The following is a 125,143-nucleotide window of genomic DNA, read 5'->3' as shown; positions in this document are numbered from 1 at the left end:
CTAGTTTAAGTTGTATTTGTATTTAACTCTAAGTTTATTTTAAGTTATAAATATAACAGTATAATTAAAAAACAAATTAAATGTTCGTAATGTCTATCTAGGCACAAAAAAAGATAATACATATACGTAATTCAACCAAGTTCCCATTTCTAAATTCAATCACTTTTCAAGAATTGAAAACATGAAAATGGCATAAAAAATAATTGATTGAAGCCATTTTAAATATGTTCCACATATTTCAAATTTAATAAGCCCTGATTTGACTTAATTAGCTTTTCAACGAATCGAAAACAAATATTTGTTTGCTTATTAAACTACAGTTTAAATTTATAACTTTAAAGATTACTGTAGGACTGTTATATTTGTATTCACTTCCAAATTCCCCAAGTCCATTATCGAATCATAAAGTATATATTTATTTGAGAAACTATAGCATATTCTCTCTACAGTTTAAAGGTTGTTATAGGATTGTTATATTATTATCGAATCAAATCATAAAGTATATATATTTATGTGAGAAATATATTATTTTACCAACTAATTCTTCGACATTAAGACAGATTGATATCTTCAAATAATGGCTGATCACAATTATTTAATCCAATTCATTGACATAGCATATACGAGTATGTAGAGCAAATCTGGAAATGTACATGAATGACTTGAGATTTTGTTCCCCTTTGTAATGCCTTGTTGAATCCAGAAACTGACTCCATCGTCCACCCCTGCAATCGGTACACCCCATAGAGGAGCGAGCACCCCAACTCCAGCTTAATAAAAGGTCTCCCTTATCACGTTATAGAGCCGTACACATACACTCCGCAGGGTGGCGTATTGGAGTTGTGTGGACCACGTGCACTGTTTGCATGCTTTGGGAACTCCAGAGGGGAGTACCCGCAGTCTGATTTGCGACATTGGCACAAACTCGCTCGGAAATGCTTTGGCACTGACTCTGACTTCACAGCCAGTTGTGTGCCTTTGTTGCCGAGTGACTGCCTGACTGACTGCCTGACTAACAGTGTGTGCTATTATTATTATTATCGTATGTTTGTCTACGCTCTTGTTGTTTATAGTCGCTGCTTATCACTGTACTTATGTCCTTATCGAGGCTTTTTATCTCCGCTCCTGCCCTGCCCTTTGACGTGCTGATAAACTATTGTCTCGATAATAAAATGTTGCTCAGAGTTTTAGAAAGTTGCTCGGCGGTTTTCGATTGCGGCTTGTATGGAAATTTTACACTCATTTAAAGTAGAATGTTAGTTGTTCTGCGGAGCAATAAGGGATGGATAAAAGCAAATTAGAGGAACATGTTGTCCTTGTAAAAAAAAAGCTGTCATTGGGGATGTGCAGAAGAGGCAAATGAGTGAGCAATTGCAATTTTTACTTGGCTTCCCAAATACCCTACTGAGCTTTACATTATTAAAAATACTTATGACTAAAATAAAAGTTTCCCTAAATAATATTTGCGATTATAAATAAAACACTCCTCCGCGCTCCTCATGCTTACTTACTTAGTTACTTAAGCAACAAAAGTTGATTTGTTTATTTATAAGTTTAAATCTATTTTATTAACGTAATGTTTGTTATTTGATAGTGAATGAAGACTCAGATATGCCATAAGCTTCAGCTAACTCGGCATTAACTTCCTTCGATGTTGTGCCCTTCAAATAAAAGCGTTTAGCTTGAAACTTATTTCTGTGCATTGTTCGAAAATCGTAAAAGTAGATTGAGAAATCGAGACCTCACGATGAAAATCAATATAAGTTTGCAAGTAAACTATTGAAATATTAAAATTATAAAACATATTCGTATTGATATTTCATTCTAAAAAGTCTTATTTAAATCATTAAAAAGTAGTCAATAAAAATGGCTTTTATTGCTGAAACTACAAAGCATATATATATATTTGAGCCATTTTCCCAATTTTCTTTTTATTGTCCAATTGTGTTCCGAATTTCTTGAGAACTTGATGAACTTATTTTGCAGACTTTACTGACCGCTGTCATTTTAAAAGCAAAGCTCCCAAAGGTTCCTTGCCCTTGCAAAACTATTTAAGGAACTATTTATTATATTACTTAAAACATTATAACCTGCATTGAAATGTTATTTGTTCAGTACAAAAAATGTTATATTATTTAAATATAATAGAGATGTTTTACATATAAACAAATAAATTGAGCTACAATTATGAAAAAGCTAACCTTAAGGGCGTGAAAATGTTTAAATGAATGTTTAATTTTATTTGCTTGTTTTGTACATGTTTATGTTAAAAATATAATACTGCTAAAAGAAATTATCTGACCAAAGGTAGTTCGTATATTTCTGAAATTCTAAATAATTTTTTGAAATTATTTTTTGTTCATTATATGATTTAATTGATGATACAACTGAACTGAGCTTTATTTTCAACCATTTATAGCTATGGCTACAGTTCATTTAAAGCGTAAGCCTGCCTGGCATAAAAATAAGTCAACTTCACCATGAAGTGCACTTCGATGTCCTGCAGTCGTCGTCATCGTTGTAATCCTTGTTCCCGTCCCCGTTGCCTTCGTCGTTGCCTTCCTTCTCCTCGTCATCAGCATCGTCGCCGCCCGCAAATTCCTCTTCAGCCAAGTGTTCCCAAATACAAATTGACAGTTAATATTTTTAAACTACCGAGCACGACAAGGACATTATGTAAATCACACGACGGCAGTTGGCAGTCGGCTGTCGGCATGCGTGGGCGTGCGTTCACCACCCCCGCATTCTCACTCCTAGAGCGCCCGCCCAGCACAGAAATAATAAACAGGAAAAGAAATAGTAGTAGACAGAGGCCAAGCGCATAGCAAATGCTGAGGGAGCTGCAATAAATGCGTGGGCTTTAGTATCCTTTTGATTGCGTCTGGCGCTTGCAGTCTTTGGTTGGTGGTGCTGATGCTTTTACTGTTGTTGTGGTTGTTGCTGTTGTAGTTGTTTTTGTTTTTGTTTTTCTGCAGGGCATCTTCAGTCATCTGGCCTGTATTATTTATCAGCCACTCGGTAACATATTAAATCAGTCATTGTTCTCGACAACTTTTTAACAACAAAGCAATGCGGGACAAACAAATAAGTATGCAGCCACAAGAAATAAATAAATAAAGGAGTATACAGTGAACTCACAATGGCACTCCTGCTATATGTAGTTCGAAAAGACCTGCCAAACGAAATTGAATGAAAATAATTTTAAAATAAACTGACTCTACTATTTTTGATGAGAAGTTAAGAACTCCTTCACCTCCCTTGTCGAGCAAATCAAAGGCAGAATGTTTACAGTTTTTTTGATTATTTCTGCAGATTTATTTGGCATTGGAGAGCACACCAAGTTGCCTATAAATAATCGAATTCTGCATATGAAAATAGATTCATAATAATAATTTATATTTACATTTAGTTAGGTTTGACCTACACTAGGAATTCGAACTTTATTCAAGAGTATCGACGATTTACTGTATTTGCGTTTAGTCTTGCATTCCCTTCTTCTTCCATGGCCAAGCATGCTTGTGTTTACTCTGATGGTATTGCGCAACAAAATGTTAACATATTTCCTCAACTGGAGCAGAGCCCTGCTCGCAGATGGCGGTTTTTTAAGCCGCATAGCTGGACGCTTAGGTCCTAGCAACCCATGCCATCAGCGTATTCTAAGATGAGTCTTTAAGACAAGGGCGCTGCTGAAGCTCATAATGCAATCAAAGGGCGCACACGAGCGGCATATTTAAGCAGGCGGCTTTAACACGCTTAACACACAAATTTAATCACGACAAGACTGGGACGACAACGTTGACACGGTGCTGAGCTGAAAGAAAAAAATCACACCCGCGGTTATTTAAAATGCTAAAAACAAGAGAAAATATTAGAAAGCAATAAAAAATAAGTCAGTCAGCTAAGGGCTAAGGGAGTGTAAGACCCAATGCTAGGCCTGCGGCAAAGTGGCCTCCCACCAGCCCAGCCTGTCAAATGTCAATAGCAAAATGTCGTCGACAACGTTGGCGTCATCGTCAACAGCTCCTGATGATGATGGGTCCGCGTTGATCACCGCAACAAACAATTGACACCCCGCCAGATCCCAGTAGACCCAGTTGAACTCGTCAACTACCCCCACCACATGAGTCAAGCAACGTTTAGCTGAGGGCCAGGCCAGTTGGCATACTCGTATTTACATTTTCTGTGTTACGTCTGACCGTCTGTCCATCTCTCTTTGTTTTACTGACTGACTAGCATACTCTTTCCATCAATATAACTCGACTAATTTAATGCTGCGGGTGGTCCGTCGAATCTGAGTTTTGAGGTCACTTATCTAGAACATTATTCAATTGATTTTTTGAAATTTATTTACTTATTTAGTTACAGATCATGACTTCTTAGTTTATTATCTGTGGAATTTCACTAAAACTTACAACAAATTTCTCGCATTCTTCTAGAGCCGCGAACACCCGATCTGTTATTCTTTTTACTTATCATCAAATTGTAAACACTTTGATAGTAGAGAATTGCATAACCCCTCAAAACACAAGAATTACTCTTTTCCACAGGCGTATAGTAGGAGAGCATGAATACTGAGAAGCTCGATAGCTTTTGAAATTGCTGAAGGTGCATTGGAAATAGAAAATTAAAAAAACGCTTTGAATTTTTAGATACATATATATACGTATAATTTATCAAAGTACGTTGACAGCAAGACTTTCTTTTTTTTTCTACTCATCTTACAACTGATAGTTCCTTACCTTATCTAACTGGAATTTACAATTTAATTATATGCTTAAATAGCCATTGGCTAGATTTCATTAAATACAAAATAAATGTAGCAATAATATTAAAGTGAACTCTACAACGGTGAACATTTTAAATCAATTAATGAAATTAAATCTAAAAATATTACGCCGAGAATGTAAGCAGTTAGGTGCGGCGGGCAGGAAAAGATGTCGAACACATTGCTGGCCATTTACATAAAATTCCCCGTTGTGTTACAAGGCAGGCTTATAACCATAATGCGCCGTCAATAGCAATTATCAGGCGTCATTGCAGGTGCAAATCAAAGCCATCAAAGACAAGCAACGGCCACCATCTGAGGGTCCAAGCCGCGTCGTGTCCCATGATAGAGCGGCGGCTGCAACGTGACATGGGCAGATGGAAATACGAGCAACGGGTGGTGCACATTAATTGTGCTTCATTGAACCTACGGCTGAAACTAAGCACAGCGCGTAATTTAAATGCTAATTTCGCAGCCAACAAAAAGTTGCCAACAAGGTGCGCCTGCCGGTATGCAATTATTTTTTTACAAACTTATATTAATGACAAATCATGCGGAAGGTGTAAACTTTTATTACATTAACATTGTAAAGGAGCCCTCGGCGTGTCGATGCATGCGTGGGTCTGAGCTAGCAGCTGTTGTGACGTCAGCACCGCAACGGGACGTATGCGTAATGTTTACTTGCTTCTTAAAGCGCCCGGCTCAAAAGAAACGGCCATGCACAACTTTTTAATGACACCAATTAGCATCTGAGCAGCAAGCGAAGCGTTGCGCTTTACATGTGCATGCCTGGGGGGAGGGGAAGGGTGTGGATATAAGCTGTATCCTTTCATATGGTACGCGCCGCTTCTTCTTGTTATTCGTTCGTAAAAGACGGAGTGCGCTATAAACTCTCATGCTGGCGACAGCGGTTGCTGTGTAAATAATAATTATTTCGGTTGCTTTTCAATTGCATGGCAACTTTAGCTTACGCCGAAGCTTCAAGTTTTTGAGTAAATATCGTCTGAGGGGTAGACATGCAGACATTAATTCGTTCATTTTTCTTTTGTTGTATTGTAAGCAACAGGGTGCATATTTACATTGGCCCAGAAAAGGCTTAGCTGACTTAGTTTTGTATTAAAGACGCACTCAGTTTAAAGCTTGACTTTTAAAGTTTAAAGAATTATTTACTTGCAGTGCTCAATCAGAAAATAAAATGTCTCAAATTTTTAAGGAATTATTGCATCAAAATATATAAATAGAAATCAAGAACACCCACAGGATTTCCCTATGAGATTCCATATTTTAATTACCTACATCATAATCTTCATTCTATAGTAATTTCAATAATTTGTACAAGTATTTGTTTAGTTAGTTAGATTTAAATGCAATACTATAAATATATTCTATTAACAATTGTCGTATTCCCCCTCTAATGTAAAACCGGATTAAGCTGCCATAATAGGTAGCAATACATCTGTTAATAAAATATAGTACAAACTTTTAACAACAACAAAATAAGTAAATAAATAAATCACAAACTTTAATTCTAAGCTTTAAAAATGGACACAATTGTCAGCCCTTGCTAGCACTTCTTAATTAAATCCTGACCTATAGATATGAATGCGTCTCCTAGAAGATTTTGATATAAAATTACGTTGATTTATTAGCAATCTTTTTTGTTGATTTTTCTTATAATTCTGATACTGAAACCGTTCGTTTTTAATTCTTTTCTAAAAGGCATGCGCTTGAATAGGCAAGTGGGAAACAATCAGAGCTTGCCTTTTCAAGAATATATGTTTGGGAATTATCATTTATAGAATTTAGTTTTGCTTAAGAATCAACATTTAAATCAAATAATAATATTGGCAAGAATTATTATTGGCGCTTCGATAATACAAAATATGTTAATTTTGATCGCCTTTGGATTGCATAAGAAATATTTACATTTTTTGTCAGACAGATTTCAACTGTTTGTGTTTCTCGGCGCATTGAAGGACTAACAAAACAGAATACACACACACACACATGCACACACACCCATACCCACACCGACAAAACAAACACAATGCATATTTTAATTTTTGCCTTGTGGGGCACATTGTCGCGTTGGCGCCTCTCTGACCAGCCCGCAAAACCAGCGTCAAAAGAGCGCCTGAACACCGCCCTTTAATCACATACACACACACACACACACACTCACACACACACACATGCACCCTTACACAACACACAATCTATTTACATTTACGCCAAATGTACAAATTTAGTTATCGCCTTTCAACCCACCGCACGGTCCGGCAATTCTGACTGTGTCGCCAACTGCGACGGCGACGGCGACTGCGGCAGAGGCAGAAGCAGCGGCAGACGTGACGCAAGTTGTTTGCGTTGGCGCGCGCGAATGTAGGCAACGTTATCTTCTCATGCGGTTCAGCTAGCGGGTTCCTCCACACACACGCTTCACATGTACATAAGTGTATGCATGTGTGCGTGTGTGTGTGCCTGTACGCTGATGAGTTTTGTTTTTCTTGAACAAACTTTAATTGTTTTTGATTTTTGTAAGGATTCTAACGGCATCAAGTGACGTGTCGACAAACATTGTACACTTAAAACAACAATTGTGTTCAACCATTAGCATTTCTTCAATTCGATTATAAAGTAGAAAAACCTTGAATAAGGGAAAGTGAGTTAATAATGCCTTTAAACATTTCCATTAACTTCAAAACAGAGGATGGAAATTGCATTCTGGACATTCTAAAAATACATTTTATGTACACAGTTAATAAAAGGGATATTATCCCTATTCCAAAACATATTATTGACGGCAGCAACAAAACGAAAGCTACATAATTTTTAATGCATTTCTTTCTACTTTTTCCGTTTTTTTAACTAAATATAAATTAATTGGCACTTTTATAAAATTATAAATGATAATCTAATATAAAAATATACTGAATACAGCTTAGTTTCAAAAGCGTTGTTCGTTGAGAAAGGATGTCAGAGAAGCATGCAAATATATTAAAAAGATTAAGTTTAGAGTCTAAATACAATTCCATAAATGCTGTATTTGACTGAAAAACTAATAATTAATGTGTGGATTGGTCAGAAATTAGGTATTTAGGCTTTTTCGGTAAATAATAAACACATTTATTACATTTCTATTGTCTGAGTGTAAGGACATACTTGCGCGTGTGCTCTTATCTATGTATGTATGTATTTATAGCCCTGCGAAGCCTTTGAGTGGTGACGCTAAATCAAAAGCCAATTGAGCTGAAAGAAAACAATGAAAAGAAGAGCAAGGATGCAGCAAATGCTAATTAAATGTACATTTGTGTTGCTTCGCCTCAAGCCGTTCGTAGAAGGGCACCCCAATGGTCCTTTGCGCTCCCTTGCCACTCCCCTATCAGTGTAAGCTGCTGGTGCACTTGTAACCAACTTGTTTGCTTGCCAGTTGCCAAAATGTCACGTACGCTGCAATTGGGCCGCTCAGAAGGCAAAGACAAGTGCCAAGCAAACGATTCATGGAAAACCGCTAATTGTTGCATGTGTGCACATGTTGCATGCCTCAGAGCATTGCCAAATGCACAGCCAGACCCTCGCTTTTTGTGTGCACTTGGCTCAAAAGCGCACGTTGCATTTGGCCATTTCGCATCGACAGGATGTGGAAGCTGGTACAGTATTTGCACGCTTCGCCTGCTTCTCGTCTATCTGCCTGTTTGTCTTTTTGTCCGTTTTCCTGGTCGTTCGTGTTTTGTGGCTCATCTGTGTGGCAAATTGAAAATTGCGCTCATTTATTGCATTATTGGCAGAACTTTTTTCCCCACTCAAAGAGCCATGAAATTGCATTTGCATTTTATGCGTGTTCGGTTGAAAATGAAAAGAGTGGGCCAGAAGTGGGCGATGGAGTAATCACTCCACAAAGAATCGATCACCATTGGTTTGCCATAAAATGTTACTAACTTTTAAGCAAGCTTTAATATTTTATTTTCAGAATAAAATGTGCACATATTAGTGAGTCTCTCTCTTTTAAGCTACATAGGCGTAGCTTAAAATACATAGCTCTCTTATATTGGTTTGAATTAAAACCAACAAGCAAGGGTGTACGTGAGGCGGGGCCGTTGCCTTTCCTAAAAAAAATTCACATTCATTATGACGCACTATCTTGCTTAAAAATGAAACTGACTTGGATTTGTTCAAGTTTTTATATTGCTCATAAGCTTCAATTATTCTTTGAACTCATCGTGCATTATTTATTCAAAATTGTAATTTTTTGCTTCCCTGCCTATTGAAAAAGCTGCGTTCGCCCGTTGCCAACAAACATGGCCATGTTCAGCCACACTCATTCCAGACAAACTAAATAATAACTTGCATACATATGTAAAAGAAAACCTCAGCTACAGCTCGACTTTCGTGCTCTGCGACCGCTGCAGCTCAAATCGAGCAATCGCAATATCAACGTCATCGTTAAATTTAATTAGGCATCAAATAGCCATAGAACGGAGCTAAATCAAAAGCCAAATGGCCTGTAAGTGCCAACGGAACAACATGAACGCCATCCCAGCCGATATCCCACTGGGCTCCCAACACTTTAAAACACAATTAAAAGTCAAAACGTCAGCGCTGTAAATGGACACCAAAGGCAACCCTCGGTGGACTTAATTTGCAACTGGCAAGTGGAAAGTGACTCCAATACCGATGCTGATGCCGATGTTGATGCCGCTGCTGTGCCGCCACTAAGTCGGCAGTGAATAAAATGACTATTAAACCATGTAGATGGGGGCTGCGGATGCCAAGGGGTGACAACATGACACTTTTTACATAACATTTAACAAAATTATAATGAGAACAAGCGTCGGTCGGCAGTCTTGGGGTTGGCTATGGAAATTAAAACAACTTAACCCTTAGTAGGTAAATGTTAATGCGATAATGATATTCGATTCCAACCGCCATCAAAGCAGCTATAGGAACTATTATGAATCCCAGGCTGTATCTAGCATTCGTTGATTTCCAAAGTGAACAGAGAGAAGAGCAGTTAACAGAGATATTCGTCTAGAACAACACGCCAAAAGGTATTAACATCAGGGACTCAAGCTCTATACGTCTATTGAAAAAAAGTACATATCTTGCTTACTGTTCTTGCCGTTCAGGTCGTACGGTTAATAAGGAATACTACAAAGAAGTTACGGAATGTTTGCGTTTATACACGTATATGTATACAAGATCTGTTTAAAAAAAGTGTGAATTTTAATTTCATTTGAAAAGCATTTATTTATTCATAAATATTCATCCTGTAGCCTCCAAAACCATGGCTTCCTGCGACTTTTTGCTATTCCCAAAACTGAAGAGATCAATGAAAGGAAAGTGTCAAAATCGAAGAACGAGCCGAAAAACCGAAAAGCTCATTTCAGATGTGCTTCGAGGATTGGAAGAAGCGAAGAATTACTTTGAAGGATTGTCCCCTTCAAATGGATATTGATGAATAAAAAAATATATTTCACAAAATGCAAAATTCATAAAAAATTCACCTTTTTTTTTGAACAGACCACGTTCTTTCCAAAGACAATTCATAATAATTATTAGGATTGAAGCCAACAAATACTGATTGAACTGCAGAAAACAGAAAAGGCTAAGTGAGTTAAATGCTTTACAAAAATACAATCTGCCCTTTAGGCTAATCATCTATACATACGATGCATTATTTAATTTTTCATAATAATACTGGCATTATATATATATATAGTATGTATATCAACATATTAATGCATAACAACTAATTACCCCCATTTGAGTGTGTACTCGTATGTATTTATTTTAGCGAGGCATTGAGCATCTTAAGTAGAAAACAAAAATGCATTACGTTGCCATCCATTAGTGAAAATTTTATTACCAGAAGAGAGGACACTTACATATGTATGTGGGCAGGACTAAACAGAGTGATGACACACATAATGTGAAAAGAAAGAAGATGCGAGCTTATGTAATTATCACAAATTAGTTTAACGCCACATGCGGCTTCGGATAAAAAGTTGTGTGGATGTGCCGTAATTATAGGAAAGACCATATATACATACATACACATATGTACATATGTATGTAAGTAAATAGAATGGATGGGAGTGGATAAAACGAGGCAGGCTTGCAATTCAATTCATTTGCGCAATTCCATTTGTGCAAAAACATTACATAAACTAAATAAAAAGTGACCAAGAATCGCACATTTCAGGCGATTTTTATGGTAAGTGGTGGGTGTAAAGCTCGTGAGTGTTGCCGTGTGCCAATTGTCTGATTTTTCAGCTTATCTAATCAGGTGGAGCGGGCGAAAAACGGATGGGGGAGGGGGATCGTTCTTATCACTGCCCGCAGACCCAAAAGCCACAACCATTCCCGTACATTACATTTTCACACATTTCCACCTTCAGGCCAACAACCAACAATAAAAATAAAGTTAAATATAATGCAAACAACGAGCAGCGGGCTCTTTGCCACATGCGGGCCAATTTCTATTAAATTGAAAACTTTACGCGGCCGCGCCGCAAACTGAAAGGGGTTGGAGCCCCCAAACAAATAATCAACTGCACTTTTCGATAGGGTTGCTCCCGAGGGTGAGCGTCTGAATGGCCGATGGAACTTATTCGAGTTGAACATTTCTCTGTGCTATTTATAGTGCTAGAACATAGCTTTCCGATTGCATGGAAAATCCTGGAACAAAGAGACTTCACAGCGCTTCAAAGCAAATACTTCATGGGCACACTACTTTAATTTTTATTGAAATCAGTGACGGTTAAGGGTGAATTACATTAATTTTAATTAAATTTGGTAAATAAAATAATTTAGCCGCTCCTCTGCGATTCCCATAGTAAGTGAATTAATTTTTATTAAAATTAAATTTCGAATTTCTGATAAATAAAATACAAATATTTGGCCGCCCTTCTCTGCGATTCTTATAGCAAGTACATACCTAAGTGATGGAAAATCGTGAATTCATTTCAATTGAAATTAAATTTTGAAATTTCTGATAAATAAAATACAAATATTTGGCCGCCCTTCTCTGCGATTCTCATAGCAAGTACCTAAGCGATGGCATTTCTAACATAAATTATTTATTTTTTCCAAACGAAATGAGGATTGTCGAATACGCTAACCAGTTGCCTACCCTAATACACCTGGTATTAAAAGTCTGCTGATTTGTGAAGTGATTATTTATAACAGCGAATTAAAGTTCATGCAGTCACTCAAAGAATTGATTTCAAGCGCCTTAACTTTCCCCGTGTTCATTAAATTCGTGTGACGATGTGCTGCGAGTCTCGTTTGGTTGACATTTAAAAAAAGGATTCATGCGAGGAAACGCAGCAGTAACAGGATTAATACAATGGAGGAAAATTGAATTTTATGCCAATACGCTTAAAGCCAACATGTCAACTGACGCGCCACGGTCTGAAGTGCGATCGAAACCGACCCAACCCGGACCCAGGAGCGGCTCGGAAAAGCCGGCAATGTCGCCCGACTAGAAGAACAAACACAAAGTCCCAAACGTAATTTTCACGAATTCATTGAACTGCGTGAGTGTGAAAATAACAATTTAGATAAATATTGCGACGACAACGTTGAAGGCGACCTCCATTGGCGTCGTCATCGCCGCCGTCGTTTTCGTCGCCAGCATCCTCGCTTTGCCACACACGGCGGGTGATGGCGATGCGCTAGACATGGGCGGACGTCGCAGCCGCGTGGCGCGTTGACACAGAAATCATATTAATATAAATTAACGATGTGGAAAATTTAGTTTAGTAGTGAAAATGGCTACACACGATGTCGCAGCAGCAGCAGCAACAGCAACAACAACAAAAGCTACAAAAGTCAAGTTGTGGCTCACGTCGCTGCCTCATCAGTCAAACGCCTCGGCGCGCAAATCCCAGGACCCTGCTGCAAAGCTGCATTGAGAAATTGGCTTGTTGTTTTGAGTCGCCACTGCTAAGGATTTTGGCATCGTTCCGTTCCGATCTGTTTCGTCTATATATCTCGAATTTTATTTTGCGTATTCACAGATGTTGGTCCTTGCCTCGGCCGCATCAATCTCAATTGAAGCTCCAACGTATTCAATTAATTGGCAGTTTGATTTAATTTTGCTGTACATAGTCGACTACGACATCTACTACATCGCTAGACTGGCGCCCGTCTATTGTTGTCTTCCACACATAATCAACGCTAATAGCTCCCACATAGATATAATCCGATTATGAACGGCTTCCAAAGTGCCAGCGACATCGGACGGGCGGGTGGCGGCGAATTATAGACGTGTGCTTGTTAGCTGTTAAAAACTCGTTGATTGAAAATTAATTGAGAAAAGTGGAAGTTGATGAATAAAACAAGACTGCAATTCCATTAAACGCGCCTTTAACTATGCAGCAAATATTTAGCTTTCCGGCAGGAAGTTCGTAGAAAAAGGAAAAGCTTTAATTTTTTGATAAATGGGTATCAAAAGGATAACAAATAAAGAAACCCTAAAAATGATGGAGTTCGTGATAAAAGAATGTGTAAAGTGGAAAAAAAATAAAGAAATAAAGTTTCTTTCATATTTTTCAAACAAATTTAGCTGTATGTATACCTCACCAATATATATTAGGAGCGTCCCTCCGCCTTAAAGAACAATAAGCATAATATTGTATTTTAGCACAAACCGACAATATTAATTCTTCTTGTATACAAAAAGAACTCGACGTCATTTGCAACTTTACCACAGAACTCCAAATATTTAGTTTGCGAACTTGCTAAGTACTTGGCTAAATATCGAACTTATTATATGTGATAATTATAAATTATCCAATTAGCCATTTCCAAGAAAAATATAATTATCTTATACATATACTTTGCAAGCCATTTAACACATTTATTAGCGATGTGTAGAATTTTTAAATTTGTTAAAGCTCACGATTTTAGATTAAGATTTCAATTTACTGCTTAGGAGAACAAGAAATGTATTTCCGGGAAAATAATTTACTTAGAAACAACGACGAAGAAAAAAGCTTCAACTTTTTTTTAACCCTTTTTATTACAATGATATATTTTATATGTTTTTAAAATTTTATTTATTGATACTGTAAAGTCTATGAACTGAAAAAAAATTCAATTGCTGTCAAAAATTATTTAAAATGCGTGCAATATGCAATCAATACACAGCAACCGCAGCACAGGGTTTTATTTTCATGTTCGTATGACAAAAAGGGTTTTATGTTTTTCATTAACAAATTGTTGTGCCAGGCCACAAAGGATCTGAGCACGTTGGCCTGTGCAGCTTTAAGATGGGGGTGTGTCGAAAGCGAACACCGGCAAAAGAGAACTTCGAAGTCTTACTCAGATGACTTGTCATATGGGCCAGAGGTGTTGGCGACGACAGGCTGCTGTTTGTTATTGTTTTCTTGATTGGATAATTGCATTTATGCACGCTTGGTAGAAATAATGAACAATTTTGTTGATGCGGTGTAAGGAGGGGGAAAGAAATCTTTGTGTGGATATTACAGCGTGACAATAACTTTGCAAATTTGCTTAAATGTTATAGAGAGAACGAATCTGTGGTAGAGTAGAACGATGGCCGTCTTTCGAGTGGACTATTTATTGCTTTTGATCTTTATGGAATTCGCGTATGAGCTGGCGTAAATATTTCAACTCGCGCTTTCCTTCGCTCAATTTCCGCATGAGTTTCGTATTCTGCTGGACCAGCTCCTGCTCCTCACTGAGCACATGCTCCATCTCGAGCTTCTTTTTCTGGCGATAGCGTGTGGCGGCATTTTTGTTCTGCTCTTTTTTTCTTATTTTGCGATCCTCCACTCCGCGGCCATAGGTGCGTGTACGCTTCTTAGTGGCTGTGCTGGATGTTATGCTGCTGCTGCTGCTGCTGCTGCTGGCGACTGGCGAGGCCGGTGCTGACTCCGATGTTTGTTGGTGTAAATGACCGCTGGAGTAGCAAGGTGAGGAGCCGCTGCTCTCGGGCTGCCAATCCTCATCCGTGATGCTGCTGCTGTCACCAAAGCTAATCGAAGCGTCCGACGACAATTGGGATTCGCAGTCATCGTTGTAGTCCTCCTGCTGCCAATTGGGTAACTGCAGTTCCTGGGCACGAATTTTCACAATCTCGTCGACCAGCTGTGATTCACGCTCAATTTCATTGGAGGGGCTGACATTGGTCGCCTGATTATTTGGCCAGCTATTGAAGTTGTAGTTGTTGGCGGCTACTACTGGTATTGCTGTTGGTATAGCTGTAGAATCACGGTCGTAGATCAGCTACAAAATACATTAAATGACATAAGAATAAGCTTCATCACGAAATTAGCACAATTATTCTACTCACCGGTATCTGGTCCCCCCTCAAAGGCTGCTGATAACTGCCACTGCACTGCGGCGGCGACTGGGGGGGCGTTAGCTGCGCAAGCTCAGCCGCCGCCTCGTACTGACCCGGGTATAGCTCGATTGGCGAAGCTGCTTGTACTTTGGTTATGGGTAAGATGGGCTGCCCCACAACATCGATGACTGTCTGCAGATTGTTAGATTCATAGTCGATGTACTGCGGCAACTTTTGGTCCAGCAAGCACTCTGTAAAAAATATATATAAGCAACATAAGTTAAAAGAATAAGCTTATTTAACTTTAAACAACTAATGAAAGTTCTTTGTTCAATTATGCCTTATTTAATTAGCTTAACTATTAAGCTTTAATCAGCTACGATCGCGAACATAAATATACCTCGAGCTACTTCATGCTCAAATATGCAAATTAGATATCGTAAAATGTCTTTAAAAACTATAAAACGGGCTACTGTTTTCTTTGGCTAGATTTTAGCAAATTTGGAACAGTACCTAAGCGTCATGTAAGTCCTTTTTCAATGCTATTGTCGATTCGCATTTTACTTTAAATCGCAAACACTGCACATTCCACTCAATAGATAAAAGGACATCCATCTCTATTGAGGTAACACAATTGTTTATTTATGAAAAAATAGTACAAGTCTGGCTCTCGTTATAGTGGTTTTTCTATATAGGTATTAATTCCCTCACTCTTACTTTTTCAGTCTCGCTTCACCCTATGCTTCGCCATATCGCAACTACTACGTTGTTTCTACGAACGAGTTTGCTCGTTTTTAAATCAATTCTATTTAAGTGAAGGACGGCGGCAATGATCGGAGCTATAGTAAATATTTGCTTGTTGATTGTGGAATATTTGGTTCAATTCTTTTATTGATATTTCCCTTGGAAGTGACAACAAAAAATATTGAAATTAGTGGCTGGCAGGCAGTGTGTGATCCACAGCGTCTGGCGACGCTCCTATTCTGTGCAAGGCGCTCGACGTTCGGGAAACGCGCAGAAAACGCGTCACAAAGGTTATCAACAGACAGATCAGACAGTTACAAATACTCTCGAATAGAGTTTAACCTTCGTCGGTCTGTGGGGCATAACCTGCACCTGTTAGGCACAGACGACAGACAGTTCGCATGTAACAAAAATTTACTAATCGACGCAACACCTTGGGCTGGGCCACATTCTCCACACGGCGAGGCGGGGCGACTCAACCACTTGGTGGCATTAACATAACAAGTTCTGCTGTAAACAGATGTGCGCAAGCAAACAGCAGCAGCAACAACAACAACAACAAAAACAAAAACAGAGCAACTGTAGCTGCATTAATCTGATTTACATAAAAATCTTGTTTCCATTTACAAATCGCAGCTGAGAGTCGCGAGAATTGAGCGCATTTTGAAAACGATTTTGTTTGTTTTTTCTTTTCTTCTGTTTTGCAGTGATAAAGTAGTCTGATCTGTTGGTGTTGTTGTTGTTGTTGCTGGTATTGGTGCTGGGCGTAGCATTCTAGCGACGGCAAGAACAGCATATTATAATATTAATTGCACTTAATAAACATAAACAACAACAGTAATGACAGCTTGTCTTGGGGCAAACACTCGGCTGCTTACTTAGCAACCAAGGCGACTGGCATTAGCGGAAAGTTTCAGTGGGCGCGGGTCCGAGCTCGGGTGCGCTTTCAAATAGCATTGCTATACTGCTAATGCATAACTGTCAATAATATCGGTCCATGCGATCAGTTGAGGTCAACAGCAACAGATATTTAATTCGTTAAACATTTTAAAAGATACATAATCTGATAATCGATTAAGGGTACAGTAAGGATACGAAGTTTTTTGTATATATCAAAGGTACTATCTGAACATTAACTATTTAAGAAGGTGGGTACTACGAAAGTAGCATTAAAATGTGCCCAAGTACCCAGAAAGTAACACCTTTTTAGGTACAGCTATATGCCCCCAAAAACAGTTTGGACCAGTGCTTCATTTCTTAGGACTGTGGATTTAGATAAATTTCAAACTAAATGCGATTCTGTCAGGATTTTGCTTGCACTTAGATTTTAATACGCAATAATAATAATATAATTATAATAAGTTATACACAAATAATTATCGTTTTATATAGCAAATATGTTGTTCTATTTTTAGTTCAAAAAACAGTTTGGACCAGTGCTTCATTTCTTAGGACTGTGGATTTAGATAAAAACTAAATGCGATTGTGTCAAGATTTTGCTTGCACTTAGATTTTAATACGCAATAATAATAATAATATAATAATAATAATAATAAGTTATACACAAATAATTATCGTTTTATATAGGAAATATGTTGTTCTATTTTTAGTTCATTGTTAAATATCATTGCTCTCCAATGGAAGCTGTCTATTTAGGTGGTCTTTGTGATCAAAATTATTATTTAAACATTCATACGTCAATATTCGCTATATTGAGAAAATTCAATTCTTCTAACAGGCGACAAATTTTAATCGGACACTTAGAAACTGGGCCTTACTACGCAATTTGCATTTTCCAAGTCTAGGCACTTCAATTTGCAGTACTTAGATTAATACAAAGTTGATATAGCACCAATCAAATGGCACACAAAAACAATGCCACTTTATACTATCGCTGTACATTTTTTTTTAAACTAAATATATTCATTTTAAATGGGAGCTGATTATCAAGAACCTTGACGCTAAAAAATATGCATTGAAAACTTATATAAAAACGACATACAAGTACGGTTGTGTTGGCAATCGCTAAACACGGGAACTCTATGAATTATTGAAAAATCCCATAGACTATTTTAAAGTGAGCAATAACTGTCAGGGTATGGATAGAGAGATAGATTCTAGAAGCTTTTGTGTATGGGCTATTCGCAGAATAGTATGTATATGTCTATACGCAATATGTCTGGATGGTTGTCCAAATATAGGCCAAACACTTATCTATCTCCCGCCGTATTATCAGTTGGAAAGTTTTGACTATAGATCCGCAAAAATCGTCATCAGACACGTTATGAAAAAATGTACACAACAGAATATTGCATTCATTTTTTCGAAAACAATGTTGGGATGTTCCCACCCTACCAACCCAATCAGACAACCAGCCATCGAGTCATAATATGCAAAATCCAACTTATAAATATTTAATCGAAGGAAATGTAAAACAAAAACAAAGTTTGTATACTTTGCGGGAAAAAAAACCAGCTTGACCAGACTGTTGTTGTTGGTGGTGGTGGTGGTGTCTTTAATAACCTATAAGACTTTGTTCGAGAAAAGGAGGCCCAGCAATGGACAGACAAGAGTACAGCAGAAGAAGCAAGATTGTGTGATGGGATGTACAGAAGTATATATACATCATATATTTGCAGAAGCAGATTATTACTATAAGTAACAAGTCATTGGTTTCAAGACAGGGAGGAAGAGAGAGAGCGACTTGATTAGTGAGATGCTATTTGCAAAATATATACATCCAATCGATTGGTGAACATTAAATGTCAAAAGAGCAAACAACCTAAAGGATCTGTGGACAAGCTAACAAACATTACGGCTATATTATAAATCATAATATATTCAAGCTTTATTTGACGAATTCGGAAACGGAAATAGTAATCTCAACAGTTTTTCATACAATATTCAGGTTAAAGAATTCGGGAATCTTTATGTCACCAATTATTGTAACCAAATAATTCAATTTGGACGAAATCGAAAACGAGAGCAGAGCTGAAGCTATCATCTAAATATACGTGATATATTGCATAATCGAAATCCGATTCTGAGTTACAATTTGAAATCATACTAACCGTAGGCGTGATGCAGCATATAGGTGGTGTTCATATTTGCGGCAGCAGTGACGTTACAGTTAAGTCAATATAAATATATGTATTATGAAGGCAGCACGAAGAAAGCGCGCAGAAAACGCACATAAAACGCGCGAACCTGAAATCGCGGCGTGACCTAAAAGCTGGTATTAAATAACGTATAGCTGGCGTGTAAAATGACGCGTAAATGTAAAACTAAGAAACTAAAATGTAAGAAACGAAACTAAGACTACAATTTGTATGTTAACGAGATGCGCTTTTCGTTATATCAAAAATAAAAATACGCAATAAAATACGCAATATATATAATCGTATATATTGGAATATTCGCAACAATAAGAGCTGCAAATATAATATAGATCTTTTGTAAACGTTTAAAAAATCACAGGGTGAATTTTGAATATGTCTGTTGTATGTGCTCGTGTTTGTTTAGCAATTACGCCAACAATAACAGTGAAATGTCTGAGGCACTCACGAAAACGGGCGAAAGTTGAACGATTTAATAATTTATGATATGCTTAGGGGGGGATCTGTTGATGTCGACTGCTGCCGCAATTTTACAAAATATTGTTGGCTGCGTTAGTGTCGTCTTGGTTTCCTGGCCGCTTAGCGTCGCTTCACCAATTTTTGCGAGTTAATCACAATTTCACGGTTCCACATGTATCGGTATCCACAGTGTGGTATCATGCTCACGAACGTCTTGCCTAGATGCGACCTAAATTCCAGCGTTGTAGTTATCCAAGCGATTTCTCGACTGTGAGGCTACATATAGATCCAGTTCGAACAATCGACTAAAGATCAAACCCGTAGGCGTACGCGTCTCGGTTGCCCTTTTACGTTTTTCTCTCGAACTGGCGCCGTTGCGATGGCAATCAGACACACGGTCACACTGTTTTCTTATTTTGGAAGGACGTTAAAGTTTAGGAAGCACTGAACGAACACCAAGCTGCACTGTCTTCGATTGTTTGGCGTTTAAATTTGCTTTGATTGTTCTGGATTTGTTTTACATATGATTGCTGCTTTTATCAACAACATTTAATTGAAATCAATTCAAAATTTTTGCAACTTTTCGCGTTTCGTCGTCTGCGCTTTTAACGAAAAAAGAAAAGAAAAAACGCCAAGACGTGCGACTTGTAGTATTTGTTGTTTGTTTATTGCTTTTTTGTTGTTGTCGTCTCTCTGTCTTTCTGCTTTGGCCCGTTTCTTTGTTTGCAGTATTTGCTTTGTTTTGTGTTTATTCGCTTTTTATTGAAATTGGAATCGGAATCAGCTTCAAAGCCGAGCTTCGCACACGCCAAAGTAACGATTTCTACTGAGCTTTGCTCATTGAGCGCGCGCCGTTTTTGCTGTCGCCGAGAGCGAGGCTCAGAAGATAGATAGAGAGGCAAAGAGACAACAGAAAGCGTGCCCTGCATTGCGATCAAATCTCAAGCGTGGATTGCCACTGAGAGCACGAGCTATCAGTAGAGCAGCTGCCCGTTGATACCAAATCAGCACGAGCCAAACAAACGTATGAGGGGCAGTGTCTGTGGGCACAGCACAGTGGGCAAGTGGACCGAAATTTGCGACAAAAATAGAGGATAATTTGTAGTCTTCAGAAATGTGTTTCATCGTATGATTTTCCATTACAAATTACATTACATTTCTTCGTATGATTTTCCGTTACAAATTACATTATATATAATCCAACCGAACCATTTCGGGTATAGAAACTTTGAAAACCTCATTTAAAATCTCGAATGTTATATTTTTAAAAAATCGGACAAGTTAGAACGCTACAGTCATGAAAGACCGACAGTGAAATATCCTGTACAATGGAAATGTTTGTTTCTGCCTGTTGCACAAACTTAATACACCTTTTTTACCCTTCAGATACATGGTATAAATGGCGATGGCCAATAAAGCTGAAACTACAACTTCACCTTAACAAATTACGAATTAAATTGCACCAAAAGAAAACAAACCGATTTCGATTTTTTATTGCTTTTAGTTTAAGAAGTTAAAGTCGAATGCAATTGAAGTTCGACAAATTATTTGTTTCAAATCAAAAATGTTTGGCAAATTCAAAATAATCAAAAAGTACATACATTAATTAACTTTTGCCCAAAAATTGGCTTCCATTGCCCACAGTGGGCGGGACAAGATCCACAAAGTTACCAAGTTTTGTTTGTTTTTTGGCTTTACGATAAAATAGAATTAGGCTTTTGTAACCAGACATAATGGTTTAATGCATTATCTTGTCTACAAGTCTGCGTTGTATTTTGAAGTCCTTTTCTGCACTTATTTCTTCTGCCATTAGATTTAAGCACATCTTGAAACAAGTACATACTCGTATCTAGACTCTATTCTTCATCGCCAATACGAATAATGCTTAACGATTCTTATTTCACATTTAGAATAGGATACACAGCTCTGCCCATTCAGGGACCTGCCTTGAAAGCTTAGCTCAAAATGTTAGTTGCCAGGTCTTTCTACACACATTCAGCATTTAATGCATATGCTAATTATCAATAATTTAAAAATGTTTATACACACAGCAACCGAAGCTACTCCGACCTCCAGCCCCCCAAGTTCTGACCCAACACCCAGCTCGGCGATGCAGTCTTATTGGCTGTCGATAGGTGCGATGTTTTATATTTTAATCTCGGCAATTTAATTTTTTTGCATATTTATAAAATATTGATTTCAATCGGGCAAAAGGCTCACGAGCATTGAACTCGACACTGACGTTTGTTTTAATTTGGCTGATTAACGGATGATTGTTTGTTACCAGGTAGAGCAATTAATGACCCTATTGCTTGTTCACACCCGTATTATCAACTTAGTTTATAAATATGTTCATAAACAAATTATAGTAGTTTTGAAGTCAAACGAACATTTAAAATCTGTCTCTCTCTCTCTCTCTCTCTCTCTCTCTCTCTCTCTCTCTGAGGATCTCTCCGCGACAGGCTTGAAGCAAATAAAGGAAGCTTACTCAGCGAAAAAGCTGTTAATAATTCATTATCGTAAAATTCAGACATCAAAGTTGGGGGCGCGTCATATGCTGCTAAACCCAAAACAAAGAGTTTGGTTGGATTTCAATTTCCTGTTTATCTGAAAATTCAGTTAAAACTTAATGAAATTTATGCCCAAAATTTCCATTACCTGCGTGTGTTAAATTCATTCACCTGCCACAAATAAAATTTGTTTGCTTTGAGAATAAACTGGTTATAGAATCTGGTCGCATTACTGCTGCTAAATGCTAGACCCTTGTTAACTACAAAGGTGCATAATTTGAATTTAAATTTTGCAAGCCAAAAATTAAAACTTAGATATAACGAAAGGGAGACATTGCGTGCTACATAAACCTCACTTAATCCCAATCTGCCAAACTTTAATGCCAAAAATTATTAAAAAAAAAAAAACAAGAAAGAGAAACGAAGGAGAGCAAACAAGAGAGCATTGTTTTTATATGGTACGTATGTATATATGTATGTTTGTAGTTGGATACTCCGAACACGTTCCATTTGCGTGGTCAGTCAAAAAAAACTGCTGCTGGCTCAGACACAAAAATGGTTTCGACTTTAATTTCATTATTGTCATGCTGACTGTTGTTGCTGAACAACTTTTGTAAACAATAAAGGTGAAAACAAAAACAGTAACAACAACAAACAGTAACAACAACACAACATTCCGCGCCATTTAAAAACAAAACAAAACACAGTTGATCCGGTTTACCAGAACTGTTTTATTGCTTCAGCTCAAGCCCATTGGTGATTGGCGTTGTCTCTTGAAAAGGCTTAGCACGACGGACCAATCAACGGATGTGGTGAGAATTAAGAACAGCTGTTCTTGATTTAGAGAATTTAGTTTGATAGGCTTTGTCTCGACAGTTATGCATATGTATGAAACCTTTTAAGGCTTTTTTATGAATTTATTGTTTGCCTTTTTAAGCCAAAAATTCACCATAAAGCTTTACTTGTCCAACAAGATCGGCAAATCTGCAGACGTTCAAAGTTCGACAGCATTTTAATTTTTTTTTTTTTGGGTTTCTCACTAATTTGCATAGATTATATAAAGCACAAGAGACATGGTTTCTAACATTTAGCTCCGACCGTCCCAGTCGTTGGGGAGCGCTTCAAGCGATAAGGTATCACCACATTAAGACAGGTTTACTTTCTGCCTGCACGAAACTGAAGAAATAATAAACATACTTATATAAGCTACTTTTTGTAGGGTTTTAAGCCCAGTATAACTGAATATGTAAAATTGCTTGCCAATGTATACATTTAGCACGCAGAGGGTAGTTATCTGATATACAAAGTTTTTGATCGCACTATTGAAAATACCATCCCAATCTATTTTATAGCTTCATACGGATGATTTAATCCTGCAAGGCAACCATTCTATAGGATATTTTCGTACGATTACTCAGGTAGCTATTGGATCACTTTTCTTTAGCCTATGTTTTTAACTTGCCTTCATCGTTAAAATCTAAGAACTCCACTTCGAAATGTTGGCTACTTAGCACTCCCAGTGGGGTTGTATGTTTCAGATCCAAAGCTACATCTTCGCTCATATGTGTTATATCTAGAAGGCACAAACAAATTAGATTAGAATAATATCGGAAAGGTGAAAATAGAACCCTTTGCTTACCATTTGCAAAGTTATCGTCAAAGAGCCAATTCGCTACTGATGTTTCGTTAAGCGAAAATAGATCGCTGGCCACTGTGGACGGCGGGGATGATGGCTCCATTTTGCCGTCCCAGTAGAGCTCCGTTGGCAAATCCAGACAATCCATGACCATTTGAAATGTCGAAGTTGAAGATGTTGTCATAGTCAAAAGAAAGATTTAAGTCAAAATCGGATATGCTGGTTTTTGAAAATATGAAATCCGGTCCTAAGAATGTGGTGATCGCTGGTTGTTGTTGTATGGGCGCCATGGTGGCACTGTGTTGGAAAGAAAGGAATGCACACTAAATATTAAAATGTTAAAATAAAAACATTGTCTATACAAACACATTGCATGGCATTAAATTATAAAACAGTGTTGCAAATAACGCAACGGTGCAATTAAAAAACATTACACGACATTATTTAGCTGGCCTGCACTGTATTTGCGCGAAATTGATAAGCAAATTTGAAGCCCATGCGCCAGGTTTAATAAACAGTTTATGAATTTTTATACAAACAAAGCCTGCCATTTAATCAGGCTGAGACATCGGCTGATAAGCCAACGCCACTAATATACGCAACTAGGAGGTTGCCTATAAGCTGCAGAGTATCAAAATAAATATGTTATTTTTTATGTACACAAAACAAAGCACATTCTTTGCCATTTTTCTGTGTTTATGAGTTTTATGAGCCATATAGTCTGCGCCTGCCTCAATACACGATTGCCAACGAAAGCTCAGAATGCTACTTCCACCAAATCCTCCTCCTCTCTAACCCCCTTCCCATTCAACACACGTGCTGTGGCATGCGACACGGTGGCTTTTGCAATTGTACTTAATTTGGGGCACGATTGCGTCAGCCGGTTTCTCCAGCGAGCGGCAGTTGCATGCCCCATGTTGTTAACTTATGTTGTTTTGGCCACTGCAATTCTCTGTGGACTTTGCCACGTTTACGTTTCATGAATTTGCGAAAATCTGCGCACACACACGACGTCATTGGCAACTACAACTACACATTTAATTATGATGACTGAATCACGACACCAACACAAATAAAACTATTGGGACCTGCAAGCAAACCACGCAGAAAAGAGTAGAGGATTTATCAAATACTTACACGTTTTTGTAATACATTTTCATAACTTTTTGTGTGTTTTGGGCACCTTGGTGCATTGTTGTAGCTTGCGCGCAAACTAGAAATCCATTTCACCTCAATATAAATGCAAAATAATCGGACAATAATTTAACCTTTTTGCGTTTCATTGGAGAAAATGATACTGAGAACTAGAGACGGGCGACATGAATGTACCTGCTGCTTCGATAGAACTTAAAGGAGCTATCGATTTCTTAATACCAATATTTTGGTATTTAACAGTGTAACAGCCCAAAAATTAAAGAACGTTGAAGCCCGATCCAATGAAAAGCTAATCACAGTTATATTTTATGATATATTATTATTAACCAATATGTATTATATGAATGTAATGCCGCTGTAAGCTGTAAATTAACATGCTTAGACAAGCCTTAAAAGTTATTTTAAAATATAAAGGAATAAATTTCAAATGAATTTGAATCAGTCATTCCAATTTTAAAATGTTTACCCTCAAACCGGAATTTATAGGCATTTCTATAAATGATTCAACTAAAAGTATTCGAAAATTAAAGGGAAAATATAATTAACCAAACTAGATATTTTCGAGTTCAAACTAATAAGCTAAACGCGCGGACGGAAATATTGGTCATTATCGTTTTCCAGCACTAAGCTAGTAATAAATACCAACGATTACTACGTTGTCAATGTTGTAGCTTCAAATGTGGAAAAGTACCGCCTGAAAGCGATAAAATACTACACTTCAGCTGTGATGTCGTGTGCCCTGAAACATTATTATTTGCGTGCTTAATTAATTTCAATTAAATTGCCTAAAAACCTTTATTAGAGAACGCGCGCGATCGTAAACGCCATTACTATGGAAATGCTTCAACTTCGCGATTTGAAGCCGTAAAATATCGAGTGAATGTGTGTGTGTTTGTAGGCCGAGCCTTTTTTCTGGCCCACAAAACAAACAGAGGTCAAAAGTGCACGCGGAGCTGTCGAAAATGTTAAAGAAATCATCACAAAATACACTGGTCCCCAGTGTGAACATTATGAAGTGCAATATTAAATATGCAGCGCGAAAAACAGGTACAAACGATGACGTAAATAGAACAGACAGTGACCCCTGCGCGTGTGATTATGTATCTGTGTTAGGGAGAGAGCTGCCAAGCCAAAATTCAAGATTTTGGAGTTCAATTATTTATGGCAATTGGACACTCTATTATTAAGTGTATAATTTTGCATTAAATATTTTTGTTATGGTCTTTCTTCTACTTCTTGCTATCTCTGCCATTCACAGGCAACGTTGGACCATTAAAAGCAACGCCAAAAAATTCCAATGCTGATAACAAGTACATACAACCTTACAGTCTACATATGTGTTTGAGTGTATGGTTCTGTGGTACGCGCATCAGCTGTTCTCTGTTGTAATACTCTTCACTTACCGTTTCACACATCATTTTCCAAGCGCGTTTGCGAATTACAGAAATCAAAACAAAAACTATCAAAACATGCAGGCTGGAACTAAATGAACCTCATTATTATGGTACATCCTCGCCGTAACTCTTATCGGAAAATTAAATACATATACAATGTCTAATATCCCCACACATAGTTTCCGTTCTCCAAAAAGTCGGTCTTGCCTTTTGACTTGGCTTTCAAAAATAATATTTAAATGAAAACCAAAAAGTTTAATTTTAATTAGTCGTTCACAAATTTGAAGCAAAACATATTTTTCTATAATTTAAATACGTTAGAATTTAAATTAATTTCGTAAATGCTTAGGTATGGAGGGTATGCAATCTTCGGTCAACCCACTGATAATGTTTTTCTTGTTTTGATTGTGTGTGCCACTAGCTGCTCGCAGTTTTTGTTTTCACGATCAGTTCCGTTTGTGAAATGAATAAGGCATCGTCGTTGGATGGCACTTGCCAGAACCGAAATTAATAAATGTGAGATATATATAATACCGAGCGTGCGTTGACGTGAGTTTCAATGAAATAGCGACTACCATCAGAGCAATAATAATAATAGCAACAGTGGCAAGTGAATTTACATTATCAGCCACAATTTCCACTGCTTTGACGTCTTATTTTCGACATTGTGTATTTGTTGTTGGTGTGCGCGCGTTTCGTGATTATTCAAACACGTGCATATGTATGCATAGTTATTGTGACGTATCTGCATACGTACGTTTATATATGTATGTATATACATGTATATATATAACGGCAAACGCGTAAAAAACTGGGCGTGTTTGCTTTTGAAACAAAATCGAAAAAATAATAAAGCAACAAGTGCATATTAGAGCAAATGACAGCCGGGCGTAAAGTGTTAATAAATTATGTATTTAATGAATTGAATTTGGTGTGAATTATTCTATTACAACAACGCAAAATAGTACATACATAGATAGATAATTTCACAACTTCTATCTGGGCAAATAGAATTGTATACATATAACCATTTATTTGCAACATGTTAGAAAACAACAACAGCAACAATAGTCGATCATTAAACATTTTGTGCGTGTGATTTTAATTAATCAACTCTTCATTGTGCTAAAAATAATTCCGTAAAACCTCAAATAAATTTCGCATGATCACAAAATATAGCAGATCAGCAATAAAATTTACAAAATAAAAATAAGAAAAAGCCAACCAACAAAATGTTGACTGGATAGTGTGAAAATTATACAAAATAGAAATCCTAAACATAGTATAAAGCGCGCTCAAAATACCCAAAATCCAATCATATTTTTAAAACATTGCCCGGAGCCTAAAATCCAAACCCATTGCTCATCACTAAAATGATGCTGAACAAATACGAGAGCTACCAACGCACAACCAACAGCCACACCATGTATCCGCACCATCAAACCAACCAGCACCACCAATTCCAGCAGCTCCAGTATGTCAGCGGCGATGCAACTGGCATATGCAGTTTCCCCAATGGTAATACGTTGACCAATGCTGGCGCCAGCAGCGTTAACTCTGCTGATTCGGCCGAACGTGAGTCCATACACTCGGGCCAGTTCATGGTCTCGCACTTTGAGGCTGAGGAGGCGCAAGATGATCTCGAAGATGATGGCGAGGTAAAAATGCTCGATCCCGAGGATCCCAGTCTGGACAAGGCGGGCGAGCAACCGAACACGTGTCGCGATGTTCAACTATATGTGCCACAGAAGACAGTCGTCCATTTCTCCCGCACGGATCAGGAGTGCGATGAGAACAGCATGAGCATGATCACCTCCCATTTAGAGATCGAAACTTCGCTGACGAAGCTCTTCAAATGCATGAATCTAGCCTACAGGTGAGTGAGAGCGACACGTGAGCGAGCTCCAAGTTATTGGGCCGCTGTCCATGCACCTGCCGCATGATAGGGCCACATCCAATCCGCTGACCATTGCCGACTTCACATGTTGCTTCGACGTCGACGGCACTGCCGGCGTCTTCGTCGTCGTCAACGTTGTCGTCGCTGCTCAGGTTACTTTGACTACAGTACTGAACTTCGCATTAATCGGCTTCCCATTTCGTTGACAGCGTTTTCTGCAAACGTCATCTCAAATCAAACAATATCAATTTTGTATTTATGCATTTTTGTTGCACCTAACTTGGGTTTAAGCACGTACTCTTTATTTGTTGTTTTCCCCTCCCAATTGAAAAGTTCATTCAGGCCTTTAGTCATCAAATCATCTTATCTAGAAGTGTTTTCTGAAATCGTAAAGACAAGTCACTGCCATAGGTACGACTGATTCAAAAAAATACTAGCTCTTTAAATACTCTTTAATACTTTAATACTCTTAAATACTCCCTCATTATAGTTTTATCAAAATCTCTTCTCATTCTTTCATTTATGTAAGATAGGTACTTGTAATCATTAATTCAGATCCATTCACATGTAGGCTCATATCAAGAGCTACCAATATCTATTGTCTGAAAACGTTGATACATAAAAACGAGTTCCGTATTGAGTGAACAAACAAATTGTTGAGCAGAAACTTGTTTGATAGTAGACGAAATAAAATTAAAATTTCATTAACCCAAAATTCCATAAACGAGCCTCATGGTTAAGGTTGTCTCGTAGACAGCTTTTTTTTATTACTAATGACGTAACAGTCTTAAGACTAAAGAAAGAGAAGATAACATAAACAAATAATTCAAATTTCGTCTTTTATTTTGTATACAAAAAGTTGTCCTAGTTATTATTTCTTTATGTAAATCATGGGCTTTTAACATATACGAGTAGTACATTGAAATATAATTCTTGAGTAGGCCGTTCTAATTCTTATATTCATCGAATCGGCGTACAACGTCATTTGTATCATGATCGGAGCCGTGTACAGAGTAAACCCAACCGCAACAAGTGCTACAAACACTTCAACTAGTTTGTTATGCATTTTTAGCATTGCTTACACACCTACAAGTATGTATGTATCTGAGCTCTTTGGAGGGTGTGCACTAAGTGGAATAGCAAATGCACCCGTTGTTTGTTTAGTATTTCATACTGAATCATCGAAAACAATAACAAAGGCCGGTCTTATGTGGTCGTCTACTAATTACTACAAAACAATATATATTAAACTATACATATACTTGTATATACATGTGTGCATTCATATTGATATCAATATTGATACCTAATAGAACATTTAATTGGATGCGATAGGAAATGCACATTTTTTGTGTTTATTGTGAACATAATTTGGAAAATTCAACCTGCATTTATATAGGAATATTATCGAGAAAGAGCGGCAATAGGGAAACCCATTCTACTTCTACCTCTTATTATGATTTGCTTTTTTGGCGCACTTGCTGTATAAATTCTGCCAAGATTCGTTTCAAGATTAACGTGCTTGTGGGTTAGGAGGCCAGATATTTTTAGACATGCTGGAATACATAACAGTATATAGATTGGTAGCTATATAATATTTATTTATTAAAGCTATTTGTTTATTGTTTTTGAATAAAGTAAATACGCTACATCATAGATCGAACACGAGGTGTATGAGTAATACGTATTGGCGGGCACCGTCCGCAGAATCAAGTGTTTGCTGCATACATCTTTATGTATGTATATACACACAAATACATTTGTTTGTCGCCAAGTACCTATCTCGGACAGTTCCGTACAGTTTTTATAACATCAATTAAAATTTGAATATTTTTTCCATTTGCAGCCAAAAGCTGACCTCACCAAAATGGAATCATTTCAAGGGTGTCCGTTTACGTTGGAAGGACAAAATACGTCTCAACAATGTCATCTGGCGTTGCTGGCATATGCAATGTAAGTAAATCCCATACATAATATATCCGTTAGTATAATCTTTTCCCATAAGAAATACATTTTACCCTGACAATGCTATCTGTATTATGAGTGTAAAACAAACTGTGGCGCCATTTAGATTAGAAATAACTAAAATTTGCTTCTTTTCTTTGGACACGTTTGGCTGCCTCCAGACATTATTCATTATATGTATACACAATTGTATGTTTAAACAATTGTGTCCGCGTTGCCAGGCGGTTGACCAAGAAATGTCTGCCGACAACCACATCGGCAGCGGTGAATACGCACTTTCGTGTTATCAGCGTAACCGACTTATCAGTCATCTGGCGCACTTGTTGTTGCCTTTGTTTAAATATCATTTCGATTTGTTTTTGCATCAATGTAATAACAATTTGAAGCCAATCATATTTGACGCTCTGCGGCACTTCGGTAATCACCAAACGGAATCTTACAAAATACAAATGACCCTCAATTCAGTCAACAGTTCTTCATTTTTTTATATTTTTCTTCAAAAAATTCCACGTTACATCACATGTGCGAGTGAGATGACCATTGTGCCACAAAGCCTCGAGATGATGATACTCGCAACGATTATCAACGGTCTGAGGCGACGTCAAATGGAAAATTTTAGCTCTATTTATAATGCTAACTACCTTTTGTCTTGCTTTTAATCGCCTATCTCTAGCTGTATTATTTGCCATGTGGGTTTATGTTCTACAGTATCAGAATGTTGACTTATTGTGAAATATAGTCTAGTAGTACCCGTAAATGCGACACAGCCCCCAAATGGCGGCCCACACGTGTGAGCCGCCCAACATTAGCATCTATCTCATTCCCAGCCTGCTATCTATATTCAAAATCTTATCACAATTTTGCCCACTCTTTGCTAAATCGTGTTTTTATTCCCCTTTACAGTCATACAAAAGCGCAGAACGCCGGTGTGTCAATTCGCATCGCCGCTGGACGTTGACATACATAGTAATCCTCAAGTAAGTATTACCAACTGACGTTTCCCATAGTGCTCCGAACTAAAAACAAAAATAAACGCGAAATTCATAGCTTTGTTTGATTGGCCTATAACAGATCCCCCACAAAAGTTGAATAGCTGTATTGCGAATGCAAATTGTAATCAAAAACAAGTAGAGAAGCAAAAGTCGAGTATCCCGTGTAGAATAATTATGCCTGTATGTGTGTGTTTGTGTGTGTCTGTTTGCCTTAAGAAAGCAGTAACAACAACAACAGCTGCGGGCACTGCTTGGTCTCATATACATATATGGATATAACTTCCTGTTAAATCACTATGGCATTTCAACTTATAATCACTAACTGGAGTTATTCACATAAGGCATTTTGAACTAAAATTTGGTGTCCCTAGGTCTTATAGTCTCCGAGATATAGGCGATTATACGAATGGAAAATCGGGAAAACCCCCATAGGGGGGCAGTGGGGGAGAAAAGCAAAAAAATAAAACAAACTTGCACAGCGTACACACATAAGCCATCTTTGTGTCTAATTTGGTGTCTCTAGCTCTTATAGTCTCTGAGATCCAGGGGTTCATACAGACAGACAGATAGGGCTAGATCGACTCGTCACGCTGATCAAGAACACATTTATACTTTGTGGGGACCGCCACGCCTCCTTCTGCCTATTACATTTTTCAGGTCGCGCAAACCTAGTATACTCTTGTACATTTCATGTACAGAGTATAATAAAACTGAACAGATAATAGAGCATTACATTTAACATTAATTTAAAAAAAAATTAACTGAATTTGTGATCAAATTATTTGCTCCTGACCATAATGTTTATTATTTATCTATCGTAGTTTTCAAGAAAGTAGTTTGCATCGCTATATATCGAAAATATTTGAATCGAAATGGAGTTTTATATATTTTCCATTTAAAAGCAACAATATCGTATGTTGCCTCTGAAAACAATTTCAACTTCCCAGCTCAAACTAGCAACAAGCAAATACTTAGAAAAGTGGCTTAGCCTACTCAGTTAGAACTGAGATTTTTCGCTGCTTCTTAGTTGCTGTTCCCCCATTTCTTGGAATTGGAATGTCAATTCTTTTCCAGCCTCGTATCGCTATTCGTCTAGCAATATTTATTATATTTAATGTTTTTTTGTTTGATCACCTGCTCGACGCATGATCAACGCACCTCGCTACTTATTATAAGATAAGTGTCTTCCCCTTTGTCTGCCCTCTGGCGTGCAGCACGTGATAAGCAGCAGGCAACCAATTCTGTCTAAATTTGGCAATCTGTAACCTATCGGCTTGGCATATTTATTTATAATCTGAGATTTTAAACACGCGAGTACACATGTATGTCTGTCTGGTAATCACTTGCCCACTTGTGGATGATCAAAATGCCATTGAACTCTGGGTCAGTTTTCGGGACCAATAAACGAAGATTCAGGAAATTTAGGTTTGTCTCTTTGTGGACTGCTTTTTACAGCTTTACAAGTATCTGCTGATTAGATTTGAGTATCTTCCCCCACTCAACTGGACACCAGAGCATTCATATCTCGAGTACACACCCTTTTTATAATATTTCCCAATTTTTTTTTTTGTTATCGTAATTTGCTGACACAGCGCACACTCTTGTGAGCTTATCATCTTATCGTAGCGCTTTGGTTGTAAACTCACATCAACTCGACGCTATACTCACAAAAAGATTTATCTTATCGAGCTATACGTTTTTTTTGCGTTTCTAATGTGGAAACTAAGAAATTAGAAGCGTCGTATACCAAATAGAAACTGCTAACTTAACACTAAAAATAAAAGTATTATAATGGGCGACATAAAATATTAGGATTTTATGTTCGTCCATTATTGAATTTAAGTGATTGGAAATCAGTTGTGAAAAGAACGTGGTGTGGGACACACTTACTATAGTATATATCTAAATTTTTTACCCCACCTTTCAAAATGTGCAAGGTATTTGTCAAGAGATTTTTATTCCAAGTGATTACAAACAAGCAGCTCGCTTTTATGAACGTTAATTCTTTTTAATCGTAATCAAGCCAAAACATATTTACTTTTGTTTACAATTATATTTCCATTCTCTTTCCCTATCTCTCCTCTTTATACAGACCGTAGTACTTGAAGGCAAGTACTGGAAACGTCATTCGGCTGTCATTAAGGCTGAATACAGAAAATGGCGCAAAAATTATAAATCAAAAGCAACAGGCTGCTTGACCTATGATTCGGTAAGTTTTATATTATACATAAGTTTTCCCATGATTCGTTCTACAATTGGTAAGCCTGTAGGGACTTTGTGGAGTTTTCCATTTCCTTGAATTGCACCAATATAACCATATAAGTGAATATGGCCGTAAAGAGCTAAAAATAGAGAATTTATCACATACATGTAGCCAAGCAAATGCTAATATTTTACGCACTTTGAACAAGGTGCTCTTATCTAGCGCGAAAAAACCATAGGCAGTTAGTATGGGCTGTTGACGCAAGTTCTTGAGCAGGAATTTGTCCACCTAAATTAAAAATAAAACTGAAACAAACTTCGAACTGCAGCTCCATTGACTTGAGTTACCATTCTATCCAAGCCCGTACCGGTTCGCGGCATCTTTGCTAATATTTTAGCTGTTTTGTTGGCCTGAAAGAAAATTTGTAACTACATCAATGTAATAAGAAATGTAGGGATAAACCTTACAGCTATCGAATTTCCTGCAGACATATTAAGACTAATTTTACAAGGCAGTTTCTACAATCAAGGGATTAAAACAATGGTTATTTAATATTTATACAAGTGTTTAAACACAGTACACATCTGATAACAATTCTTATCATTAGTTTTATGCTGGCGTACATACACTCCCCTTAATTGGGGGCCAACAATAAGTGACGTCTCTGCTGGTTTTGTGTCCACCAAATTTTAGCCGAACGACAGACAGTATCCCAATTGGCCAATCACTCACCTCCTCCGACAGAGTATTATTGTGCAGCATTACTAGCATTATCAACCAGGGCATACTCCAGAAGCAGGCAGTCACACCAATGCTTAGGCTTTGCCATCCACTGCCGAACTTAGACTCAAACACGGTACTAATCAGATAAAAAGGACCATCATTGGCAACCAGTAATACCAACGCGATAATGGGTAGAAAGAGAAGACCGAAACACTCATTTAGTTCATCTGTACCCAGCTTAATAAGACTCTGACGTGCGTGCAAGGCTTTTCGCCATATCTGGGGCGAGTTGCGCTGCAATATATGGTTATAATGCTGGATTCCTGAGGTCAAAATCCACCTAAGGCAATCAAAAAAGACCAGAAGCAGACACATGACGAGAAAGCTGTAGCTGTATGTGATCATGTAAACAGCTATAGCGAACGGAGACAGACCCGATTGCGAAAATCCGTTCAAATAGTTGCCCACGCAGAGTAGAAACAACATGACGTACAGCACAAAATTTCCGAGAAAACGTCGTTGCAGTTTTAGATCTATGCAGCGCCTATTGAGTCTTAGCAGCGTTTGAACTAGGGCCGCGTGACGATGTCGCCGTACATAAAAGCAGACATAGAGAAGCCACAGCACCATACAGGAGCTGCGAAAGTTCACCGTCTCGTAAAAATTTCCGGTTCTATTATAGTTTGGCAAATAGAACTGTTTTGGCTCAATGTGAGCATAAATAAAAAGGGCAATCGCTGCAGAGAGTATTACTAGCGTATAGAACCAAGCGTAGCGCTCGGAACTACGTGTAACGTGCAAGGTACAGGTCCCCACGTCGAATTCGGCGCAAAGCATGCCTAATGAATATAGTACTCGAAGGTACAAGCGGAGGTCGCGATTCACGGACATGCCCAGAAGGACTAACAACACTGACTGGCCACATTCAGCTAATTAAGTACCTATGTGTTTTATTTGGCTAGTGCGTAAGTCCTGCCGATTATCTGCATAGATTATATAACAGTATCTGCCGACATTTGGCCTGTTCATGATAGGAGGGCTGGTGAATGCGAGCATACGAGAGCAGGACAATAAGTAGTGTTTTCACATAACAAGAATCATATTATTTTTCATGATATATCGACACATTAAAAATATGATAAACAGCAAACGACCGGTTAATATGTATGCTCCAATATAAAATCCGAAAGTCCGCTCACACTGATACTCATTCGCGAGTGAGCTGAACAGAAACACAAGTCAAATGGATGCGTAGGTCAGTGCACGACTACACCTATATAGATCACGATTGAATGGTTGTTATAGATAATGTTCTAATCAACTAATTGGCATGAACTCTTTACACCACTTTAGATGATATGTATATCCGATTAATTTTTATAAGTCGAATCCAACGTAATCAAATCACTTTTATGAAAGAAGTATAACTTAATGAGGTCTCGTGACTTTCGTCAACTCGGATAGCATCTTACTTAAATTATTTTATATCCTGATTTGCCCCACTTGAGTGTCGAATAGTCTTATGTTGGTACTCACTGATCACTTTCCCAGCGAATCTAACCAATTTAAATACCGTACGTACATCTCGGCTACAAATCAAAAATAATTCCACTTATGGCATACGCACTTTAGTCTCATTATTGTAACGTTTCCGAAAGCTATTGGGTGATAAATGATCGTGCCATATAAAATGTAAATTTACAAGTTCTGAATTCGAATAAGAACTCGACTTCTCCAGTTGATTAAAAATTCGTAATAGCTAAAAAGTAATTGTTTCGGTAAAATTAACAGTGTTATTTAAATTACTAGATTTCATCACTCGGTAAGCAACGTTTATAGAAAAGTTTAAGTGAGTGCGGCACGTACCTCTAAGCCTATCGTATTACTAATTAGGGCCACCGCACACGACATCAAAGTAGGGAAAAGCCAAACAAAGTACTCAAGCCAGTGCTCCCGCAAAGTTGTTATAGTCCCAGCTACCATAGATGTGTAGATTATGTTGGCCATATCAATTGAATCAATGATTATGCACAGCATTACTATGAAACCGTATACCAAGCTGATCTCATCGTTGCATAGAAGGAACATTTTGTCGTGCAAATTAAGATATCCACGTAACCGAAGTAAATCTAAGTATCCCTCATTAGAATGCTCCACTTGGTTGACCAACTCTTGAATACGCTTGCGGTTCCATCTCAAAACATTCCGTACGATCTCTATAAGGCACAAGTAGGTACCCAGGGTGCAGCTGGTAAACAAGAAACGCAGCGGATATGCCATACAGGTGAAGAACAATAGTAGCGAAGACTCACTCCACAGGTCAAAGATGGTGTTTTTCACTAACAATATGACGTATAACATGTTCATAATTAGTAAGATCCAAATCAATCGCTTAGGCATTTCCAAAGGGATGTGTGGTAGATACTTCCATCGACATAACTCCAGTTCTTGCACAATTCCTAAGGTGCATTCTTCCACCGAGTAAAGCCAAATATTTTGGACAAACAGCGCGAACAGGACGGCAAGAAGCAGAACGTAATCAAAGTGTTTTCCCGTGGTTGTTATAACTATTGGATAAAATTGGTTCCAACAAAAGATAACTATAGGCACGCACACAACTATATAAGCCAGTTTCGCGAGGAACAAAACAGTATAGGAAAGATTGTTCTGAAGTCGGTATTTGTCTTTCTTAACATCGTAGTCAATTGCCAAAACACCCGTACATCGACAGATGCGATAGTAAATGTAAAGCTCACTAATTGGTTCCATAATGCGTTAGAGACTGACTATTCAGACTTTTGTAAAAGTTGGCTAGACCTTCTAGGTAAGACAAAAGCAACCATGAAGATCTGACAACAACGGCTGCAGATAATAAACCAATCAAGTAATTACGACATAAAAATTTAATTTTCAGTGCAGTTGATATAAAACCCCATTGAAGAGTGGAAAAAGTTCCTCTATAATTTAAAATTAAGCTAATGGCGTATACGCACCTCATTCTCACTACTGTAATATTTCCGAAAGCTATTCAACTATAAATGAGTGGTGGTCATAAAATATACATTTACAAATGCTGGGTTCGATAACAATTTCAATAAGTTAACTAATAAAAAGAGTGGTAATAGATATATAGCAATTGCTTAAGTGATACTAGGGAAGTTTAATAAATTGCTAGATTTGATGTATCGGTAACCAACTTTTATACAAAGGTTAAGTGAATTTCGGCACGTACCTCCAAGCCTATCCTATTACTCATTAGGCCCACCGCACACGACATCAAAGTAGGGCCCAACCAAACAAAATACTCAAGCCAGTGGTCCCGTATAGTTGTTATAGTCGCAGCTACCATAGACATGTAGATTATGTTGGCCATATCAATTGAATCAATGATTATGCACAGCAATACTATGAAGCCGTATACCAAGCTGATCTCATCGTTGCATAGAAGAAACATTTTGTCGTGCAAATTAATATATCCACGTAACCGAAGAAAATCTAAGTATCCCTCATTAGAATGCTCCACTTGGTTAACCAACTCTTGAATCCGCTTGCGGTTCCATCTCAAAACATTCCGTACGATCTCTATAAGGCACAAGTAGGTACCCAGGGTGCAGCTGGTAAACAAGAAACGCAGCGGATATGCCATACAGGTGAAGAACAATAGTAGCGGAGACTCACTCCACCGGTCAAAGATGACGCTTTTCACGAACAATATGGCGTATAACATGTTCATAATTAGTAAGATCCACATCAATCGCTTAGGCATTTCCAAAGAGATGTGTGGTAGATACTTCCATCGACATAGCTCAAGTTCCTGCACTATTTCTAAGTGGCATTCTCGAACCGAGTAAAGCCAAATATTTTGGACAAGCTGCGTGAACAGGACAGCAAGAAGCAGCACGTGATCAACATGTTTGCCCGTAGTTGTTATAGCGAACGGATAAAATTGGTTCCAACAAAAGAAAACTATAGGCACGCACACAACAATATAAGTCTGCTTCGCGAAGAACAAAACATTATAGGAAAGGTTGTTTTGAAGTCGGTATTTGTCTTTCTTAACATCGTAGTCAATGCACAAGATACCCGTATATCGACAGATGCGATAGTAAATGTAAAGCTCACTAAATGGTTTCATAACACTTTAGAGACTGACCTTTTAGGATTTTGTAAAAGTGGGCTAGACCTTCCAGACTAGGGCAAAAGTAACGATAATTTCACGCTTGAATGAGACCCGACAGCAAACTAATCAAGTAATTACTACATCAACAATTCATTTTCAGTGCAGTTATCCTCATTCGAGAGTGGAAATATTTGCACCGTAATTAAAAATTAAAGTAATGACATCTACGCACCTCTTTCCATACTACATCATTGCGGAGCACTAGCATAAGCGATATTATCCACGGAACATTCCAGAACAGTGTTGTGGAGAGTGCATGCCCCATGTTTCTTAGGCCCACATCCCGTGCATCCATCTCAAAAACGATTGTTATAAGGAAGAACGGGGCAGCTGGTGCTATTAGTAGTATATATGCCACCATTGGTACCATAATTAGTCCAAAGTTAGAGTTAAACTGCTCGCGACAAATCCAAAGAATATGGCTTTGCCTTTGCAGACATAACCTAATATGTTTACTCGAAGTACACCCGTCTAGCTCACGATTATAAGCACTCAACAAATCGGCAAAGATTTGTGCCAGACAATTGTAGAAAACAATAAGGAGGCCAATAAGGACATAGCTATAGGTGGAGAACACTGTCAGCAGGAAACAAGGCAGTGGCGCGACTTCGGAGTGTGAAAAGGCCTTCGAATAGATAAAGCCGCAAAGCGCAATCAATACAGTATTGAGGACGTAAAGTCGCAAGGAGCGCGATGCGTGAACATTTTTCAGTATCTCCCGATTTTGGTGTAGCAGAAGGGAAAGGAGCTTTGCGTAGTTACTCCGCTTCACAAAGAAGTACAAATATATAAGAGCGACGAGAGCGCACGCGAAACCATAATTAATAATTAGATACATATTGCCCACCGGATTGTATTCTGGGAGTTGAAAACTTTGCGGTACCATCGCGAGATAGCAAAGGGATACGAACGCGGCGCACTGGGCTGTGACAAAGCCAGTTAGTCCAATAATTTCATCAGCACTGGAGACGTGTGTCGTGTATGCCGTTCGAGCATTGTGTGTAATACAAAGAAGACCTAAACATTTAAGCGTTATCAAATAGACACGCAATTCAGCACCCAGCGACATGTCAAAGCATACTGAAGCAACCTGCAGAACGCTAATATTGTAAAAGCCCTCGTGGAAGGGTGAAAGCCGTTTACGATGCGCATGAATGGAAAACGAAGACTAGTTAAAACAATTAAAAGTAGTGTAATATTGTTCTAAACTGAAATATTCAACATGAATCGTTTAATTTAGTTGTTGTTTTTAAGTAAGTGAAACGGTCCTTCGACACTAAACTACACTATAAACTAAACCACAAAAAAAGATTATAGTAAAGAAGAAAAGACTACAACAATATTCAACAACTAGCTTTATGAACTTCAATTTTATTTTAGCCTAGTGTCATCAGGCCTTAACGATTAGCCATTCCATATAAGGAATAGCCCTTCTCTTAAGATAAACTTGGTAAAAAAAAATTGGGAATGCAATCCATACTTATAAGAAAAACATGATTGGGGCGCATTGAAAAAACAACCTCTGAAAAGGAGGTTCATGTTTCTTTAAAAGTAAATGAAAATACAAGTATTTACTCACCTCTTCGTCAATTTGATTGTGCAACAGCGTCATCAGTACGTAGAATATCATAGGAACCAGCCAGATAAGTATCCAAACATAGCTCCAAAATGGAACGCTTTGCAGTATAAAAAACACTATGGAGGAAATGTTTAAGGAACCGTTGAGCATGTGCATGGGAAACATTCCACCATAGATGACATTAACTTGTGTCTCGCAGATGAACATGACTTCATTATGAATTGTTAGGCAGCGTTTCAGCTCAAGTTCGTTGAGGATTTTCCGTTCCAATGATATCGCAATCCGCCTCCTCTGGCTGCGCAACATTTCATACATCAGAGAAACCACAGCCCCGTGGAACGTAACGATAAAATTGAAGTAAATATTGCACAGAAAATAACAGAGCATAGGCACGTAAGTGTAAATTGAAAAATCAGCGCTCTTTAAACAAAAATATACAGTAGTGATGACTTGAACCAAAGAGCAGACGAACCAGCTTCGCAGCAACCATTGTGGTATGACAAATGGGGAATCACATCGATCCGCCAACTTGAGTAAGCGGCGCAGCATCTTGGAATGCCTTTTCTGCTGTAGCTTCATCCAGCAGAGCAACATTGTTAGGGAAATGCATGCTACAACTAAAAGCAATTGATCAAACTGTATCTCAATCACTGTTTTATTCAAATGGTAGCACACTGTATAAATGGACCAGCATAGAGTCGCCTGAAGCACACCATGAAATATGTAAATGGAAAAACTATGTCGGAGACGACAGCTTTCGTAATCGACACTACAAATGCCCAAATAACGGTGTATCTTTAAATAATCCAACAGCAGTGCCGACTGCATGTTGGCTCTTGCTCAATGTTTTGCTTACTAGAACCAACTATCAACGCTTGGTTGGTTGGCCTTTTCTTATTATCGATAAATTAAGTTAGGCCAACAAACCCCGAGGGTTGAATAATAACCGCCAACTACTTTGTTGCAGTACTGAAAGGTGGTGAACTTTTGTAAAAGCCATAAACAATTTCATAATTATACTAAAGGGTTGGGACAATTAATTATAGCGGGTATCCAAAGGAAAGTCATTGTGCACCATTTATATACTCTGTACATAAAATGTGCAAGAGTATACATATTAGGTTTGCGGGACGTGAAAAATGTAGTAGGAGGAGGCGTGGCAGACCCCACAAAGTATATATATGCTTGATCAGCATGGCAACACGAGTCGGTCTATGTCTGTCTGTCCGTCCGTATGATCACCTAGGTCTCAGAGACTATAAGAGATAGAGACACCAAACGCTTTATGTGTGCACGCTATACGAGTTTGTTTTATTTTTTGATACACCCCCCACTTCGTATAATCACATATATCTCGGAGACCATTAGTAAATTTCCATAACTCCCGTAATTCTTGGAATTTTTTTTGGCAAATGTACGAATTTGAGAAAATGGTCTCGCCAAGCTGAACAGGATGTATATAATCAAGTATTTGTACTCTACTCTCTATTTAATGATTATATTTTATACCAATTAAAACCGTTCTTCTTTATCGGACATTCTTCCAGAAGAGCGAGCTAGACTTCTTGGAATGGTCACCGCTTAACGATAGAAACCTAATGCCAGATGACTGGACCACGGACACTCTATTCTCGGCTATAAATGGTCCGTTTCCATTTCCTGACTCCAGAGAAATCGGTAAGTGCACAGCTATATCTTGCTATAAATCGTACTTAATGTAATAACGTAATTAATACTTAATAGCTCGCGGTGCTGGAATTGCCGATTTCATACAGCCCAGCTTGGGTCCGCTGCAACCGAATTTAGATGATATCGACATATCGTTCTCCGGTAAATAATGTTCATTAATTATGAAATTAGTTCGTTGCTTATCTCTATGTTCGACTCATTACAGATCTGCTGCCGAACACACGCTTGCCACCAGTGCCCGAGGAGGGCACCGATGCTGAAATGTTGAAAGGCGATGACTTCGGCCTTTCTTCTATTACGAGTGCATCGCATACGCTCTTTAGTAACGACAGCATGATGGACGTAACGTCGGGCAGTGGTCAGGTGGACGCCAATATGCTCGAGCTGAATACACCGATCAACACAATGCCATATGCCCAGCTGGAGCAACAGTTTGTAGTGGCGCGTCAGCAGGCTCAACAGAACGCGGAGGTGCAACAGCAGAACAATTTACTGCTCAACGATGGTACGTTGGCGACACAGACACAGAACCAGACGCGACCCCATACCGTCAAACACTTTGGTGCTATTGGTGGCAATGACAGCAGCAATCGCTGTTCGTCCAGCGACAATTTCCCCAGCAAGAGCGTAATCAATGGACGGGTGGCCAAGAGCACGCAGCGTCCATTTAGACGTGAACCACACAACTATGACAAGGCTCAGCCAACGCTCCATCAGACAACCATCTATCAGCAGATGCTGGCCGAGCAGCAAAAGAATCAGCAGCACCATTTAAATGCCGGAGTAGTGTTGCAGTCGAGTTCTTATCAGGCACAGCAGCCGCAGCAGCAACAACAGTCGATGTTTAATGCACAAAACTTTTTAGCTGGCTATGTTGATAGCTATCCGCAGCAACAGCTGCAGGTACAGCAACAGCAGCAGCAGCAGCAACAACAGCTCAGCGTTAAAGTCGAGCCAAATACTGCGGATGTTATGGCGCTGCTTAACGAACCCTACAACTCCAACTCCCACAGCTACAAGCCCTATCCGCTGTTCAAGAAGTCTGCATCAACTGGCACTTTTCTCAATGTTCCACGTCTACCGCAACAGCAGCAACAATTGGGCGGAAGCCCCAATTACTTGCACGAACAGCAGCAACAACAACAGCAACAGCAGCAGCAGCAACAATTGCAAATGCAGCAAACGCTGTCGCTGGGTCTTAGTAACCAGCAACTGTTGCAGCTGGCGCGCCAACAGCAAGCAAACAATCCACAACAACAACAGCAACAACAACAATTGCAGCTGCAACAGCAACAAACTGTAGCCAGTTTACTTATGTCACCTCCGCAGCAAACACAAGTACAGTCCGCGATTAATGTAAGCACTCCCTGGCCTACACCCAACACCAATATCTTGCCCAAAGAAATGCATCGCTCCAACAGTCTACCACTCAATGTGTCGCTAAACAAATTGCCGGACGCTCGGCAGCTGCTGCCTGAGCATTTCGCCGTGCCCAAGTTGCATGTGAAGGGTAAATCGCGCATCCGCAGCAATTCTATGCATCAGCATACCGGGGCCGGATCAAGCGGTAGCAGCAGTATTAGCAATCTGCTGGTGACGCAGCAAATGCAACAAACCACCAGCGATCCCATGCTAAACAGCACGCTCGCCCAACTCTTAACGTCCAGTGAGTAATTGGAGAAATGCCTTTTCTGATTTTAATAAGCTAATTCCTTTTACCGCCTCCTCCTTAGACAAGCGTCAGGCGGCGTCATTAGGCGCCAAGTCGTCGCAGCACATCCAGCAGCAGCAGCAACAGCAGCAACAATTACAGCTCAGTTCTTCAACAAGTGCCATCGCCAGCAACAGCAGCAACAACGCTGGGTTGTATGCTGTCGCCGTCCCCTCACCACCCAAACCGCAAACGTATGCGCCTGCGCAGCAACACTCACCAAAGAAGTCCGCCTCATTGCCAATAGCTTCAGCAAAGCCCGCGCTCCATAGTCCGCCCGGTGGCGCCAAAATGCTCAGTTTCCCGCTAACGGCTCAGCAACAAAACACAAACACAACTACAACAAGTAGTCTGAGTCTGTCGCCCGATTCGCCTTTCCACGACTCGCAGGACTCGCCGCTATCACCCACGGCCTGTCTCAAGTATCAGCCGCGTGACACGCAACGCCGTGCCGGCCATATACACGCCGAGCAGAAGCGTCGCTACAACATCAAGAATGGCTTTGATACGCTACACTCACTCATACCACAGCTCCAACAGAATCCGAATGCCAAGCTCAGCAAGGCGGCCATGCTCCAAAAGGGCGCCGATCACATCAAACACCTGCGACAGGAGCGTAATGGGCTGAAGGACAAAATCGAGTCGCTGCGCATGGAACGCGATGCGTTAAACAACTCGCTGATGTGAGTTTTACACAAGGCACATTGTGGAGACGCCTAGCGATCGAAATTTATATTTTATTTATTGTTGTTTCAGGCATCTGCACTCCATACTTCCCGCAAATGGTGCGCCTGTTACGCGGCAGGGCACCGAGCATGTCCGGCAATTATACGAGAACTATGTGCGCTACCACACCATGACCAATTGGAAGTTCTGGATTGTAAGTACACCGCTAAAGTGTCCCAGCTTTAGTTTTAGTATTAGTTTTTTTATACTCCAATTTTTCGTGTATTAGTTTCCATAATCATGTAGTTGTTGTCAGACGGCCTTGTGATTTGCCAGATGCGGCTTTTCCCACCTGTTGCCGCCGAGCGAGTACATAGTTTTTATAACCCCCTGTTAATGGTACATATATGATCAGTATCAGGAAGAAATAATAAACCCGACTGTCCACCCATCGACTGTTCGTCTGTATGAACACCGTTAACTTGTGAACCCTAACAACTAGGCTTTTGAACCTTAACAGCTAGGACATGTAGCCTTTTGTTATCCGTAATATAAACAACGTATTGAAATACAAAAATAAACCTTATCCGAATTAAGCTATAAAAATATAGCTTCAAATGGAAAAATCGCAATCAAAATTCGTATTTAGAAGGTAATTACCAAATTTGATCGAAATTTGTGCCAAATAAACGCGACAACTACTCCTTTATAAAGATATCTTAACCCAATTTGGTATTTATTATTTTCTATGTGGCTCATCATGTTCTGAACTATCTATGATGTACTTATAATTGCTAAAACATATATTTTAAACTATTAAGAATGCCCTGTTACCCTTTTGGTATGAGGTGTTAATTTAGTTTTAAATTTACACTTTTTCCAAGATTCTAAAATATTATCAAACCTAATTGACTTGATTACTTCTGCCTACATTCTACAGCTCGGTCTTATTTTGGAACCGCTGCTAGCATCGTACACCTCAACGGTGTCCAGCGCAAGTCTGGATGAATTGCGCCGTACCGCCTTTCTCTGGGTCGATCAGCACTGCTCGCTCGTCGATCTGCGACCCGGTAAGTCAACAATAAATAAATCCACAAAAATTCTCGCTAACCTAATTTCTTTCCTATCATGTCTAGCTGTCACGAACAAATTAAAATATCTGTCCATGCACACGGATATTGTGTCTGATCCACCCAGCTCGCTGCAAGAAGAGGTAGTCAAGGCTTTACAGAATAGTAGTGGCCAGCATCCGAACTTACATGGGTCCTAGCCGCTGCCTTCCCTGTTCCTGATATGAATTTATTGATTTAAAAAAAAAGCAATTTTAAGAAAATTTTAAACAATTTCGAACTTCGGTTGAAAGTGCAGCAGGAATTGTACAAAATAGGCATTAGATATGTTATAATATAAATGGTATATCTCTTTCTATGCCGCAGCAGCTAAAGGAGGTGAAGAGCAGCAAATAGTGCCTACTTTAATTGACTTAAGATTAAAATAAAAGATTTTACAATTTTTGACAAAAACAAAAAAAAAATACGTTTTAACTGTGGTGAATGGATTTGTGGGTACCAGTACCAGTAATCGCGGCCTACCTATTGATACATAACAACATGTTAAGGGGCAATATGCATAAATGTAGGCTATGGCCGTCCCGATCTAAGCTAGCCAGCTCTTGATCTGCTCGAAGCAATCGAAATCGTTCTCAAAAACACCATTCTTTAACAAATAGATGCTGTTTATGGAAACTTGTCTTTATTTTAATTGTTGTTGTAATCTTCAGTGTGGCCTAATATCAAAATTTTAAAAATAAAGTGGGTTCGATCGAATCTATCGATCGAGTGCCATCGATTACTGATACAATCCCAGCGCTTTTTTGTATACTATGTACATATCATACAAACATAACACGCGCCATATTTTTGAACTAGCGACCATTTTGTCCACGATGGCGGCATGTGTGTAAATGAATACCATATGTATGTGTGTGTGTGTCTTGCTCTGCGCGCCCGGCTTGACAAGTTTGAAGACTCGAAGTTGGCTGCGCATATGTATATTATTTCCGTTTTAGGCGCAGTGCAGTGAGTGCAGCATATTCGAAAGAATGTGTAATACATTTTGTAGAGAAATGTCTTAGAAATCCATAGATTATAATATAATATATGTGTCTACTACATTAATAAATGAAAAAGTGTGAAAAATGCGATGGCGAATACAGTGAGATTATGTACACAAAAAGATTTCACAAAGCAAAAACAAAACAAGAGAGAACGCTACAGTCGAGCAAGCCCGACAGTGTAATACCCTGTACCCAGGTAAACTTCCGTCACTGAGTGCGCCCAAAGCAGCAGCAAAAAGAGGAAGAAGAAGAGCGAACTTGTTGGTGCAGTTTGGGGGGGTTGTACTGGCGAGAATTTGTTTCGCTAATAACTTTTCTTAGAATTGACTGAATTGAATAACATTTTAAACAACAGTAGATAATTATTTATAAATTATGTGTGCAAAGTTTGGTTTAGGTAGCATTTGAAATGTGGACGCTATTGACGAAATTCTGCTGCGGGGGAAGGGGGGGAAAATTAAAAACAAAAAATAATAAACTCGTCCTTACTCGGATCTAGGAGAGTCTGGATGCCAACTTTGGTTATTCTAGCTTTTATAGTTTCTGAGATCCTCGCGTTCATCCAGACGGACGGACAGACGGACGGACATGTCTAGATCGATTTCTCTCGTCATGCTGATCAAGAATATATATACTTTATGGGGTCGGAGATGCTTCCTTCTGTATGTTACATACTTTGCACAAACCTAATATACCCTTTTTACCCTACGGGTACAGGGTATAAAAAAAACGTATGTACATATGTATAAATATAGTAACGCACTGCATCGCTCCGCCTCTATTTATGCGCCAAATATATTACATCACAGAGGCTTGGCTTGTGTGTAGAGCGGAGAGATGTGATTGCAATGTAAAGGAGCAAACATCTTATTTCAAAAACTAGGGCGGTGCCGCAGCTCCAAATTTTTGGTAGTATATAATTAGGGACTCTCAGGCCTATATTGTGCAATTCTGTAATCATATAAGTCTGGGAGTGTCTGCAAGTATGCTGCGCTTGATAATAACTTCCTTTTCGAGGTAAATAACTCAGACTTGTCACAGATAAACAACGAAAGCATACAAGTATGCAGCACGTTGGTATTACATTGGTTAATCTAACCAAATGTTTGTCTGTGTTAACTATTTTTGTATTTAGCTTACAATGTTTTCAAAGGTCCTTGCACATTAATTTTGCTTAAATTTACATTCACTAGTACTTATATATAGTTGTGTATCATTGCGAACATATCTTTGGATATTCCCATGTCTCGGACAAGAACATCGCCACCTTCGATTAATCCTTCGGTTTTAAAGAAGTTGGTGTGTGGGTATTAAAAGAATGTAAATAAAAGACTTGTATTTTATTGTTTAGATCGGCTGTTTAATCACAAGAAATATTGCTCTTAGAATTACAGTACAAGTTTCTTATGCAGCAGTTCTGGCACTCAGATTCTACATATACATATGTATAGACGAGGCAAGTAATGAAAAACAATCACACTTTCACATTAATTGTTTGCATAAAAATGTTTAAATACACTTACATATATAAAGGGCGAAGCTAGTTGCAAGTTCTGTTTTTATTTTTGTAAGCTCGTTTATAAAATCATCACTACAATAGTTTCGCTTTGTGGTGTCATAATGTGCTTTCTAATTGTTTCGCTTTTTTTATTTTAATTTATGCTAGTGCACATCGAATACACTCTTCACGCTTATAATTCTTCAAGTAGATTTTAAGGCATTATTGGCAAGTCATTGGACATGATTGCATGGAGCGCTTAGTTCATAATATACTTAAACCTTCTTTAAAGCTGCGCGTTATTATTATTAAATTGTCTTTCCGTAAATATGTCGCTTATAAAAATGTATAAATACATACATAAAAACTTATTTAATAAAGCTTGTGCTAAATAGTTTGTGTTTAATACATAAGGCTCACTCGATTTGACAAAATTAGTACATCATTTTAATTTATAGCGAGATCAATTTTACAATTGTATATATATATATATATATATATATATATAGATATATGTCTAAGATGTGTGTTTTGTGTGCAGAGAATTGTTCGATAAATAACAAAACACAAGAATTTCAACAATCAACAGGAGACGTTATAAAAACATTACCAACGCATACACAAATATTCACAAGAAACATTTAACTTTAAAATAGTCAGCTTCTCGGTCTTTTCCCTTCTTCATAAGTTATGGCTTTGTTGTGCAAATATCATTTCCTTATCCTTAGTTATCCATGTCTTATTAACTGCTGTAGTTGATTTCTAATTTGGGATATCCTCCTTTTTGTACATTAGTTTGGTCCGAGGGTTCTGTACAGTCAACAGCAGCACAGCTATGTAAGCTTCTTGGCCCACTTCATGTCGTCGTCGCGTGGCTTGAGGCCAGTAAAATGTTCAATTATAATCTCCAGGGTGCACCAGAATCTGCCAATGATTCAAAAGTGAGGAAAGCACAAAAATCTATTTGAAAAACAAACCCACCTGATCCGCTCCAGCGGCCAATTCAGCCAACCGGTCGTAATGCAAAAGTACGTCTCATGTGGCGCCACGTGATGTATGCGATGATGCTTTCGTGGCAGGATTATGTGGCAGCTTTGCAGCAGTTGAACCCATTTGGGCAAGCCCCAATACGTATGCGACCATTTGTGAATCTGCAGAAGGAAGATTGGAGTCGATACCAGCAAAACACTTGAATAGACAGCCTGCTTACCTGGTTGGTCATAGCCACAAATATAGAGCACAGGAACACGTAGGATATCCAACCGAAATGTTGTTGTATCTCGTATGGAGATTTAACGTAGAAATAGTGCGCCAAATAGCCCAGAATTGGTATGCCCACCATAAAGTTGTCGCCATTCGTTTCGATGAAGTCGTGCCGCGTTATAGAAGTGGGATCCAAGTGATGCTCTCGGAATGGTCGCAAGAAGTTCTGTAAATGATAGATTGATATTAAGAGCTTTAAATTGATTTCAATTAGTTTATTAAATGGCTACGCACCTTGCCTATCAAAGGTAAGTCCACAGAACCCCACGTATCTGCCGCCCAATGCACTAATCCCGAAGCAAAATCGGCAGTTATAATGCCACACAAAGCGGATACGAAGGCCACATTAATACGCTCCCATCGCATGTGCTTCACAATCAGAATCAGATTAAGAGCCATCAGACCAAGGCAGGCATAGACGCAAAATATTTCTTGTGCGCGTTTACCTTTAAAAAATAATCCAAAAAACAATTAATAAGTATTATTATTTCATAGGCTTTCAGTTTTCATAGGAATAACTACCATTAAGATGATTAGAAACGGAAAACAAAAAGTAGTAAAGTATATTCTGACAAAATATTCAATTGTAAGAACACTTAACTAATATTTTCATTTTGGCTTAACAAATTTTCCATTTTAATGTTTCTAGTAATGAAAGGTTATGTTCGCATTTAGAATAATTGAATATGTAATGATGTGAGTTTCTGCACCTGGACTGTAGAGTGAGGCCAGCTCCTGTGCTCCCTTGTTTTGGGGACCCCAGCGTGGTGATGTGATTGGCGTTCCTGTCTGCGTCGTTGCTTTATGCACCATCGGTTGCTCCACTTCCTGATCGTCTGTTGTCGTGGGCGCTGAATTACCATTGGGATCATCCTCATACATGGAGTTGGCCAATATCTCCTCGTCACTTTTCACTGACATTGTCTGCGAATGTAGAATAATGCAAAACAAAATAAAGTTTTAAAGCAACTTAAATAACGCCACGTCGTTGCCAGAGAAAGAGACTGACCCTTACTGTCTGTCGCTTTCAATGCCAACCCAGTTGGTGCTGATGTGTGGAATGTGTAGCCTCTTTACATTATTAACCAGCTAGCTGGGAAAGCGCACACCTTGAGGGCGAGGTCAGTTTTAAGTTTCTAAATGTTTAAAACTCTTTATTTTTTCATACCCAAAGTTTCAGTTGAAACGCAAATACGGCTAATCAATTTGCCTGAAACCCAACCGACCAACCAACCGACTGCCTTAGTCTGAGAATCATTGACCTCTCTCTCTCTGCACATGTTGATGTCATAACATGGCTGCAATCGCCCGGCAGGCCATGGTGGGTGGCTGGTTGGATGGTCCGCACCGTCATATGTCACGCAATATTTTGGGCTTATTTACAGGGAGCTTTGAGGAAAAACGCTCGCAGGGTGCTAGTGTTAACTTGAATGAGTTGTTAAAGTGGCGTGTATTCGCTAGCTCAACTCCTTGGCACCTTTGAGGCGCGGCTTAAGGGCGCCTTAATTATGGAAATTGATATTTAAATAGTTTTCCTTTTAGGCGGGCCAAAAGCAAGAGACCCCTTTTACCTATAAATTCCAATGCAATAACATCGAAGCAGCGATATTTGCGAACATACAAATACGTTTGTTGCAAATATCAGTTATTTAAATACCAAATCAGTGCGTTAGAACGGGAACACTATATGAGCAGGCTTCGAAACCAACAGAATACGATGAAAGCCAGATTTCATGTGAGTGTATTGGTATATACGCATTATAGGGCACAGCCATTGGCTGTGGGGATCAAGTAGCATTGACCAACCGTAGATCGTAGCCCCAGCTGTTTTTAAGGGGCAGGAATTGGATTTGTAAGTATTTAACAAAACATTGCGCATTTTATTCAGAATTGATAATTCATTTGAAAATCGAGCATACTTTTTATTATTAAACATTAAACATAAATAGTTTCTTATTTATTTTCCAGCTTTATAAATCCTAAACGGGGGTTTTATAATATTTATCTGAAATTCAGAAAATTCTTCAAATATTGATTAAACAATGCAGCCAAATAATAATATTAGGCGGTAGATTGGCCGTTAAACACAAAGCGTTATTTTCGAATTTTTCAAAAGTGGGGGGGGGGGGGGGGTTGGTAGGGGCAACAAAATTAACATTTTATTCTTAATTAATTAAATAAATCACGATGTGTTAAAATAATACTTTGAGCATATGATCAACAAAACAACTTTTTAATATATAAACTATACTAGTTCATTTACGTTCATTTATATCTATTTAACTTTCAAATAGATAGTTTAAAAAAAAATTTCAAAGCATGTACTTTTTATAATGAAGATATTAAATAGTAATTAGATTAATAACATATTTACATCAGTAAAAGTGGAAAGCATATTCCTGTTCTGAAATTTCCATCTACGGAGGGCCTTTTCTCATTCCAAGTTATTTTGTGCCATAACATAAACACATAATTACATTAATTATACCTTTTAAGGAAGTAATAAATTATGTATTCTTATAGAAACACCACCCAAGAGGCTAGTCTAGAAAAAGCCGATGAAATTCTTTGCAGGGCTGTTGGCTACACGTAGACGAAAGCCCATTAATCACAACTGCCGAAAACGAGACAGACACACATAAATATATATTGTTTATATGTATCACTATACATACATATATTGATAGATATGTGTGTGAATAAATGTATGTACATATATACGCTAGTTTTATGTACTGACGAACGCGAATAAATAGGCACACTGCCTAAAAATCGAGACATGCGTGAGCTATCACTGATTCAAGCCCTACATCAAAGAAAAACCTATAATCCAGCTGCTTAGGACTTCCCAAATTGCAAACATTTCCATTTTATTTATGCAGCTCGGCCAAGGCAGTGGCAGTGGGCTATCCGAGAATAAATAAAATTGAGGCTCTGAATAAAATTTCAATAAATTTTGACGTATGTACTTGTATGTATGTAGGTTCCAATGCCCATTTGAATAACTAATTGTTCATCGACAAGAGTTTTTGATAAAAAAAATAAATAAATATTTCCAACTATAACAAACGTACATACATACATGTACATATATGTTTATATATATATTTTTAAAATAAGATTCCAACAAATACAAAAATTTTTATGCATTACCTACATATTTGTATGTACATTTTTCCAATTTCCAATTGAATATCAATAAACTTAAACTATGACTCTAGCTTTCGATTTACTTATGGGTATATGTACATATACATACTTATATACATATGTATATGCATGAATGTATTTGTGTAGGTGACTTGGCGCAACACCATCAGTTCCTCCGTCGCCCATTTTTGTTTGTTGCTTTTGTGGAGACATAAAAAAGGGCGCATAACCAACAGGTACTAATTTAGACCAAAGTAACGGTTTCGTGGGGCGCAGTAAGGGAAAAACCAATTTATAACGCGAAATGTCAGTCCAACAATAACAACAACTCCTTATCAAGGAGTGGGGGCTGTGTATATACATACATACACATTTGTATTCAATTTGGGACAGGTTGAATGTTGTTCTTGGTTGACGCAAGTCTTGGCGATGTAAGGTGCCCTTTTAACGCAAATTGTTTTTGCCTTTCGAACGGTTTTATTTTTAAAGACCACACTATCTAGTTTTATTGGATTGCACGCGGATTTTACAAATCATCGAGGCGGCAGCAGCGGATTATTTATAGTTTAGTTACTTTTGCAAAGTTTGATAAGATTTCACCAGTAGGCAAGCTGTCTTCATACTATTAATAACGACAGGCGCAAAAATGCAAACAAATATGCATCTTATGTACATATGTATGTATGTATTTAAGTAAAATACATATTATGTATATATGTACATACATATGTGCAAATGTATGTACAAATAATAATTACTCATTTATTTAGATATTCAAAGCCAAACAAACATTTACTATAATACTTTACTCACCCTTTGTTGATGTGTGCGTGTGCTGTTAGCGGGCAAGTAACGGCGAATTGCGGCGTGCTTGTTAGTTTTCCCGTTGTTGTTTTTGCTTTGAAAGCGGCAGCAGTGGCGACAACACGGCACCTACAAAAAAAAATAAAGAATGTACATACATACATACATACGTATGTACAAACCCACATGCATACACATGTACATGGTCTTGTGTAGGTTTTGCTTATGGCTTTGAAACAATTAAAATTAAATGCTCGACTCAAATATTGATTAAAACGACGAAGAAAAAACTTAGTTTTTTTACAAACACACGAAACCAAAACAATGCATATCGGTGAATTACCAACTACGTATGTATGTATGTATATAACGGCAACTCCCTTTACTTGCACACACATGCACTTGCAGAGCCACGTTAACGTAATTGTTGAAAAGAAGCGTAAGCTACGACACTACACTACCGTAAATAAATGATTTACATATGCACGTGATTTAATATTGCCACAGCGTGATATTCGACGCTACTCGCCAGTCTGCAGCGCCAACAACGTAGTCTTCGCTAGTAAATTCGGGCCGCAACTGCAATTGAAATTCCCAGCAACTGACGAAGCTTTTCATTCATGGGCCGTAGCCTGTGCGTACGGGTGTGAGCTTTAACCGTTACGCGCAGCGGTACAGCGGTGTCCTCGTGCTTGAATGGAGTTCTCTGGGGGCCGAAATTTATTATTGTTGGATTTAATTGAAAAAAAAAACATTTAAAATTTTGGCAAGGAATTCAAAACCAATTAAGTTTCTTCATCATTTTAAACTACCACAACTTATTTTTACGTGTATGAGCACATATTATGCTTACGTGCCACAGCAACAAGCTTTTTATATTGCTTGCGTGCCATAGCAGTGAGTTTGTGTTCTTATCTGCACAGAGTTACCATTTTCTCTGCACCGCTCACCAACAACACATTTTTTTTTAGTGTTACGTCGCCTTATTATAAATTAAACAATAAACTGAAAGGAAAGAGGGAAAATGTTGCCAATAACGCGTGGTATTTACAATGCGCTATCTCTCATCGCACGCAGCCCACAGAATCGCTACGCTCTGCATACAGCCAGCGCGCTACAATGTAAAGCAGTTGCAGCCGAAGCGGAAGCAGAAACAGCAGCCGAGGACGTTGAACAGGATGCTGCTGCAGAGCAGAAACTTGATGCGAATGATCGAACCAAAGTTATACCAGTTGAAACCTCGATGCGCTATTTAAAGAGCGCTGCTTACAAGCAAACCTATGGTGACGATTTTGTGTGGGTGCAATACCGGTAAGTGTTCCAATATGGACTCTCCTCTAAATACTAAATTTTAATTTTCCTCAAAGACGTAACCACAAGGGCATGTTTGCGCCGAGAAAAACTCGCAAGACATGCATACGACAGGGCAAAATCTCTACCGGCAATCCCTGCCCCATCTGCCGGGATGAGTACCTTGTGCTGGATCATCGCAACACAGATCTGATAAAACAGTTCATATCGCCGCAGAGTGGTCAGGTTTTAAGCTACTCCAAGACGGGTCTGTGCCAGAAAAGCCATTTTAAGTTGCTGGTGGCAGTGGAGCGCGCACGCGACTACGGTTTGTTGACCTACGATGTGCCTTTCCGGGAGTACGACTACAGCGAATACTATGGGAAGACGGAGGAGACAGCTCCCAAAAAGCCTTAAAAGTTACACTGTATTTTTGTTTTCTATTAAAGTTGCTCTTTTAACCAAATCACCTATTGATTTTTTGGTTCCATCACAGCTGTTCAGAGCCAAGAGCACAGCTGTTCAGAGTCAAGAGCACAGCTGTTCAATACTCTGCCCAAAAGACAGACAAAAAACTGAAAAATATAATTAAGCAGGTCGCAATTTTGTTTGTTTGATAAAAAAATATATTTTGTTAATTTTATTTTAAAAAATGACCCTCCTCTGCGCTTCTGAAACGAAGCACCTAAGCGAAGCCACTACTCTAGCATCAACAGCCCAAACAAAATTTAAAAAAAAATTGTTTTTGAAATTAAATTAAAAAGACAGCCCTCCTCTGCGCTTCTCATGGAGCCACCTAAGCGAAGTTACTACTCTTGCATCAACAGCCCAAAAAATAAAATAAATACAAAATAATATTTGGAAATTAAATTCAAAAGTCGGCCCTCCTCTGCGCTTCTCATACGAGGCACCTAAGTGAAGCCATCCTTCGCATCAAAAGGCTATTAAGTCAAAAAAATATACAAATTAAATTGGCACTTAATAAGCTTTAGTTGTATAATTATTATTATTTATTTATTTTACCGAATAGGGTATTTAAAAGTCATGTTAGCTCGAGAAATGCGCTTACTCAATAGTTTTCTCTGATGAAATACACATTGTTTTTGTTGATAATATTCAATAATGACTGAGACCACCTTCCTGGTCGTTGGTGGCGGAATTGCGGGCGTCACTTGCGCCGAAACATTGGCGATTTGTTGCCCTGCTGCTTCCATTTTGCTAGTCACCGAGTCCAGTATTGTGAAGACAGTCACCAATCTGGTTCCCATTGCCAGATATCTGCACCAATTTGATGTGCGTGAGAAGTGCGTCGATGACATGAGCAGTGGAATTGGCACCATTGTCGATCAGTTGTTGGAAGTAAATGCCACACAGCATTGGGTGCGGACGAAAGGTGGCAAGAAAATCACGTATCGTTATCTCTGCCTGTGCACTGGAGGAGCGCCGAGGTTATTTGCTGGGGAGCAGGTGCAGAAATACGAACGTGTTGTGGGCATACGGGACACTGACTCCGTGCTGCAACTACAGCGTTTACTGGGCAATGCGAAGGATGTGCTCATCCTGGGCAACGGCGGCATTGCCAGTGAATTGGCATACGAACTACACGACGTAAACGTGCATTGGGTAATCAAGGATAATCACATATCGGCCACGTTTGTTGATCCAGGAGCAGCCGAATTCTTTCAAATTTCGCAGCAGGGCAAGGAAGAGGCGGCTGCCAAGCCGGCGCCGTCTACGGTGCTCAAACGAATGCGCTACAGTGAAATGGTGCCAACGGAGCAGGAGCAGCAAAAAAAACGCGGCGCCGCTCTGGGTCCCGACTGGCATCGCAGTTACGACTTGTGTGGTCAGGCTGGTGGCGAGCATCGACTGCCCAAGATCTATTATAAATCGTACATAGACCGACACGAATTACTGGAAAACGGACTGCGTGTTACGCTTCGCTATGAAGACGGCAGAATGGAGCAAATAAACTGTGATTTTCTAGTCTCGGCAACGGGGGTTGAGCCGCGTCATGACTTTGCCACCGATTTGCCACTAACACTTGCTGCTGATGGCGGCATTGCTGTAGACGAAATGATGCGCACAAACCTGACCGACGTGTATGCGGCTGGTGACGTATGTTCAGCAAATTGGCCGCCGGCAGAGCATTGGTTTCAGATGCGGCTTTGGACGCAGGCCCGACAAATGGGTGGGATGGCAGGACGCAGCATGGCGGCCGCTTTTGAGGGCGAGACGATCTATCAGGATTTCTGCTTCGAACTTTTCGGGCATGTGACACAACTCTTTGGCTTCCCCGTCGTGCTGATGGGCCGCTTCAACGGACAAGGATTAGGTCGCGACTATGAGCTGTTGCTACGTTGCACGCCAAACAAGGAATACATCAAGTTTGTTCTGCAGAACGGCCGATTGCGCGGTGCTATACTGATTGGTGATACCGATCTGGCCGAGACTTGCGAGAATCTGATATTAAATGCCATCGACTTGTCGCCATTTGAAAATATACTAGACCCAAACATAGACATTGAAGACTATTTTGATTGATTTGTAAAATCGTTGATAATTAAATTAGTTATTTATTAAATTTGTATAAGCATTACATTACTATTTTTATTACTAGGGTGTGATGAACTATTTGGTCTTACCCTCAGTGCCTGTCAACGAAAATAGAAACCAATTAATACAATAATTTCTTTCATGATATTTCAAATACTCACCAACATATTTAATTTCATCGAACGCTTTGCGTGCCTTCTTCAATTCCTCATTCATGGTCAGCAAGTCCTTGACGCGTGCATATTTCCGTGGATCCTTCCGCACCAGAAATATAATATCTTCCACCTGCACACGTCCTGTGCGTCCAATTTCCATGGCGCGATGCGTAGTTTCGGTTATGTACTCAATCACCAGATCTTCGAGCAGATCGACTGTTTCTGTATAGGGATTTTTGTCGTCGCCAAAACCGAACATCATGCAGCGCAGCTCCTTGCTAAAAAGGCGCTTGCGGCCTGCATTCGTGGCCATCGCAACGAATTGCTCGTCTTCAGCATCCTCGTCAAACTCAGTGGTTTCGAAATGCTCATCTGGGGCGCTCGCAGCCATTTGTTAATTTTTTTATTCAATTTTAAGTTACTTCAATATCCAACCAGATAATTGTATTTGCTCTTTATTGTTTTTCTTTAAATATTTATATCAATTTCTTTCAGTATTGTGAATATGTACTCCGTATAAATTGAATTCTTCGACCTAAGATAAATATTTTATATTTGTAGTGCCGAGTAATGTCTTGTAGCCTTAAAAATGCGATCAAGGGTTATATTGTTATATTTACGTTTATATTCCAACCTTTTAATATTAAATAGGCCGAATAATAAAAAATATTTGCGAATACATAAACAAAAATATAATTTATCGATAAGCCAGTTAGCAAAATTGGCAGCCCTGGCAACAGTCGCGCATACAACAAACAGCTGGGGCACAATACTGCCACCTGTCGCAAGCCACAAACCACAGTTTTTTTTTCGTAGGGATGTAGCAGCGGTCATAGTCATCGCCGCAGTGGAGCGTTTCCAAATACTTAATTCTACGAGGGCTATATATTGTGTTAAGCATACCAAATTGCATTCAAAATAGAATAGCACAAAACGTCCCAATACAAGAGCTAGACTCCACGGCATTGGTATCACTGTCAAGTTTCGATATCAGGGTTGCTTTAACAGCTATCAGCCCAATCACCACATTTCAAATTCGAACGCTTGTCAGGAAACGCGCTATTTAGAAAGTTGTGTGTAATGGATGTTTACACATTTGACAAATCCTTCTTGGAACGCCTTAGGGAGGCCGAGGCTGTCCTATCATGGGATGGGGCCGTGATGCCAGCCTCACAGGTAAGATCCGAGTGGAAGTCCTTTGTGGAGCTACAAATTGAGCCAGCAGGTAAGCGCGTCACAGACACACACAGAAGCAAAAAATAAATGCTACAAAAAAAATAGGCTGGCAGGCAATTTGGAAAATACCACGCGTCATTTGCGAAGACCTAAAGCTGCGCTATCCAACTATTGTATATGGGAGCGTCGATCAGGTCATATTTGACGAACTGAAGGCGGTTTTTTGTGTGACCGCTGTGCAGGACAATGATGTGCACCTGCCGGAACGGAATGAGGTGTCGCTCATCGAGCTGTGGCCCACCTTGCAGCAGGAGAATTCAGCATTAAATGTGGATACAACAGCGGAGTGCATCGATCGCTTGCGTTTCTTCTACACGCACGTCTGGCTGCCGTGGGACAAGGATCACGATGACGATCGCGATTGGGTGCAAATGCATTTGCAGGCGCGAATTCAACTGGCGTGTGATCTGAGCAAGAACAAACTGCCACGCACACTGGCTTTGCATATACGTACATTGCTGATGGAAGCGCGTTACATTCAGCAGCGCCTGGAGTTTCTTGAGCTGGACCTCAGCGACGCCGAGGAGGAGAGTGAAGACGAAGCACTGGCACTAAGCGATAATGCAGGTGGCGCTAAATCTAAACGTACCACCAATTCCCCATCTCAAAAGCAGGCTAATATCAGCTTAAACAAATCCAACTTGCCAGTAACCGATTTAATGTGCCTACATCTGCGTCTAGCCATCATTCGTAGCGAATTCGAGATACTTGAGAATCCAGAGATGCGTCGTGCCTACAGTGAGCTGCAATCGCATACCTTAAAGCGTCAGCTGCTGCACCGCGGATCTGGCAATGCGGACAACTTAAGAAACGATGCCCACACTTGCTATTTGGTCACGCAGCCTAGCGAGCTAAGCCAACAGCTAGACCTTCTAACGCTGGCCAAGCAGTATGTGAGGCCAGAAACTTTGGTGCAATTGGGGAATAACTTACAGGTGCGTTTAATCACAAAGATTTAATGTCTAATGTCTACAGTTGCTTTAAAACTAAACTGCAGACCTACGCCACTCTAAAATGTATCTTACTATGCCTTTCCGCAGGACGTACTGAGCATTTGCAAGCCCAATGACAATATTTTGCTCGCACCCGGTCTGCACACCATTAAGTTCCTGGAACATCTCAACGATAATGGCAGCATTAAGGGCTTAGTTGAGCCAGGCGCCGCTGTTTTGGCCGAAACGGAGAAGACACCAAACGATAAACTGGCCACTGTCTCCTCCAGTGATGAGGACAGTATTCTGATGGTTATAGATGGCGATTACACTTTGTCGCATTTACTGCTCGATTGTCGAAATGTGCGTCGCGGCATTCTTTTGCGTGCTGGAACGCTACTTCTAGATGGCTGTCGCCTTATCGGGGATGGATGTTCCAGCACCCAGGAGGGCATTGTTTGTATGCCGCAGGCCAAGCTCCTCCTACAGGGCTGTGTGATTGAAAGCTTTGCAGTCGGTGTTTCTCTGCAAGCACAGTCCAGCGCAGAGTTTAACGATGTTAAGCTGAAGAAGTGCACTACGGGCTTAGAGGTGTTGGACAAGTCGGTTGTTGTGAATTTGCAGGGAAGTAATTGCCTTTTTAAAGATTGCAAATTCGGCATTTTGGCTGATAATTATCAGCTGCCTGATAGCAGTGAGAAGACGATGACGCTGGCGCGGTACATTGATCTAAAAAGGTGAGTAAGGGCTAAAATATTTTAAACACCTTATTATTCATATTCTCATCAATTTGGCAGCTACAATAAAAGTAATTTGATGGGCAGCTGTGAATTTAGGAACTGCCAGCGAAATGTGCGAGTTCTAAACGAATCAGACCAGCTATCGAAGCGCACGTATAAATGTCTGCTTGAGGACGATCTGGCCGGCGAGAATAAAGAGAATATCAATTAGATTTGAGCTTGTTATTAAGGTATCAAAAGCAATGCATTTATATTTTAAGTTAGGAGCTCTCGTCTGATATATACACAATAATTTCATGCTTATTTCAATAAATATACAAACGCTCTCAAATAGAAAGGGAGTTTCCAGTAGAGCTATTCACTTCTTAGACCGTTACTATCTTCCAAATCTGAGGTATTGCGAATGCTGTTGGGCTTGCTGCTTCTTGTCCGCAATCCGCGATCCGAACTGTATAGCGCGCTTCTTTAATAGCACCGCATCCCGCAATCCCAAACGATAACCGTAGAGCCTTAGGAAAAGCTTATCGCCCACACCCTCCGGCAAGCGAAAGCAGGAACGTTGTTGTGGCTGCAATGAGCGCACAAATTGCACCAAATGTTCCTCAATGAATGGAGCACGAGCTGTTTTCCCGCTGTCGGCTATTATTCGATCATCCCGAGCCAAATTACGCGCCGATATGCGCTGCCAATCCAGCTCAAGCTCCTGCAGCACAGCCTCCTGACGCTTTTGTTCGTCGTTGACGTCAGCAAGACATCTGCGATAGGCGTTGCGATGCCGAATGTAACCACCGAAGAGCTCATCGGCGCCACTGCCCAGTAGGGCAACGCGTGCTGTGGACTCGACGGCATTTGCGGCAAACCAAAATGCACAGCCAATGGACTCATCCAGGACGGTTTGTAGCGGATAAATAAGCTGATTGATGCGCGTAGCGAGCTTTTGTTGTAGCTCTGTCCGTTTTACATTCACTTCCAACAAATTCCAGCTACGTTTTGGACATAGGCGTTTCAGTTCAATAAACGACAGATGCGCAGTCTGACGATCGGGGACATTCCAATCCTCCCGTGCGGCAGCAACACTCTCAAAAGCTACATTAATGAGCTCGATGGGCTCGCCGGCCGGCACAAATTCATTTGCCAACAGCGCCAAAATGCTGCAATCGATGCCGCCGGAGTAAAGCACAGATATCTTTGCGTGCGAGCATTGCGTGCCTATCAACTCCTGAGTCTCCAAGCAATCACGACAAAGCGGTGCTGTGAACGTCACTCTGGCAGCCACCGATCGACGTAACAAAGCGTCGAATCGGTCAAGAGTCTGGGATACAGCTGGCAAATTCAACAAATTGGCATATAGCTGGTCGTTGAAGACATCTGTGCAGTGCTTATAAAAGTCAAAGGCCTCAATTGCCACCGTACTAAGCAGCCATTTGGGCGCAATGAGCTTCGACTGCAGACAAATTTTCCAATGCATTGCCTCCTCTAAATTCTGTAGTTGTTTCAATGCACCTTCGTTCAGCGTTTGCCAAGGATACAGTATGCACTGGCTTATATTATCAACATGCAATTTATAGAGGCCCAGCGGCGGCAATTCCAGCGACACCACCTCAGGATTCAAATAGCACGAAGTGCTCAACAAGTTCAATCCATTTGGTTGTCGCTCAATGATAAGTGAATTCCGACCCAGCGCATCGCGCCCAAAATACAGAACCCTCTCATCCCTATTGTACATCAATAGGCAATAAGGTCCCTCTAGTTGCTGCAGAAGCGATAGTAGTTCGTCATCTCCTTTGCATTGCGCCACTTTTTCCGCTAACCAAGCACTGTCTGAGATGCTGGTTGACTTCTCATCCACATTGTAAAAATCTCCATTGAAGAGAACCGCCCAGTTCCCCAGGACTATTGGTTGCTTCTGTGGTCCACAACTTCCCTGTTGCCACAAAACATAGCCGGCAAGGAGTACGGAGTCCAATTGCAGCTTCTCGTGAGCATTTGGGCCGCGACTCTGGAGAAGTAACTGTAACTCTCTGTGTAGACGGCACTCCAAATTGTCATTGCCGACGGCACAAAAAATTCCACACATTTCAATATACTCACATTTCAATTGCACATAATATACTTTACAATTTTTGGATTCCTAGAAGAGAATCGTCTCACGCTAATATCGATAGCAACGAAATGTATCGACCATTTTGCCATTGCCTAAGTGGCAATACCATTTAAACAGCAAGAAAGAATTGGGTGAGGATTTATAAAAAAGCGCTATTTTAAATAAATAATGAACAAAGCAAAGCCCAAAAATAATTTCGAGGCATCCAAAAGATGGGGCTACACCGAAACTCGCCACCTCCTTGACTATTTGCTTATGCATCCTGAAATAGAGGTAGTGTTTTTGTTTTGCTGTTTGTTGTATCAACAAAAGCTTATTAAATAATGCCTGCTTTAGAAACCCACTGCAAGCACATACTACAAAAAGTTAATAACTGCGACCAAGATTAAGGTAGATCCAATACGCTGGGACCTAATCAAAGCCAAGGTACGCCAGCTCAAGGATTTATATTTTAAGACTGAGAATTGGATAAGACTGATGTCCACGAATGGCTCAAATGATGATGCTTATGATGATTTAAATCAGCTTGAGATTGATGGTAAGTAGTCAACTAAAATAGTTCATATTTCATGAATTCATCTGTTAATGTTATCCTTGCAGTGCAGGTTAAGAAAATGTGTCCACACTTCTCTTTACTTGAAAAACTATTTGCCAATGAGCTCTTCACAGTTGATGCTGAAACTGTATCCGAGGGCGATTCGTTATTAACGCCTGTAAAACAAAAAAAAGAAGTAATAGCAACGTTAAGCAGTCCATCTATAAACCAGTACTATGAAAATATAGGAGCAACACCACAACGCCTCCAGAATGAAGTTCCAGTGCAGGAAACAGAAAAAGCACTGCTCCGACTTGAATGGAAGCGCTTACAATTTGAACGTTATAAGTTCAATAAGCTATATGAAATAAAGAAACAGGAAATTGAGCGTAACTATGAGCTAGAGAAGTTGGAGTTGGCGCAGGCGGCTCGTAAACATAGATTTTCTGTTGGAATTCTAAATAAATCTGTTTCAAACAATGATGACAATGATCCGTTGGAATAAAGCATGCGTGCATCAAGTAAATAAATATTAGTTTTATTCGGGTTCATATATATATTTCTGTGTAGCTAGTTAATAAGACTTTTATTAAGCATTGGTACAAAATTTACTTATTAATATCATGATTTATATACTACTTATCCGCAAAGAGCTATGCTATATAAATAAATAAAATATGGACTATAAATTCTTACAAACATAAAATAAAACATTGAAATGTAATGGCAAACAAAACACTACATATAATAAATGAAGTTGGTTGGATCACATCTAAGTTAATATTAATATGCATTTAACTATTCCATACTCAGTAAATTTTTATTTGTTGGTCTTTCTTTACCTTCTTTGTAAAAAAAGCCGTTTGAACTTCTGAAAATGGTACGAATCTATAATTAGAAATTGCAAAACTCTTCCGCAATTGGTATTCAAAAAATTTGCGAAAATCGGAAAAATAGCTAAATTGGCAACACTGGCGGACTACGGCTCTTAATTGGTGTCGATAAAAATAATATCGATAGTCTTTTGACACTTTGAAGCTGCTGCGTTAAATAGACGTACTTCGGGAACTTTCAATTGCAAGTAATAATTGTTTTAAATATCAAAACAGTACTTCGTTAGCAGTATTATTATTTCAGTATTAAAACGTATTGTGCATAGTTTGTTCTTGCCTTTCAACTAATTCCATAACAGCCTTCCCATACACAGGTGTTTGAAACAAACGCGTATGTTTTGCATGTACTTATGTACGTTTATACATCGTACATCAACGTTATTTTTTATGTTAATAATCGAGTTGACACCTTATAAAAAAGACTTATAAAAACAAAAAAATGTCTTCGGCTATATATTTGGAGAACTACCTGGACGGTGAGTACTACAAACTAAAACAGATCGGTTATAATGCGACTTTATACAGGTTTAGAGTCGCTACCAACTGAATTGGAACGTAATTTCAAGCTAATGCGAAAGTTGGACGATCGGGCGCAGACTGCTATGCAGAGCATCGATAGCCACGCAAAAGACTTTATGCGCAAGCTGGCAGCAGAGAATGGTGCCATAAGCGAGGAAGAGCGCAAGGAGAGATTGGAGGATATCAAAGCCTTGTTCGGCAAGGCCAAGGAATACAGTGATGATAAGGTCCAACTGGCAATCCAAACGTATGAACTGGTGGACAAGCAAATCAGACGTTTGGATAATGATTTGGCGCGCTTTGAGGGTGAAATCCAGGAGAAGGCTTCATCAACGCGCGCTAAATCCGAGGAGGCAGTGGCCAAAAGTAAGTCAAGACAAAAGCTATAATATTATGGCTATAATTTACATACCATTATTTGAAGAGGGTCGAAAGAAGACCAAAGATGGCAAAGCAACGGTGAAGAAAAAGAGGAGTGCTTCTTCGGATGAAGAAACCGGGCGCGGTGGCAATCAATCAACACACGCCAGCACCAACACCTCGTCCGTTGGCGGCAGTGGTCAAGGTACCAAAAAGAAAAAGTCGAAGGTAAATCAAGAAAAAGAGACGCGCAAAAGTGGCGCCCAAAAGGTAAATCATCTGCATCAGAATTTCATATTCGTACATTTTGAGATTTATTTTCAACCTTGTAAAATTTCTAGTTTGTTTGCCCAACTTATGCTCGGTAATTTACTTAATTATTGCCTACCTAGTCATTTTCCATCTATCATTTACATTTCACCCATGCATGCAGAATCAATCAGGTTCTTTGATTTTCCCGTATTAATGCTGTTGTTTTCTCTTTTTTTATTAGAAATCCGTTGATCCCGATGATTCGGAAAAGGAATCCTGCCACACGGCCGCCACACATCCTAGCGATGTAATGGACATGCCTGTTGATCCAAATGAGCCCACATACTGCCTTTGCCATCAGGTCTCGTACGGCGAGATGATTGGCTGCGATAATCCAGATGTGCGTTACTTTATATACCACAACAATATTATTTGGCATTTAATTGTGTCTATTATTTCAGTGTCCAATCGAATGGTTTCATTTTGCCTGCGTTGGACTCACCACAAAGCCAAAGGGCAAATGGTTCTGTCCCAAATGTACACAAGATCGTAAAAAGAAGTAATTTATATGACTACAGAATTAAGCTAGCAGTAAATATTTTAAATAAATTATATAAACACAACCGCTGTTTCTTTACATACGAAACATATCAATTAGCCTAATGATTTCGAAAATATTTCTGCACGAAAACTTAATGTACAACACAGAAAAACGGTTCGTCTTATCATATAGTTAGGTGGACGACCATTGGTAGTCCCACATAGACTCCAAGTTGGTTCTTAGTGTCACTTTGCAGAGCGATTTAATAACCCGTTAGCATCTTACTGTATTAAAAAAAACGCAAGCTGGGGTAAGCCCTTGCGCACTGAAATATTCCAGCTTCTTGGCATGAACTGCTGTCCACTAATAAATGACTTCTAAAAAAAATTACTATTAAATTAACTCAGCTTCCATCAAAATGTATTGATTGACCAGTTCCGAATTTTTAATTTTTTATTCAATAAATTTCTCATTCAATAATACTTATACATAGTGACTTTTGCCGAGTGTACAGTTTTCTTGTCGTGTACATACATATACTAGTTTTACATTATAAAGAAATAATAATTTGAATTTAAAATTTGACTTCTTAATTCCCATACTCTTTTCTGTTGTCTCTTTAAGTTTAAATTAATTGTCGGATAAATACTTTTATGGTAGCACAAAACAAACCGATATGACATGTACAGGTCATGTCTAGTGATGAGTTCTTTATCATTTAAAATTAAAAAATAATTATAAAAAAATATATATGCATGACTTTAATTCTGGAGTGCTCCTTCTGACGGAACAACTTCGTTCATTCCAGCTGATATTTCAATTGAGATTGTGGTTGTTATTGTGGTTTGTGATTGTATTTTTAGTTATTATTCAATTAGGACCATCTTCATCGTGTGCGTTCAGATTTTGCTATTTAGTTTGGAGCTACTTCTTGGTCATGATCTTTAGATACTCTAAAGCGCTCTGTGCCGCATGCCGCTGAGCGTCCGCTGTGGTTGCTCCAGTGCCATGGCACACTCCCACGGGCAATGTGGAGAGCTGCACCAAGCATTGATACTGGCCGGTGTAGGTCTTCTCCTCAATGTCCACATATGTGACTTCGAACTGATTCTCCACTGCGATCTCGCTCAGCAGTTTGATAAAATCAATCTTCGGGCTTCTGAGGCACGTCTTCTAGAAACGGAGAGACAAAATTGGAAACAGATATAGACGTATTTTCAGTTGCTTATCAGTTTGGTATTGGGAGAAGCGGCAGCTTTAAATAAAAATCTAACAACTTTACCTGTAGCTTTAGAAGTTTTTTGCCCGTAGCATTTTTCAATGCCTTATGGAATTGTGAGACTTTATTACTGTGCTGCGTGGTCAGAGTCGGCACAGTGATATCTTTCAAATCACCATAGTAAATATCGTTAATGCGGGCCTGTAAATAAGATCGAAATAACGATCAGTATTATCATGGCATCATGCGACCAGTGCGAGTCCAGCAAACAATGTAACCCAACTAACAATGGTGAGTTGAAACATATCACACAAGTTTTTAAAATCAATAATAATAAAAGTGTACTTGGATATTTGTCTGGTGAATAGCTGAGTTGCAATATTAGCAAGGTATCTTCAAATATTTCTTATATTTATATTTGTCATTTAAATTCTAGAACTCTTTGTGCAGCATTATATCCCAAATCTGTTGTAATAATTTAATTACTACAAATCGATTACTCACGGCATCGTTTAGCAATGAAATTCGTATATTTCATCTTCATGGATGTGAAACGACTTCTCAATAGTTTAAGGAAGTCAGAATACTCGATTTAAAGCATAAATACTAATTAAATTTATTAGGTGTGGCATGATTAGGTTAATTTTTGTATAGTATTTAGTAATTCAAAATGGTGCTTGCTTATCTGATTCGATTAGAAAATTTGTATGTATAGCTTTCTCCGGAATAGATAAGGACAGATCCCTTAGTTGGAACAACTCGGATTTCTCTTATTTTCCCCTATTTTTACCAATACGCAAGCATTGGTCGCACTATCTTTATAGCACTAAAGAACCAATTTTACTATGCGTATTTTTTTTGCAGCCCCACGGGCGGTAATATATTAATAAAAAAATAATGTTATATTTTGTTTAAAGAAGAATTTCTTTAATAGTAATATTTGTTGGCTAAATTGTTAAAAGAAACTTGTTATTATAGTTTAAAAAGACGTTTAGTGTTCCGACCAACAATACTATATTGAACATATATTTAAAATTAGTGTTAGTCATTAATCACTTTTGTTATCACTATTAACTCAGGAATTTTTAGTTAGGAATCAACTTTTAGACTTTGAATAGATCTACTCTAGGTGGTAAGCGGTCATAGCATTTTCTACTTGTTATAGGACTTTTAGAAGGTGATCTTGGTGCTGGCGATGCTATTGGTAGAGATTCGGGCTTGCTTTTTAACTCGTCCAAATTTAAAGCTTGCAACACCGTCTCAACATCTACAATATTTGATTTACTCACATCGCCTTCCAATTCTGTACAAATGGAATCGTTGATTTTGGCCGCATCTATGGGTGTCTCTTGAAGACGAGTCCACATCTTGTGGGCCGCCAAACGCTTAGCAATCTTCTTGCTTTTTCCTTTTCCAACCTCCCTATTATTAACAATGGTGCACGCAATGGTGAAGAGGCGCTCGTGTGGTAAACCGACTTCGGTTTCCGTCTCATAGGATGGTGGAGGCCAGCGGCGTTGCATGCACATCTCCTGCAGCCAGCCAATAGGATTGCCAACAATTTTGTCACTGATATTTAAGAGCGGTGTTGAATATATAAATGAAATAAACACAAGACATAACCTTATACATACTCGCCACTACTCTGCATATTGGCACTGCCATCGCCACCACTGCCTGCGCTTGAGCTGCCAGCCACAGATGCTGCAGTGGCGGTGCCCTGCATCTCGGGCAACTGGACACCAATCAACTTGTCAATCAAGGCGCGTGCGGCTGCGTGTTTGGCTTCCTTTTTGGATCGGCCAGCACCCATGGCGGTAAATGGAGTATCTTTGTCCTTAAAGGAGACGCGAAAACGAAAAGTTGGCTCATGTATGGCGCCCTCGATTTGTACCAGCTCATAGCCCGGGGTGATGCCGCGACGACTCAAGAGTTCCTGAAGTATTGAGACGGGTGTCTTTGTGGCCAGCCCACTGGTGTCCGCCTCGCCTACCAGTTTCAAAGACTCTTCAACCGGCACATGGCTTGAGCTGGCCGTGTTTATATCTGCCATCTGATGTGGCATCTGCATGGGCAAGATCTTCTCCCTCTTTCCTTTGCCCGCCCTTTGTAGCATTCCTGTTTTGCCAGACTCCGAAGCGGAACTACCGCCATTTGCCATATTAACAGCAGCCATGGCTGCTGCCGTGCAGGTCAAATTCTCATATTGACGACGTGGTGCAAAACCGGCCTGCAACTGCATCGGTACGGGCTGATGATGCTGTGGTTGTGGCATTTGATGCTGGTTATGGTGCAGCTGTTGTGGCTGATGCTGCTGTAGTTGCTGATGTTGCAAATGCGACTGTTGCAGCCCATGATAGTTTTCCTGATCCATGGTTCAATAGTTTCCTGTCGGTTGGTTACGGTAGTTGTTGTATGTATCTGTTAAATGAAATGCGTGGTCGCCACGTGAAAAATCAATATGCACTCTATTTCAGCAATTGGGAGAATACGGCTGTTGCACTTGACCGCTATAATTCATTATACTTACCGAATTTTTTCGGTTTTTAACTGTTTTTTATTTAATAATAATTTATTAATTGAGAATTAATAATTCATTTTTAAATAAAAAATACAGCAAAATCCTGACACACACGAAATGTGGGTTCCTATATTCAGCTGTCGACTGTTTTCAATCGTAAGAAGTTATCGAATATGACAGTAAAAGCGTGGCAACGCCGCCTACTCCTAATGTTAGAGATAACGAGTGGCAAAATCAGAGACGCGCACAATTAGCTTTTTTTGAATTCGGTTTTTATTTTTCGTATTATTGTATTTATTGCATATGTTGCTCCTTTTTACATAATAATCTTTTTTATAGATAATAGATAATAATTGTAAACTCTTTTTGTTGTTATAAGTAATGCACGGAAAACATTCAATCAAATTAAATGTGTGGAATTTTTTAGTGCGAAATGCGTGTAAATCGTAGCGTGTGGTCTCCGGGACATAAACAAAAGAAATTACGGCTATTCCTATGCGAATATATCGAATACAGACTGCTGGTTTTGAATTTCACCTAATCATCGCTTAGAAAATCGTCGTCCAAATTCACATCTGTTGTATCGATATTGTCGTCCAACGTAATACCATCAATCTCCAAATCGAGTTCGTCATCATCATCATCATTAACAATGGGCTTTACGAGAGGCAGCGTAGCAACGCCACTGCCACTATTCGCCGGTGGAAGCACAAACGCTGGTTTCTCTTTGTCCTCGACCAGATCGTCATCCTGCTGCTCTACGGCATTTAGCTCAGCCAGCGGATTACGCTCGCTATTCAGCGGCAGTTGTGCAGCCAACGCCGCGGGAGCTTTGCGTGAACGCTCCGCTTGTAGGTGTTGCTCCACGCGCAGGGCATCGCCCAAGCCTGGAAATAGATTTGTATACTGCGCCGGATCGGCCAGCGACTGACCCGCCTTCTCGTTGACCTTGCTGAGCTCCTCACGCCACAGCTCGACAACGCGTGACATCTGGCTGGGTGCGTAGGTACGGGCAAAGAACGCTGCCTCGGGCAAGCGATTGGTTTCTATGAGAATCTCAAGACAGCGTTCCACATCCGAGCGTAAAAAGGCGGCCAGGAATGCAATGTTATGGCGTCCTTGGGCTGCGCCTGCGTTGCCCACCTCCTCAAGCATTTGTGCATCGCCGGAGGCGCTGGAAAGCAGGAGCAGGCCGCTAAAATCGTTAGCCTTTTGCATGCACTCCTTTACCAATTCCATATTATTTTTACGGGCCGCTACATCTGCCAATTGCGCCCATTTTTGTGCATTTTCTGCCTCGCGCGCCAGCTTCAGGGCTACGTCAAGATCGCCAATTTGCAGCGCCAAATCAAATTTGTGATCCGGGTCAGTAGACACTTGCAGTGCCTGCGCCTTGAATCCCTGTTTCTCGAGGAAATGTGCGACGCGTGTACGATGCTCCTTTGGTATGGTGGGTAGAACCACATCTGCGCGCTCAAAGTCGCGACGCATCACTGCTGTCTGGTATTCCAGCACAGATAGCTGCAGACAGAAGGATATGACATTTAGCTCCTTGTCGCCAAGGTAGAGACGATTTTCTTTGGGAACATAGCCCAGCAAGTACATAGTGCGATCCAAATGCGAAATTGTCACAATTTCACCGCCCACGTAGTAATTGATGCGATTGACAGAATTGGTGTAAATGAAACAATCGCCCACCCACAGACCCGTCTTGACTGCTTCGGCAACCTCGCCTGAAATGAAAATATTTGATTAGTTTGAATTTTATATATTCGTCATCCAAATCTCTAAATGTCCACGTACCCAAGACGTTGAAAGCACTCTCCACACCATCATCTTCGAGTCCCTCTTTGCTCTCCACTGCATTTGCGATTTGTGCTGTATCCACGCCCAGTATAAAATAGGAATCATCTGTGGCCAGGCAAACCAAGCTACCCGATTCATTCCAAAAGACATTGCGCGGTTGCACTTCTATGCGTCGCACTAATTGCAATGTCTCCCAGTCGTAGAACGCCAGTCCCGATGAAGTCTTTACACCAAAATAGTATCCACCATAGATACTCTCGGCACCATATTCGGGCGTGAAGCTTTTGCGCTCCTTAAAGTTTCGAAACAGACGCACTGAGCCGCTGTTCTCACGTATGGCATACTCATTGCTCTCCAGAGCCCAGACGAACTCCTGAGCGGAGCCAAATGCCTTATTTCGTAGCGCCATTGATGTGTAAATAATGTATTCACCATCGCCACAAACGACAACGAAACGTCCATTGGGATTGTGTGCAATGGTCTGCGGATAGATCTCACAAGCGCCCATGTCTTTGACAGCGACCGGCAGACGTTCGCCATCCTTGATTTCGGTGCCATCGGCAATGGTCTTCAAGTTAACCTATAAGCAAACACATCATTAGTTTGAATCAATCTATTAGCCCCCTGAATTTACTCACCTGCTGCATTTCGGAATGTTTGGCCCAAATAATCTTACCGCCGGTAATATCCATAGACATTGCTGGCTCCTCTCGACCCACCTTGATTATAATCGAACCTTCATCATAGCCTAGGGCCACGTTGTTGGTGCCACGCATGCTGGCAATGGTCCAGACACGCTCAAACCCATAGTTAAGACAGGTTTCCAGCCGATAGGTGCCCGAATGCCAAATACGTACGGTGCCATCCTCGGAGCCCGTCAGCAAAATGGGCAATTCGGGATGGAAGCAAACGGCTGAAATGTTCTGAGCATGACCCTCTAGGGTTTGCACACATGTCTTGTTCTGATAATCCCAGATCTTGACCAGGCGATCATCTGCGCCGGATATTAAATAAGGCTTATCTCCACCATGATAATAGTCCACACAGTTCACTCCCTTTTCATGTCCCTCTAGCGTGAAGTTCGCCAAATTTGAGCCCAGCTGCCACACCTTAACCGTGCGATCCAAGGAGGCAGAGGCAAAGGTGTTGTTGTCCTTGGGATTAAACACTATCTGCATGACATAGTGCGTGTGACCTTCGAAGACACGCTGGCAAGCCCACATCTTCTCCCAATTCCACAATTTGATAAGCATGTCATCTGCAAAATGGGTGACGAAATGATTAGAAGTTTACTAAACAAACAAATGATAAGGAAGCTCAGTTGGCAGCGAACCCATATGCCCAACATATTGTTATAAATAATTTAATAAGTATATATGTGTTGGAACCCACTTACCGCTGCTGGTCAGGACCAGGGGCTGCGTGGGATGCACGGCAATGCACCGCAAATAATCGGAATGCGCCTCGAATGAGTGAACCTTCTCCAAGGTATTATAATTGAAAATGCGGATTTGCATATCATCCGAACCAGTAATTATCCAATTCTTGCGCGCAACAAAACGTCCAGAGCGCACGGGCACATCACAAACCTCAAAGTCTTTTACCAATTGCTGATTCTCGTAATTCATGATGTGTACGTGGCCATTGTAAAGTGCACACAACATCCATGGCTCGGCCGGATGCAGATCAACGCATTTGACGCGATCGGACCGCGAGGTCAGCCGACGCTTGATGTCCAATTTGAGTGGCATCTTTTAGAAGGCGTCCAAATGTTTTATAAAAACAGCAATCGCACAAACTAATTAACTTTAATAATGCGGCGGCGGCGACGACGGTGTAAAAATGTACTCTTCTTCCCTGCTGCTGCTTCTTCTTCCACCTTTGTCAATGTGTCAGACTTGGACAGTGTTGGATGATGCCAGTATAGCTGACTGCGAGTGTTCAACGTTGCTGAATAAGACGTTCTGGCAACTCCTCCGACAACGCTGACGTGACGTATGCATCGGCATTTGTTGGAATCTGCGGTGTTTTAGCAACAACTAACAGAAAGGTGTAATAAATATGGGCTTGTGTGGCGCCTATTAGTTAGCCTAATTTACATTTAGTTAATTATCCACGCTAGAAGGCATATAACGCTCAACAAATGACGTATCAGCCTCGCACGTTTGTGTTGCTGCTGCTTTTTTTGGCACTTGTTGCAGGAAGCGCGGCAAAAACGAAAGCTTCAGCGGTACAAGAAGACATCGCAGAGTACAAGGACTTTAAGAAGCTGCTGCGCACTAAAAACAATGTGCTGGTAATATATGTGGCCAGTCCTAAAGCGGCCGGTGCCGAATTGAAGGTGTTTCGTGAGGCTGCCGAGGGGGTGCGCGGCACGGGGACGATGGTGTATGTAGATTGTGGTCAACAGGAGCGGAAAAAGCTGTGCAAAAAGCTAAAAATAACACCCGACCCGTATACGTTGAAACACTACAAGGACGGCGACTATCACAAGGACTATGACCGACAGTTGAGCGTGGCCTCGATGGTTACATTTATGCGCGACCCTTCCGGCGACTTGCCCTGGGAAGAGGATCCAGCGGGCTCTGACGTGCTACACTTTACAGATGCAGCCGCATTCAGTAAACACCTGCGTAAGGATATTCGACCAATGTTGGTGATGTTCCACGTGCCCTGGTGTGGATTTTGCAAGCGCATGAAACCGGACTATGCGAAGGCAGCCAGTGAGCTAAAAGCTAAGGGCGGTTACTTGCTGGCCGCCATGAATGTGGAACGACAGGAGAATGCGCCCATACGAAAGTTGTTTAACATTACAGGTAAATTTGCAGATTGACGTTTTAGTTCGCCTTTGCTTAAGTTATCTTTTCCGGTAGGTTTTCCCACCTTAATTTACTTTGAGAATGGAAAATTACGATTTACCTACGAGGGTGAGAATACCAAGGACGCTCTGGTTGATTTCATGTTAAATCCCAATGCCAAGCCCACACCAAAGCCCAAGGAGCCCGAATGGTCAGAGGATAGCAGCTCAGAAATTGCACATCTTACCGCGGACAGCTTCGAAGCGACACTGAAGGATGAACCATCCGTACTGGTCATGTTCTATGCACCCTGGTGTGGTCACTGCAAACGTATGAAACCCGAATACGAGAAGGCGGCGTTGGAACTTAAGCAGAGTCGAGTGCCTGGAATGTTAGCCGCCCTTGATGCCACCAAGGAACAGGCCATAGCAGAGAAATATAAAGTGAAAGGCTATCCAACAGTTAAGTTCTTTGCCCATGGGGTCTTCAAATTCGATGTGAATGTGCGTGAGGCTTCGAAAATAGTTGAATTCATGCGTGATCCCACGGAGCCACCGCCACCACCGCCGCCGGAAAAAAGCTGGGAGGAGGAAGAGCAAACCGAGGTGCTTTTCCTGAACGATGAAACATTCGCAACAACACTTAAACGAAAAAAGCATGTTCTCGTCATGTTCTATGCACCTTGTGAGTATTCCAGCCGAATTTGCAGAAAAATAATAGTACTTTATTGAATTTTCTAAACCCCTTACAGGGTGTGGTCATTGTAAGCACACCAAGCCGGAATTTACGGCGGCTGCGAATGCCCTGCAGGATGATCCGCGCGTTGCTTTTGCGGCCGTGGATTGCACTCAACACTCTACACTATGCGCCAAATATAATGTGCGCGGCTATCCCACCATATTGTATTTCTCCTACCTCAAAACTAAGCTAGAATATAATGGCGGTCGCACCACCAAGGACTTCATTGCCTATGTGAACAATCCGCCCAGCGCCACGGACCACAGCGAACTGTGATCCCTGAACTCGAGATTTTGAAGTGGTCTCCAGAATCTCACTAATACTATAAACTGCTCTGAAATCTCTAACGTTGATATTTGTATAAAAAAAAAGTGTATTAATTTAGCAATAGCTTTACAATATTAGCGTTTTTGAAATAAACTTAACAATTTTAAAAACGTGAATTTTTTCCAAAAATTCATAAAATTTATGTTTTAAAATGGGCTTCGGACCAATTAATAATTAAAAAATAAATATAATTTGTAACATACAACTATTAACGATTTGTTGGCTCAAAATATAGATATTGAACATTTATTTACCGATTTCTCCATACAAATCCGGTACAATATAGTTGAGATATTCGGGATTACTAATTGGTAAATTTTATTACTGTTCCGCTGCGGCCAAATGAAAGAAGTCTGATGTTTTGTATATTGTATTTACAGGTGTGTAATTTCAAAAATGTCCTATATATGCAGTTCTAACAGCGTTTCGCACTTAATTTCTGACTATTTATATATTATTTAACAATGTATTGAATTTAATTTCGATATTTCTTGAGCCGTTACGGGTCAAATGCCACCAGTTGCGAATGCCTTTTATTGCACCTTCCGATGTGTTTGAAAAACAATTGCTTTTTTAAATAATTAAAAATAGACACAGGCATTCAGATGTTGGAAAAACTTGTTAAAATTAAAACGCTGTCTAACTTCTAAATACAATATAAGAACGAAAGGTGAGGAACGGCTCTAATGTTTTCGATTGCTATCCATTATCGCTAATATGTTTGTAAAGTGTTATTAGATTATTTGGCGTAGGTGCTGCTGTTGATGATGGAGCCTGTTCAGTTCAGCGACCACGCTGGCCACTGTCGGTGTCATCAGACAGTTTGGGGCGGCGATGCCTTTTGAGACTTCCCAGCCAGCTGGCCCGTTGGGCATTCGCTGTGTATTCGTCATTGATTAGCGCAAAGCTATTGAACATGTCCTTCATCTTGAGGGCTCGCGAGCACGCGTAGTTCTTGGTGGCCACATACATTTTTGTGAGAAATTCGGGCATTTGCTTTTGCGTCACCCAGGATTTAATGTTTTGCGGTATTGGTATGCCGGGATCATCGTAATAGGTGAGTATGAAGTGCAATCCGGGCTCGTGAAAGCTCCGAAACGGTTTGATCACCATCAGGCTCCAGTAGTCCGTCACACGCACTTTGCCCGAGAAGGCGGGATACGAATTATGCTTAGCCCCGCGACTACATATGAGTATGACCTTGCGTGCGTCGTCCTTGATGAAGCGTCGACAGTAAACATAATCCCGATTAGCGAATAGACGCGGCCATTGCATCTCCCAATATATCAAATGCGAATTACTTCCAGGCACTGGATCCTCGCTTATCAGCTCTAGTCGGAGCGCCGTGTCATCCCATTGCCGTCTATAGTCCAGATCCGTTTGCACGTGCAAAAAGTCATCTGCTGTGATGTCATCGAAGCGCGCATACACCTTGTAGGAGTACATGGAGGTACGCTCCTCGCGCCGCCAGATGGAGAACTCATTTTTGCTGAAATACGGCTCCCACGTGTGTTCATCCTCCGCTTGTATGCGCACTGTCCCCACCGGCGAGCCCTCTTTGTCAAGATCCAGCGGCACCTGGCAGTTCCGTATGCTTCCCGCGTCCGGTAATTGTTCCTTAGCCGGATCATTTACCTTCGGTTCAGGTGCACCACCGGCTGGAATGCTGGCGCCATCCTTTTTGCAACGCCTGTTACCCAGCAGACAGTAGCAGTACTTCATCTTCTTGGCCGCGCAACGGTCGCAGATTTGGTTCATTGGTAGGGTATTTATGAATTCAATATCGCGCCGGCATACATCAAAATTGGCCAAATCAAGGCGCTCCTTGTTCCAATCGAAGCCATCGCTGCCCAACTGTTTCATGTTCAGACCCATAATGCCGACGGCACTGAGCATGAACCCCCGCAGAGGTGGCTGCAGCTCACGCCGGTAATAGGCGCGCCACAACTGTTTCAGCCCTTGTGAGCCGTAGACCGATTGATAAAAGCTCACGAGTTGCTGCAATCGTCGGGAGCGTTGCGCAAATATTGATTCGCATTGATAGGACCATGCGCGCAGCGTGTCCTTCGATTGATTTTTAATGGCTGATACGAATCGATTCAGTAGCATGACGGCCGGCTAATTGAATTGATTGCTTCTGTTGTTGTTGTTGTTGCTGCTGTTTGGGGCTGCACTGCTTGGGCTTGCATAACACCTGCTCGACGCTGGCGCTGGCGTTGACGACAACGACAGCGACGGCTTACTAAAGTGTCTGTTTTCCTTTTCTTCTTGCTGTGAGAAAATATCCGCCGCATTAATTTAGACACTCGCTCGATATTTGTCACATTTGCGTTTTTAACCTGCTGAATTTTGTTTCAAACTGTACGTGTATGTGAATATTGTGTATGAAATTTGGTGTCAAGCTTTCCAAAATGCGCGAGTTTATCTTAAATTTTCTGGTTAATTCACAACGGCCCCATTTTCACCACTAAGTCCAATAAGAAAAACGTGCAACGTGCAGCAAACTGCTGTTTATGTGTTGTTGCTACTGCCGTTATGTAGTTGTATCTATGTGTGTGTGTGAGTGTGTTCTAAACGATTGAAAGATAACACAGCTGTTGTGTCGAACAATTGTACTCAGTTAGTATCGATAGATTTGAAACGCTTAGACGTCTGTAATAGCTGCTACCGTCTAGGGACGTTGCTCAACACAGTTAGACTCTCGTGGTTAGTTGGGGTGATTCGCGGGTGGCTAGGAAATAAATGGATTTGATGTGTAAAATTAGGTAGCATATAAAAGGTGGAATAACAAAAATATCACAGGATGTCCACGCGGCGGCAGCGAATAAAAGGCCTGGCCAATTTGTCATTGGTGAAGCGCAAGGCACGCAAACAGGAAACACCAGCGCAAGGTACTGAGACGCAAGAAAAACAAGAGAACGTTGCGGATGCAGAATTAGAAGATGAGCAACAGCAAGAACTACAGTCCAAATCTGCAGACGACAGGTGTAGTTTACCAGACGCTGCAGAGGAAGACACGGTGGCGTTTAAAATGCCCGCAACTAGCTCTGGACACCTTGATGATGCCTTCCAATCCGACCTGGAAGACAATATCATACAAATGGACTTACAGAAGAGTTGCAGTGGCTATCCAATGTCGCCTAGCAAGGCACAGGCGCGACAACGTGTTCGTCCCACACCAGTGTTCGGGCAAAGGCGCAACAGTTTTGTGGGTTCGCCACTAGCTGGTGATTGCAGCGATGGCAGCAGCTTTCCTGATTATCAATCACCTGGCACGCCTACGCGACGTGAGCGCTATTTGAGTGGGTCTTCCATAACAGGCACCACTTCGCTGCAGCAAACATCACAGGGATCGCCCATGCCGCAATCCTCATACAAATATTTTCCACCTGTGATGAGTCCAGGCGTTGGACGCATACGCACTGAGTCAAGTTGCTCTGTATTATCGGATACATGCTCGCCGGGTGGCGGTAAGCAGCGCAAGATTGATGGTGGGGACAAATTGCAGCCACAGCAGCGCGTGAATGCACGAAGAGACTTTGAGACGCGTTTCGTCAACGGCGTGCCCGACAAGACCACATTTAAGATGTTTGACATGATCTATTACAACCCAGAAGCAAACCCCATGGAACAAAAACCAACGGTGACAACCATTAAGGCCGAAACGACAGCCACATTAGATGACGCTAAGCCAACAAAGCAACAGTTGCTTGTAGCCAAGACGGAAGCGGCTTTACCCGTACCTCAACTGAAGCTAGATGCCAATGGCGAAATGATCATTGATGAAAAGACGCTGGAGATCGAGACGACGGCTGAGGTGGAAGCACGAAAAGTTCTGGCCAACTCGTCCCTAATCCAAATGGATGAGACCACAGGGGACAATGGATTCTGGTTGCGACGCAAACGAACGCGCGGCTGGTCGGCCGAGGAAACGGTTCGCTTTTATCGCAGTCTGCAGATTATTGGCACCGATTTTTCACTAATGTGTGAAATGTTTCCCACACGAACCCGCCGTGATCTCAAGCTTAAATACAAGAAGGAAGAACGAGCCAATGGGCAGTTAATAAACAAGGCCCTTCTCTATCCCAAAGCTTTCAACATTCAGGAGCTAAAGGATCAATTGCAGAGGGAGGATGAGGAGAAGGCTGAAGCAGATAGAAAATGGAAGGAAATAGAAGCGGCCGAGGCGAAAGTAAAGGAAAAGGTAACCTGGCCTATTAAATATATTTTCTGTAATGGTTTTAAGGTGTTTTTTTCATTCATTATAGAGTTCCAGATCAAATGTGAGCAAAGCCTCACGAACGCTAAGTGATGGCGATGCGATTTACGAGAATGAGCATGTGACCAAGGCAAGGATGTCCAAGCACGTCTGGGCGAAGCGACGCACAGCATTAGCTTCCGAAGCAGTAAACGATGAGAACACAAAAGGAGCAGGTAAACGAAGGCGTCGCCAACGCACCACAGCAGAGCAAATTCCTCAGAAATCGAGTGAACCCACTTTACCGCCGTTTGCTTCGATTAAGCAGGAGTCCCGCGTAAAGACGGAACAAACAGTTTGTAGTGATAAGGAGCCAGAAGCACCACCACCACAGCTCCTACAACAGGAGCTTAATTCACTTTTAAGTGATGATGAAGAAGCTACGGCCGAAATTATGGCACCAGAAGCGCACCCGAACGTGGAGTCGGAACCAACAAAAGGGCAGAAACGGGAAAAGGTCGTTATCAATATGGACGATGGGGCACTCAACTATGTTAGCGATGTTGAGTCCACAACCACGGAGAACATGGCTACCGAAAAGAGCACAGGGCCTGTTACTCCTGCCTCTCCTGCCACAGGTTCAGCCACACCTGGAATCACAGAGCACGACATTGAACAAATTTTAATGGAATTGGGTGAGGGTTCATTAGTTTTGGTCTCCTCACTGGATGCTCAGAGCGAAGACCGTGTTATCAATGAGATTTATATGTATGACAAAGAGACTGGCGATCTAAGTGCCGAGCCCCTTGATATACCCGATCATATTGTCCAATGCATATTGACTGTAATGAGCTAGAGTCACATTAAAAGCGAAAAGCTGTATGCATTTTTTTTAGGTACGAAATGTTGTTGAGCATTTTTTTTATATAGAAAATAATGCATTTTGTTAAAATAAAATATGAAAGATCCTTGCTTTCTGAGTAAAACATAATTTTATGAATGCTCGTTCTTATATCACTAATTTCACATAAATGAGGGGTTTAATACTTTCAGATACATACATACATATGTAGAAAACTGACTACTGTAACATAATTTATTAATTGACGAACTCATGGGGAAAATAAAAATATTAAAGTATTTGAAATAAGTGTATAACTGTAATAGTAATACACTTGCTGTTAAAAAATTAAATTATTTGGCTGCTTGGCAAATGCAGTAATGCATTTCGTTAAAATAAAATATGAAAGATCCTTGCTTTCTGAGTAAAACATAATTTTATGAATGCTCGTTCTTATATCATTAATTTCACATAAATGCAGAGTTTAATACTTTCAGATATGTATTAAACTGACTACTGTAATATAATTTGGGGGGAAAATAAAAATATTAAAGTATTCGAAATATTTGTATAATTGTAGTACACTTGCTGTTAAAAAATTAAATTTTGTGGCTATTTTGCAAATGCAGTGCTGTTTAATTTCAAATTAAACTAGTTAGTGTTAGTCAACACTCACAGCAGTTCGGGCTGACAGCTGCTTGCACAGTAATTGTTGTCATAGTAGGAAAAGTTAGGTATTAAAGATATTTCGTAGCAAAATCATGGCACAAGTGCCCATTGCAATCGCCTCACACAAGCGACAGGTGTGCAGCTTGTACAAACGTGCCTTACGCAATCTAGAAGCTTGGTACGATCGCCGGTGAGTATCTTAATTGGCAACGGCAATAGCCTTTATTTGGTATTATATAATGTTGAGACACTGAACTTGCATCCTCGCGCCCGCCTCAGACATGTGTACCGTTATCGTGCTGTGCAGATGCGCGCCCGTTTCGATGAGAATCGCAACAAGGATTTAGCTGAAGGCATTAGACTGCTGGCCTGCGGTCAACAGGAACTGTTCCAAACAAAGCATTTCCAGCCGCGCACTTGTGAGTACTATTAGTTAAGGCCCATATTTAAATATACATACATATATTAATTATGATTCATCGATTCTAGTTGCCAACAGTGCTGGAGGCTGCGCCTTTGAGCGTGAGGTTATACCACCCGACTGGCTGCTAGACTATTGGCATCCATTGGAGAAAGCCCAATATCCCGAGTACTTTGCAAAGCGTGAGCAACGCAAGAAGGAATTTGTTGTTTGGTGGGAGAAACAGTATGGCAAGCCAGACCCTAAGGACTTGGGACACCATTAAATCAAACGAAATAACTTTATTAATTTAGTTCACCACAATTGGAATTTCCACGTGTGTTCCAAAGTAAAATAAACAATGAAATCGATTTTTCTCTATTGCATGCATTCTTCCCATATAATATTAGAAAACAAGCATTACATTGTAGCGATTTTATTCTTACGGACAATGGTTAAACTTACACTCTGGTCAGACGAACAAATGATTTGCCCAGAAGTCTGCCTAATTTTAGAATTTTAACGGTATTATGTGTTTACGGCTTCTCTTCACGAGTATGTATGAATGTGTGCATGTTCGTGTTTGTTTTGATAAAGCGATATTGGCAGAATCCACGATGATTAAGATAGGTGATCGCCTCCTGGTTGTTAGCCCCTCAGTTAAGCTCGTTATTTTCCAAGCGTGGACGTTTTTTGCTATTATTTCCGTTGGGCGTAGAATTAGTATTGTTGCTGCTTTCGTTGCCATGCTCGCGTTTTCGTTGTAGCGTCTTTTTGTCCCACTGTTGGGTAAGATAACGCAATAGCACACATCTCTTGTCCATAACAATCAATTGCTCCGACGGCACATCCTCGGTTGGCAAATAGATAGAAGCACGCTTCTGGGACGTTCGTATCCCGTGCTCGTGGCTTACATGCGAAAAATTGCTGGAATCATGGCAGGGCAGGCCCTTGAGAAACTCATTGACGCTAACAGACATTGTGGATGAATATTTTTGTTGTTGTTGTTGTAGTAATTTCACTGGTTGTGCTGTGCAGGTGTGAAATGCTTGCTTATGCTCGTTGTGCGTTGTACACTGCTTACGCAGCTAAATTAAAAACCCGTAGTTTAACGAATATATTTTTATTTATATTCTCCAAACATAAAACGGATGAAGTTTTAATACGTCTTCGCTTTTATTGTTCTTATTATTGAACGTGACGGACAGTGTTAAATAGTGTTGAAAAGTGAATATTGTGCAGCACTGTGATGCGACAGGCGCCAAGAATTAATATTCAAAACGTTAGATAAACTGAGCTTTATTATTGTTTGTATGAAGTAAAAAATACATATGGGATATATAAGATAAATTAGCTGCGATTATGGCGATTGCCATCGCCACGACGCACAACATCCTTGTACTCATCCATGCGCCTCATGCGTGCCAAGTACTCGGGGTCATCAATTTCCTCCTGCTCTTCGACGACTGCCTGTTCCTCATCCTCTTTTTCGTTGGGATCGCGTGCTGCGGCTATGGCTTGTGCTTGATTCATCTTGGCCACTTTCTCTTCATCGGGAAATATGCCATCTGCAACGCGCTGCTGATAGAACTCATCCACAGTCATAATCGGGAGACTTGGATAGCCTAAGCCAAAGACGGCTTTTTGTGTTGCATTGCGTGTTATGATAAAAGGTTGTAACGGCTTCGGCTTCGGTGCTTGCTGTTGCTGATGGTTGGCATAATGTTTATGATGATGATGATGTCCAGGGCCATGAGTGTGTCCGTTTCCTTGCGTAGGCTCTGCTACTGCTGGCCTCATGGAGCATGTGAATGAATCTGGTTCGCCAGTCGGTTCGTTCCCTGTCATGCGGTCCAAACGCATTTTTGCCATTTGTTTCATCATTCGCAAACTCTCAAGCTCCTGCTTGGCATCTATGATGCTTTTGTCCAAATATTTGAGGAAGAACTCTCTGCGCACCTCATCGTCAGCAGTTTTGCTTTTGACAGCAGTGCGCATGCGTGCCATGTACTCGTCGATTTCTTTCATCTTTCGATATTGAGCGATTTTGTCATTTCTATTGTATGCGGCCTCCAATAGTTCGCGATGTTCGCTCTTTTGCTGACCACCAGCAACTTGACTGTCTTCCTGTTTGGATTTGGGAGCTTCGCAAAGTTCGTATTCCTGACAGCGTTGTAAGTGATCCCTTTTCAAAGCAAATTAGTTGACTGGCAAATAACGAACTTTATAAAAACTCACTTGAAATAGATTTCGCCTAAGTCCAGGATTTCCAAGTCGTTAGGCTTGTTGATCTTGGTCGTCAGCTTGCCCAGAAAGTAGGGCAATAGCATGAATGGTAGGGATTCTGTGGACACCTCATCAATTAGCTCGTTGGCACTGAACATGGACACTTTATTGACAATAACGGTGGCTTCCTCAAAATGGCTCATAGCACTCTTAACTTTGTTCTAAATACACAAAGAAATTAAATTTCCCAGTTTTTAAGGCAACAAAGCTGCTCACCTGAAACTCGGTGCCATTAAATGGCAAATCTGTTACTTCGAGCTCGTCGAAGAGATTCCAACCACTTAAAAATATATCGAACAGCTTCCTTTCCTCACCGCTAGCTGCGGAGTTCGTATCGGCTTCAGCCATTTGTTTTTATTACAGTTAACTATATTTTTTCAGAATATGCGAGTCTGTCTTAATCAGCTGTTTCACATGAATTGCATATATATTATGATACGATAAAAGGGGCTACCAACTTTCGATACAAATAAATAATAGTGTTGCAAAGTGGATACTCAGATACAGTGTGGCCGATTGGTTTGCTTGAAAAAATGATGGAATATATTTCAATGCTTTTATTCAATTTTACAAAATAATTTAAACATTGTAAATTTGTTTAACGTTGTTGCTTTGTTCCTGATTTTGTGTGCTTAATGGAGCGAGAATTCCAAACCCAGACGCATCTTAGCCCTTGAGTGTGCTTTCCAGTTCATTGTTGGCCAAAAGCTCCTTAATTATGTCCAAGCCACCGATAAGTTCACCTTTTACATATACTTGTGGGTACGTGGGCCAGTCGGAGTAGGTCTTTAGGCCCTGGCGCACCTCTTCATCGGTTAGAATGTCGAAAGTTTCATATGGCAATCTATTGGAAAGTGATGCTATTAGATGAACTAAGAAACTGAATTAGGCCTACTTTGTTTCATTAACAATGCCGATAAGTTGCTTGGAGAAGCCACAACGCGGCGCGTTTCGATCTCCTTTCATGAAGATCATTAGAGGGGCCGTGTTAATAAGCGCCTTCAATCGGTCTTCGAGTGTTTGTCCAGTGGCAGCAGCTCGACTGGCGTTTTCAGCCAGCTTTTTTGACTTGTTTGTGATCTCTGCGATGTTCACACCTTCAACGCGATCAATGGCGGAACCACTCCTAAAAAATATAACTGTGGGTACGGCATCGATCTGGCATATGTACATGTAATTGAATAATCACGCAGATTAATATGACACAGCAACGACATTAAATTTACCTGATGTTTCATGGAAATCTCTGGGAATTGTTCGGCATTGAGTGTTACGAATTGCAACTTATCTCCTAGAAGTTTTGCCAGCTCTTCGAGGACATCTTTGACTTGGATACACTGTTCGGCCCACTCGGCGGCGAAAAGTGCGACAGTTGTTTTGTCATCGCTGTGTTCAGTTCAATTTAACGCCAATATATAACCCAATTTTTCACTTTTTGTACTATACCTGATGTATTTTTGGTACTCTTCGGCATTAGCTACAGTCAGGACGGGCATTTTGAAGAACTTTTGAAACTTTTTCTACATATAATGTACAGCCAATTACATACATATATAAATTAACTCACGTTGTCAGCTGTTGCAATTTTCAAGTGCTCTTCAACGTCAAAATGGTGTCATTACACGTGCGCGACTTTTTGTGCACCAATATATAAATAATTGATAAAACGCAAGAAGCACAAGCCTTTCAAAATATAAATAATTATTGATATTGATATTATATTTAAATAAAAGGAAAATTTGGGATTTAGTGTCAATCGAGTGCCAGTGCTGTATAACTTATCGATTTATCGAGGCCGCCCAACACGTGCGCGCTTGCCTCTCTCTAGCGACCGCATTCAATACACACCGGAGGAATTTGCAAAAAAGCGCTGTAGTACGTATTGTTTCATTCAGAGTAAATAATGGTGACGCGCAAAAAGTCAATTAAACGTACGGCGGAGGTCGCTGCAATTGACAATAGCGTCGATAGCGATGATGGCGCGTCGCAACCCAAGGTTCCCAAGGAGTTGCTGGTAATAGCGCAGGAGGTAAAATTTGTGCGTGCCTTGGCTTGCAATGACCTGGTTAAACGGAATCGACAGTTACGCAAATTGCGTAAATGGTTCCAGCTGCGAGCACGCAGTTCCTTCCCCTTTACCGAGGATGATTTTATGCGTCTCTGGAAAGGCTTGTACTATAACATGTGGATGTCGGACAAGCCGTTAGTGCAAGAAGACCTAGCTGAGCAGTTGGGTCAAATGGTGGACAGCTTTAGTGGCAACACCGACTGCAGTTTGGCCTACTTTAGTGCATTTATGCGCACTATGTGTCAGGAGTGGTTTGGCATTGATCAATGGCGCATGGACAAGTTTTTAATGCTGGTACGTCGGATGCTGCGCTATATGCTGCGTCTGCTGAAGCAGAACAAATGGGCACCAGAGCTAATACAGACATTCAACACGGATATGGAAAAATCTGTGATGGCGGAGCAGCCTAAGTCACGTGGATTGACTATGCACTATATGGACATATTTTTTGAGGAGTTGGCAAAGGCGGCCAATGGCGAGATCACCTCGGCAGAGGTTAATCTCTTCCTGCGCCCATTCGTTTCCTATATGGGAACACAGCGCGATGCCAAGCTGACAGCCCAGTGTCGCACACGTGTACTCTATCATCTGCTATATCAAAGCGATTTGGGTCGAGAATACACCGACAAGTATAATGCTTGGAAAGATATGGGATTTCCCACTGCTTCCATCGATGACGTAGAAAAGCTTGATTCTGGCTTTGACGAAGAGGACGATGAAAACGAGCAGAGTAATGAACGCACTCTAACGCTAGATCCGCGGGCTGGTGATGTGGATGTGCACATGCCAGAGCTTCCTCTGAATGCTGATTGTGTGCTGGACGAGTTGCAGACACTGCTTCGTACGCATGAATATAATAGCAAGCGACGCAAGTCGCTACGCAAGCTACAACAGATCTTTGAGACATACAAGGGCGGAGAGTTTCCATTGGGCGTGCGCTCTATGCCTAAGGTTGAAGGTGAATCGTTGGGAGAAATGTTTAAAAAGAAAGTAATAGAGCTCAATGAAATGGAAGATGAGGTCTTTGGAACGGGTCGCAAACTCAAAAAGCTCAGCAAAGCCAAACGGAAGCGGTTGTTGCAGTCTATTAATTTCGAAGAGGTGGATGAGGACAATTATGACGAGATAATCGGCAAGGCGTTGTCGCCCGAGCTGGAAAAGCAAGCACAGCGCAATGCCAAGTTGCGTTCCACAATCAACAATGGCTGGCTGGTGGAACAGGTAGATGAGGCGGAACAAGAGAAGCCACAAGAGAACGAGCAGCCTACAGCCAAAAAAATAAAAAAGTCCAACGCAAAGCAGTCTACTGTCGAAACAAAAAAACAAAATCCAAGGAAGGAGCATGCAGACCAGAAGAGTGCAGAGCCAACTGTAGCAGCTAAGAAGCAAAAGAAATCCAAGCTAGACAAGGAGCAGGAGCCGAGCCAAGGAGCCGATATCACAACTGAAGCACAAACTAAGCCTACAACAAAATCAGAAAGCGACAAAACTGAAGTGGAAGCAATTACAAATGCCAAGGCCGCCAACGGCTGGGAAGCACCACTCGAGACCGGTGAGCTTGAGTATTTTGTGCCATCGCGCAAGCAGCAACTAAAGAGAGCCAACAATAGTCTGGTTCTTAATCCGGTCGCGGTTGCGGTCAAGTCCACACCAAAGGCAGCAACAACGGCTGCCACGGAACGCATCAAGTTTGCTACTCCATCGAGCAGCGGAAGCGCAAAGCGCGTGCGCATTGTTACAAAACGGAACAGCATCCATCCAACCAGCGACTATTTGCGTCAGCTGAAGCTATCGCCCCAGTTGCCATACGATGCTGATCGCCAACCTGGCAAGAGTGCCCTTAAGCCGCACGTCCTTCCCGGTCCCATAAATCCCAACTTCAAGGGCGCCAAGCTTTCGTTCAACGACACGCTGTGACACTTTCTGGCCTGGTTCGGAATATAATAATAAAAATTTTTAATCCGAAGATCTGATACTGATTAGCTAAATCTGGCCGGACGTACATGCGCCTCATAATTTTTAAATTGAGGGGTTTTCCCACTCGGCGGCATCTGCAACTGCAATCAAATAAACTCCGCAGCTGTAGTTGTAAATACATATATAAAGATGCGTACTATATATATATATATATACATATACTTGTATGTAATCGCATGTATTTTCCTAGATGTATATTTTTTTCGCTTGGAGGCCATTTTTCTATCCACCTTAGGTCTTTTTGAGTTAAGCACTGTAAACTGAAATAAATATATGTATACATATTGTATACCTGCACTCATCACTGTTTCATTTTGGTCTCACTTTATCTGTTAATAAAACAGAATGCAGTAGTCTGAGGCCAGTTAGCACTTCTCGCTACCTGAATTGTATTCTCGAGAGAAACTCTCACCCAGTTTCTCAATTATTCGTATCATTCACGAGCTCACTAGAAAAAATATGCAACCAATATTTCTACTATTAAAATATCTGCAAAGAAATAAAAGATTCAATACCTCAATAAAATATTAAATACTTAAATTTCTGTAAAGCCGCTGCAATCGTTTTATTTATTTATTTATTATTTCATAATTCTTTTGAACGCCGCAGCTACTTTGCCTTATAAGGCCGGGCCGGGCCAACTTTCTGTTTCTAATAATTTCCAGACTCTTGTATTCATACACCAGGCGCACATAAGTAAAGAGCAACAATGTAGCTGACATTTCAATTGTGAATGTACATGAAACGCAGTTGTTCACAATAATACGGTGCACTCCAAATTGTAAACAAACTGAAGTTGGTTGCACTTCAAATGTAAGTAATACGGTGCATTGCAAAAGTAAACAAATTGGGGCTCTCCTATTGGTTGCACTTCAAACGTAAACAAACACGATCCTTACGGTACATTGCGAAAAGTAAACAAAAATCAGCTGCTCAGTCTTAAATAAACAAACAATGCAGTTGCCTACTGCCCATTTATGTTCGCCTGGTAGATAGTGCGGATTTGTGCGTCGTTAAACGGCCAGCTCGGTCGGGTTGGGAAATTAATTTTTTCGGTTTTGCATATGAAATAGCTCCATTTCGTATATCCATACACCAGGCGAGCATAAGTGAACAGCTGGTAAATATGCCGGCTGTGAATTAAATTCTAAATGTAAACAAAACGAAAAGTAAACAAACTGAAGTTGGCTGCACATCTAAGGTAAACAAATTGGGGCACTCCTATTGGCTGCATTTGGAATGTAAACAACGCGATCCTTACGGTACATTGCGAAAAGTAAGCAAAAATCAGCTGCTCAGTCTTAAATAAAGAAGCAATGCCGTTGCCTACTGCCCATTTATGTTCGCCTGGTAGATAGTGCGGATTTGTGCGTCGTTAAACGGCCAGCTCGGTCGGGTTGGGAAATTAATTTTTTCGGTTTTGCATATGAAATAGCTCCATTTCGTATATCCATACACTAGGCGAGCATAAGTGAACAGCTGGTAAATATGCCGGCTGTGAATTAAATTCTAAATGTTAACAAAACGAAAAGTAAACAAACTGAAGTTGGCTTCACATCAAATGTAAACAAATTGGGGCACTCCTATTGGCTGCATTTGGAATGTAAACAACGCGATCCTTGCGGTGCATTGCGAAACGTCAACAAACTGAAGTTGGCTGCACATCAAATGTAAACAAATTGGGGCACTCCTATTGGCTGCATTTGGAATGTAAACAGCGCGATCCTTACGGTACATTGCGAAAAGTAAGCAAAAATCAGCCGCTCAGTCTTAAATAAAGAAGCAATGCCGTTGCCTACTGCCCATTTATGTTCGCCTGATAAAGAGTGGCCCAAGAGCTGTTAAAACGCCAATTTGAAATTAATTTTTTCTGCTTTTTTTTTAGATTTGTGCGACTTGCGGGTGCAAACTAGCGGTTAATTTTGTCGTACGAGAAGCGTGGAGGAGTGTTCTAAATAAATGCAATTGGTGCTTATTCAGTCGATCATGTATACTTACCATATCCATTATAATAAAAAAATTGCATTATTTCCTTCCGAAGTCATTGTATGATTTATGCAAAGAACAACAACTAATCACACAATTACAATCACAATTATTGTTTGCTTATACGAAACGTATTTATTTGAAAAGCTAAAATTAATGTAAACTTTAATGTACTATATATTTATGCGCGGGTATGTTGTATAAAAATGTGAACATATACAAATTTGTTGGGTTGTTTGTTTTTTATACCCTGTACCCGTAGGGTAAAAAGGGTATATTAGGTTTGTGCAAAGTATGTAACATACAGAAGGACGCATCTCCGACCCCATAAAGTATATATATTCTTGATCAGCATGACGAGAGAAATCGATCTCGACATGTCCGTCCGTCTGTCCGTCCGTCTGTCCGTCCGTCTGTCCGTCCGTCTGGATGAACGCGAGGATCTCAGAAACTATAAAAGCTAGAATAACCAAAGTTGGCATCCAGATTCTCCTAGGTCCGAGTAAGGACGAGTTTATTATTTTTTTTAATTCCCCCCCCCCCCCCTTCCCCCTCTGCAGAATTTCGTCAATAGCGTCCACATTTCAAATGCTACCTAAACCAAACTGCACATAAACCAACTTGCACATATCATTTATATATAATTATCTACTGTTCAAAATTTTATTCAATTCGGTCAGTTCTAAGAAAAGTTATTAGCGAAACAAATTCTCGCCAGTACAACCCCCACAAACTGCAGCAACAAGTTCGCTCTGCTTCTTCCTCTTTTTGCTGCTGCTATGTGCGCATATAACTCAGTGACGGAAGTTTACCTGGGTACAGGGTATTAAACTGTCGGGCTTGCTCGACTGTAGCGTTCTCTCTTGTTTTCTATTAATAAAATTAGTTCCTCATAAAATTGTATACATATAAGTGTGTTTTATTTGGTTAATGAAAATAAATAAATTTTAATTATTGACATTATTTCTCAAAACAATTTTCCATGCTTTTATACTTTGTCAACATTTTATATTAAAGTGCTTACAATTGTTATCTTGAGCAATAATGCGTATTTAAAAATTTATTATTTATTTCAATAAGTTAATCTAAATGTAAATATTTAAATTATTAAAAAAACATAGAATTTATGATATTTTTAAAATTTGGCTACATGTTTTATTGTAAATAAGTTAAATTAAATGCAAAATTCAAAATTCTTAAAGTACTTATGTATGTATATGTATTCGAGTATATCCTTGATTGGCATGACAAGGCATAGCCATGTCCGTTTCTCCGTCTCTCTGGATGAACGTCTGGATTTCGGAAATCGCTAAACCAAACATGGTAAGTGCTTAGACGCATAACGAGCATCGCCAGGATTTCTGAAACGGCTAATATAAATTAAAACTGTATTAGAAAAGTGGAAAACTTAAACTTAAAACTTAATTGAGTTGAAAAAACTGCCAATATGATGAGAGTTTAGGCCGCACGAGGTATAATCGATCAAAAATTGTTTGTCATGTTTTCATTACAACTTTGTTTATTGCATTTTTCCCCAACTTTGACTATTATTTATTAAATTTATATAATCATTCTACACAGAGGAGGTCGGTGTTGTTAATGTTATTATCAACAATTATTAGTTTATTATTTAAATGATTTTTATCAGCTTTTGATAGCAGCGCTAGAATTAATTTTTACAAATATGTATACAGCTTGAGAACTAAATTAAATTAAATTTAACCTCTACGTCATGTAGCTCTTAATTAGAAATCAGTTGCTTCATTTTATTTACTATTTTATCAGTAAGTGTGTTAGGTCTAGTAAAGTGTTTGAACTCCTTTGCTCGTGAATCGGGGCAAATAATATCTTTCGACGTATTGGAGGCATGTACTTATAGACATTATTATTTTATGGTAATATTATAAAGTATTATATATTGAAACCCATGTTAATATCACATATTTGTTGACACAATAATTTATAAATTAACAAATAAGTGATGCATATAAAGCAACAGGTGCCTTTCATTTAAATGCTGACTTAGAAATAAATAAAATAGGAACTGAATTGCAGTTCAAAATTTGTTTGAGCTAAACCAAATTTTTAAGATAAAACTCCTTTTGCATTGAGCTGAGTGGGAGTTAAAATTTGTCGCAGCTCTTGAGTTTCCTGAAATATTGCTCCACTTGCACTCAAATGAAATCAGTCTCTTGCTTTTGCTCTTCACAGCTCTTTATTGCAAGCGCATTGAGTTTATTATTTGCGCTCAAGAGCGCCGAGTGAGTTAAGGCGAATCGGATGCAGAGTGAGCCCCATACATGGACGCTAGGGTTCGCGAGCCTGTGAGCATAAATCTGAGTTACAGACTTAGTAGCAACATTGTTTGTCTCTTTATCTATGATTTCAAATAAACACAAAGATAAGGAGCTCAAATGTTATGCAGGCTGTTGGCTATAGCCTCTAATGCTGCTGCCCAAAACGTAAACATTAAATCAATTTTAAAATTTCGATTCGATTTCGATTTAATTATGAATGAAAGTGTTTTGAAAATAAAACATTAATTTTTAATATATACGTATAAAATGTGTAAAAAACCTACCCAGAAATAAATTTGAATAAAGTGTTTCTTAAATTACAAATACCTACTTCAAGACAAATAAAAAATGATACAAAATTATTAAAAAGTAATTAAATTGTGTCTGTTACAATTATTTTAAAATTTAAATTATAAAAAAAGGCAATGCTTAAATGTTGTTACGATTTAGAAAATAAAAAGATTTAAAAATTCTACTTTATTTCCAGTGAAAGTTTTTAATTTATTGTTTGATTTTAATTATGTTTTCAAGATGTTTGTAAGGTTTGATAAAAAGATGAAAGGTATAGCAATGAACTTATTTTGTTTTAAAATTTTTTTGTGAGATCAAACGTCTACCATTTATGATAACTAATTAGTGTTTTTATTATTTTTAAGTATAGTTGATTTATAGAAATTGAAAATTCGGCATAGAATGGTTGATAGAATTACAAGTATGTATGTATGTATGAAAGAAAGTATGTAAGAAATGTCTACCACCACACCATTTATTTAGACAGTACATGCACTCTTTAGCTTTTTTTCACCTTTTTACCAGTTACCTCAATTTACAGAATACATATAGTGTTTGTATCATGAAAAATGAACTTCCGATTCAGTTCGAAGAATGCAAATCGTACATTTTCATATTAATTGAAATGTTCACCGCAAAGTGCAAATAAATACACGAAAACACAACAAAAATGGCACAAACTCATGTCCAGAGCTTATGGATGAACGTGTGAGTGTGTGCGTGCGTGTGTGTGTGTGTGTAAATCGAAAACATAAATTGCATTTAGTTGTAGATTTTGTATAGCAACCACACAGCGTATGCGTAATAACATTTAATTTCCTTGAGGATAACATCTGTTAAAAGTGTTTGAACACGATTTAACAAATTAAGTTTTACATAACACCAGCAGGCACAGGACACTAGAACGGGCTACACTCCACCCCCACCCCCACCACCACCACCACCTCTCACTCGAAGGCAATGCTGTCGTCGTTGTCGTTGCCACCATCTAACTCCCTGCTCCTACTCCTTGTCTTGCAGGGGCTACAATTCCTGTTGACAATCTGTTTAAGTTGCGTAAATCTTGGCCAAACAAGCGAACAAACCCAGAGCAAGGCACTGACGGACGGATGGACGGATGGACGTAGCAATGCATGCGAGTATAAACCACTCACTCGAGCTCTGGCCCGCTGTCTGTCTATCGAACTGCATGAACAAGCAACAAACCGACCTCCCAGCCCAATCCAACCAACTGTCTGTTTGTCTGTTTGTCTGTCTGTCTGTCTGCCTGTCTGTCTTTCTTATGTTGTCTGTTGTACTTGCATGCATGTCTTGTGTATTAAAACTTGTCGAAATTTTATTCAATTTACGTGCACTTAAGCGACGATTGTGCATTAAGATATGACGCAAAAGTTGCACACGGCAGTGCCTAATGCCCGGTAATAGATACTGGGGGTACACCTACTATACATTCACATCTACACCCTGCACCCGCATAGACAAAAATGGAAATTTGAAAAAAGAGAGAAACGTAAGTATTCGGAATGCAGCGCACTCTGTATGTGCTTTGCATAATATTATGATGCCTCTACCTACTTATTCTGCGAAAAGTGGGAATCGACAAAGGTCCTACGAATGTGTGCTTCATCCAATACTATAGAAAGCTATGCTTTTTCTTTTTCATTTTTATAATATTAAAAATGTGAGGTATTTGCAAAAGTTTTATGTCCTATAAATAAATTATAAACACATTTATAGTTACATATATTTTGTGATAAATGTTGGTTCATTTATGTAAGAAAACATTTTTTTTTTATTTCAAATAAATGCTCAGTTAAGAAATATTTATAAAAAATACAAAAAGTAACAAAACAATAAGTATTTTTTGTAAAAAAAACACAGTGTGAGGCATTTGCAGAAGTTTTAGGTGATATAAATAAATTATAAAAAACTTTATAAATAAATGTTGGTTCATTTATGTAAGAAAAACATTTTTTCCCCATTTTCAAATAAATGTTCAGTTAAGAGAAATTTATAAACCAATACAAAAAGTAACATAACATTATACTGAATTGTTGTTTGTAAGTGCTTTTGAGTTTTGTTCTGCAGTTTGAAAAATGTAACGATTGTGCGCTTATTTATTATTTTTGCATTTAAAACCAAACTTTAACACAAATACAAATCGTTTATTAATTGTAAAATAAATCAGAAAATAATTTATTAAGTATTTTTAGTTCTTTAAGCAAATGATGAGATTCAATAAATAAATGAAGAATGTGCAAAAAAACACGAAACTTGATTTACAAAATTGTGACTTTGAATTTCTTATTGAAAAATTATAAATAAATACAAAAAAAAGTAAATTATAATAAATTATAGTAGTGGATTTATAGTAGTGGAAAAAATTATTTTTGAGTGCAAACCGTTTGCCTGTCTGATCGCAGCTTTAATCAGTTTGCGTTTAGGTTTTCCAGTTCGAGGTTTCCAGTTGTTCATGCAAATGGTTTACTGGCGGTCTGTTTGATTGTTGGATCCACACCCACGACAAGGTAAATTGGGATTTATTTTTAGAACTTTAATAGGCCGATGCGCACACACTTTTAGTTATATTTAACCCAATAGGCGAACTCTTCTCGTACGTCATCGCATCGTCTTGTTGCGAAAGCGAATATAAAAAGCCGCCTGCCTTTGGCACACGACAGTTCAAGTGCAAGGCGAGCGAGCACTTCAGGTGGAGGAGAAGACGACACAATATGCCGCTGACACAGCTTCTGGCAGTACTCGGCATCAGTTTTGAGCTGGTGATGGGTATGCCGACGACCACACCTCCAGTTTACAAATCGTGCGGCTCCCCCAATGTCACGGGCATGCAGTGCGTGCCCTACGAGCGCTGCAATGAGGGCCTCATGGTCGATGGACACTTTTATCCGGAGCGCAGTCGGACGCTGCTCGACGAGCGCAGCTGCCATTATATGGAAAAGTGTTGTAAGATCGAAAATACGGTAAGCGCGGCTTTTTACAATGTGATATTTTGGCAATGTGGGTGGATAAAAGCGGACAAAAGTGTCTCGAACTTGAAATAAAATCTATTTCTTTTTGTTCTAACTTAAGCTTCAATTTCTTTTCGAAAAAGTAATTTTAAAAATTCATTTCATTTTATTTTAAACTTTTTAGTTTAATACATATTAGGAATTACACATAATTCTGATTTTACACGGTAGATTGGTTCCTAAAAATGTCGTATAAAAAACAGTGTAAAAAAAGACATTGATCATGAATCGTGCTAAATGAAATAAAGTCGTGAAACTACAAGTATAAATAAAATTTTAATTTTCAAACCGTGTTAAATCAAAGCCGTGTAAAAAAAGATCGTGTAGAAACAGAATTAGGTGTATGTTAATAGCACTTTTTGTTGCAACATCAAATTGATTCGTTAAAAATTTTAATAAAATAAAGTCTAAAGTAATGGCATTTAAGCTATTTTTAGTTTTGAGTTTTCAAATACGTGGAATAATAACATTTGAAACAAATCGGTTTAATGCATAACTGATATGTTAAATCGTAATTTTAGATAGCCTGTAAATGTTCCTCACAAATCTTTCAAGCAACTCCTACTTTTGTCCACCTGTTTTGACAACTGTTCACACTGTGCGGCGGCACAACGTTGCGTATGCTTGATTTATAAATCATTGCACAGCTGCCGAGAGGCACGCCGGCCCCTCACAATGCCACAACGGACTATCTGCAATGTGGCTGGCGTCTAGACTCGTGGTACTATTTGCGTCCGCTGGGCTACAAGCAGCAGGAGGCCAAGTTCGGCGAGTTCCCGTGGCTGGTGGCCGTCTATAATGTGAATGGCTCCTATCTGTGCAGTGGGGCGCTCATCACGCCCTTCGTAGTGCTGACAGCGGCGCATTGCGTGCAACGCGAAGCCCTTGAATCGCTTCAACTGGTCGCCGGGGAATGGGATGCGGCCGTGCAGCTGGAACCGCTTCCTCATCAGACGCAACCGGTGGCCGAGGTGCTGGTGCATCCGAACTACACACAAGCGCCCGCCGCTCACAATGTGGCGCTTCTGTTCGCCGGCGCCGGCGGCTTTCAACTGGCGCCACATGTGCAAACAATTTGCCTGCCCCCGCTGCACACTGTCTACAACTATACACAGTGCTATGTGGCGGGTTGGCGGCGCTCCCATTTCGGAGCCAACGAAACGCTGCCAAAGCGTTGGCCGCTCTACGCCCTGCCCCGGGATCAGTGTGCCTCCAAGCTACGTTTGGCCATCCTAGGCAGACGCTACGCCCTCAATGATACTCTGATATGCACGGGAGGGGACAAGGGCGAGTTTGTGTGCAAGGATATGGGGGGAGTGCCATTGATGTGCCTTTTGCCGGGTTGCGATGATCGCTTTGTGCTGGCCGGGCTGCTGGCTCGTGCCGCCCGCTGCGATGGTCCCCAGCTGCTGGGAATATACACGAATATGATGTTTTATCGTCGATGGATCGATCAGAAGCTGAGAGAACGCGATTTGGACATAAGGCAGTATATGGTGTGAAAAATGTGACTAATATTTATAAATAATCTATTGTTTAATGTTATAGTACCCATATATACTTGTACAATATCACAAATTTAATTCAGCGATTTATCTAATGTGCGCTTAATTATAATAAAAAAATATTATTTTAAAAAAGCATTTGTGTTAAAAGTTTTTGTGTATTTTTCTGTTTTAGTTTTCTAGTGCTGGATTTCCACATTAAAGCTGACAGCTTAGAGCTAATGGAAAAATGTTAAAGTATTGACATTGGGGGTCTTTTGTTTTGCTTAAATAAATGGCTTTTAAGGATGGCTTTTAGTGAAAAATACGTGTATTTAAAATTAAAAATTGAAAATTTAGTTTTAATTTACTTTCAATTGTAAAATAAATAACTACAAATGCAGAGCAATTCACATTTAATTTTTTTTTTCCTAAATATTATTTCGAAGATCCAGTGTCTGCTGGATAAGTAAATAAATAAATGACTTGACAAAACAGGTAGCCGAAAGGCAAATAATATTCCCCCACCGGGTCGGAGACGTTAATTAGATATTATTGTAATTTATTTAGATATCTCCTACTTAGGATTTTCTAGCTTACATATAAGATGCTTTTTGTAATTTTTGTATATTTTCCTCCTACGTCGACAGTCAATTTTTGTTGACATAAAATTAAATAAATAATAGAATAATAATAGGAATGCGCTTTATGATTGATATTGGATTCTTTAAATAGTTGCACACTTTGTTTGCTCAAACATCAACTTAGAGTCGCATTAGATATACAAGTATTTCTTGGAAATTTTGCAGCTGCAGTTCTCGCAGTTGATATTTAATATGTCATGTAGTTTATTCTAGCTCGGCTATATAAGTGCAATTTAGCTGCGACATGGCTCAGTTGTTCATAGAAATTTGCAGCAGTCAAGCAAATAGCTCAAGGTAAGAGAAGAGAATTTTTTTGAAACTTATCTTAACCCCTTTAATAGCTAGTAGCCTCTCCCTTGCAGCCATGTTGCATTGCCTGATTGTTTTGCTCGCTTTGCTTGGCCTGACCTTTGTGCTGCCGGTAAATGGACATTTATTCTTATCAAATGAAGAGGATGACGACGATTTTGTGTTTGTGGATCATGAAAGGTGCACGCACTGTGCACATAATTATAGAAATTTCGTCTTCATACTTGATAGAAAGGAGCAAACAGAAGAGCCATCCAATTACTCGGCTGTGGTGCTAATATTGTGGATATTTTTAGGGGTGTTGTTGGCTATTCAATATTGGAGAAGAAAATATATTTAATTAATAGTTAAACTCGTTAGTTAGTGCTTGAAAGAGTAACAGAGTTGTGTACAAATAAATGGGAAAGCTTTTAGAGTTAATTTGTTTATTGCTTAGCAATAAGCCGTTTATACACTCGTATATAGATATTGTACTTGAATTGGATTTAATTTCCTCAATATTGGATGATTCCTATGACTAATCAGTCGAGTTGCTTTCAAATATTCCGTGACATATCCCTTCAACGGTTCCCGTAAGTCCTGTTGAATCATTAATTAATTGAGATACGTTCGATTGGCTCGTTTCAATTGCCAACTTGTTCTTCCCCTTTTTCTTTTATTTGGCGCTCATTTGTCTTGTTGCTGTCTACTGTAGCTAGCTGGCTGGATGGCTGGCTGGCATTGAGGGTCTCGCTTTTTGCTCTCCAACGAATTTTAAATGCTTTGCTCAGCCTTTTGAATTATGGTGACATTTCGCTGGACCTTGCCGCTTTGCATCTGACCCGTCCCCCTCCCCTTCCCCCACCCCACACCTCTGTTGCAGACTTTAGTTCTCACGTCGTCTAAATTGAAAATTGAAAAATTGCTTATTGCAATTTGTTGCCACAATCGCTTGCCCATGGAACATGGACATTCACCAACACATTCACACACATACGGAGCATCCTGGCTGGCACATTGCGCCGAGTACCGTTACACGCTCTTTGCGCTTTTGAACTTCCGTTTGCCATTTGGCGTGGCGCATTTGTAGTGCACGTGCCGCCATCTTACAGTGCCACCTCTGCCGCCCTCTGCTGCATCCTGTGCGAGAATTTAGCAATATATTTTTCCTATTTCGTTTGCCGTTTCGTTTCGTCCTCGTGTCTGGGCAATGGACAGTGCAGCGGGCAAGGGGGCAGTGGACAACGGACAGAGCGTTGAGCGTACGAAGCAAAAGAAAGCAGAAAACTTTTGCATATTTTGTACTTTATGCTTGAAATATTTATGATCTCATGCAATTTGTGGCTTACTTTTGGTCGAGCAACTGTCTGCTTGCTCTTTCGGCTGCCAGGATACGGTTGCCAGGATACGGCAGCACAGGCTACCACAGCGACGTGTCTGCCAATCTGTGAAATATGCTGCTAATGCACTTATTGCCAGGGCCATTGAATTTATGTCCAGAACGTCTCAGACTCGTAGACTTGTGGCCACCACTGCTTTTGATGGCCCGCCATGCACCACTAATTTAAAACAAGTTTTCTGGTTAAAGTTACGGCCATTTACAACTATCTCCAAAGGCACTCAGCATAATTGTCGGTTGACCAGAGTGAAAAGAGTGAGAAGAAATGAAAACAAACCAAATTAAGTCAAAAAACGCAGATCAATACAAGTAGATGGATTTGAACAATCGCAGTAAAAAGGTGTAAAGGATAACTCAAATATCCAAACGGAGGGATTGAAAAGTGCGTTAATGACATTTAAATTCGCTCACATTTATACTCCGAAGTCGAACAAAATTAGAGAAGTTGAGAGTTTAGCGACGTTGGAAATATATTTAGACTTGTATTTCTGTAAAGCATTGAAAAAAACATCAGATAATAGCAGCGATACTAAGAACATAGCACAAGCTATATTATCCTATATTATTAAAAGAAGTAACTAAAGAGAAAAGGAGAAAATTGTAAAAACCAAAAAAAGAAATAATAATAATTTGTAAGCTGTTTAAAATAAAATATGCTTAATACTAATGCATTGTTTAGATGAATATAAAATGTAAAAACTGCAGGCCATAATCTCTGCCAGCCCCTGGCAGAATGTTCAAAATAAACCAAAGGTATTGTTAAATGAGAAAATGTGAAATGTAAGTTGTTTAGTAAATAAAAAAAATAAATTTAAAAAAAGAAGATAAAAACGACACTTTTATATGCACATGGCAAGCAAGTCAAAAATATAAGTACACTCACAAGTGCAAGAAAAAAGGGTCGCTGAAACCCAAGACAGACCATAAATATTGCAAGCATCTGGTGTTGATTGGTGAGATATCATAATCAAATGGAGAGAGGAAGAAGCAACCAATAGGAAATACGGTCCACACACAAATAAGAGGAGGAATTATATATCAAAAGAAAATTAAAGGGAACTTAAAGGGAAAGAGAGCGATGTAGAAGATGTAAATGAAAAGTTAGTAACAATTGTGTATAAAAAAGTAAATTAAAGGCAACTGCAGAAAGAGAGAGATGTAGAATATATAAATGAAAAGTTAGTAACAATTGTGTATAAGCAAAATTTTCAATAATAAAGTTAGTTCATATTTTAATTTAAATGTTTAGTATCTTTTATTAAGGCCCTAATATAAACAATTGAGTTGGTATTTGAAGTCCTCGACTAACTAAGCTGGAATAGCAAGACATTAACTTCAGGTCAACATTGAAAATGGTTTTCCTATAACGTATTATAGTGCCGTGCCTTTTCAACAATCTCGCAATATTGCCAGCGTTTCCCTCAGCTTTGATTGCACAGATTACAGATTTTGACTTCATAGCGATAATCCCATTTATGTTCCTGAAAATCTACACTGCTGCCCATTGCACACCGATTGGTGTTTGACTTTGTGTTTCTGGCGAGGCCCCCGAAGCGACCTGCACAGATTAATTGCCTCACCAGGATTTGGATTTGGATTTGGCTGTCTGTCTGCCTGTTTGTCTGTCTGGCACGTTACGTGTGTGCAATGCACACAATCGAGCACTACAAGGCCGAGGCTGGGCGGTGACAGTCGCCGCTGCGCGCTGGGTCTAAGCTATAAAAAAATCTGGTGCCTAATTTATGGGGCACTAAATGAAAAAGCCCCCAAAGTGCATTTTAAGTTCATTCAGTTGTCCGCTGTGTGTCTGCAACGTCCAGTCATCCAGTCTGGTATTCTGCCTGCCTGCCTGCCTGCCTGCCAGGCGCTGGCTACCCATTCTCAGGAAGGGCAATGCATTCGACTGCCTCGGAGCGATCGTTGAAGCGTCGAAGCATGGCGTGAACATAGGCAGCTGAGGCAGCTGAGGCAGGGGCCCTGTCTGCTGGTCGTTCGATTTGTTTCACATTTCGTTGCATTTGGTTACCAATCGATTGGATTGCTGTGTACGAAATGTTTTCTTTTTATGCCAACGACCGCACGTTAAGATTTTTGGGCGAGGAAAGGGCTCTGTTTTGCGGTACGTATATCGTTTGGCCAAAGTGCTTAATCAATTGGAAGTACTCGTGATGTGGGCATGTGGGCGCACACTTAAAGGGTTCAAGCTCAATGGTCAAAGAACAAAGTCCGGCATTTTATTAGCTGCGGAAATTTTGAACAAATTTGTGCGCCAGTTTTTAATATGACTCCTAGATAGTACATAAGTCACTCAGTTAGCCAACAACTTTCTCTATCTCTTCACCTCTCCGCCCCTCTCCACTCATGCTCTAGAAACTGCATGCGCTTCCGTTAAGGAAATTACCAAACAACGCGCGCATCCGGCAGATATACGGCGCCTGTGGATCTGCTGCGACTTCGCCTGCGACTGCGACTGTGGCTAGCAACGCATCAGCCCCGCTGGCACTTGGCCATCTACGGAGGACGTCCTCGTCGCAAAGGCAAAAGGAAAAAATGAAGTAAAATTAATGAAATGCCTAGCAGCGTTCTATCAGTTGATATCCTTTTTGTGGAATTCCGTTTGTTGCGCTCATTGGGGGAAGCGGGGGGCTGCATTTTTGCTGGGGCTATGCGCGAAATGTTTAAGTAAATTAGGTCTACATTTCATTGTTGGCGCAGCAAGATGAAGAGTGCAAGAGCCAGGGGCAAGAGCAAGGCTGAGTGGGCAGTAAGAGGCAAAACGAACAGGACGACACCTATTAGCCTTTAAATTGAAGGAGAGCTGGTGAAATGTATATTCTCAGTAAGCTACCAATTAATTACTGCATTTATTTTTAATTGAATGTGCAGTTCATATATGGATTCAAAAAACCATCTATTATTATTATTTATTATTTCTGAAACAAATGTGGCTATTGGAAAATATTAAAATCTATTTCCTTGGTTTGAAAAAAAAAAAGCTTAAGAGCTTCTTTATTAATTTTACTTTACTTTGTTAAATATAAATTTAAATACTAATAACTTTTGCATAATCATATCATTCAATCATATTGTTCACATTCAAACAGTTTATTTTGGAAAGACATATAGAAATGGTCGAACTCTAGAATTTTAATGACAAAATCCCTCAATCATAGCTTTTTGGACTGACAATTAAATTTTTTACCACCGGGTTGGAGATCTTCCATTTTTCTCTATCCTTTTTCTCTTTCTCTTTATGCTTAATTACCTGTTATGTAGTATTAATTTTTCTCCTCAACTTATTATTTTGTTAGGTCTATAATGTCTCTGACCACATATGGCTATGAATCGGTGCATAGCTGGCCAAATGGCAAATAATAGACGTTATTCTACAGTTTTTTTTAGGTTTTCTTATCTTTTAAGTTAAGATTATAACGTAATTTATTTATTTATATCAACAAACAATAACTGCCGACATAGAAAGTACAATATACAAAAATTATAAAAATCATCTGATAAGATAGAAAAATTACAATAACAATACAATACTAATACTATAACACATATTTTGTTTGATTAGCAGCACTATTTGTTAATTAAATAAACAAATAAAAGTGATGGTGCAAATAAAACAGTTGAACAGTTTTCTTATCATTTGAATAAACGTGTCTCATCATCAGGTAGTTATTTTTGAAGAGCTAATAAAACAGAGGCAGCTAGCCAAAAAGATATCTGCAATATTTGAACAGTTGTGTAAATAAAACTGTGAGGAAGTTGCAATGTTGGTTGCACACCCGCCTGCCTTTCTGCCCTTCTGCCTATCTGCCTATTTACCGGCCATAAAGCCTTTCCCACACGGTTTAGTTTTCATCATTTTCGTTATTTTAATCATAACTTTAAACACACTCGACTGCGCGCCGACTAAGACAAGTGGGCCAGCTAAGAAATGTGGCATCTTCAGCTCAGTATACTCATCAAACGTGTTGTGCAGTCACAGTGGAGTTGTCAACGTTTATTTCTGGACTATCATATTTCAATCACAATACCCAGACTAGGATATTTTCATCACAATTTATCCATCAACCTTCCCAAACATTGAAAGCCGTGCCTTAACTTGCAACTCTGTGTGCAAGACAATTTGAAAATATCTTCTCAGTTTTATTTATATGTATATTTCGATTTTTAAAAGGTTTGTATTGAAGATAATTCCATATATTTTATTCGCAATTACTTAAAGAAATGCATGAATATATTGTATTCTTAATAGCAGGCGGTTTAATTGACTAATTGGCGAGAGCAAAAATGTGCTTATGAATGGTAAAATTATTTAAAAATTAGTATCATTTGGTAAATGCAGTGCTTTGGAAAATAAATAACAGCTACATGTGAATTTTTCAGAGAATGTAAAACTTAGGGTAAAACGAACTTTTTAAAGTATGAAAGAAGATAAGATTGTAAATATTTGGGTATATTTTTCTCATTCTCAGTACCTTCACGGAATTATATTCCTGATATTAATCATGAATATATTTTGTTTTCAATTCAATATGTGCTTACATTTCTTATAGAATTAATGGCTTGAATATAAGTTCAATATTTGTAACATAACAGAAATATTTTCTGTATCAGAAACAGAAAACAGCTAAGCATAAATGTTTTTGAACACAAATTTCTTTTGATAAAGGTAAATTAATATATAAAGCAGTGTCCCAATACATCATATACATAAATGCTTCTCCTAAAATGTTTATACGAATTGATTTTCTACAATTTTCCACTGTACGCCGCATATCTTAAGCTGACGAAGTCACTTGAGTTGTGGTTGCGGAAAATACATAAATGAAATATTTTCGGAAACTATATATTTACTCTTTTTTTCCGCGAAGCAGAGATAGATTCGTGTATGCCCTCGTATTCTATAGGATTGCCAGTCTGAGCGCCTTGTCTCGAAATTGTTGGGTCTGCTGACGTGGCAGTGCGCGCCCTGCCAAAATTTTCATTTCAATTTTCCAGCATTTTTATTTAATCTTACTTGAGGTGCAACGAATGCGTTCGAGTGTTTGCCTTCGCAGCAGGGCTTGGGGTCTCTTATTTGTAGTTGTCTGAGTTGTTGTGCAGCCACATTGCTATAACTGCACGTATTGCCATTGCTTGTTAACATTTAATATGGATAAATGCAAAATGGGAAATATATTTGATGCTGTTTGGCTTCAAATATGTACTCGTACATGAATGTTTGTAAAGCTGCGAATATTTGCATAGATATGTATTTTTTAATCAAAGTAACCCACTCAAAGGCAATGTGTAATTTAATTTGTTTCAATTTATTTCAGTTACAAGCTTGCTGGGCGGTGGGAATTGAAACTTTTTTAAGCTATTGATTTGCGTACTGAGGAAGCTATAGGAGTGCATAATTACTTTTTTTATGCTGCGGAATCGGCCTGCATTTGACATTCCAGTCATCCGGGTCATGTACAGCTAGAATTCCAGGATACTAATGCTTTTTGTTTTAAATTTTATGTTTTTTGTAATTCTTTGGCAAATATTAATGCGTACGAATTTACATTTCTAACGTTTCCACAAACAATGTCATTCATTATCTCAACATGTTATATGTTTATGATATATATTTCCAACGCACAGACGTTCTCATGTGAAACTTCATTTGAAAGATTTTAAAGACTATCGAATTATTGTTTCAAAATCTATATTTTGATTATGATTATAATTTATTTTAAGAAAGTTGTTTTTTTGTCCATATTAACATTGTTCGATGATGTTTTTTTTTTTGTTTTTAGCATAAATAGCAACAAGCCATGGGGATATAAAGCCCAGCTGAATTTTCTCGTTGCTCGGCCAAAGATGTGAAATAATTGTTAAGCAAGTTCTTCGCCAAGCGGAGTTGAGTCAGCGAGCAACTTTTGCTATTACTTTGCCATTGTTGCCAATGCTGTCGCCTAGAAGTATGGAATGACAAAAGTTAAGCCAACAAAACTGTTATGCTCTCTGCCTTGAGCGTGGGTGGAGGGGGCGGTTGGGGCTGGGTTTTGGCTTGGCAGAGGTGGCTCTTCGCTGCTTCCTGTTTGCCACTTAGACAGGCGTTCGACTCGATTCGAGCACCTTTTTCTTTGCATATTTGTTTTGCAAACTTTTCAATTGCTTGCAAAATTTCACACAAATAAAGGCACGCAAACATACAGACAAACAAATACCTTCACACACACAAACACACGCACACACGCATACTAAAAGCTGAAGTGTCGTTGCACAAAAATAATTGTGTGTGTTTGTGTTAGTCTCTTGGCTGTTTTGCTTCTTCTTAGCCGATAGTTTTTGTTTCATGTTCGTTTTTGCCTTTTGCAATTTGTTCCCAATTGATTTCAAACACTTCGAATTTATTGGTTTTCAAAAAGTTTCTGAATTTTATTGTTTCCGCTAATTCTTTTGTCCAGTTGCAGACGCCAAGCAGTCAACCGGTCAGACAAACATTTAGTTTCCAGCAGCAACAAAAACAACGCAGGACTCAGCTGGGTGGTGGCATATCCCTGGCTTGCTTTACATCCCCAGGCTCAGCAATGAAAGTGGCCAAGATATATGCATAAAAGTTGGGCCGGATATGAAGACCATAGAATGAAGAGGGTTTTTAGTCTGGTGATAAGAGTTAAGTGGCTGCATTGCCAAGAAAAGTGGGTAGTTTAAATGAAAAATAAATGGTAGATAAATATTGCAACTAGGGGAACTTGAAACCTGGCTTAATGACTTGGAAAATTATTCACATACTTGCATGGCTGGTGCTTATATGTGAAAATAGTTATATATACATATATAAAGGATCGACTTGATAGGATGCATGTTTTTTCTATAAATAGTAGAATTTAGCTTTGTGGAAACAAGTTATATGAACCTAGTTGGAAGATAATTTTTTGTTAAATTCATAATAATTTTGAATATACAGCAATATTTGGACAACCAGCTATTGTCCGAAATACTAAGATTCTGGTTTGCCGAGATATAGAATGAAATTTAAAAAAAAAAAAATTAAAAACTTAAAAATAAAATTATAATAGATGATCTTTTATAGCATCGGTCTCGTATAATATTTCCTGATTAGAGACAAATAGACAAATTCTTAATAATTATCAACCTAGTAACTTAACATTACGTTCTTTTTTGTATAGTTGGAAAAAACAAATGGCTTTCTCTAAGGACTTTAAACTTCTCGATAGCAATTATTACCGTGTTGTAGATTCTTATCTTCATCGATTCCAATTTGAAAAAAAAATTGTTCAGTTACGTTTTAAAATTGTTTATATTTAGTGCCTCAGGTGAAGATTGTCGGTCTATTGTGAATTCTAAAAACCTCCCATATCTTCCAACTCAGTTAGAAATTACGTTTTTAAAATGTAATTACTTAGCGAGCTCTCAAAATAAATGATCTTTAATTATTATTTTCCTTTTGTTATAATTTAATAATTTATTTGAATAGTTATTATTATAATTAACTAGAATGCTGTCTTAGTATTTAATTTTTGGATTCCATTTTCTGATTAAGTTGTAATGATTTTGTATTTAGATTGCAAATTGTTTATAAATTTGTAAACTATTGTACTTGTGGGCACCACCCTTAATTGGAAAGTCAAATTTTTATGTTCTTCTATTGACTATTTTGCTAGTCTTTAGCCTTTTAACTTTTAAATTTATATGCAATAGTGTATTGCTACTCTATCTTGGCTCCATCTATACCCAATCTGTTTGCCATCTCGTCACATTTCGCCAGCTGGCAATGCCCCGGGCGGCAGGAGCTACAAACAGCTGTTGCGCCTTAAATTGAAAGTCATGCGCATGTCCTTTAGCCTCTCAACTCAGCTGTGCCGCATATCTCATTGTTGTCGCTGTGCTCTCAAGAAAGGCAGCCACTATTTTGACAGTTGGCATAATCAAACGTCCCGAACGTTTTGCTGCTCGAAATCCTGTAGTGTTCGAAGTGAAAATTGCAGTAATAAATCAGTAGTGAAGAGCCTTAATCACTTATAAATCTATTCGAGCATACACAGTGTAAGAAAGGCTGAAGCAAAAAGGTGAATGAGAATCGAATTAGGCATAAAGTAATGAAGTTGCCTAGGAAAAATGGCAAATGATGTGTTTGAAGAGTGAAAATTTGTCGAGATTTGAAAGGGTTTTAACACAACTTTTAAAATATTTAAAACGTAGCTTTCAGAATAGAATAGAACAGAAAATTGGTTCAGGAAATACAAAGATGGCACATACAAGGCGCTTGGTTGAGCTCTATTGATTTTTCCTTTTTAATTGGCTAAAAAGGAAAAGTGCCAGCTCGGCAGCCTCTCGGCGAGACTGCAATTCTCGCTCTTACGCCTCTCTTTTGCGAGAAGGCATGTCATTTGCGAGGGTTGTTTGCCGCCTTTCCTCGTTTGTTTTGCTACGTCTATTCACTACAATTCGTTATTGTTTATCAGCTGCCTAAAATGACTTAATTGGTATGCATTTTCAGTCTCATCAAAATCAAAAAGGAAAAAAAATCATAATGATACGAATCTAAAAATTTAATAAGCAATCACTCACAAAATCTTATCAAGTGTCTGAAACGGCTTCACTAACACAACCAAAACGACATCCTCTAAACCCACACGCGACAATGGTGATTCACAGGAGCCCCCCAAAGTACAAGTCCCTCGCAACGGGGGGCTCCACCGTTGGCAGCACTGCCTCGTCCCCACTGACCCTCAGTCGCAGTAGCTCGCGCAGCAGCTCGTCCAGCAGCCTGCTACAGAACAACTACTATCAGGGACACTCGCACGCCTGTTACCACCACCATCAGCAGCAGCAACAACAACAGCAACAACGAGAACATCCCCATCACCACAACAGTCGAACCTCGCTAACACCGACCATGAAGCGCAATAAGAAACATTGGGGCAGTCGTGAACGTTCCGGCATGAGTTTTCTTATCGTAATCGCCTTCTTTGCCGTCTTTGGTCTGATCATACTGACCGAGGTATGTATATATCGATGTGACATTACAAAGATTGGGAGAGGAAATATAAAGTACTATCATAAGGATGCAATTTTTAAGTAACTTTCTCCTTCAATGCACATTCTTATGATCATGTTTTTCATAACAGCAAGACATTTTTAAGAACATTAAAACTATATAATATAATTTGCATTATAATAACTGCGTGGATGTGTTCTCAACATTTCTTATAAATTGTTTTTTTTATTATAATGCTAATATGTGCAACAATCAATAAAATCCTTACATACGTTGTTAAGGTCATCGAATCCATTATTTTTTTACGCATAACCCTTGAGAATTGTAGTCAATTGTATGGAAAAAAGCTTACAATCAATAACCAATAAGCTATCGAACAACTGAAACTATGTAACACTCGATTATTATTATTATGATGCATGATATTACGATTGTGCAAAGCATGTAATAAGAAAGCATCTCCGACTCCATAAAGTCTATACATATATTCTAAATTAGCATGACGAGAGAAACCGATCTAGCCAGAGACATACAGATTGCCTGGTTTTCAAAAACAGCTGAGCCGACATTGACCAACCTTTGTGTTCTTAGACTTTTCTTATTCCCAGGCAACGTGAATTTATCTTATATTCGATTAGATATTCAAATTCAATTACCCACAATAAAATTAGTTCTGTGTCGATACATTATTTTAAAGCTATTTATTGCGTTGGGATTTTCTTATAAAGAGCTGTGGTTTGTTTTTAATTAATTTGTTATTTTTTATGTTTTCAGTAGAATTTAGAGAAATTAATTGTTCAAGAAGCAATTGCAGTAACCCACTTATTATTATTTTGTATTGAAAAGACATTTTTACAGTTTTTGCTTTGCTACCGTAAATATTTCTTTTAGGTGATATAATTATTTCTTACATATATGGACATGGAGGACTGGCCTTTATAAATTTGAAATGCAGCTCATAACAATTCATAATAATAATTTAATTTAAAATACCTATAAATTTTAATTATTTCAGAACACAACTATTGATGCTTTTGTTAAGCTATTTAATTTAACCCAATATATTTTTAAAACCTTCAAACTCTTGGAAATGCCTGTTCCTTACTCTAATCCTGACACGTTTTAATTACATATCAGCGTTTAGAGTGGAAGATATCTCTTCAACATTTCATGAATGGATATCTTTTAATTTTATTTAACTGGTTTAAAAATGTATGAGTTCTCTCTCCTTAGAATGCGCACATTTTTCACATTTAAAATTCGCCAGCAGGTTGAGTTGGCTTATGAAATATGCATTAAACAATTACGGAATTGTTTTCGTTTTACCTTAGCCAGAGTTGGTTTTATAATTGCAATTAACTCGAATTAGGAATTCAGCGAACAATTAATTAAAACCCCGTAGCGTGTTAAAGCAACTTCAACACAATTAGAAATTAGCTTGAGAGATTCACTGAAAGGATTTCTCGTCCTACATTTCAGGTGTTCATGATCGACGAGCGCTCGCACAGTGGCCTGATGGCCATGCGAGCGGGCGGCGGAGGCGGTGGCAGCTTGAGCGGCCGCATGGGCGACTCGATGCCGGATTATGATAATGTTAAGGTAAGTTTTGTTATGCAAATGCCACAAGCTGGCCCAGAGGTGGCCGGCAAATGGTCAATGCCGCAATTGTTTTTGTTGGCTTTGCTCTCATAACTTTGCGGAGCCCCCAAATTCGCACCAACTCTTTCGTTTTTCCGCTTTTATATTTTGTCGGCTGCTTGCACGGTCGCGACCGTGGGAAAACAAAAGATGTCGCTGCAAAATTTCCGTTCGCCACCCTTTTCGTTGCATACTTTTCGGCTTGGTATGCAAAAGGATTTGCATAGTTAAACAGACATAATGCATAAAAACGTTTTTTCCGAAAGGGCTCACACAGCAAATGCTGATTTATTTATGCGCAATGCATAGCTCAGATTTCATTTGTGGGCTTAACTTTTGCGGTTGACTTGTGGGTGAGCAGTAGAGTTGGTTTGGGGTGCGGGGAGGGCGAGGAAGTGTCGCAGCTGCTTTGGCTATTAAGCCGAAATTCCATTATGACTGCATATCTGCAATACATAGAAAATATGCGGTTCGTTGAGTCCTATGCTACTTCAAGTGCTTTTGTTGGCAGTTCAAAGTTCAATTAAAATGTAACTGCTGTGCAACAAATAAATAAATGTATTTATTTATCCAACCTTAGACGCTGAAAGGAATTCGTTCCGTATTTGGTGGGCTCGTCCCTACAAATTCAAATGTACTATGTACTTATAAATTTTGTGTTAAACTTAACACTAATATTCGAGAAGTGAACAAATTTAAAACAAATTGACTCCACTATTAGTTAAATGTGATTAGATTTTCAATTTACAAGAAACTATTTCCTTTTTTATTAAATTCTTTTCGTTTGCAATGCACACTCAACTTATCCGAAAAGGATGACTACGATCTATTGGATGACAGCATTTTGAGTGATAATAAATTAGGTTTTATACAGTTTCGTGACAATAAACTAAAAATTCAAGGTGAGTAGCAGAAATACAATCAATGCAATACCAAAATGGACAGCACAATGGTTGGCTGCGCCATTCAGAGCCCGTACACAATCAAATCAGTCCCGGAGATAACGACAAAAAAGCTGGCAGGCAGTCAGCACAGGACGAGCACAGATAGATAGACAATCGCAGACATATTACGTATACGCCGCATGTCTCAAGCTATTTTTGCAATTTCACAGATGCCGCTGGCGTCGATGGTCAACGCTATGCGGGAACCCTACTCAACGGTGGTTACGGCGGTGCGGGTGCCTTTGGCATGAGCGGCAGTCCCAATGTGCCATTTATACCCTGGGGCCAAGTGCTGCCCAGCAAGGTGGAGGAGACGCTACCGCATTTTCCATTTGGCACAACGCCCAGCGACGGCGCTTGGCAGGTTGTCAACGGCACTCGCTTCAAGTTCTTTGTGTTCTCCGCCTACTTTGATAGGCGCGATGGAGCGCGCCTGGTGCGAGTCGTGGGCGCGACCAAGACACGCGGACCAGAGCGTGTCTGGTGTCGGTTTTGGTATGGACCCAGGCGTGCGAATGGTAGCGATGCAGCCTCTGCCGGATCTCGTGCCAAGTATACCTCGGTTACGGTGATGTCTAGAGTCAAGGTGAGTCGGATACTCCTATATACATTCAATACTTCTATATGCACTTAAGGAGAAGGGAGAAACTAAATTCTTGACTTGCTGGAAATAAACTAAATTGAATTGGTTAATTTCGTGATCTTGACAAGATGACGAAAGCAACTCAAAACAGTTATTCTGTATCGTAAGAATTATTACGCAAATAACAATTAAAGTACACACAATATTTAAAAACACTGAAGCTGCAATGTTTTCGAAGATTTGATATTTTCGATATTCCATACTTTAATCATGAATAACTATTGGCTGTATCGTGCAAGATTTGCTATATTATAGACACTGAGCCCCAAAAATGTTGCTCTCATAAAATGAGTGGCAATTATTTGTATTCCATTTATTAATGCGTTTATATTTATTTATATAGTATTTAGTGAATGATTGTTAAAAATAAAATGTAACCAATACATTATTTTGTAAGCTGAGCGAACCATTTTCATGCCACTTTTAATGTTATCAATAATTTCATTAATAAATTTAACTACTTAGCATCAACAAATCAACTAAAAAAACTAAAACTATATTGGTGGCATCAATAGTTCTGAAACAAACACGTTGTTGGTGCAAACTCTTCGATTTAGTAAAATGTTTGTTAATTCTTAACATTAAAATTGTAACTAAATAAAAAGAAATTTGCTTCAACGTTTTTAAAATAGAAAATTGAATTATTGTTGCTTCCCTTCACATATATGCTTTTTGCGATCCAAAACTATGATGAATAATATTGAAAATAATCAATAAATAATCATATTTGTCAAAGCATATTAGCAAACCAACTCTTCTCTATAGTTAATATTTTTTCATACATATTTCGGATGTAATTCACTTTAAATCAAACATTACTTTCGACGCTTAATTTGAACGAAAGGGGAAATCGGAAAACGAAATATACCTATTATAATTATTATTTATAATTAATTTAATTCAATTTTTAACATTGAATAAATGTTATCCAATATCCAATCCAATCATTTATATTTATACAATTTTGACGCTTAGTTTAAACGAAAGGAGATATCGGAAAATGTCTGCATATACTTACTATAATTATTATTTGTAATTAATTTAATTTAATTTGTAAGGTTCATGGTACCACTATCCAATAATGCTCTCTACTGTATGTTTATTCTGAATATATTTGCTGGCTCCTAGATTATACGCGAGAATTGGAATCTAAAGTACAGCGCCTGCTTTGTGCTCTGTCCTGTGCGCTCGCCACCGCTAGATGTTCCCCAGTATGTCAGTATAGTGGCGCGATTGCGTGCTCCACCCGGCAATCTTTTGCAGCTACGTAATACCGATGAGGACGAGGACTTTGCTGCTCCAATATTGCGCAATGCTAGCAATGCGTTACCCTTACCGCATGCACCACCGAGCGGCGAACGCATACCTGACCGTATTGCTGTCTGTGTCAAGCCCCTTCACTTTAACTACGATCAGGCTTTGTATCTCATAGAGTTCCTGGAATTCTACGCCCTTCTGGGAGTCTCACACTTCACCTTTTACAATCACACGTTGGGCGCGCATGCGTCATGTGTGCTCCAAAGCTATATGAATGGCGATGTGCCGGCTAACCTAACAGCCTTCGATTTTGAGCCGTTGACGCCGGCTGAGGCGGCAAATAATGCTACGCCCCGGGTGCTGAAATCCCTACACTATGCTCGACCCACGGTCACATTGTTGCCCTGGAATCTGCGTATGCGTTCCCAAAAGGAAATACGCACTGAGGGCTTGTTTGCAGCATTGAACGACTGTGTTTATCGCAGCATGCACCGGTACAAGTATTTGGCACTGGTTGACCTTGATGAATTTATTGTACCGCGTTACACAGATACCCTACTCGAGCTTATTGAGTAAGTGTCCTAATTAGAATCAGTGGCCGGTATAGCACTCATTGGGTTTTTCTATTGCAGTTCCTTAAACCAGCGCTTTCGCAATCGCAATGCGGGCGCCTATTCCTTTCAGAATGCCTTCTACTACATGCAGTTTGCAGACGATCCTTTGGCTGTATCCGGCGTTGCTGGGGGAAGCGAGCAATTGGCACGTGTACGTGCCTCTTTGGTATCGCAGCGTAAGACGCGAAGGTAGGATGGATTTTTAATCATATGTTCCTGAAATTTGTATGTGTTCTCTTCCATTTATTAGACGCTATAAGCTACATCCACAGAAGCAACGTTCCAAGTATATTTGCAAGCCAGAAGCAGTGGTTGAGGCAGGCAATCATTTTGTCTGGGAGTTCGCGCCCAATAAAGGATCGCTGAATGTTCCAGCTAAGGAAGCCATATTGCAGCACTATCGTGTAAGTAAACAGCAATATGTAAGAGATATTGTTAAGTATTTAGATAGGCAATATAGTCGCCAAATACAGTAATAAAAGAGACATCTATCTATAAGCAAATCCAGCAGCAATATAGTCGCCAAATACAGTAATAAAAGAGACATCTATCTATAAGCAAATCCAGCAGAGCTGAATTTCCTTTGAGTCAGTTCTGATGAAATCGCTGAGACGCAATCACACCCTTCTGAGTTCTCCATAGATCTGTATCTCTATATTCTTATTGACTCAATTAGAGCCGGGTTTGTCTCTAGTAATATAATTGTTATATGTTGTAATTAACTTGCCTTGTTCGTCGATTGAGTTCCTCTAGTTGCTCGATTTATTTTATTTAAGCAATTGAAGCTGAAATTTAATGTAAAAGTATTAAAAAGGTCCTCACTAAGTCATACATATTTTTGTTATTTGTAATCTCTATCCTAGCATTATTAGATTACTTTTAAATTAGTACGGTTTTCATTAAATATTTAGATCGATATTAATATACCTTAGCAAAACATATCTTATCTAAATACATTTCTAATTTAATCTTATTCATATTTGTTCTATTTATATATAAAAATGTAAATATAAAGTTTTTTTTGGCTCTTTTGTTTATTGTTATTGTACATATGTGTATGTAGTTTAGTTGTTCTCTTGAAAGTGTGCTTGAATGCTAATTCTAAAATGCGTTTTACTGCTGATTATTTTTAAGTCATGGGTTAACTAGTTCCACAGATGAACATCGAATATTAAAAAGTGCCGTTCTGAACAGGATAATCTATATCTAAAGCAAACTATATTATTAGTTCTTCTAGATAAAGTAAATGATAATTTGTCATAATTTATAATAATATATAATATAATAATATATAATTTAGTTCTTTGCGATTTATGATTCTATGCTAGAAAATTAGAATCCTAAGTTTAATTCGCGTGTTAACGGTAAGGTTAAAAATATCGTGAGCATATGTCGTTATTGAGTCTCTTCTTTTAATGTCAAAGACATATCGTACAATGCGGTTGAGGGCTACTTTAATAATACAAGTATCAATGCCTGTTTAATCCTTGACAGAACTGCGAATTCGGAGGCAACGACTGCATAAAGGCACCATCCATTGTTGATCGAACTACCACCAAGTATGTCAATCGATTGGTGCAGCGTGTCGATGCTGTCTATCGGCATCTTCATCAGCGCTGCGATCTGCCGCCACTACCGACGCTGCCGAAGCAGACGAAACAGGCGCCGGCAACGGAACGCAACGAAATGCCAAAGTTACTACAGAAAATACGCGAATTGAATGCACAGGAAGAGGAAAAGAAGAAGCAGACGCAGACGAAGCAGAAGCAGAAAGAGGAGCAGTCGGCTCAGATGAGTCCCACAACGAAGCAAACAATGACAACGAGAACGAAAACGATAGCGATAGCAAAAACTAAAACAACAACGACAACAACTACGGCGAGAAGTAAGCTTAAGGCGGTCAGACCACCCACAACAGCAGCAGCAGCAACAACAAGCAGACCAACCACAACAACAGCAACGACAACGACAACAACAACCAAAAGAGTGGAGCCTGCGAGGCAGCCCCCACCGCTGGTTAATGTGCGCAAGAAACGTAAATTGGTTGTCTTCGAGCTAAACGATGAAGGACTCCCGGTGGCACGTGTGGCATACCAATGAGAAATGGAGAACTTACAAGTATTTGGCGATATTTAGCGATAGGCATTTTAGGTTCTGTGCCAATTAGTTGAGGCTAGCTAGAGCGTTGCATATGCTATATGTTTAGCCTATTAATGTAAGTTTTTCTTTAATTTGTGGGTTGTGCTTACAATTAGCAATAATTAAGCAAACGGCCAAAGGGATACGGCCAATGTTTTGTGGTTAGCCAGAGCTCAATTTCATATCAAAATAAACTAAAGGAGTAACTGCATATTAAGCATTGCTCACACATTAAGTAAAGAAATTGCTACAATGAATGACAACTATGAGATTTATGTAGTTTTATAAGCAAGCGCCAAAAATAATATTTGCACAATTTAATATTTCAAACAGATGTCCTCAAAAAAGGAAGCAACTGCAACTGAAAGTGTTGGAAGGAAATATACATTTTTTTCAAAGCTCCACAAATTTTCACAGTATTATCACACACCTTTATGTTACACAGTTATAAACGATAAACTAAACACTTTAGTCATACGCATTTTTGGTCTGTGAGTTTTTTGACATTATCCTAACCATACCTAATGTACTACAAAATTATTCCTATGCTAAATTTATAAAACAAAAAATGTAACTAAAAGTCAAACTCTACACTTAAGTTTAGTTTTAGTGTAAGGGCCACCCGTGAGTATAGAAGAAAATGTACTGTTAGTCTTAAATGTGCGCTTTAGTTGCTAAATATTGTCTGATATTTCTGAGCTTTGCATTAAGCCTATTTAAAATCCATCCGCTTAGCCACACCTAGTTAGTCCTATAGTCTAGAGCTACAAGATAACAGAGAGAAACTAATTTTATAAGCTTCAAATTGCTCAGCAAAGTACTTTCCGATTAGCCTCTGGGATCATCTCATCTAGGGTTCTTGATACTTTTAAAATTAAAAATCCAAAATCAAACAACTGTCTTACTTACATTTCAAAAACATGTTATTTTTCGGCTTAGAAAAATGATCGGTAATGTTGTTCAAATCCAACAAAATCATTTTTATTTTTCAGCCTGAATACGAGCAAATTGATTCACTGCGAAGCGCTTTAAAAGTTCAAGCTATGGCGTCAATTTATTACAGAAATATATCGATGTGTTAGTTAAATGAAAGTATTACAGAAAACTTTATATCGGTATTAAATTTATTCGATATTTGATCAACAACCCTAAACCAAAGCAATGTTAAAAGGAGGTCTTTTGAATTATTTAAATGAGATTAATTTTGGCCTAATTGATAAATACACACAAACGCACACACACATTACAATTTTCAAAGGCTTCTATAATATTTCTTGCTATTAATTGAATTTAATAGTGCTCAGTAGTGTTAAGTGGGGGAAATTGTAATATTTAAAATACATACAAGTCAATAAATGCATAATTGTGAACAAAAATATATTACATATAAGCTGACAATTTATTTTATTCCCCTCCATTTTGTAGAAAAGAAAATTTATAGCTCAGCCGTATTAGACACATTCGTATACGGACTTTTGTATAACACTGCGTATGAGCAATTACAGGAGTCCTTTTAGTACAATTTAGTTGACATAGTATAAAAAGTATGAAAGTATAACTGTTAGACCCGTCGAATAAGACGTACTTATATACCGAACGTTTTCGTGATTATGGACTTTCGTATAACACTGCGTATGCGTAATTATAGCAGTTCATTTAGTAATATTTAGTACTACATATGTAGTATAAAAAGTATGAAAGTATAACTTTTAGACCAGTTGAATGACACCTACCTATATGCCGAGCTTTTTCATAATAATGGACTTTGTATAACACTGCGTATGAGCAATTATTGCAGTCCTTTCAGTACAATTCAGAACCAGGTTGATAAATGCCGTCAGTTTATAACGGTAGAACAAGGAGCTTAAGTGAGCTTTTCGTTTATATTTTGAGCACAAAATATGAGGGTGTTCTATAGCCAGTTGTGTATAACACATGGTAAGTATAAATGGACGATAACAGTTATTTACAAAAATCATTCCAACACATCAAAATCATATCATATCAAATCATCATAGTTCCTTAAAACAATAACTAACTGGAGAATGAAAAAAGGAAAATAAAAAACAAAAAGCAGCAACTTCGCACCGTTTTAGTTAGATTTTGTTATAGTAGCAATAATCTGCATTAAATAAATAACAAATATAATTTAATTGGCCCGCAAGTATTTAAATAAAACCTATGTTTTTAAAGTTTAAAAACGATTGTTGTGGTAATGGTTTGACTTACAAAAAATGTTCATCAAATGTACATACTTAATATTAATAATAATTATTAATTCGTATGTGCAATGGCAGCGTTATATCGTTTGCACTTAATATTTACTTTTAATTTTTATATAATGACATAAGCCAACATATTTTGTCATTAGAAGAAAAATATATTAATTAAAGGTATATTATTTGCAAATAAAACTTTCATTCATAAGACCATTTCTTCGGTTTAGCAAAAAGAAATTCTATAACTGCACAAATATTTTTGCATGTAAAAAAGAAACACCAAACATTTATTAAACAGTGCCTATCCTAATATGATTATTAGCTATTTTTAAACATATTAGATAGTACACGAGTATATGCATATAAAAATGTATATTGCTACCAGAGCTATACAACAACAGCAATTTGTGACCAATTTCGTTTTAATATACTTATATTTGAATATTAGTTGAAGTACTTCAAAAGAAGAACCATTACCATGAGCGGTTGTATTCGTTTTATCTTATAGTTAATTAAAATTCTACGCATTTTAGATCACAACCTACAAAAGTCTACAGACATGCATGTGTATGATTCAGAAAGATGCAATGTGTATTACAGTTTCAAAAGAGTTGCTCAAAGAGGGGTACAGAAGGGGTCGAGGGGTAATGCTTTGAGTGATTAATGTAACCGACTGGGACAGAAGACAAACAATCTAAGCTGTTTAATTACATGGCTAAAGCAAATAACTTATGCAAATATTTTAACAACTGTGCAATTTTCCAACGTCAGTTATATTGCAATGTATTGTTAAGGCATTTGTCTGTCCTGGGGCGGTAACAATAGAGGCGGCTAAGTTTGAAAACAATAATTCATCAAATAGGTAAATAATCCAGTGTCTGCTTGAGATTCAGACCAAGAAATGTACACAAATTCGACTTCATATACTAAGAAATACGAATTGATTTTATTAACTATACTGCATTACTTTTCCTTCTATGTCAACAGTCAATGTTTGTTAACATAAATAATTAAATAAAAAAAATAAAATACAAGTAGTTCTATACTAACGGCTGTCAATTCTTTAAATTATTTTAATTTACAGTTTTTCTTATCTATTTTGGTTGGTTGCAGCTGTACTAACTAGCTCTGTCTATTATTTTACTCTGTCTAACTCATAAGAATCTCCTTCAAAAACTGGTAGTCGACTTAAGTTTATTTTTGAATGCATGTGTACTTCTAAGCCTTTGCAGACTATAGAAAATATCTTGGAACACTCTTTTGTTCACATCAAGGTATAGAAAACAAAATGCTGAATATGATTGAATAAAGCAATTTATATTTTTATTTGAAGTTAAACGACGTAAGCCCATTTTTAAATGGACGCTTAGAATTGCTAAGCCTTTAGCAGACTAAAGAAAATATTATTAAGCGATGTCCAAGCTTAGTAACATAATATTATTTTAAATTTGAAAGTAAAGTTGATTTTGTATTTGGTGACGACATAAATGGAATCAACTGTAAGTCAATGAATTGTTTTTTTTTACAGAATATGTAATTGTTTTGATTTTGTGATTGAAATCTTTGTGTAAAGACAATTATGGCAAACATAATTATACAGAAATGTGTTCAATTCTAACACTCTTATGAGGGCACTCTTGCCTACCTCCTTCAATAAATACGTTGATGTTCAATATTTATCTGCTAAAACAAATCAAAATATATTACTAAATATAAATCAGAAATGTTGTTTGCTTATAGAAACTTATGCAATCGTGGCGAAGAGGCAGCACAAATATTAATCATGACCGGCCAGGATGAAGCTCATAAAATGTAAAACACAGGCACTTACGAGTACTAAGGCAGTCGGGGTGTGTGGGGGTTTCAATAAATTTCGGCAAAAAAATGAGATCTTAATTTTGCGCGGCAACACCAACTACGAGATAGCCACAACATTAAAACAACATTGGCGGCCGGTCAATGCAGCTGCAAATGCATTTCGTGGCAAGAAGGCCGGGCAGGACAACAAGCCATTTGGTGAGCAATAAATTGAGCGCACAGCCCGTGCTAGCAGCAGTGCAGGAGCACCACTAAAAGCATTGGCTGCCACTGCTCCGCCACCCAATGAACCGCCGAGCGGCGATGATGTTGAGAACACGCTAAAAAGATACCGGAAATGTTACAGGAAACGAAATGACTTAATGGCCACGATTGCAACAGCCAGCCAGCAACGTTCACTTAGCCAGCCCGCGCACGTTGTGCTTGGGTCAGCGCAAAAAGGTTGGCCATTCAATGGGGTCTTCAAAAGGCGCAACGGTAAAATGGCAAAATGGCGTCATAATTGCAATGAAAATGAATGCCAGCAAATGTGGCTGTTAGCCCCAGTAGGCGAGCGCCCGAGCAAACCGCAGAAAAATGTGCCGTTGCATTGATTAAGTTAATCGCTGGAGCTGCTGATGCTGCCACTGCTGCTGGATGGGAGTATGGTAATGGATGAGGGTCCTACTTTAATGTGCAATTACATGCATTTGAAATGCTGGCACGCGACTGGTCCCAAAAGTATTCGACGTTCTCTTGATGAATCAATTATAGACGTGTGTATATCAGATAAATGTCAACGCAAAGGCAATATGAATGAAGTAGTGGTAGAATCTACCAGAATAGCCCTGCTATACACTAGCCCTGTTTAGTGAGCGTTAGTTGGCGTATAAAAGAGAAGAGAAGGACAATGAAAACGAAGATCACTCAGGCCCGAGAGTTGTTGAGGAAGAGAGAAGTGCTGAGTGTGTGCAAGCGCTAAGATCAAACAAAATTTAAGCGACTGTTACATAATAAACAACCCAACCCACCTACCTAATGTTAATTAATCAATGAAATTATTCACTATACTAGCGTGCGTGTGTATGTTGCTCGGAGTAACAACCCATGCCCTACAAAAAAATGAATTAATTTGCCTTCCAAACGACGCCCTAGACAACAAGCCAGAAGACGAACTTACAAGAGAGAGAGAGGGAGATAGAGAGGGAGAGAGAGAGAGAGAGAGAGAGAGAGAGAGATAAGAGAGAGAGAGAGAGAAGAGAAAAAACGACGATCAGTGGCATCTAAAGAAGAATTCGGCAGAAGACGACGAGTTCCGTACTTGGAACACTGAGCCAAGCCATGCATTTTTTATCGATGTAAACCAATTTAATTCTTATCATTCACAGCCTTTCCATTAAATAAACATTGTATTGTTTTAAATACGCAATTACTGCTTTTGTTTCTCGATCGACATGTTTCTTGATCGTAAAAAAACATTGTATTTTGTCAAAACATCAATTCTGTGTTCTTTTTTTTTTTAAGTCCTGACGCACTTGGGTTTGATTTTGCATTGAACAAATTTATTTTTCTGTACAAGTATGTATATAGCCCTATTTGATTTTGCATTGAAAGAAAAAGGCTTTTGTATTATGCTTAATTTACCCAACACCGTGCTTTTAAATTGTATGTACCAATGTCCAGGATTTGTAAATCATTCCGATCCAATAGGTAAGGTTGTGGAATCATATTCTGGCGCTTTCTTGTTCTGCCCAATAATGATATCGATTTTGATTTCCACGCTCAGCTTTTCATTCGCAAGCTCCTGCAAAGTTTGTACAACACACACGCTGCCCTGGAGTCCAGAGCTAATCAGCTGGGCACCTGCTGCTTTCAAGTCCTCTAGATTCTTTGGCGCTTGAATGAGATTGGCCAGCGCGCCTTGCACACCATTGCGACAGTTGCGAGCGGATCGTCCGCTGTTGGTGCTCCTTAGACAGCTGTCGATTTGGATGGCCAGTGCTGTGGTGGCATTATGGTATTGCTCGATGACATCGGAGACCTGCAGCTCGAAGCCTACCTTACGGAGTTCAACTTCTTCGGCACAACTGTTCAGATATGTGCCATAGCGCAGGACTAATTCGTTGATCAGCTGCTCGGCTTCCTTCACGCCGGCTCCGTCGGTCTCTTGGTCAACAGTATCCAGCTGACTCTTAGACCACTGGTTCAATACAGTCTCAATTTCCGCTCTGTGACTCTCGATGCGCTGTTGCAGCTCGATTCCAATGTTGGCCACATCGGTCTCCAGCTCAGTGGCGGTGGCATTGATGCGGACGAGCACGTCGAGTGCGTCTTGCAAGACCTGACGCTTAATATTGTTGCTCACCTTGCTGATCGTCTGCTGCAGATTCTCCAGCGTGAGGAGCACATTTCTTGCGAAGCTGGCGAGGCCCTTGACGACGCCATCGTGTAGCTCCTCCAGCACGGACTGGCTATATTCCTTGGCATCGCCCACAAACTCGTCGGTGGCATTTTGAAAGTGATGAAGGAAATCGCCAGCTATATCAGCACCTTCCTGCGTCGCATTCCTGATGCCATCGATAATGTCCTGCCCGATTTCACCAATGCCACTCCACAGATCCCCAATGAAGGGCACACTCGGCTCTGCCCGTGCGACAACGGAGCAGAGGGCGACCAGCAAAACAGCGTGCTTGATGAGCTTCATGATGCAAGCCCGTTGCGAATGGGACGTGGGCTTTTTACTGGCTATTTATAGTGGAAAGTTGGCCAATTAGCTGTCAATATTAGCGCGCTTTTCATTCATTCAGTTCATTGTCAAATATTTGAGCAGCTGACTGTTTCATTTGAATAACAATTCTATTGACATTGCATTTATTATTAGGAGACACGTGCAAAAAAATGCAGTGGGGTGCCAACTCAAAGTGAAATTAATTTCATTAAAACAGTCAGTTATGTGCCAGCAAAACGAGAGCAACAAATGAGAATATACATTTATTATTCTTTAGATTAATGGAAAAACATTGCAAATGAAAAGTTGTGATTTAAAAAGAACCTCAGCACTATTCGCGATTTAAAATGTTCATTTAATTATGTAATTTTTTGGGGGATTATTTTTTTTTGTTGTACTTTCTCTCATTTCATTCCAGATTATGAAGAAATAAACAAGATAGAACGCTACAGTCGAGCAAGCCCGACAGTAAAATAGCCTGTACTCTTCACAAAAAAAGAAAAATTAAAAAAAAAAAATTTTTAAAAAAATTAAATTATTAAAAAAAATTAATGAATTAATTAATTAAATTAAATTAGAATATATGTTTATGTTTAGTTTTAACAGCATACATTTACATCACGTACCTATGCGTGTTTATATGCGTGTATGTATGCAGCACAAAGTTGAACCAAAGCAGCAACAACAACAACAGCTGCGGGCAGCGCTGCCGACAGAGGCAGCGCATGAGCAGCGATTTTACTTATGGCTATAACTTTCTTCAGAATTGACCTATCATGATGAAATTTGGCACACGGACACAATAGTACTAACTGGATGTACCTACCAAAATTGATTTCAAAATTCCGAGAATTACGGAAGTTATAAGAAAAAACACGAATTGCGGGGGAGTGGGGGGGTGCATCGAAAAAAAACTCAAACTCGTACTTTCTCGGTCTTAGGAGAATATGGAAACCAAGTTTGGTTATTCTAGCTCTTATACTTTCTGAGATCCTTGCGTTCATACGGACAGACGGACAGACAGACGGACAGACGGACAGACGGACAGACGGACGGACGGACAAGGCTATATCGACTCGGCTTCTCATCCTGATCAAGAATATATATACTTTGTGGGGTCTGCCACGCCTCCTTCTGTGTGTTACATACATGCGCACAAAACTAGTATAGCCTTTCACCCTTTGGGTACAGGCTATAAAAATACGCGTATATCTATGTATGTATGTATCCATGTATTGTACATATATGTATCTATTTGAAAAGCCACATATACGGGGGTGCCATGGAAAAACATTGCAAATGAAAAGTTGTGATTTAAAAAGAACCTCAGCATTATTTGCGATTTAAAATGTTCATTTAATTAAGTAATTTTTTGGGGCTTAATTCTTGTTGTTGTATTTTCTCTCCTGTTTATGAAGAAATAAATTAATACGCAGTCATTTGGTACTTATTTGAAACAAGCGTCAAATTTATATTTTATTTTTAACTTTCGTTTGACTCACAAAATAATCCTTTACTCAGCAAAATGTGATGTTCGAAAAATGTAATTTTATATTTGGGCCAACTGGGTATCTCTTTTTTGCGGTTGTTTTGGATGCTGTGTGTGAATGATGGTGTTTTATTTAACTAGAGATTTAGTAATTTCCTAATTTAATAATATTTACATAGGACATGAAAATTATTTCTGATGCAGATTGTTCAGAAAAACTATATTCCAATGTTTTCGGGCGAATATTAGGAGAAGGAGATTTCTAATTTCGCCCCTAATAGAAAGATTGTTTGTATCTTATCGCAATATCACCATTAACATGACAATTACTTAGAAAACAAATAAAAATGAGTCAACTGCTATATATATTATTATATTGAATTTGAATAAAGAATTTACAAAACGGTAATTTATCTTCCGTTGACTGAATATTTGAACTGCAAGTTGATTACAGCTAATAATTCAGTTTATAGAACCAGCAGATAATTCAGAGAAAAAAAATATATTTTCACTAATCACATTTTATTTACCATCCACCCAATTTGTTGTTATCCTAAAACATTCATTTGATATTCGATTAAATACTGGAAATCGATACGATTTTGCATGATATATGGGTATAACATTTACATGTTTCACGACGCAGCGCCTCTTTTTGGGGCAGAAGAATTTGTACAGAAAAGGTCACATCTGGTGGACATAAATTGATTTAATTTGCCAAAACGAAAATCGTTTTGATGCGGGTTTGATGGGCACACATCCACACACACACACATACATATATACACATGCACGCATGCAGACTAACGAGCTCGCTGACAAAGACAGAGGTTAACTTTGCTTTAATTTTGAAATTTATATGCCCATTGCCATGCCACGTTTACCCTTTGTTTTGAACTTTATGCATAACTAAAGTGGAAACGTCAGACACGCGAGCCCAGCAAATCAAGATGCCAGAACGGGTGAGATGAGAAGGAGGGGCATGGGGGGGGGGGGGGGGGCATGACGGATAATATGATTGCCTTGCGCCTCCTTTTATTATGACTTTAATTGTCAGTTGACAAACGCGAAGCGTGCAGCAGAGTGAATGATGAGGGCGATCGAAGAAGCAGAGAGTCTGAGGGCGATGACGAGGATGAGGTCGAGAACGAGGTCGAGCACGACGAAGACAAAGTCGCATATGCGCTTAAGGTATGGAGAGGCAGGACACTCTTAAAGGTAGCCGTGAGCGTTGTGCAGTATAAACATTTTATTAGTCTGCTGCTAGTTTTGTTTAATTATGCTGTCATTAACTTTGCCTCGCACACACACACGCGCACAAAATACACACACACATGGAAAACAAAAGCTTACATGTCTAAATGCAATTATTGTCAGGCGCTTGGCAAAACAAAGAGAACGCACAGAACGGACAGACAAAGTCAAAGTGTGCTTAGGTGGGTGGATCGGTTGCACTACAAGTACACAAGTATATGGCAAGGGCAGACATTCACGTTTCAGGATTCAGGATTCAGACAGACAATGAACGGTCGACTGTTTGCATATATGCAAGTATATATACTTGTATCTATGTACAAGTATGCATATACTCACACCTATCGGAACATTTACTACTCTCGGCAGACATTTAATTTGCATTTTCCACTAATTGGCTTGAATATGCAACATTTTACATTTCACGTTCCCGGTTCGCTTAATTAATTTAATTAGAAATATATGTTTCGCACAAAGGTAGCGTTACAGAAAAAAACATGCATTGGCAAAATGTGCAGGTAATAGGATAGTTTATGTTAATGATGGGACCTTATTGCAATTGTAAGTACATAGATGCACCGAAAAAAAAAAAAACCGTTATATTATGTACGTTATATTACGTTAGTCGTGCTTTTATTTTATGTATTGTTGACGCCAAATGCTGATATTATTTGCATAAGCCCATATTATTTTCTCATGGCCCGGAGAATATTAATGAAAAGAATATGCATTTTCTATGATTATTAGTATTCTTGTAAAACGATTTGAAGTATGAAGCCGATATTACTATTGTCTATTTAACTGATAAGACTGATAAGAAATACAAGAATGTAACTTAAATATAACCGATATTGATTCATTGGAATCGGATTGATAGTGTGCATCGAAGGCACACGCTCACATCTAGGTTAAGCCGTTATAGAATAAAACTTGTTGCGACTTATTTAAAATTGTTGGGTTTTTTAATTGTGAGTTTTCCGAACCGCCGAATCAACTACCATTTGATGAGAAGAGAACAGTTAATAGAAGTGGGCAAGGGCGTACCCAGGGGGGGCAGGGGGGGGGGGGCGTTGCCCCCCCCTAGAAAAAAATTTTCCATATAAAGTCGACCACACGTTCATTTTAACGCACTATTTCGCCTTAAGATGGATCTGCGTTGGATTTGGTAAAAGCTGGCTACGCCCTTGGAAGTGGGCGTGCGACTGATTGGTTTTATTCTCTGTGAATTTTAAGTATGAGATTACGTTAGGCACCACCTCAAGCCTATGCGTAGCTAACATTTAAAAGAAAGAAGAGCTCCACAAAGCTCTTTATCAGAAACACAATACATCAAAATTAATACAAGTATATTTGTATATATGTAATATATTTTGCAGCCAAATGATAGAGAAATAACGTATCCTACTCTTGGGCACTACTGTTTTAAAGTAACGAAAATCAGGTTTTAGAAAATGTATATAAGATTTTAATTAATGAAATTAATTTATAACGGGTTTTCTATGGCAACT

The 125,143-nt window shown here is 39.2% G+C and overlaps 24 protein-coding genes and 1 long non-coding RNA gene across 34 annotated transcripts; 13 read left to right on the top strand and 12 right to left on the bottom strand.

The window, feature by feature from the left end:
* Window positions 1-13,881: 13,881 nt before the first annotated feature.
* LOC115626134 (activating transcription factor of chaperone) lies at window positions 13,882-24,836 on the bottom strand. 2 transcript variants are annotated; one of them, XM_030521391.1, is made up of 5 exons: window positions 24,680-24,836; window positions 23,546-23,839; window positions 23,369-23,479; window positions 15,087-15,328; window positions 13,882-15,019 (listed from the first exon to the last, which is right to left on the bottom strand). In XM_030521391.1, the coding sequence occupies exons 2-5, from the start codon at window positions 23,724-23,726 to the stop codon at window positions 14,351-14,353; spliced, it is 1,203 nt and encodes a 400-aa protein (XP_030377251.1). In that variant the 5' UTR covers window positions 23,727-23,839; window positions 24,680-24,836; the 3' UTR covers window positions 13,882-14,350. The 2 variants fall into 2 exon arrangements, with proteins under 2 accessions (XP_030377251.1, XP_030377252.1); XM_030521392.1 differs by lacking the exons at window positions 23,369-23,479; window positions 23,546-23,839; window positions 24,680-24,836 and adding an exon at window positions 18,893-19,047.
* Window positions 24,837-25,449: 613 nt separating this feature from the next.
* LOC115626133 (protein WBSCR14 homolog) lies at window positions 25,450-45,004 on the top strand. 3 transcript variants are annotated; one of them, XM_030521389.1, is made up of 12 exons: window positions 25,450-25,744; window positions 26,513-27,967; window positions 29,835-29,941; window positions 30,857-30,930; window positions 33,038-33,154; window positions 41,178-41,307; window positions 41,374-41,460; window positions 41,525-42,985; window positions 43,053-43,713; window positions 43,787-43,910; window positions 44,637-44,766; window positions 44,833-45,004. In XM_030521389.1, exons 2-12 carry the CDS (start codon window positions 27,465-27,467, stop codon window positions 44,964-44,966), a joined length of 3,528 nt encoding a protein of 1,175 aa, XP_030377249.1. In that variant the 5' UTR covers window positions 25,450-25,744; window positions 26,513-27,464; the 3' UTR covers window positions 44,967-45,004. The 3 variants fall into 3 exon arrangements, with proteins under 3 accessions (XP_030377249.1, XP_030377250.1, XP_030377248.1); XM_030521390.1 differs by lacking the exon at window positions 25,450-25,744 and having other exon boundaries at window positions 26,130-27,967; window positions 41,181-41,307; XM_030521388.1 differs by lacking the exon at window positions 25,450-25,744 and having other exon boundaries at window positions 26,137-27,967.
* Window positions 33,183-34,762, bottom strand: LOC115626135 (gustatory and pheromone receptor 39a). Its single transcript, XM_030521393.1, has 4 exons — window positions 33,881-34,762; window positions 33,496-33,558; window positions 33,347-33,436; window positions 33,183-33,287 (listed from the first exon to the last, which is right to left on the bottom strand). The coding sequence occupies exons 1-4, from the start codon at window positions 34,760-34,762 to the stop codon at window positions 33,195-33,197; spliced, it is 1,128 nt and encodes a 375-aa protein (XP_030377253.1). The 3' UTR covers window positions 33,183-33,194.
* Window positions 45,005-47,883: 2,879 nt separating the features above from the next.
* LOC115625845 (transmembrane protein 189) lies at window positions 47,884-53,112 on the bottom strand. The gene is made up of 7 exons (XM_030521048.1): window positions 53,007-53,112; window positions 52,537-52,656; window positions 49,284-49,497; window positions 48,808-49,019; window positions 48,521-48,739; window positions 48,292-48,461; window positions 47,884-48,234 (listed from the first exon to the last, which is right to left on the bottom strand). Exons 3-7 carry the CDS (start codon window positions 49,492-49,494, stop codon window positions 48,144-48,146), a joined length of 903 nt encoding a protein of 300 aa, XP_030376908.1. The 5' UTR covers window positions 49,495-49,497; window positions 52,537-52,656; window positions 53,007-53,112; the 3' UTR covers window positions 47,884-48,143.
* A 200-nt stretch (window positions 53,113-53,312) lies between these two features.
* Window positions 53,313-54,283, top strand: LOC115625846 (28S ribosomal protein S18b, mitochondrial). The gene is made up of 3 exons (XM_030521049.1): window positions 53,313-53,424; window positions 53,499-53,838; window positions 53,895-54,283. Exons 2-3 carry the CDS (start codon window positions 53,552-53,554, stop codon window positions 54,232-54,234), a joined length of 627 nt encoding a protein of 208 aa, XP_030376909.1. The 5' UTR covers window positions 53,313-53,424; window positions 53,499-53,551; the 3' UTR covers window positions 54,235-54,283.
* Window positions 54,284-54,939: 656 nt separating this feature from the next.
* Window positions 54,940-56,418, top strand: LOC115625907 (pyridine nucleotide-disulfide oxidoreductase domain-containing protein 1). The gene has a single exon (XM_030521138.1). It carries the CDS (start codon window positions 54,940-54,942, stop codon window positions 56,359-56,361), a length of 1,422 nt encoding a protein of 473 aa, XP_030376998.1. The 3' UTR covers window positions 56,362-56,418.
* On the bottom strand, window positions 56,358-57,126 carry LOC115625908 (transcription initiation factor TFIID subunit 13). The gene is made up of 2 exons (XM_030521139.1): window positions 56,535-57,126; window positions 56,358-56,471 (listed from the first exon to the last, which is right to left on the bottom strand). Exons 1-2 carry the CDS (start codon window positions 56,917-56,919, stop codon window positions 56,449-56,451), a joined length of 408 nt encoding a protein of 135 aa, XP_030376999.1. The 5' UTR covers window positions 56,920-57,126; the 3' UTR covers window positions 56,358-56,448.
* A 338-nt stretch (window positions 57,127-57,464) lies between these two features.
* LOC115625985 (protein nessun dorma) lies at window positions 57,465-59,787 on the top strand. The gene is made up of 4 exons (XM_030521231.1): window positions 57,465-57,753; window positions 57,810-58,699; window positions 58,805-59,433; window positions 59,494-59,787. Exons 1-4 carry the CDS (start codon window positions 57,609-57,611, stop codon window positions 59,645-59,647), a joined length of 1,818 nt encoding a protein of 605 aa, XP_030377091.1. The 5' UTR covers window positions 57,465-57,608; the 3' UTR covers window positions 59,648-59,787.
* Window positions 59,644-61,549, bottom strand: LOC115625986 (asparagine synthetase domain-containing protein CG17486). Its single transcript, XM_030521232.1, has one exon. It carries the CDS (start codon window positions 61,511-61,513, stop codon window positions 59,813-59,815), a length of 1,701 nt encoding a protein of 566 aa, XP_030377092.1. The 5' UTR covers window positions 61,514-61,549; the 3' UTR covers window positions 59,644-59,812.
* A 121-nt stretch (window positions 61,550-61,670) lies between these two features.
* On the top strand, window positions 61,671-62,601 carry LOC115626125. The gene is made up of 3 exons (XM_030521379.1): window positions 61,671-61,813; window positions 61,877-62,078; window positions 62,141-62,601. The coding sequence occupies exons 1-3, from the start codon at window positions 61,709-61,711 to the stop codon at window positions 62,578-62,580; spliced, it is 747 nt and encodes a 248-aa protein (XP_030377239.1). The 5' UTR covers window positions 61,671-61,708; the 3' UTR covers window positions 62,581-62,601.
* A 510-nt stretch (window positions 62,602-63,111) lies between these two features.
* LOC115625816 (inhibitor of growth protein 5) lies at window positions 63,112-64,722 on the top strand. 3 transcript variants are annotated; one of them, XM_030521003.1, is made up of 6 exons: window positions 63,112-63,221; window positions 63,283-63,444; window positions 63,494-63,853; window positions 63,912-64,117; window positions 64,341-64,499; window positions 64,561-64,722. In XM_030521003.1, the coding sequence occupies exons 2-6, from the start codon at window positions 63,408-63,410 to the stop codon at window positions 64,660-64,662; spliced, it is 864 nt and encodes a 287-aa protein (XP_030376863.1). In that variant the 5' UTR covers window positions 63,112-63,221; window positions 63,283-63,407; the 3' UTR covers window positions 64,663-64,722. The 3 variants fall into 3 exon arrangements, with proteins under 3 accessions (XP_030376863.1, XP_030376862.1, XP_030376864.1); XM_030521002.1 differs by having other exon boundaries at window positions 63,170-63,444; XM_030521004.1 differs by having other exon boundaries at window positions 63,178-63,444; window positions 63,912-64,075.
* Window positions 64,723-65,075: 353 nt separating this feature from the next.
* On the bottom strand, window positions 65,076-68,518 carry LOC115625814 (interferon-inducible double-stranded RNA-dependent protein kinase activator A homolog). 4 transcript variants are annotated; one of them, XM_030520998.1, is made up of 5 exons: window positions 68,390-68,518; window positions 67,494-68,280; window positions 67,149-67,428; window positions 65,923-66,060; window positions 65,076-65,813 (listed from the first exon to the last, which is right to left on the bottom strand). In XM_030520998.1, the coding sequence occupies exons 2-5, from the start codon at window positions 68,231-68,233 to the stop codon at window positions 65,565-65,567; spliced, it is 1,407 nt and encodes a 468-aa protein (XP_030376858.1). In that variant the 5' UTR covers window positions 68,234-68,280; window positions 68,390-68,518; the 3' UTR covers window positions 65,076-65,564. The 4 variants fall into 4 exon arrangements, with proteins under 4 accessions (XP_030376858.1, XP_030376859.1, XP_030376860.1 ...); XM_030520999.1 differs by having other exon boundaries at window positions 65,076-65,810; XM_030521000.1 differs by lacking the exon at window positions 65,923-66,060.
* Window positions 68,519-68,790: 272 nt separating this feature from the next.
* LOC115625945 (coatomer subunit beta') lies at window positions 68,791-72,009 on the bottom strand. The gene is made up of 4 exons (XM_030521181.1): window positions 71,583-72,009; window positions 70,825-71,444; window positions 70,184-70,766; window positions 68,791-70,113 (listed from the first exon to the last, which is right to left on the bottom strand). Exons 1-4 carry the CDS (start codon window positions 71,935-71,937, stop codon window positions 68,918-68,920), a joined length of 2,754 nt encoding a protein of 917 aa, XP_030377041.1. The 5' UTR covers window positions 71,938-72,009; the 3' UTR covers window positions 68,791-68,917.
* Window positions 72,010-72,187: 178 nt separating this feature from the next.
* Window positions 72,188-74,171, top strand: LOC115625844 (protein disulfide-isomerase A5). Its single transcript, XM_030521046.1, has 3 exons — window positions 72,188-73,002; window positions 73,060-73,668; window positions 73,736-74,171. Exons 1-3 carry the CDS (start codon window positions 72,330-72,332, stop codon window positions 73,996-73,998), a joined length of 1,545 nt encoding a protein of 514 aa, XP_030376906.1. The 5' UTR covers window positions 72,188-72,329; the 3' UTR covers window positions 73,999-74,171.
* A 235-nt stretch (window positions 74,172-74,406) lies between these two features.
* On the bottom strand, window positions 74,407-76,591 carry LOC115625726. The gene has a single exon (XM_030520876.1). It carries the CDS (start codon window positions 76,156-76,158, stop codon window positions 74,833-74,835), a length of 1,326 nt encoding a protein of 441 aa, XP_030376736.1. The 5' UTR covers window positions 76,159-76,591; the 3' UTR covers window positions 74,407-74,832.
* A 124-nt stretch (window positions 76,592-76,715) lies between these two features.
* LOC115625803 (transcription factor TFIIIB component B'' homolog) lies at window positions 76,716-79,190 on the top strand. The gene is made up of 2 exons (XM_030520981.1): window positions 76,716-78,253; window positions 78,318-79,190. The coding sequence occupies exons 1-2, from the start codon at window positions 76,853-76,855 to the stop codon at window positions 79,101-79,103; spliced, it is 2,187 nt and encodes a 728-aa protein (XP_030376841.1). The 5' UTR covers window positions 76,716-76,852; the 3' UTR covers window positions 79,104-79,190.
* Window positions 79,191-79,787: 597 nt separating this feature from the next.
* On the top strand, window positions 79,788-80,538 carry LOC115625866 (NADH dehydrogenase [ubiquinone] 1 beta subcomplex subunit 9). The gene is made up of 3 exons (XM_030521077.1): window positions 79,788-79,947; window positions 80,037-80,176; window positions 80,247-80,538. Exons 1-3 carry the CDS (start codon window positions 79,850-79,852, stop codon window positions 80,441-80,443), a joined length of 435 nt encoding a protein of 144 aa, XP_030376937.1. The 5' UTR covers window positions 79,788-79,849; the 3' UTR covers window positions 80,444-80,538.
* A 39-nt stretch (window positions 80,539-80,577) lies between these two features.
* On the bottom strand, window positions 80,578-81,321 carry LOC115625867 (DET1- and DDB1-associated protein 1). The gene has a single exon (XM_030521078.1). It carries the CDS (start codon window positions 81,135-81,137, stop codon window positions 80,814-80,816), a length of 324 nt encoding a protein of 107 aa, XP_030376938.1. The 5' UTR covers window positions 81,138-81,321; the 3' UTR covers window positions 80,578-80,813.
* A 104-nt stretch (window positions 81,322-81,425) lies between these two features.
* On the bottom strand, window positions 81,426-82,886 carry LOC115625748 (immunoglobulin-binding protein 1). The gene is made up of 3 exons (XM_030520904.1): window positions 82,660-82,886; window positions 82,396-82,604; window positions 81,426-82,342 (listed from the first exon to the last, which is right to left on the bottom strand). The coding sequence occupies exons 1-3, from the start codon at window positions 82,789-82,791 to the stop codon at window positions 81,508-81,510; spliced, it is 1,176 nt and encodes a 391-aa protein (XP_030376764.1). The 5' UTR covers window positions 82,792-82,886; the 3' UTR covers window positions 81,426-81,507.
* A 99-nt stretch (window positions 82,887-82,985) lies between these two features.
* LOC115625749 (glutaredoxin 3) lies at window positions 82,986-83,986 on the bottom strand. Its single transcript, XM_030520905.1, has 4 exons — window positions 83,890-83,986; window positions 83,670-83,829; window positions 83,339-83,601; window positions 82,986-83,287 (listed from the first exon to the last, which is right to left on the bottom strand). The coding sequence occupies exons 1-4, from the start codon at window positions 83,937-83,939 to the stop codon at window positions 83,110-83,112; spliced, it is 651 nt and encodes a 216-aa protein (XP_030376765.1). The 5' UTR covers window positions 83,940-83,986; the 3' UTR covers window positions 82,986-83,109.
* Window positions 83,987-84,290: 304 nt separating this feature from the next.
* On the top strand, window positions 84,291-86,669 carry LOC115625737 (ribosomal RNA processing protein 1 homolog). Its single transcript, XM_030520890.1, has one exon. It carries the CDS (start codon window positions 84,347-84,349, stop codon window positions 86,426-86,428), a length of 2,082 nt encoding a protein of 693 aa, XP_030376750.1. The 5' UTR covers window positions 84,291-84,346; the 3' UTR covers window positions 86,429-86,669.
* A 7,125-nt stretch (window positions 86,670-93,794) lies between these two features.
* On the top strand, window positions 93,795-95,593 carry LOC115626089 (phenoloxidase-activating factor 2). The gene is made up of 2 exons (XM_030521342.1): window positions 93,795-94,043; window positions 94,739-95,593. The coding sequence occupies exons 1-2, from the start codon at window positions 93,795-93,797 to the stop codon at window positions 95,591-95,593; spliced, it is 1,104 nt and encodes a 367-aa protein (XP_030377202.1).
* Window positions 95,594-96,468: 875 nt separating this feature from the next.
* LOC115626155 lies at window positions 96,469-96,948 on the top strand. Of its 2 annotated transcripts, none has more exons than XR_003995569.1 (2): window positions 96,469-96,513; window positions 96,582-96,948. It is a non-coding gene; the product is annotated as an uncharacterized LOC115626155 (long non-coding RNA). The 2 variants fall into 2 exon arrangements; XR_003995568.1 differs by having other exon boundaries at window positions 96,493-96,513; window positions 96,561-96,948.
* A 9,543-nt stretch (window positions 96,949-106,491) lies between these two features.
* On the top strand, window positions 106,492-115,086 carry LOC115625923. The gene is made up of 8 exons (XM_030521158.1): window positions 106,492-106,916; window positions 108,393-108,512; window positions 109,366-109,453; window positions 109,666-110,081; window positions 111,267-111,967; window positions 112,028-112,198; window positions 112,260-112,413; window positions 113,504-115,086. The coding sequence occupies exons 1-8, from the start codon at window positions 106,557-106,559 to the stop codon at window positions 114,107-114,109; spliced, it is 2,616 nt and encodes an 871-aa protein (XP_030377018.1). The 5' UTR covers window positions 106,492-106,556; the 3' UTR covers window positions 114,110-115,086.
* A 4,618-nt stretch (window positions 115,087-119,704) lies between these two features.
* On the bottom strand, window positions 119,705-120,892 carry LOC115625831. Its single transcript, XM_030521025.1, has one exon. The coding sequence runs from the start codon at window positions 120,866-120,868 to the stop codon at window positions 119,858-119,860; it is 1,011 nt and encodes a 336-aa protein (XP_030376885.1). The 5' UTR covers window positions 120,869-120,892; the 3' UTR covers window positions 119,705-119,857.
* Window positions 120,893-125,143: the final 4,251 nt, after the last annotated feature.

Source organism: Scaptodrosophila lebanonensis, unplaced genomic scaffold (assembly GCF_003285725.1).
Source record: "Scaptodrosophila lebanonensis strain 11010-0011.00,11010-0021.00 unplaced genomic scaffold, SlebRS2 tig00000080-arrow-pilon, whole genome shotgun sequence".
In the NCBI taxonomy this organism is placed as follows: domain Eukaryota; kingdom Metazoa; phylum Arthropoda; class Insecta; order Diptera; family Drosophilidae; genus Scaptodrosophila; species Scaptodrosophila lebanonensis.
This window is presented reverse-complemented; position numbering and strand designations above follow the sequence as displayed.

Bases quoted from the DNA above. Each gene is read 5' to 3' on its own strand.
- LOC115626134 (XM_030521391.1), bottom strand. From the start codon at position 23,726: ATGACAACATCTTCAACTTCGACATTTCAAATGGTCATGGATTGTCTG. The intron at 15,329-23,368 runs GCAAGTTAAAAA...TATTTTTTACAG, and splicing joins CTTAGATTTTAACGATGAAG to AGTGCTTGCTGGACCAAAAG. The intron at 15,020-15,086 runs GTGAGTAGAATA...TGTATTTTGTAG, and splicing joins TGAGGGGGGACCAGATACCG to CTGATCTACGACCGTGATTC.
- LOC115626133 (XM_030521389.1), top strand. From the start codon at position 27,465: ATGATGCTGAACAAATACGAGAGCTACCAACGCACAACCAACAGCCAC. The intron at 30,931-33,037 runs GTAAGTATTACC...CTCTTTATACAG, and splicing joins ACATACATAGTAATCCTCAA to ACCGTAGTACTTGAAGGCAA. The intron at 43,714-43,786 runs GTGAGTTTTACA...TTGTTGTTTCAG, and splicing joins GCGTTAAACAACTCGCTGAT to GCATCTGCACTCCATACTTC.
- LOC115626135 (XM_030521393.1), bottom strand. From the start codon at position 34,762: ATGTCCGTGAATCGCGACCTCCGCTTGTACCTTCGAGTACTATATTCA. The intron at 33,559-33,880 runs GTGAGTGATTGG...ATTTTCTTTCAG, and splicing joins ATAATACTCTGTCGGAGGAG to GCCAACAAAACAGCTAAAAT. The intron at 33,437-33,495 runs GTAACTCAAGTC...TTTTTAATTTAG, and splicing joins GTACGGGCTTGGATAGAATG to GTGGACAAATTCCTGCTCAA.
- LOC115625845 (XM_030521048.1), bottom strand. From the start codon at position 49,494: ATGTCAGTGAAAAGTGACGAGGAGATATTGGCCAACTCCATGTATGAG. The intron at 48,740-48,807 runs GTGCGTAGCCAT...TATCATTTACAG, and splicing joins ACTTACCTTTGATAGGCAAG to AACTTCTTGCGACCATTCCG. The intron at 48,235-48,291 runs GTGGGTTTGTTT...AATCATTGGCAG, and splicing joins TGGCCGCTGGAGCGGATCAG to ATTCTGGTGCACCCTGGAGA.
- LOC115625846 (XM_030521049.1), top strand. From the start codon at position 53,552: ATGTTGCCAATAACGCGTGGTATTTACAATGCGCTATCTCTCATCGCA. The intron at 53,839-53,894 runs GTAAGTGTTCCA...TTTTCCTCAAAG, and splicing joins TTTGTGTGGGTGCAATACCG to ACGTAACCACAAGGGCATGT.
- LOC115625907 (XM_030521138.1), top strand. From the start codon at position 54,940: ATGACTGAGACCACCTTCCTGGTCGTTGGTGGCGGAATTGCGGGCGTC.
- LOC115625908 (XM_030521139.1), bottom strand. From the start codon at position 56,919: ATGGCTGCGAGCGCCCCAGATGAGCATTTCGAAACCACTGAGTTTGAC. The intron at 56,472-56,534 runs GTGAGTATTTGA...TTTCGTTGACAG, and splicing joins CGATGAAATTAAATATGTTG to GCACTGAGGGTAAGACCAAA.
- LOC115625985 (XM_030521231.1), top strand. From the start codon at position 57,609: ATGGATGTTTACACATTTGACAAATCCTTCTTGGAACGCCTTAGGGAG. The intron at 58,700-58,804 runs GTGCGTTTAATC...GCCTTTCCGCAG, and splicing joins AATTGGGGAATAACTTACAG to GACGTACTGAGCATTTGCAA. The intron at 59,434-59,493 runs GTGAGTAAGGGC...TCAATTTGGCAG, and splicing joins CGGTACATTGATCTAAAAAG to CTACAATAAAAGTAATTTGA.
- LOC115625986 (XM_030521232.1), bottom strand. From the start codon at position 61,513: ATGTGTGGAATTTTTTGTGCCGTCGGCAATGACAATTTGGAGTGCCGT.
- LOC115626125 (XM_030521379.1), top strand. From the start codon at position 61,709: ATGAACAAAGCAAAGCCCAAAAATAATTTCGAGGCATCCAAAAGATGG. The intron at 61,814-61,876 runs GTAGTGTTTTTG...TGCCTGCTTTAG, and splicing joins TTATGCATCCTGAAATAGAG to AAACCCACTGCAAGCACATA. The intron at 62,079-62,140 runs GTAAGTAGTCAA...TTATCCTTGCAG, and splicing joins AAATCAGCTTGAGATTGATG to TGCAGGTTAAGAAAATGTGT.
- LOC115625816 (XM_030521003.1), top strand. From the start codon at position 63,408: ATGTCTTCGGCTATATATTTGGAGAACTACCTGGACG. The intron at 63,854-63,911 runs GTAAGTCAAGAC...CATTATTTGAAG, and splicing joins CGAGGAGGCAGTGGCCAAAA to AGGGTCGAAAGAAGACCAAA. The intron at 64,500-64,560 runs GTGCGTTACTTT...CTATTATTTCAG, and splicing joins TTGGCTGCGATAATCCAGAT to TGTCCAATCGAATGGTTTCA.
- LOC115625814 (XM_030520998.1), bottom strand. From the start codon at position 68,233: ATGGATCAGGAAAACTATCATGGGCTGCAACAGTCGCATTTGCAACAT. The intron at 67,429-67,493 runs GTATGTATAAGG...CTTAAATATCAG, and splicing joins AATATGCAGAGTAGTGGCGA to TGACAAAATTGTTGGCAATC. The intron at 65,814-65,922 runs GTAAAGTTGTTA...CTCCGTTTCTAG, and splicing joins AAAAACTTCTAAAGCTACAG to AAGACGTGCCTCAGAAGCCC.
- LOC115625945 (XM_030521181.1), bottom strand. From the start codon at position 71,937: ATGCCACTCAAATTGGACATCAAGCGTCGGCTGACCTCGCGGTCCGAT. The intron at 71,445-71,582 runs GTAAGTGGGTTC...CCCATTTTGCAG, and splicing joins CCTGGTCCTGACCAGCAGCG to ATGACATGCTTATCAAATTG. The intron at 70,114-70,183 runs GTACGTGGACAT...TTTTCATTTCAG, and splicing joins GAGTGCTTTCAACGTCTTGG to GCGAGGTTGCCGAAGCAGTC.
- LOC115625844 (XM_030521046.1), top strand. From the start codon at position 72,330: ATGACGTATCAGCCTCGCACGTTTGTGTTGCTGCTGCTTTTTTTGGCA. The intron at 73,003-73,059 runs GTAAATTTGCAG...CTTTTCCGGTAG, and splicing joins AAAGTTGTTTAACATTACAG to GTTTTCCCACCTTAATTTAC. The intron at 73,669-73,735 runs GTGAGTATTCCA...AACCCCTTACAG, and splicing joins CGTCATGTTCTATGCACCTT to GGTGTGGTCATTGTAAGCAC.
- LOC115625726 (XM_030520876.1), bottom strand. From the start codon at position 76,158: ATGCTACTGAATCGATTCGTATCAGCCATTAAAAATCAATCGAAGGAC.
- LOC115625803 (XM_030520981.1), top strand. From the start codon at position 76,853: ATGTCCACGCGGCGGCAGCGAATAAAAGGCCTGGCCAATTTGTCATTG. The intron at 78,254-78,317 runs GTAACCTGGCCT...CATTCATTATAG, and splicing joins AGGCGAAAGTAAAGGAAAAG to AGTTCCAGATCAAATGTGAG.
- LOC115625866 (XM_030521077.1), top strand. From the start codon at position 79,850: ATGGCACAAGTGCCCATTGCAATCGCCTCACACAAGCGACAGGTGTGC. The intron at 79,948-80,036 runs GTGAGTATCTTA...CGCCCGCCTCAG, and splicing joins GAAGCTTGGTACGATCGCCG to ACATGTGTACCGTTATCGTG. The intron at 80,177-80,246 runs GTGAGTACTATT...CATCGATTCTAG, and splicing joins GCATTTCCAGCCGCGCACTT to TTGCCAACAGTGCTGGAGGC.
- LOC115625867 (XM_030521078.1), bottom strand. From the start codon at position 81,137: ATGTCTGTTAGCGTCAATGAGTTTCTCAAGGGCCTGCCCTGCCATGAT.
- LOC115625748 (XM_030520904.1), bottom strand. From the start codon at position 82,791: ATGGCTGAAGCCGATACGAACTCCGCAGCTAGCGGTGAGGAAAGGAAG. The intron at 82,605-82,659 runs GTGAGCAGCTTT...TTGTGTATTTAG, and splicing joins TTAATGGCACCGAGTTTCAG to AACAAAGTTAAGAGTGCTAT. The intron at 82,343-82,395 runs GTGAGTTTTTAT...TGCTTTGAAAAG, and splicing joins TTAGGCGAAATCTATTTCAA to GGATCACTTACAACGCTGTC.
- LOC115625749 (XM_030520905.1), bottom strand. From the start codon at position 83,939: ATGCCCGTCCTGACTGTAGCTAATGCCGAAGAGTACCAAAAATACATC. The intron at 83,830-83,889 runs GTATAGTACAAA...AACTGAACACAG, and splicing joins GAGTACCAAAAATACATCAG to CGATGACAAAACAACTGTCG. The intron at 83,602-83,669 runs GTAAATTTAATG...TACATATGCCAG, and splicing joins AGATTTCCATGAAACATCAG to ATCGATGCCGTACCCACAGT.
- LOC115625737 (XM_030520890.1), top strand. From the start codon at position 84,347: ATGGTGACGCGCAAAAAGTCAATTAAACGTACGGCGGAGGTCGCTGCA.
- LOC115626089 (XM_030521342.1), top strand. From the start codon at position 93,795: ATGCCGCTGACACAGCTTCTGGCAGTACTCGGCATCAGTTTTGAGCTG. The intron at 94,044-94,738 runs GTAAGCGCGGCT...ATCATTGCACAG, and splicing joins GTTGTAAGATCGAAAATACG to CTGCCGAGAGGCACGCCGGC.
- LOC115625923 (XM_030521158.1), top strand. From the start codon at position 106,557: ATGGTGATTCACAGGAGCCCCCCAAAGTACAAGTCCCTCGCAACGGGG. The intron at 108,513-109,365 runs GTAAGTTTTGTT...TTATCCGAAAAG, and splicing joins CGGATTATGATAATGTTAAG to GATGACTACGATCTATTGGA. The intron at 112,414-113,503 runs GTAAGTAAACAG...AATCCTTGACAG, and splicing joins CCATATTGCAGCACTATCGT to AACTGCGAATTCGGAGGCAA.
- LOC115625831 (XM_030521025.1), bottom strand. From the start codon at position 120,868: ATGAAGCTCATCAAGCACGCTGTTTTGCTGGTCGCCCTCTGCTCCGTT.